Genomic DNA, 144,179 nt, shown 5'->3' with positions numbered 1-144,179 from the left:
TTAAGCTGTGAAACATTAAGTGGCACCTTTACAGTGCCAAAGAATGGAAACAGGCCAGTAGAGTGTGCAGGTATCTTTTTGGAGGTAAGGGGGGCTATGACAATTAAAGGTTAAGTCTGTAGGATCAACAGCAGGGGCTTTGTAGTCATTCATAATTCGAGACTTAATAAAATGTTATGAAATGTTAATGAAAGTGAGCTGTTCTACACTGTTAAGGGACAGGTGGCAGGGCAAACCAGAGGCTCCAGTTTTTACTGTGCAAGCTCTGGCCAGTGATCCAGCCTGGAAACCCTAAAGTTCATGGGCTCCTCACTTCTAAAAGCATCTCCATCAGCCCTGGAAGTGCTGCATACAACTGGGCATGGTCACTCTGGTTTAAAAAAACTTCTGAAAAGCAGTGTTGAGGCAGCCTCACCACCACTGTTCCTTTTTTCAGGGATCAAAAGACTGGAGGCATGTTGGTCAACAGAGGAGATCCTGCTGCCCCTTAAAAATGTAGCAAAGTGAGTTCTACCGTCATGTATCTGGTGGAGATTGAGTTGCAGAGGGGGCTTCTCTTGCACCTATTGTCCAACACAACAATGGTACATGGTGACACTTGATCAGCAGGCAGGAGCAAAGCCAGGACACAAGCCAAAAGGTACAGGAACATCAGGCAGAGACAAGATACAGACCGGGGTTGGTACACATTTGGGCAGCAAGGCACTGGAGCACAGGCCAGGAGCATAGTCAGAGCACAAGCCGAGGTCACAGTAGGCAGGCAGGAATCCAGAGACTGGTCAAGGGCAAGCTGGGTCATGCATGGGTAGGTGGATAGAGCAGGTCAAGGCCCAGGTAAACAGGAGCTAGATGACGATCACCCAGCAATCTGTTAATACCATAGTTCAGTTTAAATAAGCCATTTGACAACAGTGCCCGTCCTTGTACGTGTGCGAGTGCATATGCACATTCTGTCTTGTGCACATGCTAATAGGTGCAAGCTAATGCCCATTCTGCAGTGAGCCTTTGCTCACAATTATGAGCATGTGTATGAGAATGTAATGGCCTTCTGGTTCCAGTATGTAGTGACCATCTCTTACACTTACACAGCACATCCCCAAAGGAAAAAACTGTGCTAACCAATACGTAAATTATTAATAACCCAAATCAACATGAAATAAAAATATTCCAACACCACTAACAATGTTCATCAAAAATATAAATTATGATATTGATAAAAAAGGAAGTGTCCATTAATCTATTCCGTGCCAGTAATAATGATATCTTGTATATTGTTGCTCATATGGTGATACACCCAACTTTATCCAGCCTATATCCACCACCTTCCAAAATTCACACATCAAACAGCTGTGCAGTATGGGCCCGATCAATATAAACGTCTCCCAGGCGTATGCAACAGCATTCCACGGTTCCAGGCATATGAAATGGTCCCAGGTCTATGCAATGGCGTTCTGCAATGGCTTCCCACAGCTTTGCCAGCTGTTGAGAGGTTTCTAATATCCTTACCACTGAAGAAAGTGTTTTGTCCAAGGGTCAATTTCTAAACCCAGGTTTGAAGAGACAGAATTAAATGGCCTGACGAATAAGCAGCGATGGATAGAAAACTTTAACCTTCCTTCGCTACTTATAGAAACTCCTGAAGTCACAAAAACCTTCCACCAAGACTGTGTACTACAGAGTCTGGAACAAATTATTTGTCTTTGGAAAGGAAAGAGGTTTGATTTTCAAAGTCTAGAAGTGGTTAATCCACTGAAATGTTCACAGAAGGGTCTTGTTTTGGGACTCCACATTTTAAAAATGCAGATTGCTGTTCTCTTTGACTCCTAACTATGAAGGTAATCTCAGTTTTAAAAATGTTTTCTTGTGATGAATCCTTTTGCATTTTTTTTTATGAAGATAAGTTTGTTCTTAAACCAATTCTGAGTTTTCTGTCTAAAGTCTCATCAGAGTTTCATCTAAACTGGAAAGCAATCCTTCCAGCTTTGTGTCTTTATGGTTTGTCTTCAGGAGAATGTTTGGCAAGGCTGTATCAGGTCAAACCTCTACATCTATTTGCAGAGAACAAAGACCTTCCAGAAGAATGCCCTTTTTATCCTATCCTCGGGATCAAGAAGAAGAAAAGCCACAAAGCCCAGGGTCATCTCTTCATGGGTAATCAAGACATTTTAAACATCATACTGTACCCTCACCCCTTCGGCATCCATAAAGGCTTAGCTCACAGTGTTCATCTATATCATTTTGAATTACTAATGTCATCCTCAGGTTTGGAACTATTTATTGATGTGATTCTGCTTTAGATGGAACATCTGTTTGCACCTACTATGATATCCGAACTTGTTTCTTTTATTACCTTCAATAAAGATCATTTGAAATAAAAAAAAAATAATTAAATTGGTTTGGTTTGTAAGGCAGCAAGTTTTGAAGTCGGCAAATATTTTAATTCATTAAAGCTGCACGATTGATCGTTAAAAAAAATCGCAATCTCGATTCACACCCCCTCAAAAACAAAAAACGGCATGTCCTTGATTCTTACAGAGCTGTTCCCTGCTCGAAAAAAAAAAAAAGCCTCTAGCAAATGTTTATCAACATTGTTAAGGCTGCAAGATAACTATAAACACAATGTATCATTCTTTCTTTTAGATCAGTGGTGTCCAAACTTTTTTCCAAGAGGGCCAGATTTGATGAAGTGAACATGCGTGAGGGCCGACCATTTTGCCTGACATTTGAACCATTAAAATTAAATATACACACACACACATATATATATATATATATATATATATATATATATATATATATATATATATACATACACATACATACAATACACACACACACATACATATATATATATATATATATATATATATAGGAAATAATAAGCATCAGTACTTTATGAATAAAATCACACTTACAGAAACAGGCAGTAGGATTGTAGAAGTGACACCTCCTCGGTCAGCTCCATACATATATACACACACACAAACATACGTATACACACATACACACACACAAACAAACGTACACACACACAAACACACATACATACACACACACACAAACATACATAATGTGAGGGATTAGCTTGGTGGCGGGCGTGGATGACCCCTTGGGGGGGGGGTTCGTTACACAAGGAGATAGCCGAGAAGTGGTTGAAAACAACAGTGTAAGGTTTTATTCATGCAATTTTCTTCACACAAGTGCAAGCGTCAAAAACATCCAAAATAAAATAAAACACAAAATAAATCCTTGCCACTGTGGGCGGCTACCTTCTCACACACAGGAACCTATCTAAGGAAGTCTGTCCCCAACCTACTGTTGGGCAGACTTGGCTGATCATACAGCAGACTATCAATAGTCCATTTATTATCTCTTCACATAGAGAATGTCCCTTTTCTCTTCACACAGCACATGTTCATTGGACTTTCCTTTCACATAGAAAACATCCATTGGTTTTTCGCTTCACACTCTTCACATAGAAATAGTTCATTTTATCACCTTGAGAAGTCTTCACACTTTTTACCCTCCTCAGCGCACATCGCTCCAGGAGGTCTTCCCCATGCTCACACAGCTTCAGGGGGCATTCCTTCTCCCATGCTCACACAGCGTCGGGAGGCACACATCTGACTGTCCTCCTCTACTCACACAGCGTCAGGAGGCAGCAATCCATAGACTTCATCTGGACAAATTATAGAGGCCTTAATTTCCTCATTCTGAACAGCTGAAGTCTGTTCAACGTCCTTAGACAGTTCTGGCTACCTCTGCAGCCGACACCCTATAGTAATTGGGGAATTTTCTAAACCAGGTGGAAATGTATCTCCTGTCTGTGACTACATCCACAGATTTACCTGACTTCCTGTCACAATACACACACACACACACACATACACACACATATATCACACTTACAGAAACAGGCAGTAGGATTGTAGAAGTGACATTTCCTCGGTCAGCTCCACAAGATCCTCGGTTGGCTCCTACAGGTGGCTGTGTGCGGTGAAGGAGAGAAGGCTAGAAGGCATGCAATTTTCAAATTCATTCTGCACTCCCGCGCAGTCGTGGGCGGCCCCTGGGCAGATAGAGCCGAGCGGGGGGGGGCGGAGCGGGACTCGGGAGCAGCCGAGCTGCCGAGGGAGGCCAGAGGCCCCGCCGCCGATGCGATGTGAGGAGTCTCAGAGAGAAAAGGCATTGATAAAAGTCAGCAGTGTCTCAGGGGGCCGTAGAAAACGAAAGGACGGGCCGCAACTGGCCCACGGGCCGGACTTTGGACATGACTTTTTTAGATCAAAGGAATGAACTTCTGTCTGTAAGGACAGTTTAAAGCGGAGTTCCACCCAAAAGTGGAACTTCCGCTTTAGGGAGTCCTGACCCCCCGACATGCCACATTTGGCATGTCATTTTTTGGGGGGGGGAGCGGGTACCTAGTTTTGACAGGTACCCGCTCCCACTTCCGCTCGGAGCGCCGCGGCGCCCTGAGCGGAAGTTCTCCTCTCCCCCTCCCTCCCTGCAATCTTCTGGGACACGTCAGAGGTCCCAGAAGATTGCCGGCCAATCACGCCGCGCAGCGCGACTCGCGCATGCGCAGTGGGCACCCGGCTGTGAAGCCGCAAACTGTAACAGCCGGGTGCCCACAGCAGTGATGCCGGCGCCGTGGGAGAGGATCGAGGCTTCCGGCGGCCGCATCGCTGGACCGTTGGACAGGTGAGTAAATGGCTGGAACTCCGCTTTAACCTCTTAAAGAATGTCTTTTTCTGACACTTACTGCACTTTTAACTTGTAAGCAACAAACTGTTCCTTACAAGTTAAAATCAGTATTTTTTTACTAGAAAATTACTTAGAGCCCCCAAATATTATATATATTTATCAGAGACCCTAGAGAATAAAATGGCGATTGTTGCAATCTTTTATGCCATACTGTATTTGCGCAGAAGTCTTTCAAACGCAGTTTTTTGGGGAAAAAAATACACTTTAACCACTTAAGCCCCGGAGAATTTGGCTGCTAAACGACCAGGGGGTATTTTGCGATTCGGCACTGCGTGACTTTAACGGACAATTGCGTGGTCGTGCGACGCTGTACCTAAACAAATTTGACGTCCTTTTTTTCCCACAAACAGAGCTTTCTTTTGGTGGTATTTTATCACCTGTGCGCTTTTTACTTTTTGCGCTATAAACAAAAAAAGAGCTTGCAAAAATAACAATATTTTTCACATTTTTTTATATGAAATTCCCCAAAAAAAAAAATTTAAAAATCAAAATTTTTTAACATTTTCGACCAATTTGTTTTATGCTACATATGTTTGGTAAAAAAAAATCGCAAAAAGCGTATTTTGATTGGTTTGCGCAAAAGTTATCGCGTTTACTAACAAAGGGAAAGATTTTTGTCATTTTTGTTGTTTTTTTTAACGCGTATTGGCGGCGATCTGCGATTTTTTTTGCGGTACTGCGACATTGCGGCGGACAGATCGGACCCTTGACTGACATTTTTGACACTTTTGGGGTTACCAGTGACTTTTCTACAGTAATCAGTGCTATACATATGCACTGTTACTGTAAAAATACACTGGTAGTGAAGGGGTTAACTTTATTTGAGAGGGAGGGGCTGTTTGTGTCCCTAGGGGCGTGATTCTTACTGTGATTGGCTGTGGCTTGAGGTGTAAGGACACTGATCAAGGGTTCTACATAGTAGAACGGTGTGATCAGTGTTTTTACACCGAGGAGAATGACAGGTGGCTTGTTTACACAAGCCGCCTGACTTTCTCCCTCTCCCCACGACGATCGCCGAGTGACCGGCGGACATCGGGTCCGCCGGTCACACGCGCGGGGGGTCCGTGACTGCGCGGGAGCGCGCCTCCGCGGGCGCGCGGGAGCTCCCCAGACCCTCCCAGGCTAGTGACGTTAAATAACGTCACTTTGCCTGTGAGGGGCTGACTGCCGCAGTAAATCTACTGACGGCAGTCGGCAAGCGGTTAATCAATTTAAAAAAAACTAAACAGTAAAGTTAGCCCAATTTTTTTGTATAATGTAAAAGATGATGTTACGCCGAGAATCATGATCATTATTCAAAGCAACAAAATTTTGATTCTCATTTTATCCAGAATTGCGCAGCTCTATAAGTCATCATTATTGATTATGCCCTTGTTAACATGGGCGTCCTACAGCGTACACCTATGCAAAGTCCATGCTTGCCTGCACAGGGATGCACAGGTGTTCCATGCATCCCTGTACAGGCAATCCCATTCAATCCAATTGGACACAGTGATTTCACGGACACAGCCACTGCTCCCAATTTGACAGTTGTGCTCGTGCATGGCTCAGAATGCACGCTGTCCGCACAGCTGTCAAATTGCGGGCAGCAGCTGTATCCATGCATTCACTGTGCCCAATTGACACGAGTGAGACTTCCTGCATGGGGATGCATGAAACACTTGTGCCTTCCTGTGTGGGCAAACACCATCCTCCAAAGCTTGTACACTGTAATACACCCATGTGAACGAGGCCTTAGATGCCTCTTCATCCTCTTCAAATGTTTTCAGTACAGTGGTGGATTCAGCTAGTCTTCTTCAGCTAGTTATATCCCAGAGGTATGCTGATATGACCAAGCCAGGAATATATAAAATGAATGACTGTCTAGTGTAATTTTCCTTTCCTGGCCTCTTATTTCAGCATAATTCTTCCTCCATGAGAGTGTACTCAAATGGGAACATTGAGGGGGGAAGGCTATACTAACCTTTTTGTGTGCTAGGAAAGGGTAAGGGAAAGTAAGTGTAAGTCAACCATTTTCCATAAATCTTTTTTTGCTGTTTCCACCCTATGGTGATAGGGCCACTTTAAGGTTCACATCTACTGGAGTGTTCTGGTGTGGGGGACGGCGTCCCCCTGTCAGAACACAATAGCACAGCAAGGGAGATCACTGTACTAACGTTGAATAGTGAGTACATCGGCTCTGACCTAAGCTGTCAGTTTTGATTGGTTCAGCCCGCTGGGTTGCAAAAAAAAAAACTAGTAGTGTGCACTAGATTTTAGATTTATCAAAGCTATGTAATATGTGATAAACCTGAACAATATATTCAATTAGTATAAAATCGGGCAAACCCTTGTACTACATACTTGTTGGTAGATCTAAAGAAGACTGTACAATCAGATTGTGTCATGTATGGCCAGCTTAAAACTCACCACACATGTGTAGTGCTCGTCCGCTGAGAAATGACCTAGGTCTCTCTTACCTGTTCAGGGGCTGCCAGGACCAGACATAAGTTCCAAATACACCAACAAATACAGGCTCTTTGTAGGGAATGTCTTTTTGTAGACTTATTGCGGTGCTTTAAACAGGAAAAGGATGAGGGTGCAGGATGCTGCAAAACACATACAGGAAGACTGATTCTTGAGCAAAAAGTACTTTGCCAGAAGCCTTTGTTGGAGAAGAGGGGATAGCCAGCTAAGCTGAGACTCTATATGAGCAGTCTCAGTCCCTACAGCAACCTCTGCCATAGCACATGCACACCTGGAGTCCCAGATTAAGGGCTCTTTCACACGGTCCGCCTCCGTAGGCGGATCCGTGCTGCTCAGCGGGGATCGATCTGCGATCCCCGCTGAGCCGCCGGATGACAGCTCCGTCTCCGCTTGCAGTGCGGAGAGGGAGGTGTCACAGCCCCCGCTGCTCTCTATGGGGAATCGGATGAGAGCGGACCGCCTGTCCGCTCTCATCCGATCCCATCCGATCCGATCCCCAGGACGGATGGAAAATAGGGTTTCCATCCATCCGGATTTCACGGACAGGATCAGATGCGGATGGCAGCGGGTGTCAGCGGACATGTCACCGCTGACATCCGCTGCTCCATAGGGCTGAATGGGGCATCCGATCAGATCCGCCTAAAAAACTGACAGGCGTATCTGATCGGACCGCCCTTGTGAAAGAGCCCTAAGGTTCTACTCACAATGCCCAAGGACAGCTGTTGTCCATCCAGCTTCTATGCAACACTCTTCAGTGAGAGAAAAGGAGACCTTCATCAGTCCAGCTTCCACAGGTGATGCCTTCCAGCAAATATATTTTGATCCAAGTTCTTCCAGACCCTCAGCCAAGCACATGCTGAGGCCTAAAAACTGCTCTTCAGTACACCACCTGCCTCCCAGGGGCAGTAGCCTCAGGAGAATAACCCTGCTAAACAGGCCTCCCAGGCATTTCTTTTCAGCCACCTTCTGGGTGCCCCTCCAAGGCACTTGCTGTGGTTAGATAACTATTCATTACTCAGTGGCTGACTATTTTTGGAAGCTTCTTCCAGAGGCAGACAGGAGCAATCAACCACCAAGGGTAAGGGAAAGTAAGTGTAAGTCAACCATTTTCCATAATTACATTGTAGAAATGCATGTGCGATTTTGATGCACATTGAGGAGCATTTCATGCATTTTCCATAAAACCAATGAAGACTTGTGTTACAAAAAGGGAAGTCAACAAGCCTCAGCATGTACAATCAGGTCCATAAATATTGGGACATCGACACAATTCTAATCTTTTTGGCTCTATACACTAGGGCTGCGCATCTTCACTTACCTCACGATTCGATTCCGCGATGTATCACGATGCATCACGATTATTGCCCAATGCCCATGCCCAGCCCACTGCCCAATGGTTTTCAAAACTTTATCAAAAAAAACAAACAATCAAGCAGTCACAAATAAAAGAATCCTTTTTATTTTCATTTGCTTCAAAGGACACTTTCCTGGACCCTGTCATGGCCTGCAAGCCCTGCATACTTTAGTGCACTTGCACTGCAAACATATAGGAAGGTCTGAAAATGCAAACAGCATAGCAGAGACAGACAACAACACTAGTATTTTACTAGAAGTAACAGTAAAATTAGTAAAAAACTGTAGTAGTGCAGTTTACTGCTTCATAAAAGAAAATATTAATATAAGCCAGGCCTACCACCATTTAAAGAGGAAGTAAACCCTCCTCTACAACAACTTGTACCTATAGGTAAGCCTATGATAAGGCTTACCTGTAGGTACTGTAAATATCTCCTAAACATGTACCGTTTAGGAGATATTTACCTTACATGTCGCCAGTGACGTCACTGGCGCATGCGCTCTGAAGGAACGGCCGATCGTTCCGTTCCTTCAGAGCCCCGTGCCGTGACTGTCGGCTCTAGCGCGCGTGCGCGGGAGTGACGTCACCGCGGCTCCGGCCAATCAGATGGCCGGATGCCGCGATCCCAGAAGACGGGCGACTAGACATGTCGCCCGTCATAGAGGTGAGTGAGCGGCACGGCGGGGGCTCGTTCTGAGGTAAGTATTGCATAATGAGCTAATATGCGATGCATACTAGCTCATTATGTCTTTCTTTTGCAGGGTGTAAAAAAAAAAAAAAAAAAACTCAAACGAGTTTACAACCTCTTTAAAGTACAACTAAAGGCAAAACTTTTTTGATTTTGGATAAAGTTTTGCCTATAGTTGTACTTTAAAGGCAAGCCAAGATAGAAGCCAGCCAGCCAGCCAAGCTAATATTCTTGTGAAAATGGTCATCATAAATTCCCACAAAACATTATATATAAATCCTTTTATGTGAATATGCATTGCAATAAATTCCAGGTGTGCCATAACCTGTCCTCTACAAAACAGAGCACTTCCTGACTAGTAGCAAACATCAAGGGTGAACCTGGCAATAGTGCACTGCTGCATAACTTCCATGTTCACCGTGATGTTTGTTTCCCTCTGCAACTGCCAGTCAACTCAAGTGAGTTGATGGATTGGCTGCTAGAGGGGAGTTACAAATATAAGCTTTAAGCTTATCAATTCACTTATGTCACTTTTATGTCACTTACTTTATAGAAAACGTTACCTGTCCTGCAGACAGTCTCTGTCTCTACCACGATTAAACCCAACTGAAGCCAAGCCAAAGCCACCATTAGAGGAAGGAAAACCCTTGACAGAGTAAATCATCAACTGAAGCTTAAACCTTGAGTAAATCTTCATGGGATCACAAAAAAACACACAACACGATTGTCTGCATCAGAATCACAAACACTGAGTGAGTCCCCCCCTTGCCCAGACCCCCACAGCTGACACTGACAGAGACCCCCAGGCCCCCACTGACACTCAGAGAGAGCCCCCCTGGCTGCCAGACTGCCACAGCAGAACAGTACCCCCGGGCCCCGACCGACCGTCCCCTGTCCCAGCCCCCCCCCCATCAGACATCCCCCAGAGATACAGACGAGACCCCCATGAATGTCATGATTATACAATTATTTGTTCGGACTAGTACATACCTGCTGCTGTGTGACTGTGTGGGTTGTTGTGCACTGCATTGCAGAGGAGGACAGGTGCTGTGCTGCTCTGTGGCGGGCGGCTGGCGTCACTGGCAGTGGTGGCGTGGCGGCGGCTGGGCCTGGGACGGTCGGCTACGGTGAGGCTGGCGGCGCTGGCTGGCTGCGATGGGGACGCACTTGGGGATCCTTGCTCCTGTGCTGTGGAGTGTGGACTGGCTTCTGGCTTGTGGCTTGGCTGGCTGGCTTCTTGGCTGCAAGGCCGCAGGTGGGACGCCGATATACGCGGGGGATGTCTTGCTGCGCCTCGGCCCGGGTCAAAGAGACGGAAGGGGAGGGGCGGAGCCTTTTTATTAAGCTCCCGCCACTAACCCACCAATCCGCTGCCGATCTTGTGACTTTTTCTCCCTTGCGCGATAGGGCGTGGCCGCGGCTGATGACGTAATTTCCTAATCGATTATGCCGGCAACCCGCATCGATGCAGAATCGCGAAGGGTCGAATCGCGATGCATCGATCTTTCGATTATATTCAGCAGCCCTACTATACACCACCACAATGGATTTGAAATGAAACAAACAAGATGTGCTTTAATTGCAGACTTTCAGCTTTAATTTGAGGGTATTTACATTAAAATCAGGTGTAGGAATTATAGCAGTTTGTATATGTGCCTCCCACTTTTTAAGGGACCAGAAGTAATGGGAAAATTGGCTGCTCAGCTGTTCCATGGCCAGGTGTGTGTTATTCCCTCATTATCCCATTTACAAGGAGCAGATAAAAGGTCCAGAGTTAATTTCAATTGTGCTATTTGCATTTGGAATCTGTTGCTGTCAATTCTCAATATGAGATCCAAAGAGTTGTCACTATCAGTGAAGCAAGCCATCATTAGGCTGAAAAAAACAAAACAAACCCATCAGAGAGATAGCAAAAACATTAGGTGTGGCCAAATCAACTGTTTGGAACATCCTTAAAAAGAAAGAATGCACCGGTGAGCTCAGCAACACCAAAAGACCTGGAAGACCACGGAAAACAACTGTGGTTGATGACCGAAGAATTCTTTCCCTGGTGAAGAAAACACCCTTCACAATAGTTGGCCAGATCAAGAACACTCTCCAGGAGGTAGGTGTATGTGTGTCAAAGTCAACAATCAAGAGAAGACTTCACCAGAGTGAATACAGAGGGTTCACCACAAGATGTAAACCATTGGTGAGCCTCAAAAACAGGAAGGCCAGATTCGAGTTTGCCAAACAACATCTAAAAAAGCCTTCACAGTTCTGGAACAACATCCTATGGACAGATGAGACCAAGATCAACTTGTATCAGAGTGATGGGAAGAGAAGAGTATAGAGAAGGAAAGGAACTGCTTATGATCCAAAGCATACCACCTCATCAGTAAAGCATGGTGGTGGTAGTGTCATGGTGTGGGCATGTATGGCTGCCAATGGAACTGGATATCTTGTATTTATTGATGATGTGACTGCTGACAAAAGCAGCAGGATGAATTCTGAAGTGTTTCGGGCAATTTTATCTGCTCATATTTAGCCAAATGCTTCAGAACTCATTGGACGGTGCTTCACAGTTGAAGATGGACAATGACCGGAACCATACTGCAAAAGCAACCAAAGAGTTTTTTAAGGGAAAGAAGCGGAATGTTATGCAATGGCCAAGTCAATCACCTGATCTGAATCCAATTAAACATGCATTTCACTTGCTGAAGACAAAACTGAAGGGAAAATGCCCCAAGAACAAGCAGGAACTGAAGACAGTTGCAGTAGAGGCCTGGCAGAGCATCACCAGGGATGAAATCCAGCTTCTGGTGATGTCTATGCATTCCAGACTTCAGGCTGTAATTGACTGCAAAGGATTTGCAACCAAGTATTAAAAAGTGAAAGTTTGTCCCATTACTTTTGGTCCCTTAAAAAGTGGGGGCACATATACAAACTGTTGTAATTCCTACACCGTTCACCTGTGTTTCATTTCAAATCCATTGTGGTGGTGTATAGAGCCAAAAATATTAGAATTGTGTTGATGTCCCAATATTTATGGACCTGACTGTATGTTAAAATATGCTTGTCCATAAAGACATGGATGAGCAAGTTTGGGATGGAGCAACTTGACTTGCCTGCACAAAGTCCTGACCTCAACCCCTCCCAGGGATTTGCTGTGGTTAGATAAATATTCATTACTCAGTGGCTGACTATTTCTGGAAGCTTCTTCCAGAGGCAGACAGGAGCAATCAACTACCAAGCTTAGGGAAACCTGTCTAGAACTAGAAAATAGATTGCTGCTCCTCGGAGTATAGCAGAGCAAAAAACTAAATTTGGCCTGTGTAGAGCAGGGAGTTACACGTTACTACTAGTGGAGTGTTCGGGCATGTTTGGATTAGGATCTGGATCCATCAGGAAGCTGTCGTCTGTTTTAGCCAATCAGCTGCATCTGGGGCATTACTTGCTTCGCAGTGATATACTGCATATATGCGGGGTGTGTATACATGTGGTTGCAGGGTGGGGAATGCAGCAGCTGCAGGTGATTGACTTGTGGAAGCGACAGATTCCTAGTGGGTTTGCACATCATCGAAGCACCACTGAAGCACCACCAAACACCATTGAAGCACCATCAAAGCACCACCGAAGCACCATCAAAGCACCACCGAAGCAACACCAAAAAAGGGGATGGCCCCTTCCTGTTCCAACATGGCTGCGCACCAGTGCACAAAGCAAGATCCATAAAGACATGGATGAGCGAGTTTGAGGTGGAGCAACTTTACTGGCCTGCACAGAGTCCTGACCTCAACCTGATGAATTAGAGTGGAGAATCATCCAGGACTTCCTAAAGGGATTGTAAAGGCAGAAGGTTTTTTATCTTAATGCATTCTATGCATTAAGATAAAAAACCTTCTGTGTGCAGCAGCCCCCCTCAGTCCCACTAATACTTACCTGAGCCCCATCTCCATCCAGCAATGTTGCAGGAGAGACTTGGCTGTCTGGTACTCTCCCTCCACTGGCTACTGCTGCTGTCAAACAAAATCAGTGAGCAAATGAGGAGAGAGGGGGGCAGGGCTGATCTGCAGCTTACTGTGAGGGCACCCGGCTGGAGGGAGGGGTCAGGAGTGCTGGTAAGGCACCCGAGAAGAGGAGGATATGGGCTGCTCTGTGAAAAACCACTTCACAAAGCTGGTAAGTATGAAATGTTTGTCATTTTTAACCCCCCCAAAAAAGAGACTTTAGTTTCACTTTAACCACTTGCCAACCGCCGCAAGTACATATACTGCAGCGGTCAGCCCCTCACAGGCAAAGTGACGTATGGGTACATCACTAGCCTGTGAGGCTCTGGGGAGCGAGCGCGCGCCGCTGGAGGCGCACTCCCGCTCCCGCTCGGTCATGGACCTCCCCGCGCGTGTGCCCGGTGGACCCGATGTCCGCCGGCCACTCGCGATCATCCATTAGAGCGGGAGAAAGGCAGGCGGCTGATGTAAACAAGCCGCCTGTCATTCTCCCCTGTGTAAGAACAGTGATCATACGGTTCTACTATGTAGGACCGTTGATCACTGTTCCTACACCTCAAGCCACAGCCAATCACAGTTAGAATCACGCCCCTAGGGACACACACAACCCCTCTCTCAAAAAAAGTTAACCCCTTCACTGCCAGTGTCATTTTACAGTAACAGTGCATATGTATAGCACTGATTACTGTAGTAATGTCACTGGTAACCCCAAAAGTGTCAAAAATGTCAGTCAAGGGTCCGATCTGTCCGCCGCAATGTCGCAGTCCCGCAAAAAAAATCGCAGATCGCCGCCATTACGCGTTAAAAAAAAAACAACAAAAATGACAAAAATCTTTCCCTTAGTTGGTAAACGCAATAACTTTTGCGCAAACCAATCAAAATACGCTTTTTGCGATTTTTTTTGCCAAAAATATGTAGCATAAAAAAAATTGGCCTAAAATGTTAAAAAATTTTGATTTTTCCACTTTTTTGGGGAATTTCATATAAAAAAATGTGAAAAATATTGTTATTTTTGCAAAATTGACGCTCTTTTTTTGTTTATAGCGCATGATCAAAAAAGCGCACAGGTGATCAAATACCACCAAAAGAAAGCTCTGTTTGTGGGAAAAAAGGACCTCAAATTCATTTAGGTACAGCGTCGCACGACCGCGCAATTGTCCGTTAAAGTCACGCAGTGCCGAATCGCAAAATAGGCCCTGGACAGGAAGGGGGTAAAATCTTCCGGGGCTTAAGTGGTTAAGCGCCTCCTAAGTCTTGGAAGGTTTGACAGCATTTCCAGGCTGGGTCCACACTTCTGCTGGCAAATGACCCTGCTACTCTCTGCTCTCAGCCTTATTTACACCTGTCAGCCCCCTGCCTGCCATTCTTCTTGACCAGGGATTGGCTGAAGCTGTATCCAGGGCCAGCTCAGACTCTGCCCTCTCCCGCTCACTATGTTTCCAGAAAGTTCTGGAAAGACAGGGGAGACAGGCAAGCTTGCAGATGCAGAACTCAGGGTAGGCAAAATACAGTCAAAGTCTCCACTTCTAACAGCAGAGCCAAAAACGAAATTTGCCTCAATTCAAGCGCCTGACCTAGGAGGGTGCTACATGACCTTCAGCCTAGGTTCACACATATGTGGTGCAGGAAATGCAGAAATCCCTGCTTGTTTCCCATACTACATGTCAATTGCACTGTTTGCAATCTTCTGCGGATGTCAATGAATGGCCGGGCCATGAGATGTCACCCCCTCCGATGCATGCGGGAGCTACGGTTGCGGCAAGGCGCTCTGCATTCAACAGCATACTGTGCGGTAACGTTATAGCGCTGCTTTGTGCCATTTATGAATTGTAGGAGAGGGAGCTGAGAGTGGGAGCGCCAGGACAGAGAGAACTGGAGTCTAGAATTGAGGATCAAGAGGCAGAGGAGGGCCCGGACTGTGGACTGACTGAGCCTTCTCTCAGTGGCAGGAGCAGAAGTGCCAGGACGAGGGATGAGTCCAGATGGAGGATCAAGAAGCCGAGGAGGATTTCGGTCTGAGTGAACCTACCCTCAGTGCTCCCACTGCCCTCAGGGCTGCTGATAAAAATCACGGGGCCCCGTACAGACTACCTGAATATTAAAGCTATATTTCGATAAAAATACAATAAAATCATTATTAGCAGACACAAATACAACAAAACTCACAGAATTCCTGCTAAATCTAAAAGATGAAACTGAGTTAACAAATAAATCTCTATGTGTGAATGAGGTCTTGGGACTCATGTACATGGGTGCTGTGGTCTGTACAGTGTGAATCAGTGGTTCATTTATGTGGCTTGAGCCACCTGGAGTTGTACGAACACAGCTGCAGGTCCTAATTTGACAGGTGTGGGGATGTAATGGGCCATACACACTATCAGATTATCTGAAGACTTTTGTCTGTAGACTTACCAAAACCATATAATATGAGGTCAAACCTAAACACTTTCAATTTGTATGCAATCCGGCAGGCCCTTGCACTACATAGAAAAGGTAAATCTGAAGGAAAAAGTCTTCAGATAATCTGATAGTGTGTATGGTCCTTAAGTGTAATGCCCGCGCACAGACAGTGTGCATTTGGGGGCCACTCAACTGCACACCTGTCCAAGTAGGGCCTGCAGCTGTGTTCATACAGGTGCTGCATCCCCAGAGAATGACAGGTGGCTCCAGCCCAAACCCCTCCTTCATACAACCAGAGTACCTGTGGGAATGAGCCCTAAATTTTTTTTTTCTAACTTAAAAAACAGATCTCTCCAGAGGTGTGCTGTTACTACCAAGAGGAATTTCATCTTTGTCTGGTCTTCTCTCTGGTTTCTCGGGCTCCAGTCGTTGGGCCAAACTGCGATGATCTAACTCACACGCATGTGAGAACATGAGGAACAGGATTAGACGTGCTCATATTAACTAATTGATCAAATTAAATTATCTAATTTTTCTAATATTAACTCATATATGTATTTATTTATTATGGTGAATTAGCACTGTTTTGTATTTATGCAGATTTGTCACAATAGCACTTTTTTGCACTTTTTGAATATTCTATGCAAGTTTGCACTACATTGAATATTTATGCAATATCAGCAGATAAGGGTTTTTATACCATTTGCACATTAGTATTTTGTAAATAGACCTATTTTTGCGCTGTGTACCACCTTTTTATTTATACTAAATCGTAAGATTTTTTGAACAGCAGCACTCATAGGCATTGGTTATCCATAGCGCAGTTTTCCTATTCTTTGAACCCCCAGCTTTGCTGATCCTCCTCTCTCTGCTCACCTCCTGCTATATTGCTCCCGCACTGCTCACCATATATGATATCTGCTAGTTTCTCTTGCTCTGGTCCCCCAGCTCTGCTGTTCCTTTGCCACTCAGTGCTCTCTCTTTGGTCCCCACTCACCTTCTGCTATAGAGTTCTCATGTTGCAAATCACAAGTGCTGTCTCCTAGTTGCTCCTCCAAAACCAAGCAAAGCTAACGCTGAATAAAAGCTTTTCAAAAGATTCAGGTGCTGTAAGCAAGAGTTGTCAAAGACTTCTATTGGAGACGCTTTGAAGCACCAAGAAAGCGACATGGGGTATCATTTCTGGAGCAAAGCAAACACAACATGTGAACACTGTAAGATTCCAATGCACTATTCCCAACGCACCCGTGTCTATAGAGATGGCTGTGTATGTACTGTAATAGGGTGCTTCAGTGACCACTGTCTGGAACCGTAGATAGTCAGAGCGAGAGAACATCACCAGAACACCATGGATCTCCAAAATGTTTTCAAAACTTTATTTAGCGATCACATTGTTACAGCAGAAGCAACGTTTTGGACCTTGGAGGATCCCTATATCAAGCATGTGAATTCATTGTCACATGCCTGATGAAGGGGTCCTGTGAGGCTCCGAAACATTTCTTCTGCTGTAACAATGTGATCGCTGAACAAAGTTTTGGACTAATTTTGGAGATTCATGGTATGCTGGTCACATTCTTTCAAACAGAACTGTAAGCTATCCTTTTTATTTAGTGACATGGGGCTTTGATTGGCATTCAGTACTTTAAAAACATGCCCAAGGCCACATTTTGAAGCAAGTATAAACTCAAAAGTATATCAGTTAAACAAAACCAAAATTCCTAGCTCAACTCACCAACCAGCCTGCAACCAACCAAATTACCCTGTCTAACAGTTTGCGTTAAAAACAGGGGTTTAGTTTGCACACACTTGCAAACACGTGTAAGCTGCAGAGCCACTCCACATCACCCCAGATAATACTGGGGTGCCGTGGAGTGGCTCTGCAGCTCGGTTGGTTGCAGGCTGGTCAGTAAGTTGAGCTGGAATTTCTTTGGTTTTGTTTGACATGTGTCACCCTTCCATGTGCTCCTTGCTGTGAAGGCCAGTTATAGATGGGGCAGTGGCCAGTTGTTTGTACTAAAGTATATTAGGACACCCCATGAAAATGGATGAATCTTCTCATGTGTTAGGTTTATGTGGTAAATGAAGCAGACTGATGAAGAGTCAGCGTATAACAGAAAACTGAATACTTACCTTTCCATAATTTTAATTTCCTAGTGCCTATTAATAGCAGCATACGTATGGTTGGTTGCTCTGCCCCTGGCCAACCCACAGAACCATTACAACTCTATAAAAGGGAGTGACCCCCCCCCCCACCATTCTCCCAATTAGACTCAATTCAACCACAAGGATAAGAACGGGGGAGGGAAATATGCTGACATGGATGGGCACCAGGAAATAAAAATTACGGAAAGGTAAGTATTTAGTTTTCTGTTTTCTTGGTGCCTTCATGGCAGCAAACGCATGTTAAATAACTCGCTACCAGGGAGGGAATGCTGAAGGAAAATGGGATTTTTGACTTACCGTAAAATCCATTTCTCTGATGTTTATTGAAGGACACAGCTCCTGATTCTTCTTAACCATTGGGTTATACTGCCCCCTACAAGAGTTGGACACCAGGCAGGAAGAAAGCTTGACTACGTCTATGGGCAGTCCCAGGGGGTATACACCCACTCTTAGCTATAGGCACTCAGTTTTGTTACAAGCAGTGTCAGAAGAAATCCAACTCCACAGAGGGGAGGGTGCTGTGTCCGTCAATGAACATCAAAGAAATGGATTTTACGGTAAGTCAAAAATCCCATTTTCTCTTTTGTTAATTGACGGACACAGCTCCTGATTCTTCTTAACCATTGGGACATCCCAAAGCAGTGTTAAACATGAGGAGAGGGAAAACATCAGAAAAAAAATCCCATAACTAACCATGGCCAACCAGGTCACAGAGCTCACCTAAAAATCAGTACACCCTCAAAGAGGACCAGGTCCTCCAAACAGCAGCCAGCAAAACCTTACGGCAAAAATAATCATCCGCAGATGTCAACACAACCAATTTACAAAAAACTTTGTAAGTGTGCACCGACGACCAGGTGGCCGCCTTGCAAAACCTGCGTCACTGACACTTGAAGAAGGAAAGCCCAGGAGACACTAAGCACCCTAAAAGAGTGCGCCTAAGCAGGGAAAGGAGGAACCGGACCCCTGATGCAATAGGCCTGAAACACCATCTGTCTGATCCATCTGGAAATGGTCGCAGAAGAAGCGGAAAACCCTTTGTGAGGTCTGTCCGTGAGCGCAAGTAGAGAATCTGACTTCCTAAAAGACTCTGTTGCTGCCAGGCACACCCTAAATGCCCAAACCACATCCAAGACATGCAAGGCAATTTCCTTCAGATGTTTAGGCCTGGGACACAGGGAAGGCAACACAATGTCTTCATTCAAATCAGTCAGAGACCACCTTAGGAAGGAATGACGGACAGAGGCAAAGCACCACCTTATCATTGTGAAGCACCATAAGGTGAGCGACAAGATACCACCGTCAGTTCCGACATCCTGCATGCACAGGTGATGGCCACCAAAGAATGCCACCTTCTGGAGCAACGTAAGCAGGGAAACCTCCCTAATATTTTCAAAGAGAAGCTTCAGTAGAGATGAAAGCACTACATTAGGATTCCAGGGCATCAACGGAGCCTGCACTAAAGGAACCCTGCATGAACAGATGATGGCAACGGAGCCCGCACTAAAGGAACCAAATGTCAGACACCCTCAAGAAAAGGTATGCACCAGGGAATGTGTGGCCAAAGGTCGTTGGCAAAAGACCGCCAAAACCCGATACCTGGCCCTTGATGGTACTCAAGGCCACTTTTTGTTCAACCACCCTTTGAAGCAAGGTTAAGATCCGATCCACCAAGAAGGAGCAAGGATTAATCCCAAGAGACTCATACCGCAGTCTCTGACCATCTCCTGTGTCATGTCCGCAGTCTCTGGTCATCTCCTGTATCATGTCCGCAGTCTCTGACCATCTCCTGTATTATGTCCGCAGTCTCTGGCCATCTCCTGTATCATGTCCGCAGTCTCTGACCATCTCCTGTATTATGTCCACAGTCTCTGACCATCTCCTGTATCATGTCCGCAGTCTCTGACCATCTCCTGTATCATGTCCGCAATCTCTGACCATCTTCTGTATCATGTCCGCAGTCTCTGACCATCTCCTGTATCATGTTCGCAGTCTCTGACGATCTCTTGTATCATGTCCGCAGTCTCTGACCATCTCTTGTATCATGTCCACAGTCTCTGACCGTCTCTTGTATCACGTTTGCAGTCTCTGACCATCTCTTGTATCACGTCCGCAGTCTTTGACCATCTCTTGTATCATGTTTGCGGTCTCTGACCATCTCCTCTATTAGGTTTTGGTCTCTGACCATCTCCTGTATCATGTCCATGGTCTCTGACGATCTCTTGTATCACGTCCACAGTCTCTGACCATCTCTTGTATCACGTCCACAGCCTCTGACCATCTCTTGTATCATGTCTGCAGTCTCTGATCATCTCTTGTATCACGTCCGCAGGCTCTGACCATCTCTTGTATCACATCCGCAGTCTCTGACCATCTCTTGTATCACGTCCGCAGTCTCTGACCATCTCTTGTATCATGTCCGCAGTCTCTGACCATCTCTTGTATCACGTCCGCAGTCTCTGACCATCTCTTTGGAAAAAACAAGACAGGTACATATACACAACGTTCGACCTGCGCCAGTGAAAGAGTCAAGTACATTCGATCTTTTGAAAAAAGTTTCAACTGTGGCTGTAGGTAGTCTTTTTAGAAGGTATGCAGGATAGTTCAATCCCTGGGGTTAGTGGAGATGGATGGTGGAGGTGACTGCAGGCTTCATACAGAGCTAGAGGGACTCTGCAACAGACAAAAAGGGGTAGGAGAAGAAAAGCAGCGCCACCTCAGTGTAGATTAAAAGGTTATTTATTCCATAAAAACAATGTAGTAACTCACACAGAGGAAATCGTTGATCAGCAAATGGTGATGGTTCATCTGCAACACTGCAGGGATGTTAGGGAAGTACACTGTGGCGGCCGTGGTCCTGGCTGTGCCGGTGAAGTCCGACACTTCCTGTGGTTCTGGCAGCGTTCAGTATCCAGGCTTACATCCAATAGTGGCAGGGGGGTGCTCGCGTTCGGAGCATGCGTGCTCCTTCCTCAGGCATGCCCAGAGGCTGTTTAGCAGGGAATGACGCGCCTGCCCTGGAAGTGACGAGCGGGGCCGGTGCAGGCGCATTGATTCCAGGGAGCGATGACGTTCAGCTCCCAGTAATCAATGCAAGCCGGAAGTGACGGCGCGGGCCGCGGCCGCAGAGGGAGGAAGTGGAAGAAAGGTGAGTATATTTTTTTCAATAACAAGGTAAATAAAAAATAAAAAAATCGGGACTATCCATTTCTTTTACAGGTGACACAGAGCAAGCGGATGGCCCAAAGTCATTTTTGAGGCCAGAACTCCGCTGTAAACACATTGCTAAGGGTATTAGCTATCTCATTATGCCGAAGTTAGGACTGTGCAGTGGAGGCAGAGAGTGTAAAAGGGGGCACTGTGATTAGAGAGGGGGGGGGGGCAGACTGCAAGGGGCACTGTGATTGGGGGGCTGTGAAATGTGTGCAATAAATATTCTTGAAAACATTACAAATTTTTGTAGGTGTTTTATATTTTAAAGTTGTTGGGGGGGGGGGGGAGGGGTGTCAGATATAGAATCCGCCCCGGGTGCCAAATGCTCTAGGCACGCCCCCGACTGGACATCACTAAGTTTGTCTCACCACATCACTCTCACTTCTCCATTCACACATCCCCCGCCCGGCCGATGTACCAACCAGGTCGCTGGCAATTCCGCCCCCCCCCCAGCTTTCCTTACACGTACAAGTCCTAATCTCCCGCACTACAAGCCCCGCCTCTCTTGCCGAATCTCCTATCCCTAACAACCTAAGCACCGCCTCTCACACTGCCAGTCTCTCCCCAATGTGTCCAACGCACGTGCCTCTTCCTCCTACAGGCTGGGTACCGCCCTGTCCACGCCCCCAGATTGCCATTCGTGCGGCTTGCTACAGGGAAGTAAGTATGGGGCATGCGCAGTGTAGGGACGTCGCTGTCAGTCATTGCACAATTCCTCTTTTACTCTATTCCTGTTCGTGTCTGTAGGTGATCACTTCCATGGTTGTGCTGTGATTGCACAATTCCCAGGTATGTTATAAAATATATCTTGTCACCGCAACCTGTTTATTTTGGCTGACTGTTCTGATCATGATCCAAACTAAGATTCATGTGCTGGTCATACACACCGCGATTTCTGGGCGATTTACATTGCAGAGCTGATCGATGCTACCCACCATGTACAGCACTGATAATAGTCATGGGTCTGATCAGGAGGGGGGCTATACAGAGATGAGTATTGTGATCCTTCTATACAGAGATCAGTATTGTGATCCTTCTATACAGAGATCAGTATTGTGATCCTTCTATACAGAGATCAGTATTGTGATCCTTCTATACAGGGATGAATATTGTGATCCTTCTATACAGAGATGAGTATTGTGATCCTTCTATACAGGGATGAGTATTGTGATCCTTCTATACAGAGATGAGTATTGTGATCCTTCTATACAGAGATGAGTATTGTGATCCTTTTATACAGAGCTGAGTATTGTGATCCTTTTATACAGAGCTGAGTATTGTGATCCTTCTATACAGAGATGAGTATTGTGATCCTTCTATACAGAGATGAGTATTGTGATCCTTCTATACAGAGCTGAGTATTGTGACCCTTCTATACAGGGCTGAGTATTGTGACCCTTCTATACAGGGCTGAGTATTGTGACCCTTCTATACAGGGCTGAGTATTGTGATCCTTCTATACAGAGATGAGTATTGTGACCCTTCTATACAGGGCTGAGTATTGTGACCCTTCTATACAGGGCTGAGTATTGTGACCCTTCTATACAGGGCTGAGTATTGTGACCCTTCTATACAGAGATGAGTATTGTGACCCTTCTATACAGAGATGAGTATTGTGACCCTTCTATACAGGGATGAGTATTGTGATCCTTCTATACAGAGATGAGCATTGTGATCCATCAGGGATGATGCTGAAGGTGGCTTCTTATTCAAATGCAGAAGTTAGCCTCCTTTTCACACAGCTTCTCATTCAGGTTGGATCTTTATCCACAAAAGTGATTATTTCCTATATGCAAAGTTTATAACAAAATCGTGGAAATTTGCAACAATTCTATCTCCCTAAGGCCCCGTTCACACTGGGGCGATCCGACTTCCAGGGGCGACCTCCGAGGTCACGGTGCGAGCAGCACGCCGCGACCTCGGAGCGGCCGGCACGGACTTCATAACATTGAAGTCTATGACGGTTGCTTCGGGTGCCCCAAAGAAGCTCCGGACCCTTTTTCTAAGTCGGAGCGACTTGTGTCGCTCCTATTAGAACGGGTCCGCAGCTTCCCTATGGAAGGCGACCTACGGCGACCTGTGAGGTGACCAGGTCGCCCCAGTGTGAACGGGGACTTACTCCCATGTATTTAACAAGGTAATTCTAAAAAAATACTTTTTTTTTTCTATGAAAACCATCTTGGCTCACCCAGATGTGTCTTGTTTTCATATAATTAATTAAAGTTCAATTTGGCCTGAGCCAAGTGATATAAATCATAAAACTTGGCACCCTGTCATCAATGGGAAATTCTTAATAAGAAGCCAAGCTATTCCTATATGAAAACCATCTTGGCTCGCCCAAATTCCAGTTGTTTTATACTCATTGGGCACCCTTCTGTATAGATAGTTTACATTTGCCCTGAGCCAAGTGATATAAATTATAAAATAAGGCACCAATCTTGGCACCATGACAGCCATACATTTCAATGGGAAATTCTGAATAAGAAACCAAGCGTTTTCTATATGAAAATTATCTTGGCTTACCCGAATTCCATTATTTTATACTCATTGGGCATTCTTCTATATAGAAAATTTCAATTTAGCCTGAGCCAAGTAATATAAATCATAAAATATGGCACCCTGACAGCCATGCATTTCAATGGGAAATTCCAAATAAGAAGCCAAGCTATTCCTATATGAAAACCATCTTTGCTTACCCAAATTCCACTTTTTTCATACTAATTGGGCATCTCTCTATATGGAAAAGTTCAATTTTACCTGAGGCAAGTGATATAAATCATGAACTATGGCAACCTGACAGCCATGAATTTCAATAGGAAATTGTCAAAAAGAAGCCAAGCTTTTCCTATATGAAAACCACCTTGGCTTTCCCAAATTCCACTTGTTTTATACTAGTTGGGCATCCTCCTATATAGAAAAGTTCAATTTGGCCTGAGCCAAGTGATATAAATCATAAAATATGGCACCAAACTTGGCACCGTGACAGCCATGCATTTCAATGGGAAATTCCAGATAAGAAGTCAAGCTATTCCTATATACAAAACCATCTTGGCTCACCCAGTTGTGACTGTTTTACTTTCAATGTCATATCCCTCTATATTAAAAATAATAATGAAACTGTACAAAATGGTGCACCAAGATGGTTTTATATAGCTTTCATAGCTTGGCTTCCTATTCAGAATTTCCTATTGAAATGCATGCACTTGGCTCAGGCCAAATGGAACATTTCTATGTAGAAGAATGCCCAATTAGTATAAAACCAGTGACATTTGGGTAGATGGTTTTCATATAGGAATTGCATGGTTTCTTATTCAATTTACCATTGAAATGCATGGCTGTCAGGGTGCCAAGTTTGGTGCCATATTTTATAAATTCTTTCACTTGGCTTACTCCAAATTGAAATTTTCATAGAAGGATGCCCAATGAGTATAAAACTAATGGGATTTTGGTGAGCAAAGATGGTTTTCATATAGGAATAGCTTGGCTTCGTATTCACAATTTCCCATTGAAATGCATGGCTGTCAGTGTTCCAAATTTTATGATTTATATCACCTTGCTCAGGCCAAATTGAACTTTTCTACATAGAAGGATGCCCAATTTGTGTAAAAGAAATGAAGTTTGAGTGAGCCACGATGGGTTTCATATAGGAATAGCTTGGTTTCTTATTCAGAATTTCCTATTGAAATGCATGGCTGGCAAGGTGCCCAGTTTGGTGCCATATTTTACAATTTATGTCACTTGGCTCAGGCCAAATTGAAATGTAAGTAATAAAGGGATGCCCAATTATATGAAAATAGGTCACATCTGGGTGAGCCAAGATTATTTTCATGGAGAAAAAGGTATTTATTCAGAATTACCCCATTAAATAAATGGCAGTTATGGAGACAGAGTTGTTGTCAAAGTTCGTGATTTTATTACAAACTTTGCAGATGATTGTTTAGTAAATAATCACTTTTGTGAATATTAAAGAGGTTGTAAACCCGTCCGACTTTTTTTTTTTGGCTACCTGTAAGAGAAACACATAATGAGCTAGTATGCATCGCATACTAGCTCATTATGCAATACTTACCTCAGAACGAGCCCCCGCCGTGCCGCCCGCTTACCTGTATGACGGGCGACATGTCCAGTCGCCCGGGATCGCGGCATCCGGCCATCTGATTAGCCGGAGCCGCGGTGACGTCACTCCCGCGCACGGGAGCCGACAGTCACGGCACGGGGCTCTGAAAGAACGGCACCAGTGGCCGTTCCTTCAGAGCGCATGCACCAGTGACGTCATTGGCTGCATATAAGGTAAATATCTCCTAAACTGTACATGTGTCAGAGGAGGGTTTACTTCTTCTTTAAGGAGCCGGCTTCAACAGTCAAATAAGAAGCTGGCTGAATAAGGAGCCACCTTCGGCATCATATATACAGGGATGAGTATTGTGATCCTTCTATACAGAGATCAGTGTTGTGATCCTTCTATACAGAGATGAGTATTGTGATCCTTCTATACAGAGATGAGTATTGTGATCCTTCTATACAGGGATGAGTATTGTGATCCTTCTATACAGAGATGAGTATTGTGATCCTTCTATACAGAGATGAGTATTGTGATCCTTCTATACAGGGATGAGTATTGTGATCCTTCTATACAGGGATGAGTATTGTGATCCTTCTATACTGGGATGAGTATTGTGATCCTTCTATACAGAGATGAGTATTGTGATCCTTCTATACAGAGATGAGTATTGTGATCCTTCTATACAGAGATGAGTATTGTGATCCTTCTATACAGAGATGAGTATTGTGATCCTTCTATACAGAGATGAGTATTGTGATCCTACTATACAGGGATGAGTATTGTGATCGTTCTATACAGGGATGAGTATTGTGATCCTTCTATACAGGGATGAGTATTGTGATCCTTCTATACAGGGATGAGTATTGTGGTCCTTCTATACAGAGATGAGTATTGTGATCCTTCTATACAGAGATGAGGATTGTGATCCTTCTATACAGAGATGAGTATTGTGATCCTACTATACAGGGATGAGTATTGTGATCGTTCTATACAGGGATGAGGATTGTGATCCTTCTATACAGAGAGGAGTATTGTGATCCTTCTATACAGGGATGAGTATTGTGATCCTTCTATACAGGGATGAGGATTGTGATCCTTCTATACAGGGATGAGTATTGTGATCCTTCTATACAGAGATGAGTATTGTGATCCTTCTATACAGAGATGAGTATTGTGGTCCTTCTATACAGAGATGAGTATTGTGATCCTTCTATACAGAGATGAGTATTGTGATCCTTCTATACAGGGATAAGTATTGTGATCCTTCTATAAAAGATGATGATTGTGATCCTTCTATACAGAGAGGAGTATTGTGATCCTTCTATACAGAGATGAGTATTGTGATCCTTCTATACAGAGATGAGTATTGTGATCCTTCTATACAGAGATGAGTATTGTGATCCTTCTATACAGAGATGAGTATTGTGATCCTTCTATACAGGGATGAGTATTGTGATCCTTCTATACAGGGATGAGTATTGTGATCCTTCTATACAGAGATTGGCCCGTGGGACTTTATATGAGGTGGGTACATGTAGCTGGAAATCACAAAAAAATGAGTAATTTGAAAAAATATATAATCTTTATTATAAAAAATAACAGAACAGGTCTTTAACATTGTGCGCCTAAAGTGCTTGTAATAACAGACTTGGTTGAAAATCTTTGAATACATGTATACATAATAACATACATATAGATATGCATGGGGGTACAAAACATCTTGATCTCAAAGATAAAAGCATAATAATATTGTAATATTCACATGGCATATAAATGTATTGCATCTTGGGCTGACGCGTTTCGCGAGTTACATACTCGCTTCTTCAAGAGAGAATGCATTGAAAGAATATCTAAAGAAACAAAAATACTAATAATTGGAATGTAACTAAAAAACATTATTGGAAAAAGTTCTGTAAGTCCTGGGGAACTCATTGGAGTGCCCAATACTTACACACCGGTAAAGCTGGAGTCAGAGAGTGGACCCCTGTGTGGCGGCGGTGGTGTAGGTCTGACCCGGGAGCTGAAGGGTCCCAGCGGATGACAATACGGCGGAGGGGCCCATGGGTGGTAGGTGACCAATGTGTGGAGTGAAACCACAAGCCTTGCATGTCTGTCATACAAATTGGGATTTATCATAATATAGGTATAGAGAATATGTCATGTTTAATAAATAATTAAATACATAATTATCTAATTCCTTTTACTTGGTAAGTGTTGGCTTTTCTTTTGCTCCAATCTTTCTATCCTTAGTCTTGTGGTTCATTTGGCACTTTCCACACATTGTTTCCTATCTTCACCTCACATTCCTCATCACCATGGTAGTTTCATTGCCTGATGTCAGGTCTGCCTCTTCTTCTTTCTTTCTTGCACTACCTCCATTTCTCTCACCATCTTCACCCATTACCACACTCTTTTTATTTTATTTATTTCTTGCACCATCTTCACTTATTGCCACATCTCTACTACTTATTTCTTTTCACCATTTTCACTCATTGTCACATACGTATTACTCCATTGCACCTATCATACCATTCCTTCCTGTACCGTGCATAATATCCCATTATGTATTTAATTATTTATTAAACATGACATATTCTCTATACCTATATTATGATAAATCCCAATTTGTATGACAGACATGGAAGGCTTGTGGTTTCTCTCCACACATTGGTCACCTAACTCCCATGGGCCCCTCCGCCGTATTGTCATCCGCTGGGACCCTTCAGCTCCCGGGTCAGACCTACACCACCGCCGCCACACAGGGGTCCACTCTCTGACTCCAGCTTTACCGGTGTGTAAGTATTGGGCACTCCAATGAGTTTCCCAGGACTTACAGAACTTTTTCCAATAATGTTTTTTAGTTTCATTCCAATTATTATTATTTTTGTTTATTTAGATATTCTTTCAATGCATTCTCTCTTGAAGAAGCGAGTATGTAACTCGCGAAATGCGTCAGACCAAGATGCATTACATTTATATGCCATGTGAATATTACATTATTATTATGCTTTTATCTTTGAGATCAAGATGTTTTGTACCCCCATGCATATCTATATGTATGTTATTATGTACACATGTATTCAAAGATTTTCAACCAAGTCTGTTATTACAAGCACTTTAGGCGCACAATGTTAAAGACCTTTTCTGTTATTTTTTATAATAAAGATTATATATTTTTTCAAATTACTCATTTTTTTGTGATTTCCAGCTACATGTACCCACCTCATATAAAGTCCCACGGGCCAATTTTCTCTTTCTTTGTTGATTTGGGGATGGAGGTGGTCTACAGATGGCACCAGACTAATTTCCCTTTTGCTTCTATACAGAGATGAGTATTGTGATCCTTCTATACAGAGATGAGTATTGTGATCCTTCTATACAGAGATGAGTATTGTGATCCTTCTATACAGGGATGAGTATTGTGATCCTTCTATACAGGGATGAGTATTGTGATCCTTTTTATACAGAGCTGAGTATTGTGATCCTTCTATACAGGGATGATGATTGTGATTCTTCTATACAGGGATGAGTATTGTGATCCTTCTATACAGAGATGAGTATTGTGATCCTTCTATACAGGGATGAGTATTGCGATCCTTCTATACAGATATGAGTATTGTGATCCTTCTATACAGGGATGAGTATTGTGATCCTTCTATACAGAGATGAGTATTGTGATCCTTCTATACAGAGATGAGTATTGTGATCCTTCTATACAGGGATGAGTATTGTGATCCTTCTATACAGAGATGAGTATTGTGATCCTTCTATACAGAGATGAGTATTGTGATCCTTCTATACAGAGATGATGATTGTGATCCACTTAGGATCCACCTAAGTGCCTGGACCGGCAGCTGGCTCAGCTGCTCCCTTCTGCTCCGCAGCCCAGCGCTCCATTAACAGCTTCCGGGCCGCCCACCGCCTTTTTACTGCGGCAGTGCGGTCCTCCTGCGCGAACCGACGTAGACCTATGTCGTTCGCGCAAAGGCAGCTAGGGGGGCCCATTGCCGCCTGACACCCGCGATCGCTCTCCGCTGAGAGAGAAGAACGGTCAGCTGTTGTAAACACAGCTGACCGTTCTTCTCTCTGGAATGATCATAGAGCTCCTGTGATCCTTCTATATAGGACACAGGTCTCTATGATCATTTCACAAGCCGCGTCCCCCCATAGTTAGAATCACTCCCCTAGGCTCACATTTAACCCCTTGATCACCCACAATGTTAACCCCTTCCCTGCCAGTGTCATTATTACAGTAACAGTGCATATTTTTAGCACTGATTACTTTAGTAATGTCACTGGTCCCCCCAAAAGTGTCAAAAATGTCAGCTAGGGGTCCGATCTGTCCGCCGCAATGTCGCAGTCCCGCTAAAAATCGCAGATCGCTGCATTACTAGAAAACAAAAAAAACAATAAAAATTACATAAATCTTTCCCGTAGTTAGTAGACGCAATAACTTTTGCGCAAACCAATTAAAATACGCTTATTGCAATTTTTTTACCAAAAATATGTAGTAGAAAACAAATCGGCCTAAAATGTTAAAAAATGTTGATTTTTACATTTTTTTTTTTTGAGAATGTTATATAGCAGAATGTAAAAAAATATTGTTTTTTTTTTTTTTTTTTTCAGAATCGTCGCTCTTTTTTTGTTTATATCACAAAAAATAAAAATCGCACAGGTGATCAAATACCACCAAAAGAAAGCTCTATTTGTGGGAAAAAGAGTACATTGATTTTATTTGGGTACAGCGTCACACGACTGCGCAATTGTCCGTTTAAAATAATGCAGTGCCGAATCGCAAAATATGGCCTGGTCATTAGGGGGAAAATCTTCCGGTCCAGAAGTGGTTAAGTATTAGAGGGGCAGAGCAGAGAGCCGCTGACTGACAGAATCACCAGCTCTCTGAAGGCTGAGGACCAAGAGCTGAGCGATCAGTGACGTTTGATCTCTCAGTTCTCGGTCTTAGAGTGGACGGGGGACAGATGCAGTATGGGACTGAACCTGCATTCACCTATGATTTTTGTTTTTTAATTAATTCTGAACTTCTCTAAAGGCATATTTATGTGCCTTTATGCATTATTTTAGTCAAGGTCTTTTTGTCAACAATATCCTGAGTATGAACATCATCAAATTTTTACATCCGTGTGCAATAGACCTTAAAGCGGAGTTCCACCCAAAAGTGGAACTTCTGCTTTAAATACTGCTGACCCCCTGACATGCCACATTTGGCATGTCATTTTTTTGGAGGGGGGGGGGGGGCAGGTACCTAGATTTGACAGGTACCCGCTCCCATTCTCCTCTCCCCCTCCCTCCCTGCAATCTTCTAGGACATGTCACAGGTCCCAGAAGATTTCCTGGCCATTCACAACGAGCAGCAGGACTCGCGCATGCGCAGTGAGCACCCAGCTGTGAAGCCGCAAGGTGTCACAGCCGGATGCCCACAGTAGAGATGCCGGCGCTACCGAGAGGAGAGGGAGAGGAGCGAGGCTTCGGTGGCTGCATCGCTGGATCGTGGGACAGGTGAGCGTGTTTATTAAAAGTCAGCAGCTACACTTTTTGTAGCTGCTGACTTTTAATAAACACAAAAATGAGTGGAACTCCGCTTTAACTACTTGCTGTACGTATAACTTACATATGTGGCGGCAAAGTGGCACTGCTGCGCAGGAACATATGCCTAGTATGTGATCATGCACTTCTGTGTCTGGGGCACACATGCGTGCCGCCGGCGGACCGATCCTGCTGTGATTATACATCGGTGGGTACCGTGTGCACCCGCCGATCCTTCGGTACTGAGGGAGAAAGACTGTCTGCCTATGTTAACAAGGCAGATCTCCGTTCTGTCAGTAGGGAAGGCATGCAAAGCAGGGACAAGGATCCATGTCTCTCCCTAGTGAAAGCACCTCCCACAGTACACAGAAACACTGGCTAGGCACACAGTTAAAGTGATACTAAAGTTTTTTTTTTTTCTTTTTTTTTTAAAATAACAAACATGTTATACTTACCTGCCCTGTGCAGTGGTTTTGCACAAAGCAGCCCAGATCACAATACTGATCTCTGTATAGAAGGATGACAATACTGATCTCTGTATAGAAGGATCACAATACTGATCTCTGTATAGAAGGATGACAATACTGATCTCTGTATAGAAGGATGACAATACTGATCTCTGTATAGAAGGATCACAATACTGATCTCTGTATAGAAGGATGACAATACTGATCTCTGTATAGAAGGATGACAATACTGATCTCTGTATAGAAGGATCACAATACTGATCTCTGTATAGAAGGATGACAATACTGATCTCTGTATAGAAGGATGACAATACTCATCTCTGTATAGAAGGATCACAATACTGATCTCTGTATAGAAGGATGACAATACTGATCTCTGTATAGAAGGATGACAATACTGATCTCTGTATAGAAGGATGACAATACTGATCTCTGTATAGAAGGATGACAATACTGATCTCTGTATAGAAGGATGACAATACTGATCTCTGTATAGAAGGATCACAATACTGATCTCTGTATAGAAGGATCACAATACTCATCTCTGTATAGAAGGATCACAATACTCATCTCTGTATAGAAGGATCACAATACTCATCTCTGTATAGAAGGATCACAACACTGATCTCTGTATAGAAGGATCACAATACTCATCTCTGTATAGAAGGATCACAATACTGATCTCTGTATAGAAGGATCACAATTCTGATCTCTGTATAGAAGGATCACAATACTCATCTCTGTATAGAAGGATGACAATACTCATCTCTGTATAGAAGGATGACAATACTCATCTCTGTATAGAAGGATCACAATACTGATCTCTGTATAGAAGGATCACAATACTGATCTCTGTATAGAAGGATCACAATACTGATCTCTGTATAGAAGGATCATAATACTCATCTCTGTATAGAAGGATCACAATACTGATCTCTGTATAGAAGGATCACAATACTGATCCTTGTATAGAAGGATCACAATACTCATCTCTGTATAGAAGGATCACAATACGCATCTCTGTATAGAAGGATCACAATACTCATCTCTGTATAGAAGGATCACAATACTCATCTCTGTATAGAAGGATGAAAATACTGATCTCTGTATAGAAGGATCACAATACTGATCTCTGTATAGAAGGATGACAATACTGGTCTCTGTATAGAAGGATCACAATACTCATCCCTGTATAGAAGGATGACAATACTCATCTCTGTATAGAAGGATCACAATACTGATCTCTGTATAGAAGGATCACAATACTGATCTCTGTATAGAAGGATCATAATACTCATCTCTGTATAGAAGGATCACAATACTGATCTCTGTATAGAAGGATCACAATACTGATCTCTGTATAGAAGGATCACAATACTGATCTCTGTATAGAAGGATCACAATACTGATCTCTGTATAGAAGGATCATAATACTCATCTCTGTATAGAAGGATCACAATACTGATCTCTGTATAGAAGGATCACAATACTGATCCTTGTATAGAAGGATCACAATACTCATCTCTGTATAGAAGGATCACAATACGCATCTCTGTATAGAAGGATCACAATACTCATCTCTGTATAGAAGGATCACAATACTCATCTCTGTATAGAAGGATGAAAATACTGATCTCTGTATAGAAGGATGAAAATACTGATCTCTGTATAGAAGGATCACAATACTGATCTCTGTATAGAAGGATGACAATACTGGTCTCTGTATAGAAGGATCACAATACTCATCCCTGTATAGAAGGATGACAATACTCATCTCTGTATAGAAGGATCACAATACTGATCTCTGTATAGAAGGATCACAATACTGATCTCTGTATAGAAGGATCACAATACTGATCTCTGTATAGAAGGATCACAATACTGATCTCTGTATAGAAGGATCACAATACTCATGCCTGTATAGAAGGATTCCCACAATATGAAAAGAGTACATTGATGTCAAGGGCGTTGTGCAGCCTATAAACATACATTCATGTTATAAGCATATGCAAAATTCACAGTTCAAACAATATACAGTATCTCATAAAAGTGAGTACACCCCTCACATTTTTGTAAATATTTTATTATATCTTTTCATGTGACAACACTGAAGAAATGACACTTTGCCTACATTGTAAAGTAGTGAGTGTACAGCTTGTATAACTGTGTATATTTGCTGTCCCCTCAAAATAACTCAACACACAGACATTAACCACTTCTGGACCGGAAAGTTTTAACCCCTTAATGACCAGGCCATTTTTTGCGATTCGGCACTGCGTTACTTTAACGGAAAATTGCGCGGTCGTCCGACACTGTACCCAAATAAAATTGGATGTTCTTTTTTTTTTCCCCACAAATAGAGCTTTCTTTTGGTGGTATTTGATCACCTCTGTGGTTTTTATTTTTTGCGCTATAAACAAAAAAAGAGCGACAATTGTGAAAAAAAAAAAAAAAAACATTATTTTTCACATTCTACTATATAACATTCCCAATAAAAAAAAAATTTAAAATCTAATTTTTTCATCATTTTAGGCCAATTTGTATTCTGCTATATATTTTTTGTTAAAAAAATCCCATAAAACCTATTTTGAGTGGTGTGCGCAAAAGTTATTGCGTCTACAAACTAGGAGAAAGATTTGTCATTTTTATTTTTACTAGTAATGGCGGTGATCTGTGATTTTTAGTGGGACTGCGATGTTGCGGCGGACAGATCAGACCCCTAACTGACATTTTTGGGGGGACCAGTGACATTACTACAGTAATCAGTGCTAAAAATATGCACTGTTACTGTAATAATGACAGGGAAGGGGTTAACTCAGGGGTGATCAAAGGGTTAAGTGTGAGCCTAGGGGGTGTTTTCTAACTGCAAGGGGGAGAGGCTTGTGGAATCAACACAGAGACCTGTGATCCTAAATAGGAGGATCACAGGCACTCTGTGTTCATTCCAGAGAGAATAACGCTTTGCTGTGTTTACAACAGAAGACCGTCATTCTCTCTCCACGGGAAGCCATCGCGGGTGCCTGGAGGCAATCGCGGCCGCCAGCCCTGTGGATCGGCTTCCCTGCTGCCTAATGGGGGCACGCTCCCCCAGTGGGGCTCCCATGAACCGACGTACCTGCGGCAGGCGGGCGGCAAGTGGTTAATGTCTAAACCTCTGGCAACAAAAGTGAGTACACCCCTAAGTGAAAGTGCCCAAAGTGTCAATATTTTGTGTGGCCACCATTATTTTCCAGCACTGCCTTAACCCTCTTGGGCATGAAGTTCTCCAGAGCTTTACAGGTTGCCACTGGAGTCCTCTTCCACTCCTCCATAACGACAACACGGAGCTGGCGGATGTTAGAAACTTTGCGCTCCTATACCTTCCGTTTTGAGAATGCCCCACAGATGCTTAATAGGGTTTACGTCTGGAGACATGCTTGGCCAGTCCATCACCTTTAGCTTCAGCTTCTTTAGCAAGGCAGTGGTCATCTTGGAGGTGTGTTTGGGGTTGTTATGTTGGAATACTGCCCCGCGGCCCTGTCTCTGAAGGGAGGGGATCATGCTATGCTTCAGTATGTCACTGTACATGTTGGCATTCATGGTTCCCTCAATGAACTGTAGCTCCCCAGTGCCAGCAGCACTCATGCAGCCCCAGGAAGGAGAGTTCATAGCGTAGCATGTATGAGCTTTATTAAACCAAGGCACCCCTCTTAAAGAGGAAGTAAACCCTCCTCAGGAAGTTGTACCTATAGGTAAGCCTATGATGAGGCTTACCTATAGGTACTGTAAATATCTCCTAAACATGTACCGTTTAGGAGATATTTACCTTTAATGCAGCCAGTGACGTCACTGGCGCATGCGCTCTGAAGGAACGGCTGATCGTGCCGTTCCTTCAGAGCCCCGTGCCGTGACCGTCGGCTCCCGCGCGCGTGCGCGGGAGTGACGTCACCGCGGCTCCAGCCAATCAGATGACCGGATGCCGCGATCCCGGAAGACGAGCGACATGTCATGTCGCCCGTCATACAGGTAAGAGAGCGGCACGGCGTTCTAAGGTAAGTATTTCATAATGAGCTAGTATGCGATGCATACTAGCTCATTATGTCTTTCTCTTGCAGGTTGTAAAAAAAAAAAAAAATTTTTTAAACAAGTTTACAACCTCTTTAATACATTGCACTTACACATTCACAGTAGTTAAAAGCAGTAAAACATCCAGAAACTGATACCAGCGGGACTCAGACTACCCGCATCCCTCACCGGACAACCGTCCCGCTGTGTCTCGTCTATGGAGCTACGCTATGAACTGTCTTTCCCTTTTTTCATGATCTGTGGTCCCTGCTCACCTCTATCCATCTGGTGAGGAGTCTGTGGTTTGGTGTCTGGTGATTTAAGGATCCGTGACCCCCAGTGTAACCATCATCCATTCAGAGGAGAGTGACTAGGAGATCCGGGATAGTGCCTTGGTGGAATAAGACTTATGGCTCAGTAAGTCTGCTATGTGGTGAGTGCATTACCAAGGGGAGAGGATCCCACAAGGGGTGGTGACGGTTTTGTACCTTCTCTTCAACCATTTTGGTCTTCTTATATTATTACAACCCCCGCATTGATCCTTATTGGGTGTTTTCTGAATGCATGGACTACTGGATCTCTATTGGGTGTCATCTCAATGCATGGACTACCATATAGACTCTGCACCTATATGATGTCATTTATGCACATTTTAATTAGCGCTACTAATGTTGGATTTTCTTTTGGGATATCTAGCATATTTTTATGATTCAATCTACTGTTATATTTCTTCTATACATTAAGAATTATTGGTTTTATTAGCGCTGAGTGGAAGTATTTAATATCCATTTGTGCTTCCCTTGTAATATATATATATATATATATATATATATATATATATATATATATATATATATATATATATATATATATGTGTGTATATATATATATATGTATATGTATGTGTATGTATATATATATATATATATATATATATATATATATATATATATACAGGGCTCAAAATTTCAAGTCCTGAGCTACTAGCCAGGCCTTAAGGGTTACTCGCCACTACTTGCCCCACCTAACCCCTACCCTGCCCGCCCCTAAATGCGCCCTCAAAAAATTATTTTAGAAAATTACACTGTTAAATGTTTTTGCATGACTGCAGAAGTTGCACAAATAAATATTAATAACAACAGTGTGATTGTATGTGCGTTTTATCTGGATTTTAGGTGCATTTCTATTGAATTCTATTACACAGTGCATTTTCTGAAGCCGCATCAAATATGCAGCATGCAGGACTTTAAAGCGCTTTCATGAAAACGCACTTTGTAATAGAAATTCAATAGAAATGCACCTAAAATCCAGGTAAAAAACGCACATACAATTACACTGGCCAAACCACAGTTCACCAGTTATTAGGGATAAGAGAGTGAATAGGGGGGGGGGGGTCTGGGTTGTAATAATATATGTTAATGAAGAGCAGAGTGAAGGGCTGTAGAGAAAGTGCTAAGGCTGTATTTTGGGACAGGACAGGGTCAGCTAAATGGCTGCTTGAAATGCTCAGAGCTGGGACCAGAGGCTGCAGGACATACAGTACAGATTTATGGAGAGGAGAGCTGAAAGATAGAAGTAGATGAAGGGTTAATGTGAACAGAGGACTTATGATTGTGCAGGGAAGATAAAGACAAGTGCAAGGAGAAAGTGAAAGTAACCTGGCCAAGTAGAACAAACCAACAGGGGGGGGGGGGTAGGGGGGGGGTAGCTTGGAAGAAGAAAAGTGATTAACGGCTGCAGGAGAGATAAATGGCTGGAATGGAGGAGTCCACAAATCATGCATTGTGCTGCTGCAATAACAGGTGAAGGCAGAAGCTCCTAGTGCGCCCCCTCCCCCCTCATCACAGATATGGACACTCCCCACCCCTGCACGTCCAGACAGTGTTCTGTCTCTTCCTCTCCTTGCTCGCATTCAATCATTTATCACTCGCAAAATGCGAGAAGGCGAGTGAAAAATTTGAGGGCTGTATATATATATATATATATATATATATATATATATATATATATATATATACACAGTGCCTTGTGAAAGTATTCGGCCCCCTTGAACTTTGCAACCTCTTGCCACATTTCAGGCTTCAAACATAAAGATATAAAACTTTAATTTTTTGTGAAGAATCGACAACAAGTGGGACACAATCATGAAGTGGAACAAAATTTATTGGATATTTCAAACTTTGTTAACAAATAACAAAACTGAAAAATTGGGCGTGCAAAATTATTCAGCCCCTTAAGTTAATACTTTGTAGCGCCACCTTTTGCTGCAATTACAGCTATAAGTCGCTTGGGGTATGTCTCTATCAGTTTTGCACATCGAGAGACTGGAATTTTTGCCCATTCCTCCTTGCAAAACAGCTTGAGCTCAGTGAGGTTGGATGGAGAGCGTTTGTGAACAGAAGTTTTCAGTTCTTTCCACAGATTCTCGATTGGATTCAGGTCTGGACTTTGACTTGGCCATTCTAACACCTGGATATGTTTATTTGTGAACCATTCCATTGTAGATTTTGCTTTATGTTTTGGATCATTGTCTTGTTGGAAGACAAATCTCTGTCCCAGTCTCAGGTCTTTTGCAGACTCCATCAGGTTTTCTTCCAGACTGGTCCTGTATTTGGCTCCATCCATCTTCCCATCAATTTTAACCATCTTACCTGTCCCTGCTGAAGAAAAGCAGGTCCAAACCATGATGCTGCCACCACCATGTTTGACAGTGGGGATGGTGTGTTCAGGGTGATGAGCTGTGTTGCATTTACGCCAAACATAACGTTTTGCATTGTTGCCAAAAAGTTTGATTTTGGTTTCATCTGACCAGAGCACCTTCTTCCACATGTTTGGTGTGTCTCCCAGGTGGCTTGTGGCAAACTTAAACTACACTTTTTATGGATATCTTTAAGAAATGGCTTTCTTCTTGCCACTCTTCCATAAAGGCCAGATTTGTGCAATATACGACTGATTGTTGTCCTATGGACAGAGTCTCCCACCTCAGCTGTAGATCTCTGCAGTTCATCCAGAGTGATCATGGGCCTCTTGGCTGCATCTCTGATCAGTCTTCTCCTTGTATGAGCTGAAAGTTTAGAGGGACGGCCAGGTCTTCCTAGATTTTCAGTGGTTTGATTCTCCTTCCATTTCAATATTATCACTTGCACAGTGCTCCTTGGGATGTTTAAAGCTTGGGAAATCTTTTTGTATCCATATCCGGCTTTAAACTTCTCCACAACAGTATCTCGGACCTGCCTGGTGTGTTCCTTGTTCTTCATGATGCTCTCTGCGCTTTAAACTGACCTCCTGAGACTATCACAGTGCAGGTGCATTTATACGGATACTTGATTACACACAGGTGGATTCTATTTATCATCATTAGTCATTTAGGTCAACATTGGATCATTCAGAGATCCTCACTGAACTTCTGGAGAGAGTTTGCTGCACTGAAAGTAAAGGGGCTGAATAATTTTGCACGCCCAATTTTTCAGTTTTTTATTTGTTAACAAAGTTTGAAATATCCAATAAATTTCGTTCCACTTCATGATTGTGTCCCACTTGTTGTTGATTCTTCACAAAAAATGACAGTTTTATATCTTTATGTTTGAAGCCTGAAATTTGGCAAAGGGCGCAAAGTTCAAGGGGGCCGAATACTTTCGCAAGGCACTGTACCTGTGCCCTCATTCGATCCAGAGCTGTGCGTGTCTGGAGCTCTTCTCTCAGCTCACTTCCAGGCCTTACTGGCTTTGCTGGGGCACAAGGAGCCATTGGCTCCCAGTGCTGTTAATCAAAGCCAGTGATGGGGGAGCGGGACCAAGTCCCGCTGTCTGTCAATAGACGCAGCAGCGGGGCTCGGGAGCGAGCACACACAAGAACTCCCATGAGAAGCCGCTTCCCTTGGGGGCACTGGACTGGAGAGGAGCAAGGATCATGGGCGGGGGACCCGACAAGAGGAGGTTTGGGGCTGCTCTGTGCAATTCCGTTTTTTAATAAGTTACCTTTACAAACACTTTAACACAACGGGTCTACAACACCCCTTTTCTTCTCTGGCGTACAAGTATAGGTGCAGACTCAAGTGATGATGGGTATGGCTCAACTAAAGCAGAGCAGGAAGCAGCATTTCCACTGAGAGAAAAAGGTATTTTAAAGAATTTTTATGCATAAACCAGCCACAAATCATAACAGCACTGGATTAAGGGCAATTGATGCCCTAACCACAGCCCAACAATGGTCCCCACCTAAGCCCCTCCATTACTTAAAGTGGTTCTAAAGGAAAAAAGTTTATTCTATGCATGAAGGTAGAAAGCCACCTGTGTGCAGCAGCTCCCCAATACTTACTTAAGCCCCATCGGGATCCAGCGATGTGCACAAGAGCCTCGGCTCTCTGGGGACTCTCCCTCCTCATGAGCTGAGACAGCAGAGGGAGCCATTGGCTCCTGCTGCTGTCAATCACAGCCAGTGAGCCAATGTGGAGGGAGAGGGGGGCGGGGCTGAGCAACGGGTCTGTGTGTGAATGGAAACGCAAAGCAGTGGCTTGAAAGCGAGCCTGTTTGGGTGCCCCCATAGCAAAATGCTTGCTCTGGGGGCACTTGGCAGGAGGGAGGAGCCACGAGCACCAGCAGGGGACCCAAGAAGAGAAGTATCAGGGCAGTTCTGTGCAAAACCACAGAGCGTTTTTGGTGTAAAAAAAAATCCCAATAAGCGTACGATTGGTTTGCGCAAAAGCATCTACAAACTATGGGATTTCTTTTTTTTTTTTTACTAGTAAAAACGGCGAACATCGATTTATAGCGGGACTGCGATATTGCTTAGACATTCTGACACTAATTGACACTTTTTGGGGACCTGTGACACTAATAAAGTGATCAGTGCTAAAAAATATGTACTAATGACACTGGCTGGGATAAAGGTTAACATCAGCGGCGATCTAGGGGTTAACTGGGTGCCTAGCCAGTGTTTTACTTCAGTGTGGGAGGTGCTTTTACTAGGGGAAGACATGGATCCATGCCTTCCCTTACTGACAGAACAGCGTATCTGTGGTACCCGCTGATTGGCTCCCGCTGTGTATAATTACAGCGGGAGTGAGCCGCCAGCGGTGCGCATAAACGCCCCCCCCCCTACCCAGACGAGCCGGATAATATGTGTATGTGTAGTCCCAGAGGTCCGTTTAAAGCGCAGAGAGCATCATGAAGAACAAGGAACACACCAGGCAGGTCCGAGATACTGTTGTGGAGATGTTTAAAGCCGGATTTGGATACAAAAAGATTTCCCAAGCTTTAAACATCCCAAGGAGCACTGTGCAAGTGATAATATTGAAATGGAAGGAGTATCAGACCACTGCAAATCTACGAATACCTGGCCGTCCCTCTAAACTTTCAGCTCATACAAGGAGAAGACTGATCAGAGATGCAGCCAAGAGGCCCATGATCACTCTGGATGAACTGCAGAGATCTACAGCTGAGGTGGGAGACTCTGTCCATAGGACAACAATTAGTCGTATACTGCACAAATCTGGCCTTTATGGAAGTGTGGCAAGAAGAAAGCCATTTCTTAAAGATATCCATAAAAAGTGTCATTTAAAGTTTGCCACAAGCCACCTGGGAGACACACAATACATGTGAAAGAAGGTGCTCTGGTCAGATGAAACCAAAATCAAACTTTTTGGTAACAATGCAAAACTTTGTTTGGCGTAAAAGCAACACAGCTCATCCCCCTGAACACACCCCACTGTCAAACATGGTGGTGGCAGCATCATGGTTTGGGCCTGCTTTTCTTCAGCAGGGACAGGGAAGATGGTTAAAATTGATGGGAAGATGGATGGAGCCAAATACAGGACCATTCTGGAAGAAAACCTGATGGAGTCTGCAAAAGACCTGAGACTGGGACAGAGATTTGTCTTCCAACAAGACAATGATCCAAAACATAAAGCAAAATCTACAATGGAATGGTTCACAAATAAACATATCCAGGTGTTAGAATGGCCAAGTCAAAGTCCAGACCTGAATCCAATCGAGAATCTGTGGAAAGAACTGAAAACTGCTGTTCACAAACGCTCTCCATCCAACCTCACTGAGCTCGAGCTGTTTTGCAAGGAGGAATGGGCAAAAATTTCAGTCTCTCGATGTGCAAAACTGATAGAGACATACCCCAAGCGACTTACAGCTGTAATCGCAGCAAAAGGTGGCGCTACAAAGTATTAACTTAAGGGGGCTGAATAATTTTGCACGCCCAATTTTTCAGTTTTTTATTTGTTAAAAAAGTTTGAAATATCCAATAAATTTTGTTCCACTTCATGATTGTGTCCCACTTGTTGTTGATTCTTCACAAAAAATTACAGTTATGTATCTTTATGTTTGAAGCAAGTTTGTGGCAAAAGGTCGCAAAGTTCAAGGGGGCCGAAATACTTTCGCAAGGCACTGTATATATAAGGGGGGAAGGGAGATGATGATGCCTAAATTTTTATTTTTTTTTAACCTTAACCACTTAAGCCCCAGGCCTATTTCGGACACTTTTTGTTTACAAGTTAAAAATCAGTATTTTTTCCTAGAAAACTACTTAGAACCCCCAAACATTATATATATATATATATATATATATATATATATATTTAGCAAAGACTCTGGAGAATAAAATGACGGTCATTGCAATATTTTTTGTCACGCTGCATTTGCGCAGCGGTCTTTAAAACGCCATTTTTTTGGGAAAAATTTTGAAAAATCACATTTCACTGCATTTGAAATAACTAAGCAGTAAAGTTAGCCCATTTTTTTTGTATATTGTGAAAGATGATGTCACGCCGAGTAAATAGATGCCCAATATGTTACGGTTCAAAATTGCGCACACCCGTGGCATGGCGACAAACTACGGTCAATAGAAATCTCAATAGGCGACGCTTTAAATTTTTTTAACGGTAACCAGTTTAGAGTGTGAGTGTAGCTCTTTTTTTTTTTAATTATTGCTCACGCTCTGGCGATGGCGGCGATGCCTCACATGTGTGGTTTGAACAGTGATTTAATTTGCGGCTCGACTTCCATATACGTTTTTTTTTCGTGCGCGAGCTAACGGCAACGGGGGCGTCTAAAGTTTTTTTTTTTTTTTCCCTATTTATTTATTTAGTTATTTTTAACTTTATCACAGGTTTGTAAAAAAAAAAAAAACTGATCACTTTTATTGCTGTCACAAGCAATGTAAACATCCCTTGTGACAGCAATATGCAGTGACAGGTACTCTTTATGGAGGGATTGAGCGTCTAAAAGACCCTAGACCCCTCCACTACACTTACATGTATTCAAAACGGCATTTTTGAATACACTCGTTTTTTTTAATCTGCCGCCTTTAGCAGCAGAGTAACCCGGATGTGACGTCATGGACGCCGCCTCCAGGTTACGCCATCGGAGACCCAATCGATGCCGCATTCGGCTTAGATCGGGACTCCATCCAGCCGGCGGACGTGCCGGCTGGGTGCTCGGGTGTCCCGGTGGGACGGGAGACCAGGGCAAAACCGTGGGAGGGGGGTAATGTCCCCTCCTGCTCGCTGGGATAACGATCGAGCAGCTCCCGAGCCACATTGATCATCACCGCCGGAAAGCCGACCGCCGGCTCTAAACAACGGTACCGGGGTGAGGCCTCTAGCTAGAGGCATCATCCCGGTATAACCCCGCAAATTCAGCCGACGTAAATATACATTACTTTGCGGTAAGTGGTTAATGCAAGGGTTGCATTAAGGTAAAAGATAGGCTTTAGAAACACTGTACCCACTTGCCAACCGCAATATGTATATAAACGTTGCGGTTTGCAAGTGGTTTACCGGGAAGATATCAGCCAAAACCCTGGTATAGTTCTTTACAGCCATGGCTGACTTTCTCATGAAAGCAGTCTGAGTGGCTCGTGACCTGCTGCATAGGCGTGCGCAACCTATTGCATTATTGCAAGCTCTCTGCAGCCTCTGGACAGTGAATGAATGGTAAATGACATATTGATTAGCTCCTTCCCTCATTCTCCATCCTTAAACATCCCCGCAGTAGCCGGGGAGGGGGGGGGGAGCCAGCAGCACTGCGGTGGAGGGTCACAACACGGGGGGAGCCAGGGCAGTAGGGGGAATTGGCATCACACTGAGTGATTAGGGTGTGCCCAGGCACACCTGGCACACCCCGTGCGCACACCTATGACCTGCTGGTTTATTTTCTGAAGCAGCCTCCCAACCCACTCCCCTATCCCCACCTGCTGCTCAACTGTGTTTCTTGGGCTTACCAATTCCACCGGTTCACCTGAGAAACGATCTGAGGGTACCACCAGCTGACTACACAGAAATCAAAGAGTAGATCCACCTTAATTTCCTCTATGGCCTTGGAGGACAGGAGCGACATCATGACGCTAAGGAGAAATTTGGGGTCTTTTTGACTCCAGATCTCTTCATAAAGAGGACCTGCCATCCTTATTTTTATTACAAGGGCTGTTTATATTCTTTGTAATAGGAATAAAAGTGATAAAAATTAAAGGGACAGTGTAAAAATAAAAAGTAGAATAAGAAAAATATAATGCAAAGCACCCCTATCCCTTCGTGCTCGCACGCAGAAGCGAGCGCATCCGTAAGTCGCGCACACATATGTACAGGGTATTAGAACCACACATGTGAGATATCACTGCAAACATTAGAGCGAGAGCAATAATTCTAACACTAGACCTCTTCTGTATCAGGTAACCTGTAAAGGTGTTTAAAGCGTCGCCTATGGAGATTTTTTAAGTACCGTAGTTTGTCGCCATCTTATCTGCGTCTGCAATTTTAAACTGTGACATGTTGGTTATCTATTTACTCGGCATAACATCTTTCACACTTTACAAAAAAATGGGGTAGATATTGTGTTTGTTTGTTTATATTTTTAATTTATTAACCACTTTACCACCGGAGGATTTTGCTGTCTTACGTCTGGGCCACTTTTTGCGATCCGGCACTGTGCGACTTTAACTGACAATTGCGCGGTCATGCAATGCTGTACCCAAACGAAATTTACATCCTTTTTTTCCCACAAACCGAGCTTTCTTTTGGTGGTATTTGCTCATCTCTGCGATTTTTATTTTTTGCAATATTAATAAAAAAAAAGCGACAATTTTGAAAAAATAACAATATTTTTCTACTTTGACAGTTAAAAAATATCCAATATATTCAATTTTTGTCATATATTTAGGCCAAAAAGTATTTAGCTACATGTCTTTGACAAAAAAACTCTCAATGAGCGTATTTTTAACTGCTTTAAGACCGGAAGATTTTACCCCATTCCTGACCAGGCCATATTTTGCGATTCGGCACTGCGTTACTTTAAGGGACAATTGCGCGGTCGTGCAATGCTGCACCCAAATTAAATTGACGACCTTTTTTCCCCCACAAATAGAGCTTTCTTTTGGTGGTATTTGATCACCTATGCGATTTTTACTTTTTGCGCTATAAACAAAAAAAGAGCGACAATTTTGAAAAAAATAACAAAATTTTTCACATTTTTTTTATATGAAATTCCCCCCCAAAAAAATGTAAAAATCAAAATTTTTTTACATTTTAGGCCAATTTGTTTTCTGCTACATATTTTTGGTAAAAAAAATCGCAATAAGCGTATTTTGATTGGTTTGCGCAAAAGTTATCGCAGCCACTAACTACGGGAAATTCATGTCATTTTTATTGGGTTTTTTTTTTTAACTAGTAATGGCGGCGATCTGCAATTTTTTTTTTTTTTTTTTTGCGGGGCTTCGACATTGCGGCGGACAGATCAGACCCTTGACTGACATTTTTGGCACTTTTGGGAGTACCAGTGACATTACTACAGTAATCAGTGCTATAAATATGCACTGTTACTGTAAAAATTACACTGGCAGGGAAGGGGTTAACTTTTATTGGTGATCAAGGGGTTAATGTATGCCTGGTGCTTACTAACGTGTGTGGGGGGAGGGGACTATGTGACACAGGGACAGATCGCAGGTTCAGCTATGCTGAACCCTGTAATCTGACCCTGCCTGTCACTTAGGAGATCCGCTCGCTTTGTTTACACAAGCGAGCGGATCTCCACACTCGATCCCCGACGATCGGGGAAGAGCGGCGGTGATCACTGCCTCTCCTCCCCTGGCCCGACTCCCGCTGTGACTGAATACAGCGGGAGCGAGCCTCCGGCGGCCCGCGCGCGCCGCCGAGAGAGGGGAATGTCTGGTGACGTAGGTCTACGTCGCCAGACGATAACGAGCCACTGTGCCGCAGTAGCAGCACAGTGAGCAGTGGGAAAGTGGTTAAAGTGTACTTTTTCTGAAGAAATTGCGCTGCGCAAATACAGTGTGACATAAAATATTGCAACGATCGCCATTTTATTCCCTAGGGTCTCTGCTAAAAAAAAAAATGCGTAATGTTTGAGTGTTATAAGTAATTTTCTAGCAGAAAATACTGATTTAAACTTGTAAACAAAAAGTTGCAGAATAAGCCTGGTCTTCAAGTGGTTAATAATTGATTACGGAGAGTACTTGGTCGAGCTCTGATGATTATCAGGCAACCCAGTATATTTAGAGACGCTGTGAAAATGCTATAACAGAAAATTAGAGGTAAGAATATGAAAATGGGTGTTTAGTACACCTTTCTGACTGCTTATGTATTTGTGTGACTTCAACTGGCCTTTAGACTTGTCAGCGTGTAAAATGCTTTCACAAGAGCCCCGCATTGTTGCACGTATTTGTTTCCTTTACAAGCACTTCTGTTGTTGCCAGCACCATGTATTGGACTGAATCATCATGCAACACGCGTTGTATAAGTCTGATGTGGTCATACTCATCGATGGCCACAAATGTTGCTGGTTTGGCCACCCACTGCTAAGGAGTAGTGCCAACCAGATTGATCCCTATGTGTGAACATTTTCACTATTTGTGGTAGAGCTAAAATACACATCTAGAAGTATTGAATATATTCTTTGCTTATCTTATAGACTTTGATATAGTGAGTGTCTTATCTCGGTTCCTTGACCTTAGTTCATGAAAGTGATGAAATTGCGTTTAGATAGAAATATTTACCCTTGTGTCTAGTTTTCAGTATCTAAAGCCAGGTTTGAGACTTTTATTCATAGAACGGTGCCTTCTCCAGTTGCAAGGAGTCCTATTCACTGCGCCCTCTGAAACCTACAGAGACCAGGTAACCTTAAATGCCGAGCGCTTCTAATTAACTTTTCACTGGTGGGAGATGATCTGTGCTTTCCAGCATTAACAAATTCATGAATTAGGAGGTACTGGATTTTTCTTGGTATTATTTTAACTTTTTAGCTCTGTAGCTACCTTACACGGAAAACAACATATATTCTACGAATGGCTGACCGGTAAAAAAGTATTTTCTTCTTTAGCAATATCCACAATCTCTGTAATTTTAGATATCAGAATTGCCCATTCAGTTTTGTGTTAACTGCATCCACGGGTGCACTGGTTTTAATTATTTACTGCAGAATCTGGAAATTCAGCATTCACAACAAACAAGTCTAGTTTAGGCTCGGTTCTCACTTGTGCGATGCGGGAACGCTGCGAATATGCAGCGTGTTACCGTATCGCATCCGCACATCTGGCAGTTCACACTGCCATATGCGATACGCAGGGGGTGTCAATTAAAATTTAACGTCACCCCCAGTTTGATTGCATATCGCAGTGCGATCTGCAAGTACGCACAGAATCGGATCGCACAAGTGTGAACCACTGTGTGATCCGATTTTGATGCAGCTCAAAAATTGCCTCCGGTGCGTCTTTGGTGCGGATGCAGTGCGAATTCAGCTATACAAAGTGTATGGCTGAAATTCGCACTGCACATGAGATCGCATGTAATGAAGGAGCAGTGCGCTCCGAATTACATGCGATCTCCGCAGCCGCACAAGTGTGAATTGGCACTTACAGATTTGGCCATGTTTATGACATTTCAGACTGCAAATGTACAAATTACTATATGCCCTAGTTTTGAAGCCTCCTAATCAAGTAGAGAGAACCTGTGTCCAAAGTATAGTACTTAGTTACATGTTTGCAAATGTTTGTGCACGCTGTGTTCCATTTTACTAAACCCAAAGCCTTCTCTCTCTCTCTCTCTCTCTCTCTCTCTCCTCTCTCCTCTCTCCTCTCTCCTCTCTCCTCTCTCCTCTCTCCTCTCTCCTCTCTCCTCTCTCATCCGATCCGCTGGACGGATGGAAAATAGGGTTTCCATCCGTCCAGATTTGACGGATCGGGTCGGATGTCAGCGGACATGTCTCCGCTGACATCCGATGCCCCATAGGAATGCATGGGGGGACCGTTCAGATCCGCCAAAAAAACGGACAGGCGGATCTGAACGGTCCGCCTGTGTGAAAGGGGCCTAAAAGAGTCTGCTTCTCGAACATCTTCATTATTCCCTCGGGCAGTGTCATGTGTTCTACAACCTTTTGTAATAGTATTTTAAGACTTAGGCTCGGTTTCCACTAGTGCGACTTGCGGTGCGACTTGACACATGTCAAGTCGCACAGCAAGTCAAAACCCATTGTTTTCAATGGGGCACGTTTCCACTGCCGCGGCTTCAGTTGCCGCGACCTCAAAAGTAAATCATGTACTACTTTTGAGCCCGACTTCCCTCTATATATGAGGGAAAAGTCTAACTGAAGCCGCGGTTCACTTTTGCTACGAAGTCGTGCTAGAAGTAGCACGACTTCGTAGCCGCACTAGTGGAAACCTAGCCTTAGACTAGTACCTGATCAGTGATGAGTGATGATGGCCAAGTCACTGCAGATTGCAGATGCCTGAGCCAAGGAGGACTGGGAGTTGGGGTCTGGGACGCTCACTCGGGGGTCTCCCTCTGCCACAGAGGCCTGTGTGAGGAGGACAGAGGACACTCACTGGAGGATGGAGGACACTCGCTGGAGGATGGTCAGGACAGACACCCGCTGGGGGAGAAGAACCAGCACGCACCTGGGAGCCGGGGATGTTCACTCTGACACTCAGGTCTCCACTGTCCGAGAGTAGGGATGACAGTCCTCACTTGCCCGATCCCGCCAGGAAGCCGGCACTGCACTCCGGTAATCACAGGCAGTGAGACATTTCCCTATCTGTGCAGCGGCTGATTGGGAAGTGTCTCACTGCCTGTGATTAGCAGAGTGCAGTATCGGCTTACTGGCAGCATTAGGCACGTGGAAACTCGAACAAGCCGGAGCTCATCTCTATCCGAGAGTCAGGGACGCTAGCTCCTCGCGTCTCCTCCTGCAGCGACGCCGGGCGGCTGGGGATGATGTCACCGGGAGGCAGGAAAAGGAGGGGCGGCGCTACATGACGTCATTAGCATATCGATTAAGCCGGTCGCAGCATCGATGCAGAATCGCGGGTGGCTGAATCGCAATGCATCGATGCTACGATTAAATTCAACACCCCTAATATTTACATATTTGAACAAGCAACCAGGGAAAGGTGTGTTTTTTTTTTTTTTTTTTTTTTTTTTTTTTTTTTATTTATTACCATTTATTCAACAAAAATATGAATAAATGAAATGATGTACTGTGGAAAAATATGACCAACCTTGGCCCCAGAAGCTGGTACTGCATGCTTTAGCAGAATTTGCTACAGCTGCCCACCAGTCTCTAAAATCAGCTTTATGGCATTGCAAAATTTGCATACAAAGGCAAAATGTAGTCAAAGAAAAACTACTCAATTTGTAGAATTTTTTTTTACTAAGGAATATTTGATTTAACTAGTTCAGCTCTTTTGACTTACCCTCTTATCACAAGCTGATTTTCCTCAGCCAGTTCCAGGCTTAGGCCTCATGAACACAGGCGTCTCTCCAAGATATTCTATGACCTCTTGCACACACAGGCTTTTAGAAGCTGTAAGTGACATAGGCATTTTTAAGCTGTAAAAGAACCCCAGGGCCAGCGCATTCTGGAGCAGCAGCGTTAAGCTGTAAAAATGGCTGATGCTGCTAAAGGCTTTTTAATGCTGCATACAGGCCACGTCAGACGTTTTTAAGTTGTAGTAGTTAGAGGGCAGAGAAAGGCTGCTAAATGTGGCTAAAACGTGCATTAACGCCAATATAAAATACTATACCTTTTTATAGCTGCTTTTTCCTGGCGTCAGAACTGGCTTTGCACCTCGTTTTTCAAATGCCCTGTGTGCATGAGGCCTTAAAAGTGAAAGCGATGCGGCAGCTCTCTAGTCTCCAATCGCCTTCAGAGTCAGCAGCGTGGTGCCCTCCTCCACCAATGGTTCCTGGGTTCTCCCGCTCTTACCGGGAGCCTGGGACGAAAACCGCCGGCTTCAGGGGGGAAGCGATGTGAGACTGAGGCAAATCCATGCCTCGATCCTACATGTAAACAATGAAACTGGAAGCCACTATGATTTTGTCACTTTCAGTTTCAAATCCACCATCTCCTGGCCGGTACAGCCAGGAGACACATCTAACCTGATAGTAGCAAGAATGGATTTACCGTTCTTGCCAGACTAACCTTTTAACATTCTATGAGGAAGTGAACTGTAATGTGGATAAATGAAGGTCGGTGGATGTAATGTATCTAGACTACGCCAAAGCCTTTTACACTGTCCCCCATAAACGCTTAATCCACAAATTGAGGTCTGTTGGCATTAACGATAGTGTATGTATCTGGATAGAAAACTTCTTACAGGGGCATGTCCAGAGGGTGATGATAAATAACGTATCGTCTGAATAGTCAGCAGTTTAGGGCTCTGTCCTGGGACCAGTCCCGTTTAACTTGTTCATAAACGATATAGAGTTTGGTATAAATAAATTAATTTCGGTGATTGCTGATGATACAAAACTAAGCAGGACAATAACTTCACAACAGGATAAAGCAACTCTATGGGAAACTCTACAGGAAGACAGGCTCAGCAATAGCATGCAATGTCAAGCTGCAGCAAGCAAGGCCAGTAGAATATTAGCATGCATTAAAAAAGGTATTTACTCAAGATAAAACTATAATTCTACTACTGTACAAAACTCTGGTTCGGCCACACCTTGAGCATGCTGACCACTTCTGGTCTCAAATTCCTCAGAAGTGATTTACATATATACAAATATCTTAATGGGGAATATAGCACAGGGAGGAAACTATTCAGTCTCTGATCACACAAAAAGACACGTGGCCACTCGATGAAGTTGAATGAAGTGCAGTTCAACCTTAAACTGCGTAAGAGGTTTTTCACTGTTAGAGCCCACAATCGGTGCTTTCAGTGGGTGATGTTGCTAATTTCAAAAAATTCTTAGATGGGCATCTTATTAAACACAATATACAGGAATATGGGAAGTGGTAGAGACACAGTACACCCCCCCCCCCCCCCACAAGCTGAACTGGATAGAATGGTGTCTTTACTCAGCCTTACCAACTTACTGTAACTATATGTAGACGTACTTGTCTAGTGAACTTGGGTACATAGTAAAGTCCTAGTCCTGATACAACTAGGTTTGCTTCCTTGCCTAAACTATTTTGAATTATATTATTTCTGTTTTGTTCACTGACGCCATCTGAATTTTCGAGGCACAAGGGTTTATACTATGACAAAGAGATTCGAATATGGGTTCTCTCTCCTCTCTTCTCTTTCCTCTCTTCTCTTTCCTCTCTTCTCTTTCCTCTCTTCTCTTTCCTCTCTTCTCTTTCCTCTCTTCTCTTTCCTCTCTTCTCTTTCCTCTCTTCTCTTTCCTCTCTTCTCTTTCCTCTCTTCTCTTTCCTCTCTTCTCTTTCCTCTCTTCTCTTTCCTCTCTTTTCTTTCCTCTCTTCTCTTTCCTCTCTTCTCTTTCCTCTCTTCTCTCTCTCTCTCAACATTTAGCTTTAATGAGAAACTCTGCATTATTTACTTTCATTCATCCCCACAAGCCTGATGCTGGAGTTCATCACGAAAGCAGAACATCTGGTACTGCAAGCAGATTTGCTTAACTAGTTTCAGGCCTGGCTATCCACTCTGATTTCTGGCCAGTATAAGTAGTATGTAGGTATAGCAGTGTCTGGGGGCCAGTAGTATGTAGGGCTGTGTCCAGGGGCCACTAGTAGTAAGGGCAGTGTTCCATGGCCAGTAGTAGTTAGGGCAATGTCCCAGGGTCAGTAGTAGGTAGGGCAGTGTCCAGGGGCCAGTAGTAGGTAGGGCAGTATCCAGATGCCAGTAGTAGGTAGGGCAGTGTCCAGATGCCAGTAGTAGGTAGGGCACTAAGGGTCACTACACTAAGGGGAGGAGCCTTAACCTGCCCAAGCTATTCCAGAGGCCTCATCAATCTACATGTAATATCCCGCCCCCATTGTACTTAACTGGTTAGTAGGCATGGAGGAGCACAGATTGGGCTGCTATTTACCACTGTGTACATGCCCACATGTGTGACTCTATAGTCGCATAGGCTGCTCAGATGTGATATGGAGGAAATGCTTAGCATCGAAGCTCACTGAAAACTGAGCATGTGTAGAGCAGGATTAAACAGGTTTTTTGCAGAATCATCTAATATAGTATTTATTATATCTCTTTCTTTCTCTCTCTCGTCCTGATACAACTATAATAAGGCTTACCTGTAGGTACAATTAGTATCTCCTAAACCGGCACGATTTAGGAGATATTTGCAGTGCATGCAGCCGCTCACACGAGCGGCGCATGCGCTCTGAAGGTCCGGGGGGACATTCAGCTTTCCTTGCCGTGCATACTAGCTCATTATGCCTTTGTCTTGCAGGTTTGTTTTTTTTTTTTTTTGGGGTTTACAACCGCTTTAAGCTTGCTTTTGGCATCAGTGATAAACATATCTCAGATCATTCAGAGTTTTTTGGCAGGTGAACTTGACCTGTGGTTGATGTAGTTGCATCAAGCGTCTTTTGCATTCCTATTGACTTGTATGGGGAGAAAAAGCAATTGTGACATAACCAAAAGCTGGTTGACACAGGCCTTTTGGTTGGTCATGAATGCTCCAGTCCCTGATACAACACTTGCATTAGTATCAAACCCTTTAGATCTACCCTAGAACGATGGTGTGTTCCTCCAGCCATTGGTACAGAGGTATGTTAGTGTGTTAAAACATCTCAAGGTGACCTGTCCAATGCTTCAACTGTAAACTAACAAGACACATAAAAATTAAAGTATCTCCCTTCCTTAAATACTTGGGTCTCGGAACATTACAAGGCACCTAAAATAAAATGTGAAATGACTACAGTGCATATACTCCCTTTCCTACAGCTAATACTGCTTTTTTCATTTCCAGCTTGCTGTAACAGAGGAAGATTTACAACCATGAATTTTTTCCTGGAGACTCTCAAAGTTTTATTTCTCACTATCTATTTGCTCTTTGAATCGATTATTCTTTGGATTATCCCATCTCGAAGGAAAAATGTTGCTGGTGAACTTGTACTCATCACTGGGGCAGGAAGCGGAATAGGACGACTTCTAGCACTGGAGTTTGCACGCCTTGGAGCAACACTTATTTTATGGGACATCAATGAGGAGGGCAATAAAGAAACAAGCAGGCTAGCTAAGAAGAATGGAGCAGTTCGTGTACATATATATACATGTGACTGTAGCAAAAGGGAAGAAATTTACAGAGTGGCAGATCAGGTATGTGTTTTATAGTTGTTTATCACGTGTATTAAATATGTGCCCCTTTATCAAAGTCAGTGTTTAATAAAGCAGTATTAAACCCAAAAAGAAACATTTATTATATTACAGCTCATCAATTCTTTTGGCTAAGATGAAGTATAGTATCTGTTCTTATCAGTTGGTATGGAACCTGGTGGTTAGTATCGGTGGGGGCCGAAATGAACCAGGGCGCTCCGGAACTACCGGGGGACTGGGAAGTAAGCCACATCAGAGAAAGCCGGATGGGTCCATTGCCTTCTGATTTGAATGGTTCCGCCCCTACCAGTTTGAAGGGAGCGAGAAAACTGGGTTGTACCGTGACCAGTTAGTACTGCTCCTGGATGTGATTGGTAAGGAATGGCGGTGGCGGTGGGGGAGCCTCTCCTCCTGGGTTGAATCTGGCCTTGCAAAAGGCTTGTCCCCAGTTGAAGGTAGGTTCTCCCTAAGCTGTCCAAAATTCTGATGCCTCCTGGTAGGATAGGGCTACACTCAGTCTGGCCATGGGCCGAGTTCGGAAAAGCCCGTGGTGTACGTGCCCCTGGGGTGCCCAGGGGTGCCTTAATTCTCACTGGTGAGGGGCAGCTCGCCTTGAGTTTTTCGGCACCTTGGTCACTGCACCATCACACTTTTTCAGCACCTGCCTCTTGGGCAAGGCTTTTTGGCTTCGACCAGAGGAATCTTTATTCCGGCCGGAAGGCCTGCCTTTGTATTTTACACTTAGGCACTAATTCACCTCTCCACTTCCCCTTCCCCGCTTTTTTGTTTTGTGTGTGCCTTTTTCTTTGTAGTGTTTGTCACTTCACTGTCACCTTTTTTCTGCACGACGAGTACGGTGTGGGTCTCTGGGCCTACCTTGAAAGTCTTGGGAGGGGGTGGACATGGCCTTCTGGCTTAGTTCGCCCTCTCTCATGGGGTCTCCCTTCGGGGGAGCCCCACCCAGTACTTGGGGTGGGCTGTTTCGGCAGTCCCCCTGGAGAACGGGGTTTGCCAGGTTTCGGCCAGGCAAACCATAGGAAGTACCTCAGTCCCTGTCAGGAGTCTTGCGCCCCGGGGGATCAAGGTATAGGTCCAACCTCTTCAGAGGCCAGACCATTCGCACACCCTGTGCAGTTTTTGTGTTTCCTCACGTTTGTGTGTGTGTGTGTGCACTTTTTATGCACCGGGTGTTAAGTCTTTTTGAGTGTAATTCACACGCTACGGGCTTTAAAAAAAAAAAAAACAAGTCGCTCCGAACTAGAAAAAGGGTCCGGAGCTTCTTTGGGGCGACCCGGAGGCGACCGCCATAGACTTCAATGTTATGAAGTCCGTGGCGGCCGCTCCGAGGTCGCGGCGCGCTGCTCGCACCGCGACCTCGGAGGTCGCAGTGCGAAGTAGCGTCGCTGCAATGTGAACCGGCGCTTAGTCTTGAGACAAACCATTTACCACTGACAGGGGTGCTTACACACAAGGTACTGATGTTTAGCTATCTGCTGCTGTTTCCAGTGTTCTTTTTTTTTTTTTTTTGGTGGACATGGAACCTGTTAATGATTTGGTTGATGCAGTTCCTGCTGTTCCTGGTGAGGAAGTGAAGACTGAAGAGGCATTTGGAAAAAAATTGGAGACCCTGGCACCAAATGGAAATTTTGGTGTCGAAACTGAAAATTCAGGATGCACTTGACCGAAACCAGAGATCTCAGCTAAAAAAAAAAAAAAAAATATATATATATATATATATATATATATATATATATATATATATATATAATATATTATATACATACATATATACTTGTATTATGTTAAACTTTTTAATTAATATATAAACTTTAAATTAATATGGAATGGATTTATTGTCTGCCATTATCGGCACCTTTTAATGCAAGAAAAGCTCAAGAAAAATGCATCCCTTTGCTGCATTTTTTTCGGCCGAAAATGGGTTAAAAATGCCAAAATTAATGGCCGCCGAGGAAGGAGGAGGGCGCAGGGCAGGTTTGAAAAGACGCGCCTCTGGCCGGCCGCCCGCCTTTCAATGATGTCCCTACTACTGCGATCTGCATGAATGAACTGACACTCCGGGCGGGAGGGCGGGGGGAGCGGCTGCTAATAACTATAACTATGTGAGAGCTTCACTTCCCTGTCTAGCAGCGGACGATCTGCATGAATGAACTGAAGTGACACACCCGGCGGGGGGAGCGGCCGCTAATAACTATAACTATGTGAGAGCTTCACTTCCCTATCAGGCGGGTATCTCCTCTGACAGGGAAGTGAAGGCTTTGATAGATTTGATTTTAGAATATGAATAAGAACACAAAAACTTTTATTTCACTCATGGTTAGTGTTTGACTGAAGCCATTTATTATCAATCAACTGTGTTTACTCTTTTTTAATCATAATGACAACAGAAACTACCTATATTACCCTGATCAAAAGTTTACATACCCTGGTGATTTTGGCCTGAAAACATGCACACAAGTTGACACAAAGGGGTTTGAATGGCTATTAAAGGTAACCATCCTCACCTGTGGTGTGTGTGTGTGTGTGTGTGTGTGTGTGTGTGTAAGATCAATGAGTTTCTGGACTCCTGACAGACCCTTGCATCTTTCATCCAGTGCTGCACTGACGTTTCTCGATTTTGAGTCATGGGGAAAGCAAAAAGGTCAAAGGATCTGTGGGAAAAGGTAGCTGAACTGTCTAAAACAGGAAAGGGTATAAAAGGATATCCAAGGAATTGAGAATTCCAATCAGCAGTGTTCAAACTCTAATCAAGAAGTGGAAAATGAGGGGTTCTGTTGAAACCAAACCATGGCCAGGTAGACCAACTAAAAGTTCAGCCACAACTGCCAGGAAATATGTTCAGGATGCAAAGAAAAACCCACAAATAACTTCAGGTAAAATACAGGACTCTCTGAAAACATGTGGTGTGGCTGTTTTTAAGATGCACAATAAGGAAGCACTTGACGAAAGATGGGCTGCATGGTCGAGTCGCCAGAAGAAAGCCATTACTATCCAAATGCCACAAAGTATCGTGCTTACAATATGCCAAACAGCACAGAGACAAGCCTCAAACCTTCTGGCACAAAGTCATTTGGAGTGATGAGACCAACATTGAGCTTTTTGGCCACAACCATAAACGCTACATTTGAAGAGGCCTATGATGAAAGGTACACCATTCCCACTGTGAAACACAGAGATGAATCGCTGACGTTTTGGGGATTTGTGAACTACAAACGCACAGGGAATTTGGTCAAAATTGATGGCAAGATGAAGCATGTTATCAAAAAACACTGGAGGAAAATTTGCATTCATCAGCCCAGAAGCTGCACATGGGACGTACTTGGACATTCCAACATGACAATGATCCTAAACACAGGGCCAAGTTGACTTGTCATTGGCTACAGCAGAATAAAGTGAAGGTTCTGGAGTCGCCATCTCAGTCTCCTGACCTCAATATCATTGAGCCACTCTCGGGAGATCTCAAACGTGCAGTTCATGCAAGACAGCCCAAGAATTTACAGGAACAGGAGGCTTTTTGCCAGGAAGAATGGGCAGCTTTACCATCTGAGAAGATAAAGAGCCTCATCCACAAATATCACAAAACACTTCAAGCTGTCATTGATGTTAAAGGGGGCAATACACGGTATTAAGAACTGGGGTATGTAAACCTTTGGTCAGGGTAATTTGGGTAGTTTCTGTTGTCATTATGATTTAAAAAGTATAAACACAGTTCATTGATAATAAATGGCTTCCGTGGCCAAGATAGTCCAAGAAACGTGTCATGTAATGTGGGAGGAACTGCGTGACATTGTCATGTCATAACCCACAGAGGCACTTGAGAAAAGTTGGCTGATGAATTTTGGCTGAAAACTCAACTTATGAACTTTTTAGGTGCCCTGGATGGAAGGCACGTTCATGTGAAAATGTCTGCGAACTCAGGCTCAAAATATTTAAATTTGTACTTCTGGGTCTAGTGGATACCAAATGGCATTTTATTTCAATTGACGTTGGGGCCTATGGGAGTGCTGGTGATTCAAGATTCAAGAATATTCAGAGAATCCGCATTGAGACAAAGACTACATGAAGCACACTTGCGGAGCCCCCTCAGCCTCAGGAGGCCACCGCCTGGATTCACAGGCCCAAGCCTACCCTTTGTTAGGCCTCATGCACACTGTAGCTGTTAAACTCACGTTTTTGTTTTTTGCGTTTTGTTTAACCGCCCTTAAACTTCGCTATGATATCCTATGTGTCTATGCACACATGGACATTTTTTGAAGTTTGTCAGCAGGATAGTTTATGGTGTGTTGTCTGAACACCCTAAAATCGCTTTCAAGAGCAGTTCTTCTGACCACAAAAAACACACATAAACGCACTTTTATCAGTGTTCAGTGATTTTTGCATTGCAGCACTGAATGTAAGCTGGTGTAATTTTACAAAAACGCCCAAAACCGCTGATGCTGCAAAAACATGCATAAACTGGATTAAAAAGCGCATTTTTAAAGCAGCAGTTTCCTGCCAGCTATCCGGCATCTAGAAATACTTTTTTTTTTTTTTTAACATCTTGTGTGCGTGGAGCCTTATTGTTTCTGATGAGGTCTTTGGACTTTAATGCGTCCCTACGGTGGAGATGGACTAAGCCAGTGGTTCTCAACTCCAGTCCTCAGAACCCACTAACAAGCCAGATTTTAAGTATTACCTTGGGGAGATGCAGACCAGAGTACTGCAATCACTGAGCAGCAAATTATATCCCCTGGGATGTATTTCAGTAATCTTGCAAACCTGGCCTGTTAGTGGGTCCTGAGGACCGGAGTTGAGAACCACTGGACTAAGCCATAATAAGCAAAATTATCGGCTGTGCCATGCCCATAGGATGTACGAGTGTGCTTTTTTTAGTTTGTTCTTCAAAGTGGCATGTTCTCATGTCCACAGTGCAATGTAGAGAATGCCATTATTAGCTTGCTGTGTACTCCACAATTTAGTGAAGGAAAAAAACCTCTCCCCACTCCCCAAGGTGTGCAGTTTGTGGGTTTGAAGTAGTGATCGACCGATATTGTTTTTTTATTTATTTTTTTTTATTTTTTTTTTACAGGTACTCTTGTGGAGGGATCTGGGGGGTCTAAAAGACCCCAAACCCCTCCTCTGCACTTAAAAGCATTCAAAACACCAAGTTTGGCTGTTTTAAATGCTGTAATTTTTTTGAATTTGCAGCTGAGTACCATGTCATGACATCACTTCCGGGTTTTTACACGGAGACCTGATCAGAGCCGAATGTAGCTTTGATCGGGTCTTCTCCCGTCCGGTGGGACGGGAGACCCGGGCAAGTCGGGGAGGGCGACGGGAGTGGGGGGATGTCCCCTCCCGCTCCTTGAAATGACAGCTGAGCGGCTTCTCAGCCGCATTGATTGTCATTACAAGACAGCCGACCGTCGGCTATGGACCCCGGGACCGGGGTGATGCCTCTAGCTGCAGGCATCACTCCGGTACAAGCACTTAACCGTAATATCGGTAACCTTCAGGGCCGATTCATATATATTGGGGAAAGTGCATATTGGCCCCCGCTATATCGGCTTTTCCGATAATTGGTCAATCCCTAGTTTGAAGCCCTCCCTACACATGCAGTGCACATGGGAAACACTTTTTTTGCAAATTTCTTTGTGTCAGTGGAAGGACAATTTGCTTAGTAGAATGCATATTTTCACATGTGTCTGTACCTTGGTGTTGTTGTGACTGCTTCCATGCCCCTTTAAATAATTTACATATTAAAAAAAAAAAAAAAAATCTGGGTTTTCATGTAGACTTGTTCTTGTGTATCATCCCTGAAGTGTTTGTTCAATAGGTTAAACATTCCAGTTTTGTAACCTGTGACGACTTGAACAAACATAGATGGTGTAGCATGTATTCATTTCGTCAACTAAAACATTTTTCGTCAAAAAATTTTGTCAGCAGCATTTTTACAGTGACGAAAACTGAACAGACACAACATTTTCGTCCACTGATGAAAACTATGACGAAAATCAATTCCGTTTAAGTTGGTAAACGAAAATGTGAGACAGGGATATTTACCCTCGTGAACTAACTTCCGTTTTCCACGAAGCTCTGCCTGCTTTTGCTCCTAGCAAGCAAGCAATTGTTCAGCCAGCATTACGGGCCCCAGAGTCCTTGGGTGACCGTCCTGAGCAGCACTGTGCATTACAGGCCCTTCCGATGTCCCGACGAGAGTCCCACTCCAGACTCACGAGCCATGGCGACGACCGTCCAGAGCAGAAAGCACCCACTGTGAGTGTGTACATTACAATTACAGGCCTAAAGTCTCCACACAGACCACCATTCATCCAGAGCAATGTGTGTGCATTACAGGCCTCCTTTGACCACCGGTATCCAGAGCACTGTGCATTACAGGCTAACCCTCAAACCACTATCCAGAGCACTGTGAGGAATTACAGGCTTCTCATACCACCATCCAGGGCACTGTGCAGCATTACAGGCCTCCCCAGACCACTGTCCAGAGCATTGTGTATTACACCTACAGTCGAGAGCAGTGTGCAATATTACAGGCCTCCTCAGACCATCCAGAGTGGCTAAATCTGTATCTGTAAGTTTATTCAAATCTTAATACCATAAATAATAATATATTCAATTTTTTTACTATGAGTTTGGAAATTCTTAAGAAATTCTTAAATAATGAGTTACAATTTAATTAAACAAATTTGATTTTAGTTGACTAAAATTATTTTATTAAACTCAAATGCACTGCAGATTTTAGTCGAATAAAATCCGACTAAAACAATTGCAGATAACTAAAATAGGACTAAAATTAAAATGCATTTTAGTGAAAAAGACTAAAACCAAATCAAAACACGTTCTAAATCTTGAGGTTTCATATGATGTGGGAGCTGTTGGTTAATGCTCTAAACATTTGAAAGAACATACAGAGAAATTCAAAACTGCAATAAGGTTAATTTTCTGGCAGTTGTTCCCTTAAAAGCACCAAAATTAGGCCATTTTTAGCACCTGTGCCAGGTACATTACTGACACATGCAGCCAATTCAGGTTGTTCTTAATAACACAATGTATATATTGCTATGGCAACGAGAAATTCTGTTCGAAATGTCTGTAGTACACTTTTTGAATTCCCCTGATAGTGTTGCATATTCTAGCAAGAAACGCTATTTAAATTTTAAAAAATGCCCCCTTTTTTTTATTTTTTTTTTTTACTCCAAACTCGGCTGCCACACCGCATAATACAAAAGTGAACAGAAAAAAAAAATTAAAATGCCCTTATAGCATACAGATGGCATATAAAGATTAAAGTGATTGTAGAGGCAGAAGATTTTTTTTTTTTTTTTTTAGTCTTAGTGCATTCTATGCATTAAAATAAAAGGCTTCTGTGTGTAGCTCCCCCTTAGCCCCCCAAATACTTACCTGAGGTCCATCTAGATCCAGCGTTGTTGCACCAGAGACTCAGCTAGTCAGGACTTCCCTCCTCATTGGCTGAGACAGCAGCAATGCACCATTGGATCCCCCTGCTGTCAATTAAAGTCGGTGAGCCAATGAGAAGAAAAACGGGACTGTAGCAGGCCGTGGCTCCATGTCTGAATGGACACGGAGCTGCAGCTCGACTCAGGTGCCCCCATAGCAAGCTGCTTGCTGTGGGGGCACTCAGTAGGAGGGAGGGGCCAGGAGCGCCCGTGAGGGACCCGAGAAGAGGAAAATCTGGGCTGCTCTGTGCGAAACCACTGCACAGAGCAGGTAAGTATAACATGTTTGTTAGACTTTATTATCACTATAGAACTTGACTAGGGAGCAATGAATGAAGGTGGCCTGGTCAGCACACACAGTGCATCGCAGTTTGTGTATTGAGATGCATAGCTACAGACTGATCAGCGTGCCCATGTTGATCTGTGTCCACATCCAAAAGCACCTGTAATGGCCACGTGAGCATCAGAACTGGACAACAGGTCATTGGAAGGTGTCTTGGTCTGATAAATTCAGGAATAATTTACAGAACACAACAACGAATTTGAGGCATTAAATTGGCCTCCATATCGCAATCCAATCAAGCATCTGTGGGCTGTGTTGGAACAAAAAAAGTCTGATTCATGGAGGACCCATGAAGGACCCAGCTTACAGGACTAAAAGATCTGCTATTGCCGACTTGATGCCAGATAATGTATCATAATACCTTCTAGTGCAATCCATGCCTCAACAACACATAGAAGGTGATCTAATGTCATGGCTAAACATTTTTGGCAAAACCGAAAATAAAAAAAAATATACACCGAAACTGGATAACCTTATGCCTATACATTTTTGGGCATTTGGTATTTTGAGCTACCAGGTGCCTCAGTACTCTGAGACTGGTCCATAGATAATTGGAAGGTTGGCACTTGTCAGGGAATTATGGATAATTAAGTCAGCAATATCAATTGTTTAATTGATTGATTATATGACCTAGCCTCAAATATGAAATACATGTTTAAATATAATTATGCTGACCAGTTAATCCCCGTACATATGTGCTTTGTACTTTAAAATTGTGGGATTGTTTTTTCTATTGCCATAGTCCATACATTCAAAGTGTTACTAAATTCAGGACCCTGCAATCAGGGTCTCAACTAGGAAGATGGGATGACGATCGGTAAAGTCAGGAACAAGTACAGGAGTTAAGGAAGGAGATTCTGCTTGATGCCATTACATCTACCCATCCAAGAGAATGCCTGTTTGTGCCAACCACCTATATCTTTCTTGAAGGAGGCAAGAAGTGACACAAGTACAGTTTTGAAAAACTATTCACCTGCCGGGTCCCCAAATAGCAAATGCTAGAGGGAGCCTATTTGAATAAGAAATTAGATCCGAGTCTCTGCAGCAGCGTTCTCAGTAAAGTTTGATTTAGTGCCTTAGATTTCTGGAAATGTATTTGGCAATTAGATCTAGCCCCATAGCGTTGGAACTCGGCCATTAGATTAGGTACCAACACGTCTGGTTGACTTATGAAATATACAGGGAGTGCAGAATTATTAGGCAAATGAGTATTTTGACCACATCATCCTCTTTATGCATGTTGTCTTACTCCAAGCTGTATAGGCTCGAAAGCCTACTACCAATTAAGCATATTAGGTGATGTGCATCTCTGTAATGAGAAGGGGTGTGGTCTAATGACATCAACACCCTATATCAGGTGTGCATAATTATTAGGCAACTTCCTTTCCTTGGGCAAAATGGGTCAAAAGAAGGACTTGACAGGCTCAGAAAAGTCAAAAATAGTGAGATATCTTGCAGAGGGATGCAGCACTCTTAAAATTGCAAAGCTTCTGAAGCGTGATCATCGAACAATCAAGCATTTCATTCAAAATAGTCAACAGGGTCGCAAGAAGCGTGTGGAAAAACCAAGGTGCAAAATAACAGCCCATGAACTGAGAAAAGTCAAGCGTGCAGCTGCCAAGATGCCACTTGCCACCAGTTTGGCCATATTTCAGAGCTGCAACATCACTGCAGTGCCCAAAAGCACAAGGTGTGCAATACTCAGAGACATGGCCAAGGTAAGAAAGGCTGAAAGCCGACCACCACTGAACAAGACACACAAGCTGAAACGTCAAGACTGGGCCAAGAAATATCTCAAGACTGATTTTTCAAAGGTTTTATGGACTGATGAAATGAGAGTGAGTCTTGATGGGCCAGATGGATGGGCCCGTGGCTGGATTGGTAAAGGGCAGAGAGCTCCAGTCTGACTCAGACGCCAGCAAGGTGGAGGTGGAGTACTGGTTTGGGCTGGTATCATCAAAGATGAGCTTGTGGGGCCTTTTCGGGTTGAGGATGGAGTCAAGCTCAACTCCCAGTCCTACTGCCAGTTTCTGGAAGACACCTTCTTCAAGCAGTGGTACAGGAAGAAGTCTGCATCCTTCAAAAAAAACATGATTTTCATGCAGGACAATGCTCCATCGCACGCATCCAAGTACTCCACAGAGTGGCTGGCAAGAAAGGGTATAAAAGAAGAAAAGCTAATGACATAGCCTCCTTGTTCACCTGATCTGAACCCCATTGAGAACCTGTGGTCCATCATCAAATGTGAGATTTACAAGGAGGGAAACAGTACACCTCTCTGAACAGTGTCTGGGAGGCTGTGGTTGCTGCTGCACGCAATGTTGATGGTGAACAGATCAAAACACTGACAGAATCCATGGATGGCAGGCTTTTGAGTTTCCTTGCAAAGAAAGGTGGCTATATTGGTCACTGATTTGTTTTTGTTTTGTTTTTGAATGTCAGAAATGTATATTTGTGAATGTTGAGATGTTATATTGGTTTCACTGGTAAAAAAAATACCGTATTTATCGGCGTATAACACACTTTTTCCTCCTAAAAATGGAGGAAAAAGTAGCAGTGCGTGTTATACGCCGATATAAGAAAAAAAAAAAATGTCCAGAAAGCACTAACAGCTCCGAGAGGTAGAAGGGGACGGGCGGCGCCGAGGAGAAGGGAGGACCGCTGTCATCGGAAGTCCCGCCTCCTATGCCGATGTCAATCATAGGCGCCGGGACTTCCGATAACAGCGTGTCCTTCCTTCTCCTCGGCGCCGCCCGCCCCCTTCTACCTTTCGGCGCTGGATGCTTTCTGGACAAGTGATTTCTTTAGTGGCACTGGCGCTGGCGAGGCTGCAATTATCGGCGCTGGCGAGGCTGCATGTAAGAGCACTGGCGAGGCTGCATGTAAGAGCACTGGCGAGGCTGCATGTAAGAGCACTGGCGAGGCTGCATGTATGGGCACTGGCGAGGCTGCATGTATGGGCACTGGCGAGGCTGCATGTAAGAGCACTGGCGAGGCTGCATGTATGGGCACTGGCGAGGCTGCATGTATGGGCACTGGCGAGGCTGCATGTATGGGCACTGGCGAGGCTGCATGTATGGGCACTGGCAAGGCTGCATGTATGGGCACTGGCAAGGCTGCATGTATGGGCACTGGCAAGGCTGCATGTAAGAGCACTGGCAAGGCTGCATGTAAGAGCACTGGCGAGGCTGCATGTATGGGCACTGGCAAGGCTGCATGTAAGAGCACTGGCGAGGCTGCATGTATGGGCACTGGCGAGGCTGCATGTAAGAGCACTGGCGAGGCTGCATGTATGGGCACTGGCGAGGCTGCATGTATGGGCACTGGCAAGGCTGCATGTATGGGCACTGGTGCTGGCGAGGCTGCATGTATGGGCACTGGCGAGGCTGCATGTATGGACACTGCGCTGATGAGGCTGCATTCGTGGGCACTAGTAAGACTACATTTAATTTTTAAAAAAATGTTCTGAGTTCAAAGCTGTTTATTTTAAATTTCAGCTTTTTTCCTGAAATTTCTGCCCTAAAATTTAGGTGCGTGTTATACGCCGGCGCGTGTTATTAGCCGATAAATACGGTAATTGAAATGGGTATACTGTATATTTGATTTTTGTTAAGTTGCCTAATAATTATGCACAGTAATGGTCACCTGCACACACAAATATCCCCCTAAAATAGCTAAAACTAAAAACTACTTCCAAAAATAGTCAGCTTTGATATTAATGAGTTTTTTGGGTTCATTGAGAACATGGTTGTTGTTCAATAATAAAATTAATCCTCAAAAATACTCATTTGTCTAATAATTCTGCACTCCCTGTAGAAAGTCATCTGCATATGCGGAGACCTTGTGCCAGCACCAGCCAAATTCAATTCTGTTAATGTCAGGGTTCGCCCGTAATTGATGTAAAAAGGGCTCCAAGCGTAATATAAAAATAAGAGGCGATGGGGCAACCCTGTCGTGTTCCGTACCTGATGACCAGTGATTGAGAAGTTTAAGGTAGAAGCTGGAAGCTCAAGAGTGGGGAGCCATTAGATACTTGTGTTGTATTGTGAGTGGTACCAACTTAAGAAAACCCTGGTATCCTAGATAAGTGCTGCTCTCATGGCTGGAGGAGGCAAGACATGCAGAGCCCAGTAAAAGCTGCTATAGTAGCTGTTCAATTCCCTCTCAAATAGAAAGGTACACACTCTAGCCCTTAAGACGGAGCACATATATATGTATGTGTATATATAAATCTATATATATATATATACAGTGGGTACGGAAAGTATTCAGACCCCCTTAAATTTTTCACTTTTTGTTATATTGCAGCCATTTGCTAAAATCATTTAGGTTCATTCTTCTTCCTTATGAATGTACACACAGCTCCCCATACTGACAGAAAAACACAGAATTGTTGACATTGTTGCAGATTTATTAAAAAAGAAAAACTGAAATATCACATGGTCCTAAGTATTCAGACCCTTTGCTGTGACACTCATATATTTAACATATATTTAACTCAGGTGCTTTCCATTTCTTCTGATCATCTTCTGATCATCCTTGAGATGGTTCTACACCTTCATTTGAGTCCAGCTGTGTTTGATTATACTGATTGGACTTGATTAGGAAAGCCACACACCTGTCTATATAAGACCTTCCAGATCACAATGCATGTCAGAGCAAATGAGAATCATGAGGTCAAAGGAACTGCCTGAAGAGCTCAGAGACAGAATTGTGGCAAGGCACAGATCTGGCCAAGGTTACAAAAAGATTTCTGCTGCACTTAGGGTTCCTAAGAGCACAGTGGCCTCCATAATCCTCAAATGGAAGACGTTTGGGACGACCAGAACCCTTCCTAGAGCTGGCCGTCCGGCCAAACTGAGCTATCGGGGGAGAAGAGCCTTGGTGAGAGAGGTAAAGAAGAACCCAAAGATCACTGTGGCTGAGCTCCAGAGATGCAGTCAGGAGATGGGAGAAAGTTGTAGAAAGTCAACCATGACTGCAGCCCTCCACCAGTCGGGGCTTTATGGCAGAGTGGCCCGACGGAAGCCTCTCCTCAGTGTAAGACACATGAAAGCCCTCATGGAGTTTGCTAAAAAACACCTAAAGGACTCCAAGATGGTGAGAAATAAGATTCTCTGGTCTGATGAGACCAAAATAGAACTTTTTGGCCTTAATTCTAAGCGGTATGTGCGGAGAAAACCAGGCACTGCTCATCACCTGTCCAATACAGTCCCAACAGTGAAGCATGGTGGTGGCAGCATCATGCTGTGGGGGTGTTTTTCAGCTGCAGGGACAGGACGACTGGTTGCAATCGAGGGAAAGATGAATGCGGCCAAGTACAGGGATATCCTGGACAAAAACCTTCTCCAGAGTGCTCTGGACCTCAGACTGGGCCGAAGGTTTACCTTCCAACAAGACAATGACCCTAAGCACACAGCTAAAATAACGAAGGAGTGGCTTCACAACAACTCCGTGACTGTTCTTGAATGGCCCAGCCAGAGCCCTGACTTAAACCCAATTGAGCATCTCTGGAGAGACCTAAAAATGGCTGTCCACCAACGTTTACCATCCAACCTGACAGAACTGGAGAGGATCTGCAAGGAGGAATGGCAGAGGATCCCCAAATCCAGGTGTGAAAGACTTGTTGCATCTTTCCCAAAAAGACTCCTGGCTGTATTAGATCAAAAGGGGGCTTCTACTAAATACTGAGCAAAGGGTCTGAATACTTAGGACCATGTGATATTTCAGTTTTTCTTTTTTAATAAATCTGCCACAATGTCATCAATTCTGTGTTTTTCTGTCAGTATGGGGTGCTATGTGTACATTCATGAGGAAGAAGAATGAACTTAAATGATTTTAGCAAATGGCTGCAATATAACAAAGAGTGAAAAATTTAAGGGGGTCTGAATACTTTCCGTACCCACTGTATGTGTGTGTGTGTGTGTATATGTGTATATATATATATATATATACACACTATCTCACAGAAGTGAGTACACCCCTCACATTTTTGTAAATATTTTATTATATATTTTCATTTCATGTAACAACACTGAAGAAATGACACTTTGCTACAATGTAAAGTAGTGAGTGTACAGTTTGTGGAACAGTGTAAATTTGATGTCCCCTCAAAACTAACTCATCACACAGCCATTAATGTCTAAATCACTGGCAACAAAAGTGAGTACACCCCTAAGTTAAAATGTCCAAATTGGGCCCAATGTGTCAATATTTTGTGTGGCCACCATTAATTTCCAGCACTGCTCTAACCCTCTTGGGCATGGAGTTCACTAGAGCTTCACAGGTTGCCACTGGTAGTGTCTTCCACTCCTCCATGATGACATCACCGAGCTGGTGGATGTTAAAGACCTTGCACTCCTCCACTTTCCGTTTGAGGATGCCCCACAGATGCTCAAGCCACAGCCATGCAGACTAATTTAATGCAGTGAGTGGCGTATGGTCTGAGCACTGACAGGCTGACACCCCCCCCCCCCACCCCTTCAACCTCTGCAGCAATGCTGGCAGCACTCATCTGTCTATTTCCCAAAGACAACCTCTGGATATGACGCTGAGCACCTGCACTCAACCTGTTTGGTCAACCATAGCGAAGCCTTTTCTGAGTGGAACCTGTCCTGTTAAACTGATGTATGGTCTTGGCCACTGTGCTGCAGCTCAGTTTCAGGGTCTTGGCAATCTTCTTATAGCCTAGGCCATCTTTATGTAGAGCAACAATTCTTTTTTTCCGATCCTCAGAGAGTTCTTTGCCATGAGGTGCCATGTTGAACACCTGCTCCCCATTCACACCTGAAACCTTGTAACACTAACGAGTCACATGACACCGGGGGGGGGGGTGGCTGATTGGGCCCAATTTGGACATTTTGACTTAGGGGGATACTCACTTTTGTTGCCAGTGGTTTAGACATTAATGGCTGTGTGTTGAGTTGTTTTGAGGGGACAGCTAATTTACACTGTTATACAAACTTTACACTCACTACTTTACATTGTCATTTCTTCAGTGTTGTCACATGAAAAGATATAATAAGATATATTTTATTTTTAGAAATGTGAGGGGTGTATTTACTTTCGTGAGTATCTATCTATCTATCTATCTATCTATCTATCTATCTATCTATCTATCTATCTATCTATCTATCTATCTATCTATCTATCTATCTATCTATCTATCTATCTATCATATGACAGCTAAACACAAACAAACTTTGTGCATCTCCAGCCCGCACGGACTATCTCTTGGCTGTAAAGCAAATGCATATGGAAATGCTGTAGAGGGTAGAGTGAGCTCATGAATGGTAAAAACTGTGCGTGGGACAAAAGTGCTCTGCATGCCATATGAAGAGAAGAAGCAAAGACGGTCATTGTGGGTATGGGTATCAGCAAGGTTCCCACAAAAGGAGCAGTCATCACCGCCCCCCTCCCCATATTAAGGGGTTGGTGGTAGCTGCCATGTGGTAGTATGGATCAGGTAACATAGGGGGATCAACATAGTAATGGCTGAAGATCAAGGAACACAGTTCACCACTGTATGCAGGAGCAGCATGTTATGAATTCAGCATGGCCTGTAGGCATCAGATTGTGCATGAGCCTTGCGAAAATAAACAACTGAAAGTCATGTAAGAACTGTTATAATTCACAGTGTTGTAAGCAGCTCTCCACCTTTTGGAGGATCAGAACATTGTCAGTAGGAAAGCTGGGCAGGCTATACAGTTCAGTACCGGAGTGAAGTTGCCAATGAAAGTTCATCCTTCAGCTTAGTTGGCCTCAGCTTCCATTGCCAAGATGGAAAGCAAGCCATGCCCCCATGTAAAAAGTTGTGCCTAAGCACCAAAGCAAAGCAGCAATTTAAAGTCAGGTTGGTATCCTAATAGGTCACAGTGCAGTGGGCAGCTCTCTGCCAATTGGAGTAACATGGAGTAGGATCTAGGTAGTTGGCAAGAGGGACAGATTTTACAGCTCAGTACCTGATTGGAGTAGCCTTTAGAAGTTAGGCCTCATGGCTGTTGCTCCCGACATCATTACTGGAGGCAATGCGAGCAGAGCATTGGTGTGCTGCTCTTTGTCTTTGTGGGTGAGGAGGATCCACATCTTGTAGTACACAGAGCCAATCATGGACTGGGAACTGAGGGATCCCCGGGCTATCAAGCATGGCAGGGACGTCTATCATAGAGTGGATTTGGCAGGTCTCAGTACCTTTCTGCACTGTAAAATGGAAGGGGTAGCCCCATCGGTATGATGTTCTGGTGACCTGCTGTTTATCAAGAAGAGTTCTCAGGCACTGGCACTGCTTTAGAAAAGGCGGGTCTCAGCTGCACATGCCACCTGAGAGAAGGATCCCCTGTGTTGGAAGTCTTCTCCTTCAGATGGAGGGCCCAGGGACCCTAATATATGGAGAGAGCATGCTGGCGTTATATTGGAACAGCAGCTGCTGGTGAGTCAGGGGTCTGGGAAGAAAAAAAAGCGGGGTATCGCTGGTTTGGAGGTGTCCCGCCATCTGTTTCACTGTAGTTTTTGTTTGGACATCCTCCCCCATAATAGAATTTGAAGATTAGCTGGTGTAAAATGCTTTAATAAGGCTCAGATGCTCGGGAGATCCATAAGTGTGCTATTCACTCGGCCATTCTCAGGACATTCATCCCCCCCACACTTCTCTTTTAGGTCTCTGATATTCACATATAGCAGTAGGATGATATGACCTAGAAACATAAAAATGATGTTCCACAACGATATACCTCAACATACACAGCTAAATTAAAGATATGCCTGGGAACTAGAGTGAGCTGAAAATGTACTTTCCACTGATAGGCACCATAACTGAGTATCACTAAACAAACTAACCTGGCAGGCAACTATGTCCGCATTTATCAAACCATCCCCTTCCCTGCTGCAGCATAAAGGATGCGGAGTCTGTCTACAAGCTGTGTTAATACAGTTTAGATTTAATTGTTTAATCCCTAGGGGTTATGATACTGTGAGCAGAATAACACATCAAGCAAGCAAAATATCTGGGTAAGTTGCATTCAGCAATAAGATGGAATTTCTAAAATAATTAGAGATTTAAACTATACCCAGTGCTTTAAGTGGGCCGGTATGCACTGTTACTCAGTACTGCCACTTCCAAATATGGCTCTTGAGCATACCACCACCTCTCCGTGTGCCTTAGCGTACCAGTATGCTAATTTTGGACATCTGTGCCCTCAATTGCCCCCCCCCCAAGAATATTTCCCACTCCAGAGCCAGATCAGTCACCACCAGTGAGTCCCCCTGCTCCGAAGTCCCAACCCAGGCCAGGGGGGGGGTGCTCTGTGCGGACCCTGATGTGGGGTGGGGGGGGGCGACAAAATTTATAGGCCATAATAGAGTACCGGCACCTCTTTTGAGCCACTTAAAGCACTGACTATACCCAAGGAGTAGTTAAGAGCCACACCCTAGTAGGACCTTCCAGGAGCATGATCGAGCATCTCAGTCTGAGAGGGCAAGCTGTATGAAAGCATGCTGATGAGGAAGATGGTGAGGATTTTGATTCAAGATGAAGATGGATGAATATAGTGATCGGTCAAGATTAAGTCGGGGGTTCCATTTTTCACACGGAGCTTCTCCTTTTTATTCCCAAAACCTCCTTTATGTAGGGAAGGATCATCATTTATTATTGGTTAATTTTTTTTAAAAACTTTCAATAAATAAATATATAATAAACATTTAAACACACTCAACAGCCTAGCCACCACAGCTCAGGCCGGATAAATATAATCAAATTTAAAGCATCAACTTCCAAAAGACAGAAGGGGGAAAACTAACCCCTTCTGTCACCAACGACCCCGCACCGCAGCCATTTCAACACAATCCGACAGGTCTGCGTTAAAAACATCCAATCCTATTTCGGAAAGATGCACCCCGTCATCCCTGTACAATCCTTCCGTACCCCCTTCCAATTCCTTATGTCTGAAAGACAAAACACCTATCCTAGGCAAAAGTTTAGCCAATGACCTGTTAATCCGTCTTCTAATCTTTTCAAAACTCTTCAAAGAAGGTGAAAATAACCATCTCAGCCTTTGAACGATTTCAGAAAAGATAATAACAGTATTAGGCGATGACAACCCAAAACTAAAAAGATCGTTTTTGATTCTGAAAACGAATTCTAAAGTTTTTTTCTTGGCCAATATCGTTTCCTCCCAAATGCACTATAAGTGCGTCCAGGGGAGGAAACAACGATTGTAACCTGTTTAACTCAAATAATAGATCAGCCCAAATCATGCCTCTCCTACCATACCAGTACACTTTGAATTTCTCCAGGTCCAGTCCCAAATTCTCAGAGTAAACCCTCTGTCTCGCCCTCTTGAACGCCCAAAAGACATACGAATGACCGACAATCCAAATAATCTTTTTTCCATCTGAAAAGAATCAAATAAATGAATTAGGTCGGATGTATGATTGATAGCAATCCGACTTCCACCTTCCCACCTTTTTTATAATTGAATCTTCCAATCCCAGCCTAGATGCCTCAGTGGCTGCCCCTATCCTGAAGGAGTGTGACGTCAAGTGCATTCCTGATAAATTTAGTTTGACCACACATTTCTTGAAAACGCTATTAAACTGATATTTAGTTAAGTTTGCACCTGAGGCATGAATAAAAAATGCCTTCTCACTGAAACTTGGTCTTAACACGAAATACTGTTGCAATAACTTAACTGGACATATGGGGGAACCACTGAGAGCATGTAAGCAGATCACACATCCTTTACCTACCTGGTCTGTTTTTGACCTTCTGATCTTAATCCTCACCAAGTTACCCTCCAGACTTACCTCCTCTTTCAAAATACAGTATTCAATAGCTCTGAAATCCGCAAAGCTCCAAAAAATGCCAATGAAAAAGCTGCTTTAAACAGGGCAGCTTCAAAAATAGAAAAACAAACCTCACCTGTGGCCAAACATGGGTCCAAAAGAATTTTTGGCGTAACTGGACTGCGCTTATCACTGCTATAACTCCTCCTCCTATATCCTTTAATGGTAAATTTCTCATTTTTTCTAATTTTTTGAAAAAACGAAACTCCGGCCAAGATTTTATTCACGTGTGCCCAGGAGTAATTTTTCTTGAATAAACTATTTAAGAACAACATTACAAGTCCTTCAGAAAAATTATTTTCATCTTCTTTCATATCTTTAAGAAAAGAAATCCACATCAGCCAAGCTGACTGGTAACCTGCCATGGTCGAAGGAGCTATGGATTTTTTGATATTTTCTGCAACCAAACTTATATCAACTCCCATAACTTCCCTGGGAATTTGGTGCCCACTGGATCCGCTTCTGGTAGTAAGTGAAAAATTTGGCTCATCTGTAGGCGAGATAGCGCATCTGCCATGTCATTGCTCTTACCAGCCACATGTCTAGCTTTAAGCCATATATTAAATTTCAAACATAAATATATCTCAGCAGAGCAATGACTGGTGGAGACTTGGATGTTAGGCAATTGATAACGTACATTACTCCTTTGTTACCCGTGCTAAGCAATATCCTGCTATTACTAAACTCTTTTCCCCATACTTCCAGAGCAACTATTATTGGAAACAGCTCCAGCAGAACTATATTTTTCAATAGACCTTTGGCTTTCCAGCTTGGGCTCCAGCGATCCGCGCACCAATGGTTTCGTCAGATCGCTGCAAAACCTACCGAACCAGCAGCGTCAGTAAATAATAAAAAGTCTTTATCGATAATGAATTCTTTCTGCCATAAACTCCTCCTATTTTCAGCCCTTTCATTTGAATGGTTTGAAATGGCACTGGATTGCAAGTTTTTTAAAAACGCACTGTACTGAATCACATAGTACTGTGATCCTGTGCAGGCAAACACACTGTGTTTTCGATCTGTGTTTGGGGTGATGTTGAGATTACATTGACACCAATATGTAATCTGCTACATAATTTTGGTAAAAATAAATAAATAAAATACCAAAAAGCGTATATTGATTGGTTTGTGCAAAATTTATAGCATCTACAAACTGGGATTTATACTGGAATTTTTTTATACTAGTAATGGCAGTAATCAGCGCGACTTATACTTGGACAGTGACATTGTGGTGAACAATCTGACACTAACTGAAACTGTGGGAACCAGTGACACCAATACATTGATCAGTGCTAAAAATATGCACTGTCACTATACTAATGACATTGGCTGGGAAGGAGTTAAACCCCTATTGTGGTCAAAGGGTTGAATGTGTGCCTAACCAGTGTTTTTGTGTACACTGTGTGCTGCTTTCACTAAGGGACGTGATGGATTTTTTCCCCTGCTTTGCAGAGCTCTGTCTGGCCTGTCTCCTCGCCGATCAGCTGGTGTCGGCGGACATCCATTGGCTGGCACCGGCTGATCCTTATCTGCTGTGACTAATTACAGCAGAGGCAGCGCGCACCCGCGCCCACTTCTGGAGAGTGCAGAATCACGTGTGTGTATATATACACAATTCTGCACAGAATCTGCTATAGGGTAGTCATTATTTTGTATTCTTTGTTGTAGAAGTCTCACAGATTCTTTTATTTATTTCAGGTACTTCTATAGCACCTTCATTTTACACAGTGCTTTACATATATATTGTACATTCACATCAGTCCCTACCCTCAAGGAGCTTACAGTCCTAAGGTCCCTAACTCCTATTCTAGGGCCAATTTAGACAGGAGCAAATAACCTACCAGCATGTCTTTGGAGTGTGGGAGGAATCTGGAGTACCTGGAGGAAACGTTTGCAAGCAAAGGGAGAACATGCAAACTCCAGGCAGGTAGTGCTGTGTTTGGGATTTGAACCGGCGAACCCAGTGCTGCTCAGCGGAAGTTCTAACCACTTGGCCACTGTGCTAAGATGTTTTACTTTCATGTCTCCTAAAACGTCACTGCTCATCCATTTAAAGCCCTTCTGCATTCTAATCTCCCAGTCAGTTTAGTACCTGGCTAAGGAGGTGCAGTATGTGGGATAGATGTAGAGAAATAAAATACATAAAAAATGCCACAGAGTAAAATCAGGTCCCAGGCAGTGGCCTTTTCTTCCTCGTTAATATCCCGGCCTCTCTTACAAAAATATCCTTTGCGCTATCCTAGGTTTGGACTTAATTGGAATTTTCCAGCAGTGTCTTACATAACTGCAGTTTTGTTACATGTGTAATTTTCAGACAAGAACCCAATTTAGATCCCTGGCACGGCTATCCAGGCAGGGCTGTACTGAGAAATACAGAAAGTTTGGCAAGCAGAAGAGATTTGGCTCAGCCTTTTTTTTCTTCTCTTTGATGTTGTTGACTGCACTACTCACAGATTCCTAGAAAGACGGATCTGCGTAAATCTATGTAACTGGAAAAAAAATTCTAAGACCTGAAATGGGAAAATTGTTTAATGGTTTATGTAACATTCAGAGCTGATGTCAAATTCTGCTCTTTTGTGGATTTAGTTTTATTGTTAGACCTCCAATACTAAGGACAGGGTGTGACATGTTGGCCAATTGTTCCTTGCATCATCATCTGCTGGCCAGTTATAGAGGTCTAGTTTCCCTTTCTTAGGTTTCATGTACACTACTACAGCTCTTAAACTTAAATTTAGGAGCTTTTTGGGGGGGGGGGGTTTTGCCGAAGCTTCTAAACTCAATTCTATAAGGCTGCATTCATACATAGGCGTTTTGAATCGCAGGCAGAATTGCTGGGATTCTGCCCACAAATTCAAAACGCCCAGCTGTGAATGACAAATCATACAATGCACATTTCAGATGCCACCTATTTGAATGGCATCTAAAAATTCAGTGCAGTTCTGCGGTGATTGTCACGCTGCAATCGCAGCAATGCACAATTATGACTGTAAGGCTCCATGTACACGGGACGCTGGAAATGGCCGTTTAGGAGCAGTTGGGCGTTTTTTTCAGAAGCCCCTGAACCCATCTACATTTTATCTTATCTGTCCATGTACACCAGGTCGTTTACAGTCATTTGCAGGCAGTTGCGTTCAGGGACTGTTTTTAGAATGCAATTATTTGCGTTTGAACGTGTGTTTCCCGGCGTTTCAAACGCACAAACGCGTCCGAATGCGTCTGAACGCGTCCGAACACGTCCAAACGCGATGGCCCGCGTTTAGCATTCGCGTTTTTCCATTTTAAAGGGGAATAATTTTTTTGACCTCTAGGAACGCCTCTAAACGCAAACGCCGCTAAACGCCCGCTAAACGCGGGTTTATTGAAAAGAAGAGTAGCTATATTGGTCACTGATTTTTTATTTTAAATGTCAGAAATGTTTATTTGTAAATTTTGAGTTGGTTGTTTTATTATTCTCACTTTTAACAGATGAAAAATAAACAAGTGAGATGGGAAAGTTTTCATTTAGTTGCATAATAATTCTACACACTAAGGCTGCATTCACATGTCAGCTTATAATCGTGGGCAGAACCGCCGCGGTTCCGCCCGCGATTCGGAGACTTATTGCAAATCGCGGGACGCCTAGCGTTGCCCGTTGATTTGCAATAGCCCCCCAAACGCCGAGCGATGTTGCCGCGATTTACGCCCGCCGAATCGCGGCAACATCGCGCAAACAAAATCGCGGGACGCAATACGCTCCAAAGAAGCTCTTGTACTTTTTTGGAGCGTATTGCATCCCGCGATTTTGTTTGCGCGATGTTGCCGCGATTCGGTGGGCGTAAATCGCGGCAACATCGCTCGGCGTTTGGGGGCTATTGCAAATCAACGGGCAACGCTAGCCGTCCCGCGATTTGCAATAAATCTCCGAATCGCGGGCGGAACCGTGGCGGTTCTGCCCGCGATTATAAGCTGACATGTGAATGCAGCCTTAGGGTTCTTTCACACGGGCGATCCGATCAGATCCGCCTGTCGGTGTTTTAGGCGGATCTGATCGGATCCTCCATGCAGCTCTATGGGGCAGCGGGTGTCAGCGGAGACACCTCCGCTGACACCCGCTGCCATCCGTATCCGATCCTGTCCGTGAAATCTGGACGGATGGAAACTCTATTTTTCCATCCGTTCAGTGATCGGATCGGATGAGAGACGGAGCTGTCATCCGCCGGCTCAGCGGGGATCCCGGATCGATCCCCGCTGAGCAACACGGATCCGCCTACGGAGGCAGGCCGTGTGAAAGAGGCCTAACAGTTGCCCAAAAATTGTGCACACATAGATATTCTTCTAAGAAAGCCAAAACCTCACTTTTACTTAAAAAAGGTTGTAGACCTCAGGGAAAAAAAAAAATGAAAGAAGTAAAAACCTGAAAGACAAAGGCATAATGAGCTAGTATGCATCGCATCCTAGCTCATTATGAAATACTTACCTTAGAACGAAGCCCCCGCAGTGCTGCCCGCTCACCGGTGACACGGCTGACATGTTCGGCTTTTCTGCTTCCCGGTTTGCGTCCTCCGGCCATCTGATTGGCCCGATCCGTGATGACATCACTCCCGCGCATGCGCGCGGGAGCCGCCGTCCACAGCACAGGGCTCTGAAGGAACGGCATGGGTGGCCGTTCCTTCAGAGCGCATGCGCCAATGACGTCATGCAATGTAAATATCTCCTAAACGGTGCAAGTTTAGAAGATATTTACAGTACCTATAGGTAAGCTTTATTATAGGATTACCTATAGGTACAAGTTATTAAGGGGGGTTTACAACCACTTTAAATATTCAGGTTTGAAGTTTATTAACCTTTTGGATTGATCGAGAACACTGTAGTTCAATAATGAAATGAATCCTCAAAAATGCAACTTGCCTAATAATTGTTCACGCAGTGTACAGTAAAACCCCATTTGTGGCACATCTTGCAGTAGTGTGAGTTTGGATGAAAATTATATTAGAATTTGTTGGCTCTCCATAGTCACATGACTTCTACACGAAAACATTAATATTGAACATCAACCTGTCAAATGAAACACATTTCCAGTATGTATTTTTTGTCAACATATGGCAAGTAAATGAAATTGCAAAGAGAATAATTAATTGCTTACCAGGGACCGATTCATTATATACATAATTACATAGTTGGGAAGGTTGAATTAAGAAACCAGTCCATCGAGTTCAACCTGAGTGAGTGAGTGTGTGTGTGTCACTGCCATTTTCGATATCCCTGTGTGTTGTGTTCGCTAAAAAAACACATCTAAGAATTTTAATTCATTTACACTCCCGGCTGACACCACCAACCATGAAAGACGGTTCCACACCCTTAAAACTCTCTCGGTAAAGAACCCCTCACGCAATTTAAGATTGCTTCTTGTCCAACTTCATTGCATGGCCTGCGTATTTTCTTTGGGGACCTTAGGTTAAATAGTTTTAAATAGTTTCCTTCCAATGCCAGGGTCACCATTGAAAGATTGGTATACTGTGATCACATCTCTTCTCCAGGAAGAATAAATTGAATGTTTGAAGCCGTTCCTCGTAACTGAGGTCCTCCAGGAGCTTTATTAGCTTTGATGCCCTTCTCTGGAGTCTATCCAGTTCTCAAGCACATCCTTCATCAGGACTGGTGACCATAACTGGACATTATACTCTAGATGTGGCCGAGCCAGAGTTTTGTACAGTGGTAGAAATATTTTATAGTTTGTTTTATTGTTTATCTCTGGAGTAAATACTCTTTTCTCTTACGTCCTCTGACAGTCGCCGCCTCCTCTAAGTCATCACTGTTGGGTATTGATTTCCGCTCCGCTCCTGCGGAGCGGAAGTCAATACCCAACAGTGACGACTTAGAGGAGGCGGCGACTGTCGGAGGACTCAGAGAAAGGAATTTTACAGGTAAGATTTTACAAAAATTCGGTTTTTAATGCAGTCTGCTAGCCTTGCTTGCTGCTGCTTGGCTTTGTATGCTATTGCTGAGTCTGTCATCTACTAGGACCCCCCAGATCCTTTTTCTATCCTTGATTTCCACAGAGGTTCTCCCTCTCCCTTTAGTGAGTAACTTGCACACAAATTTTTAGCTTCCACATGCATTACTTTACATTTTTCTACATTAAAGTGATTGTGAACCCATACCATATACCCAGTGAAGTAACTGGCCCCAGGTGTTACAGAGATGAAGCAATCCTCCTACATAAGTTGCACCTGTTTATTTACAGTTTTCTCTTCTCTACGTCCATTCAAAGTCCAGAATTTAGAAAGTGTACCGGAGCTGTCAGAAAAAAAGGGGCAGGGAGCTGAAGTTACATGAAATGTTTCATATTTCAGGTCTGAGGTTTACAACGTTAAACCTCATCTGCCATTTAGCTGCCCACCCCTCTATTTTATGAAGGTGTTCTTGTAAAGTTGTACAGTATATCCTGATGTGAAGGTATAGCCCTGCTTCATAGTTACCTGCAGCCTCAAACTATTGTTTTCTGCCTTGCAGAAGCAGATGTGTTTAAAGCCATACAAGTCGATCATGGCCAGCGAGAATTATTTTAAATTTATGATAGTTCTAGTTGGCAGCACTGATTTACTGCTGGTGTGTGGGAAATATTATCATCTGGATGGTTCCTTTAAAATACAGGAAATGCACAAAGACGCTTCATGGTTCTGCTTACACTGTTTTTGAGGAATAATGTAATCAGAAAAGGGGAAGCAGTGTTATGAAACGGTGTAACTTAAAAGATATTAAACCCCTCTATATCTTTTGAAGAAAGAATGTCAGCACTTTATATTGTTAAAACAAAACCTATTAGAACTCATGCACACTGCAGCTCAAAAAAAATAAAAAAATAAAAGCTCTTTTGCATGTTTTTATTGAGCTTTTTTTGAGCATTGGCTAACATAGAGACGAGTTTCCAGGCAAAAAAATGAGAGCTCAAAAGCCTGTAGGAACAGCTTCTTTGAGCTTCTTTGAGCTTCTTTGAGATGCAGTGTGCATGAGCCCTTAAAATGTTTGCCTCAATATTTAAAGCTGGGATGGGTGGCAAAATACAGATGGGTGGATCTTCTAAACTTAATAGCTGGAAGAATTTCTTATCTGTGTATGCCTTCTTTGATATCAGTATGGGTATCCCATGTTCTTGTATGCCCCTTCCCTCCATTCAGCCCCACCCCCGTCTCTCCTGATTGGCTAACTGACTTTGATTGACAGCAGCGGGAGCCAATGGCGCCACTGCTGTGTCACAAGCCAATCAGGAGGTAGAGTCCCGAAAGGCCAAAGGACTCGTGGGCATTGCTGGATAGAGATTGGGCTCAGTTAAGTGTTAGGGGGTGCTGGGGCAGCTGCTACACACAGAAGGCTTTTTATCTTAATGCATAGAATGCATAAGGAAAAAAAAAACTTTCTGCCTTTACAACCCATTAAACAGATGATCCATTTATTGATGTGCTGGGTGATGTCTACTGTGATCAGAATGTAGTATAGGGGCACCATAATATTGATAACTTTAATCTATAGATAACCTTGAGAGCCAGTTCACACTGGGGCGACCTGTCAGGCGACCTGGTCGCCTGACAGGTCGCCGTAGGTCGCCTTCCATAGAGAAGCTGTGGACCAGCTCTAATAGGAGCGACATAAGTCGCTCCGACTTAGAAAAAGGGTCCGGAGCTTCTTTGGGGCGACCCGGAGCGACCTGCATAGACTTCAATGTTATGAAGTCCGTGCCGGCCGCTCCGAGGTCGCGGTGCGAGCAGCGCACCGCGACTTGTGAGGTCGCCCGGCAAAGTCGGATCGCTGTAATGTGAACCGGCTCTTATAGTTATTATTTTGGTCTTTTTTTGTGATGTACAGACACGCTTTACATTTTTTTTCAACGAGATTTTTCTTCCATTCTTTAGGTGAAGAAAGAGGTTGGAGATGTTACTATCCTAATTAACAATGCTGGCATAGTGACTGGAAAGAAATTCATCGACTCACCTGATGCTCTCGTAGAGAAGACCATGCAAGTGAACACAATGGCACATTTCTGGGTAATTCTGTCTTTTACTTGACATACAAGACCATTTGCTGATAGTGTATACAAAATATATACAGTATTTGAGAAATATGTTATCCTAGCCCTCGTGGTCCATGAGTTCCCTAGCATCTTAAAGTTCTCAGTAAGAAATGGCAATCTTATATCTAGTAGTGCATGCAAAACATCAAGTACTGTACAATCAAAAAACAACCAGCACCACAATGCAACAGCACCAGCAGTCAGTACAGCTCCTATGGAGCACAATGATGTTTCCAATAGAGAATCAAACATCACAGTGTGTAGTTAACCACTTGCCGACTGCCGCACGACTATATACGGCAGCAGTCAGCCCCTCACAGGCAAAGTGACGTAGGGGTACGTCACTTGCCTGTGAGGCTCTAGGGAGCGAGCGCGTGCCGCCAGAGGCGCGCTCCGCTCGCTCACAGACCCCCCCCCCCCGCACGTGTGAGCGGCGGACCCGATGTCCGCTGCTCACTCGCGATCATCGGTTACAGAGGGAGAAAGGCAGGCGGCTAATGTAAACAAAGCCGCCTGTCATCCTCCCTTGTGTAACAGCAGAGATCATACGGTCCTGCTATGTAGGATCGTATATCTCTGCTGTTACATGAAAAGCCACATCCCACAACAGTAAGAAGCACGCCCCTAGGGACACACATAGCCACTGCATCTCTAATAAAGTTAACCCCTTCCCTGCCAGTGTCATTTTTACAGTAACAGCGCATATGTATAGCACTGATTACTGTAGTAATGTCACTGGTACCCCCAAAAGTGTCAAAAATGTCAGTCAAGGGTCCGATCTGTCCGCCGCAATGTCACAGTCCCGAAAAAAAAAAACGCAGATCGCCGCCATTACTCGTAAAAAAAAAAAAAACCAATAAAAATGACAAAAATCTTTCCCTTAGTTAGTAAACGCAATAACTTTTGCACAAACCAATCAAAATACGCTTATTGCAATTTTTTTTTTTTACCAAACATATGTAGCACAAAACAAATTGGCCTAAAATGTTTAAAAATTTAGATTTTTACATTTTTTGGGGGGGGAATTTCATATAAAAAAATGTGAAAAATATTGTTACTTTTGCAAAATTGTCACTCTTTTTTTGTTTATAGCACATGATCAAAAAATCGCACAGGTGATCAAATACCACCAAAATAAAGCTCTTGTTTGTGGAAAAAAAAGACATCGATTTCATTTGGGTACAGCGTTGCACGACCGCGCAATTGTCCGTTAAAGTCACGCAGTGCCGAATCGCAAAATAGGCCCTGGTCAGGAAGGGGGTATAATCTTCCGGGGCTTAAGTGGTTAATATAAAACATTTCAGTACTAGTTCCAAGGCTGTATCTATACAAATTTACAGCAGATTGCAAAGTTTCGGAGCCACGCAGGACCCCTTTATCAAGCACCAAAAATCACATGCCTGATGAAGGGGTCCTACTTGGCTCCAAAATGTTGCAATCTGCTATAACGATGTGATCACAGATTAAAGCTCTGGAGATCCTTGGTGTGCTGGTGACATTTGTTTTCTTTGACTTGACACGGTTCCAGCCATTGTTCACTACAGCACCCGTTTTATATGCACAGCCATTTCTACAGGTACATGCGTTGGGATTCATGCGTTAGAAATGTAACCACACTACACACTCAGATACTCGCATACAGTAGACATATGACTCGCCCAATATCCCCATACCTTGTCAAATTCTGCTGGTACACCTCTAATTAGTATATATAGCTTTATAAAGGCTTTTTAAACGCTTTCCAGGCTATTATGGAGGGGCTGCTGATTTTTAATTTTTTTTCATGAAAGAATAATAGGCTTTCTGGCAGAATAAATCAATAGGGTGAGTAGGGTGCTTTTCACCTTCGTAGGAGCTAAGGGATCCACAAAGCCCAGTAAGCAGATTGCAACAGAAGGGCTGATACCTATCGTCTTGACTGACTGTACGCATTGCACTACCTCCAACCGAAATTGCTGACTAGCCGTGGAATCCCAAAATATACAGTCATGGCCAAAAATATTGGCACCCCTGCATATATGTCAGATAATGAACCACTTTGCCCTGAAAATTGTTGCAATTATAAATGTTTAGGCATTCTCATGTTTATTTATTTTGTTTGCATTGGTATGACAAAAAAAAATAGAGAAACAAAAAGCAAAATCTAAACCCATTCCAAGCAAAACTCCAAAAATGGACTGGACAAAATTATTTGCACCTTCTCAAAATTGTAAGAAATAATTGCATTCCAAGTTTGTGATGCTCCTGTAAGTTGTAAGTAAACCCACCTGTATCAATTAACAGGTGTTGATAATATATTTAAATCACACCGGCAACCAGTAAAAATCATGAAAAATTGACTCAACCTTTCTGTTGTGTGTCTCTGTGTGCCACATATCGCATAATTAGTACAGCGGTTCCTCCTGAGCTGTCAGTTTTGGGTTGAATGAAAAAAAAACTAGTGGTGTGTACCAAACTTTAGTCAACCAAGTTAGGTATTTAATCTTCGCATCTCAGGCAGTGAGATATCTGGTCTCATCACCTTTGTGGACTTGCTGTTACTATTTTCCTTTCTAGGACACATTTGACAACACCCTGCATGCAGTGATAAGGATTAAAGTATATCTAAAGCTAACACTGGTTATCAGTGACAAAGTCTGGTGGCCTTCTAAGAAGCTCTTATAAAAACGCCTTGAAGTGCAGGGGAAACTTTACTTTCATACAATATCTAAACCTAATGTTTTATTTTATTTTAGTTTAGTTTTGGAAAGCATAAGGAAGGATTAAAACTCCCATCATTTTTTTTTTTCTGTCGCCAACCTGTTTAGAAGACTCTTTCACTTTCTGCCCTTTAGACACAAGGTGACAGTGGTTATTAGGACAAAGATTGTGAATCTTAGCAGTGGGCACAGAGATGGCAATAAGAAGTTGACAGCATTGATAACTCTTCCAAACTTCATCCAAAAACTTTTGGTTTTAGATACACTTTAATCAATTTTCTCTGGGACTGGTCCTATATACAACAAGCATTCCTGACTATTGTACAGAATAATTATCTCTTGGGTAATAAACATACACTCCTAAAAAAGGAATGTGCAGTAATACCTCTATTATAGTAAACTAAATAACAGCTTCTGAACACACAGACTTCTCTTTCAGAAAAATCAAGAAACAAATAAGCCAACGCAAAATGATTCAGCGCTGTAAGCGAGACTACGCAGTGTTCCAATATACATATATTACCACTACAAATGATGATGTGTTATCTCTAATCATACACTTTAAATAACATACTTTTGTGCAGCACCAGGAGTGAGACTACTACATTCTTAAAATGCAACAAAACAGTCCAAAATTAATCCATGAAACAATCCACATAAACAATGTGTGTGATTTCAGCATATATATATATATATATATATATATATATATATATATATATATATATATATATATATATATATATATATATATATATTAGGGCTGAAACAACTAATCGACTAAATCGATAATAATCGATAATTACAATCGTTGTCAACGATTGTAATTATCGATTAGTTGCTCCGTCGATTAGTTGTGCTGCTTTGTGAAGTTTCCCCGCCTATCAGCGAGCTGTCTGCTCTGTGAAGCCGACGGCTGCATTCACTGTGTCTCTCTCTCTCACACAGCTCTGCACTTCCGTGACTTCCCCCCTCCTCCCCCCTTCCTTTCCTCTCTGCCTTTCCTCCCCGCCCTCTTGCTGATGTCAGTGAAGGAGTCAGTGAGTCATATCAAGGCAGAAAAGAGGACAGAAGCAGCCAGCAGAACGTGAGTGCCGAGATTAGAGCTACAGTGTCCTGTGACTGTCCATGCACTGTCCCGCCAAAAAATATAATAAAAGCTTCTCCAGATAAAAGTTATTATTCTTTATAAAGTGCAATATTCTAATAGAAAAATAAGTGATTAAAAACCTCCATAGAGCACATATAGGGGGTCTTTCTATGCTGCCTATTTCATATCTATGGCTGACATGGATGTTTTATTCACTTATTTTTCTATTATAATATTGCACCTTATAGGGAAAATTAACTCTTTTATCTAGATAAGCATTTATTATATTATTTACAGTATATAGGAGCTTAATTGAGAAAAAAAAAAAGTTTTGGTATAAGGCTCGGTTCACACTTGTGCGATGCGGGAACGCTGCGAATATGCAGCCTGTTCCCGCATCGCATCCACACAAGAGGCAGTTCACACTGCCATATGCGATATGCAGGGGGTGTCAATTAAATGTTAACGACATCCCCAGTTTGATTGCATATCGCAGTGCGATCTGACAGTTTTCACAGAATCGGATCGTACAACTGTGAACCACTGTGCAGTGCGATCCGATCCTGAGGCGGCTCAAAAAATGCCTCATGTGCGATTTTGGTGCGGATGCGCTGCGAATTCAGCCATACAAAGTGTATGGCTGAACTCGCATCTGCACATGAGATCGCATGTAATGAAGGAGCAGTGCGCTCCGAATTACATGCGATCTCGCAAACCGCACAAGTGTGAACCGGTACTAAGTGCTGGTTCACACTACTGCGGGTGCGCTGGTTCGCACTACACCCGCACAAAAGTCGCACAGGACCCTTTTTTTCAGCCGCATCAGGATCGGATCGCACAATGGTTCACACTTGTGCGATCCGATCCTGTGCGAACTGTCAGATCGCACTGCGATATGCGATCAAACTGGGGATGTCGTTAACATTTAATTGACACCCCCTGCGTATCGTATATGGCAGTGTAGACTGCCTCTTGTGCAGATGCGATGCGGGAACAGGCTGCGAATACGCAGCCTTCCAGCATCGCACAAGTGTGAACCGGCACTTACACTCTGTTTGCTCATTATTATTTTAAATAAATGAAAAAAAAGGCATATTGAGTTTTTTTATTATTTTATCCGATTAATCGATTAATCGAAAAAATAATCGGCAACTAATCGATTATTAAAATAATCGTTAGTTGCAGCCCTAATATATATATATATATATACACGGTATGTGTATGTACAGTGCCTTGCGAAAGTATTCGGCCCCCTTGAACTTTTGCCATATTTCAGGCTTCAAACATAAAGATATAAAACTGTAATTTGTTGTGAAGAATCAACAACAAGTGGGACACAATCATGAAGTGGAACGAAATTTATTGGATAGTTCAAACTCTGTTAACAAATAAAAAACTGAAAAATTAGGCGTGCAAAATTATTCAGCCCCTTTACTTTCAGTGCAGCAAACTCTCTCCAGAAGTTCAGTGAGGATCTCTGAATGATCCAATGTTGACCTAAATGACTAATGATGATAAATAGAATCCACCTGTGTGTAATCAAGTCTCCGTATAAATGCACCTGCACTGTGATAGTCTCAGAGGTCCGTTTAAACCGCAGAGAGCATCATGAAGAACAAGGAACACACCAGGCAGGTCCGAGATACTGTTTTGGAGAAGTTTTAAGCCGGATTTGGATACAAAAAGATTTCCCAAGCTTTAAACATCCCAAGGAGCACTGTGCAAGCGATAATATTGAAATGGAAGGAGTATCAGACCACTGCAAATCTTTGAAGACCTGGCCGTCCCTCTAAACTTTCAGCTCATACAAGGAGAAGACTGATCAGAGATGCAGCCAAGAGGCCCATGATCACTCTGGATGAACTGCAGAGATCTACAGCTGAGGTGGGAGACTCTGTCCATAGGACAACAATCAGTCGTATACTGCACAAATCTGGCCTTTATGGAAGAGTGGCAAGAAGAAAGCCATTTCTTAAAGATATCCATAAAAAGTGTCATTTAAAGTGTGCCACAAGCCACCTGGGAGACACACCCAACATGTGGAAGAAGGTGCTCTGGTCAGATGAAACCAAAATCAAACTTTTTGGCAACAATGCAAAACGTTATGTTTGGCATAAAAGCAACACAGCTCATCACCCTGAACACACCATCCCCACTGTCAAACATGGTGGTGGCAGCATCATGGTTTGGGCCTGCTTTTCTTCAGCAGGGACAGGGAAGATGGTTAAAATTGATGGGAAGATGGATGGAGCCAAATACAGGACCATTCTGGAAGAAAACCTGATGAAGTCTGCAAAAGACCTGAGACTGGGACAGAGATTTGTCTTCCAACAAGACAATGATCCAAAACATAAAGCAAAATCTACAATGGAATGGTTCACAAATAAACATATCCAGGTGTTAGAATGGCCAAGTCAAAGTCCAGACCTGAATACAATCGAGAATCTGTGGAAAGAACTGAAAACTGCTGTTCACAAACGCTCTCCATCCAACCTCACTGAGCTCGAGCTGTTTTGCAAGGAGGCATGGGCAAAAATTTCAGTCTCTCGATGTGCAAAACTGATAGAGACATACCCCAAGCGACTTACAGCTGTAATCCCAGCAAAAGGTGGCTCTACAAAGTATTAACTTAAGGGGGGCTGAATAATTTTGCACGCCCAATTTTTCAGTTTTTTATTTGTTAAAGTTTGAAATATCCAATAAATTTCGTTCCACTTCATGATTGTGTCCCACTTGTTGTTGATTCTTCACAAAAAATTACAGTTTTATATCTTTATGTTTTGAAGCCTGAAATGTGGCAAAAGTTTGCAAAGTTCAAGGGGGCCGAATACTTTCGCAAGGCACTGTATGTGTGTGTGTGTATATATATATATTTTAGATCCTCACATTAGGATCTGTGTATAAGATTTCCAAACAGGACCCCTCTTTTTACCCCTCTTCATGACCATACTATTTTTTGCGATACAGCACTGCAATACTTTAACTGACTATTGCGCAGTCATGTGACGCTGTACCCAAATAAAATTTGTCTTTTTTCCCACAAATGGAGCTTTCTTTTGGTAGTATTTGATCATTTTTTTTTTATCTTTTGCACTATAAACAAAAAAAGACCGACAATTTTGAAGAAAAAAAACAATATTTTTTACTTTTTGCTACAAAATCTATCCAATAAAAAAATGTAAAAAAATTAAATTTCTTCATAAATTTAGGTCTATATGTGTTCTGCTACATGTTTTTGGTAAAAAAAAATCCCAATGAGCGTATACTGATTGGTTTACGCAAGCGTTATAGCATCTACAAACTATGTATATGTTTATGTATTTTTTTATTTATTTTTTATACTAGTAATGGCGATGATCTGCGACCCTTTTGACACTTAGCGGGAACCAGTGACCCTAATACAATGATCAGTGCTAAAATTATGCACTGCCACTAAACTAATGACACTGGCTGGGTTAAACATCTAGGGCGATCAAAGGGTTACCTGGGCTCCTAGCCAGTGTTTTTGTTTACTGTATGTGGTGCTTTCACTAAGGGAAGAGATCTGTTCTAGTCCCTGCTTTGCAGGAACACAAAATGTATCCCTTCCCCTCTGTCAGAATGGAGATCTGCCTTGTTTACTTAGGCAGATCCCTGTTCTATGTATTTTACAGACGATTGGCAGGTGCCAGAGAACATCTAGTGTCCGGCACCCACAGATCAGCTTCTGCTCTGAATAGTCACAGCAGAATCGGCCTGCAGGCGCACGTGGCCCCTGCGACCGGAAGTGCAAAATCTCGTGATTATGCACAGGAGATCCGCCCTTTAGCAGTAAAACTGCTATGGGCCGGGCCATAAGCTTGCTGACAGTTTCATAAAGCTTGCTATTCATCCCTTGCACTTACCTGCCTTACCTTACCTGTTACCTGCACAATTCTCTGGATCGGTAAGTAAGGGCCCCCTCCTCTCCTTTCCTGGTTTTCGGTGTGGGGTGGGGGTACTCCCTGGGGTGGTTGTTCCCTCCGGGGGTTCTCTCCCCCTCCTTGGGTGGCATTGAGCTGGCTTGTCTGCCTGTGCTCATGGAGCGGGGGGGGGCTGGTACCCAGGCTGTGGCTGCCCCTGGCCTTGGTGCCTGCAACGCACTGTCCCCCTGTTGCCCTCAGTGGACCTTCCATGGAGTGGGTGGCCTTTCTGGGTCCCCTTGGGACAGTTGGTGGGCCTGGGGGGTAGATGGCTTGGTATCCGCGGGTCCGAGTACCACGTGGTCGGGCAGGCCAAAAATTTAGGCCACGACTTTGCGGCCTACTGGCTGGATCTTCTCTGGGGCAGCCCCAGTTGTGGCAGCCAATGCCGCCATTGTACCCCGGGACATCCATCTCCCCTCCGCTCCCTGGCTGGTTGCGGGTCCCCCCACGTATCACGCTCACGTGACCGGAAATTTAGACTGCAACTTTGCAGCCTACCGGACCGTGCAGCCGAAAATTTAGCCCGCCCCCTTCTGGTAGGGCAGCTTATGGGGGGGAGAACAGGGTCCCAGGCAGGTTTAGCTGCCAAGGTGCTGTGTGGCATCTGTCTTCCCCAGTGGCTCTGTGGGGATATTCTGTCTGCGGGTTTTCCTGCATTAGCGGCGGCTGGCCCCCCTTAGGGGGTCCATTTGTGGCCTCCTATGCGGGCCTCCTTAGAATGCCTACCTGCACATTCTTATTTGCACCTGGCATCAGCGTTTCCTCTGCTTCTCTCTGAGAAGGAGCACTATCAGTTTGTGACATTACCCTTTGGTCTAGCCTCCGCTCCTTACGAAAGTGTTGGCCCCGGTCTTCGCGTTGCTGCCTCAGCGGGGCATTGCTGTGCTGGGATACCTGGACGACCTCCTCTTGTGAGCAGAGTCTCTGTAGGCTCTGATGGCCGATGTGGAAGTTACTTTCCAGACTTTGCTGGAGATGTGGGTGGCTTCTGAATTTCAGAAGTCTGCCCTGGTTTCTGACCAGGATATTGGATTATTTTGGGCTGACTCTGGATTCAGCTCTAGCCAGAGTGTTCCTTCCTCTGGAAAAGTTGCAGAAGCTGCATTCTGCGATTCAACTGTTAGTCCACAAGTGGCGTCCCTTCGGGCGTGTATGTGAGTGTTGGGGCCTGATGGTGTCCATCTTCGAGGCGGTTCTGTCTGCACAGTTCTACGTGAGACTTCTTCAAAAGGAAATTCTGGTCAAATGGGAGAAGTGTCCCAAGTCGCTGGACAATGTGATTTGTCTGAGTCGGGCGACAAAGAGTTCTACGGTCTGGTGGCTGCGCTCCCTAACCTTGCTACAGGGCACGTTCTTTCTCCCCTTTTACTGGACAGTGGTCACAATAGATGCCAGCCTGTCTGGGTGGGGCAGAGGTCTTGGGGCTGAACTTGACCTAGGGCTGTTGGAAGTTGGAAGAGTCCAGACTGCCTGTCGATGTCTTGGAACTTCGAGCGATCATTCTTTGCCTGGATCATTGGGCAGAGCGGCTCCAGGGGGCTCCCAGTGCTGATTCATTTGGACTACGCCATGGCCGTGGCTTAAGGAATCACCAAGGCGGCACAAGGAGTGTGTTAGCAGCCCTGGAGGTGTCTGACATTCTCCGGTGGGCAGATTGTTCTTGCCCTCTCTGCCATGCACTTTTCAGGTGTTAAAAATTGGCAGGCGGAAAACCTCAGTCGTCAGGCGTTTGACCAGGGGAAATGGTCCCTTCATCCAGATGTGTTTCATCAGATATGTCTGCAGTGGGTTCACCCCTACCCCCCCAAGGTGGCTCTGTTGGCGTCCTGGCTCCACAGAAAGGTGCCGTGGCTTGTGGCCAGGTCGCTAAATCCTCTGGCAGACACCACATTTGCTTTTGGTGGCTCCATGGGTTCTGTACCATCTGATTTACACCTTCCTTCACTCCAGCTTATTCCGCAACTTCTACGCAGGATTGAGGGCAAAGAGGTTCTGGTCATTCTGGTGACTATGGTCTGGCCTTGCTGGTCTGTGTACACCGACCTGGTGCAACCGATTGCCAACGTCCCCTGGAGGCTTACTCTCGGGGATGATCTGTTGTCTCAAGGGCCAATCTTCCATCCTGTTTTACAGTTGCTGGTTTTGACAGCCTGGCTGTTGAGAGTCAGGTGCTAAAGGGCAGGGGCTGGTCTGGCTTGGTGATTCCAACCATGTCGAAGGCGAGGAAATCTACACCTCGAAAGCTTTATCATCGGATGTGAAAGGCGTACATTTCCTGGTGTGCGCTTCGTGGAGTCCATCCTCGTTCCTTTTCAGTGGCTCAGATTCTGGCCTTTCTTCAGCAGGGTTGAATCAGGGACTGGCCTTGAGCACCGCAAAAGGCCAAGTGTCTGCCTCTGCAGTCTTTTTTCAAAGTCCTTTGGCATCCCATTCATTGGGGCGTACATACCTTTAGGGGGTTCATCATTTCACACTGCCTTTAAGATCTCCTCTGTCACCATGGGATTTGAACCTGGTTCTGTCGGTTCTTCAAAATCTCCCTTTGAAAACATATCAGAGATTTCCTTACCAAAAGGTGGCTTTCTTGGTGACTATAACCTCTGCTCGCAGGGTGTTGGAGTTGGCGGCTTTATCTTGTCGTTCTCTCTATCTGGTGGTTCACTGGGATAAGGTGGTCCTGTGGCCACAGCCATTCTTCCTCCCAAGGTTTGTGTCTGATTTCCATTTGAATGAAGACATTGTGCTGCCGTCCTTGTGTCCCAGGCCAGCTCATCCCAGAGTATTTGCCTTTTATACTCTGGATGATGTTTAAGCTATTTGGCAGCCACAGAGTCCCTTCGAAGGTCAGACTCACTCTTTGTGATTACGGATGGCCCTCAGAAGGGGATTCCTGCTTCCTCTGCTACCTTTTCCAGATGGATCAGACACAAGGTGACCCAGGCTTATTCGCTTACGGGTCGGGTTCCCCCCTTTTCTCTATGATGGCACTTTCTATTTAGCCACTTAGTGCTTCTTGGGCCCTCTTTTCATCAGGCGTCAGTGGCGCAGGTGTGCATGGCAGCCACTTGGTCGTCGGTATATACTTTTTCGAAGTTTTACAACATGGATGTTTTGGCATCTGCGATTGCCTCCTTTGGCCACCAAGTTTTTGCGGGCTGCGATTTAGATGGTCTGTTTTTCCCTCTTGAGGGTGTATTTCAGGTTGGGCTCCTGTTCTAGTTGAGCTACTATGACCTGGATTGGCTTGGGTTTAGCCTTGGGTTTGTTATTCCCGAATTCCAACCCTCATGTTCGGCACTGATTTGGGAGGTCCCTATGGTGAAGAATGTGAAGCTATGATCTTCAATGAACGGAAGAAAAAAATAGGATTTTTGTACACACTGTAAAATCCTTTTATCTGAGTTCATTGACAGACACAGCACCCACCCCTCTAAGGAGAGGGTGTTTATGCCAGCTGACGACAGCCCACAGGGCATAGCCAAGCTTTTGTGTTGTCTACCTAGTCTTACTTCTGTAGAGGGCAGCATAACCCTATGGTGAAGAATATGGAGCTGTGTCTGTCAATGAACACAACGAAAATAATTTTACGGTGAGTACAAAAATCCTATTATATGTGGCTCCTAAATGAAAATGGTTATGTTTGCATCAAAGTCCTGGCCTGTGTTTGGCCTTAGAGACATGAAGTTGGATAGACTTGTTTGAGACAGTCTGTTTTGCCTTTGTGCAAATGCTTCATGTTTTCTTCTCTTAAGTCTCTTGTCTATGTTTTTAATTTCTTTTCATGAAAAAAAAAAAAAAAAAAATCAGTCAACAGGATTTTCAAAATTACATTTCAGCTGTGTTCTGTTGAGTTCCATGGAAACAGCCATTGGGAATGATCATGTAAACACAGTTACTGATTCAGATTTGCAGGATAGTTAGAAGTTTTATTCTGAAGAAGTAATTTAATAGTTTGTCTTCTAGCCCAGTATATGTTGCCAAACCTATGACGCCCCTGAACCATGAAAAGTTCAGAACGGGGGCTTCTGTGCTGCCTTGAGGCTTAATTTAATTAAAAAAACAGAACTTTTTTAAAGAAGAAATTGTTAAAATCCCTATATATATCCAATGAATGCATTTACCCCTTGTCCTAGCTAACAGAGATTAATAGCCAGGACAGCACCTAATAAAATACCCGTGCTACCCATTTCTCTACATCAGGGATCTTCCAAACTACGGCCCTCCAGCTTTTGGGGAACTACATGTCCCATGAGGCATTGTAATACTCTGACATTCACAGACATGACTAAGCATGATGGCGATTCTAGTTCCTGAACAACTGGAGTGTCACAGTTTGGAGACCCCTGTTTTACATCATTGCACTGGTTAATAGCAAAGGGTTGCATAGGTTGAGAAAAGGAAAGCTCTTTTTTTTTCTTCTGAATGTTACAAGCAGATTGCTATTATCCTAACTATTTCAATACTGGGCACTTTTACCCCATTCCTGCCCAGGCCAGTTTTTTAGCTTTCAACGCTGTCACACTTTGAAAGACACCACTGGGTTTTTTTTTTGTTTTTTTTTTATTTGCTAAATTTGCTACGTTTCTTTGGTGAAAGTAACCCAAATCATTGTTTTTTATTTAGTCTATAGGAAAGTTATAGAGTCCACAAACTATAGTATATACAGCCGTGGCTAAAAGTTTTGAGACTGACACAAATATTATTTTTACAAAGTCTGCTGCTTTTAGTGTTTTTAGATCTTGTCAGATGTTACTATGGTATACTGAAGTATAATTACAAGCATTTCATAAGTGTCAAAGGTGTTTATTGACCATTACGTTAAGTTTAGGCAAAGAGTCAATATTTGCAGCGTTGACCCTTCTTTTTTAAGACCTCCACAATTCGCCCTGTCATGCTGTCAGTCAACTTCTGGGCCACATCCTGACTGATGGCAGCTTATTCTTGCATAATCAATGCTTGGGAATTTGTCAGAATTTGTGGGGGGTTTTCTTGTTCACTCATCTCTTGAGAATTGACCCCAAGTTCGGATTAAGGTCTGGGAAGTTTCCTGGCCATGGATCCAAAATTTCCAAGTTTAGTTCCCCAAGCCACTTGGTTATCACTTACTCTTGCCCTTAATTTCCCAACAACCTCGTTTGAGGCACCAAACCCAAAACACAATCACTTTTGCCTTTTGGCCTCATCATGCTGAAAAAGGCATTGTTCCTCTCCAAACTGTTTTTGATTGGTTGGGAGAAGTTGCTTTTGGAGGATGTTTTTGTACTATTCTTTGTTCAGGAGTTTGTTCTTAGGCAAAATTGTGACTGAGCCCACTCCCTTGGCTAAGAAGCAACCCCAAACATGAATGGTCCCAGGATGCTTTACTATTGCCATGACACACGACTGATGGTAGCGCTCACCTTTTCTTCTCCGGACAAGGTTTTTTCTGGATGCCCCAAACAATCGGAAAGAGGATTCATCTGAGAAAATTACTTTACCCCAGTTCTCAGCAGTCCAATCCCTGTGCCTGTTGCAGACTATCAGTCTGTCCCTGATGTTTTTCCTGGAGAGAAGTGGCTTCTTTGCTGCCCTTATTCACACCAGGCCATCCTCCAAACGTCTTCCCCTCACTGTGCGTGCAGATGCACTCACTCCTGCGTATATAAAAGTGTGGAAGGGAGGGGTTAATAGAAAATTGGTTGCTCTACCATGCCTTCATGTGTAAGTGTAAACCAACATAACCAAGCACATATATATCCCACACAGGACATGGGAAAAGTGGTTATATAGTTGGTTTTAAATAAACAGAGAGACCAGGCCATCCTCCAAAAGTCTTCTCACTGTGCGTACAGATATACTCACTCCTGCCTGCTGCCATTCCTGAGCAAGCCTGCACTAGTGGTGCGCCGATCCCCCAGCTGAATTAACTGTAGGAGGCGGTCCTGGCGCTTTCTGGACTTTCTTGGGCGCCCTGAAGCCTTCTTAACAACAATTGAACCTCTTTCCTTAAAACTCTTGATGATCCGATAAATGGTTGATTTAGGTACAATCTTAGTAGCAGCAATATCCTTGCTTGTGAGCCCCTTTTTGTGCAAAGCAATTATGACTGCACATGTATCCTTGCAGGTAACCATGGGTAACTGAGTAAGAACAATGATTGCAAGCACCACCCTCCTTTTAATGCCTTGTGCACACTGGACGTTTTTACTGCTGCTGTTTTTTTCTGCAGCCAGTAAACTCCCCAGAATGTTATCCTATGTCTTCATGCACACATAGGCTGTTATCAGCAGTGTTCGGCAGGAGCGTTTTCTGACTGGAAAAATACCCCCAGAACTAGTGGGTTTTGAGAGGAGTTTAAAAAAAAACACTGAAAACTGCTTTTGCAAAATAACTGAAAAACTCCTTCTACAGCTACAGCTTTCTACTGAAGTTTTGATAACGTCCAGTGTGCATGAAACCTAAAGTGTCCAGTCTGTTGTTCTTAGGCCCCTTTCACATGGGCGATCCAATCTGCCTGTCAGTTTCTCAAGCGGACCTGATCGGATGCTCCATGCATCCCTATGGGGCAGTGCTGACACCCGCTGCTATCCGATTCTGTCCATGAAATCTGGACAGATGGAAACCCTATTTTCCATCTGTCTGGAGGATCAGATGGGATGGGATCGGATGAGAACGGACAGGCGTCCATGGTCATCCGATCCTCCTATAGAGGACAGTGGGGATCTGACAGCGGATGTCATGGACATGCAATAGTGTCTGGTAGCTTACCTTTTCCTCATGTCTGCATAGAGGCCAGACTCTTCCTTCTTGCTGTTTTTATCATCTCTCTTCCCCGTTTGGCTCCACCCCAGGCCATTCCATGATGTCTATATTAACCAGCGCACTGCAGGTCTGCTTGGCTGTTCAACAGTGTTTGTTAGTTCATGTTCCTGTCTGCCGTGTGCTTGATCTACCTTTCTGTGTACCGACTTTGGCTTGTCTCTGACGACTCCTGTTTGCCTGTGACCCTGACCTTTGGCCTGTCCCTTGGTTACCCTCATCTGCTTGTTGCCCCGACCTCGGCTTACCCATCACTATCCCTTGTGTCCTGAGTGGCTGCTTCCCCTCTCTCCCTACGGAGCGTGACCCGGGGGAGCCCAGGGGCCGTGACCTGAGCCCAGCTGCAGCTAAGTCCATCCTCACCACTAGAGGCTCTGGTGAACACCTGCTGGGTCTTAGACTCCGCACCCTGGGGAATCTTGGACTCGCGTTTCTGTCCATCCGCAGCAATCTGCTATTGGGTTCACTACCTTGCGGTGCACCCCTGCCTCCAACAGGGTGCACTTGTCACCTGGCCACAGGTGACCTGACAGTTTGAACAGCCATGAACCCGGCTGACGTGCCGCTCCCCCCAGACGATCCATTACAGGGCTTAGTTCGCAGACTCGAGACGCAAGAAGCTAATCAGACTCAGGTGATGTGATTCCTACAGGAGCTGGCTTCCCGCTTTGAACAGCTTCAGACCTCGTTGGGAACCCCGAATCCGCAACCACAAGAGCAACCAGTAGCTGGGCCTGCCGTGCCATTCACAGATTCGCATTCGCTGGAACTACCTCCTCCAATCCTTTTTTCTAGAGACTCCAAGACCTGCAGGGGGTTTCTTAGCCAATGCACCATCCATTTTGAGCTTTAGCCGCAAAACTTCCTGTCAGATCGGGCAAAGGTAGCCTATAATATTTCCCTCCTTTCCGGTGAAGCTCTAGCCTGGGCTGCCCTCCTATGGGAGAAGAATGATCCGGTAGTTTCCAACCTGTCCAACTTCTTGAAGCTCTTTCATAACATCTTCGAGGAGCCGGCTCGGGTTTCTTCAGCGGCTAGTGCTCTTTTACGTCTCCGCCAAGAATCCTGTTCAGTGGGGCAATATGCTCTCCAGTTCCGTATCCTCTCAGCTGAATTGAGCTGGAACAATGAGGCCCTGGTCGCTACCTTTTTGCATGGCCTCTCTGACCGACTGAAGGACGAATTAGCGGGAAGAACCATCCCCGTCGGTCTGGACAATGTCATCTCCTTATGCAACCAGATCAATATTCGTTTTCAGGAGAGGTCCATAGAAAAAAGACGCCAACACTCCCTAGGTCCTAGCCAGTCTGAGCTCCCCTCACTTTGTTCCGTGGAGCATTCTCTGCCTGTTGAGGAACCTATGCAGCTGGGCCGGACCAGACTAACCCTCGAAGAACGTGCTAGGCGCAGAACTTTGGGCTTATGCCTCTATTGTGGAGGCAAGGGCCACTTTCGTGACTCCTGCTTGCTTCGCCCGGGAAACGCTCGGGTAATACATTTAGAAGGTGGAATATTGGACCCAGAAACATCGCCTTCCCTTCTTCTTCTTCCGGTGTCCCTTCATGTAAGCACTTCTCCCCAATCGACCCTTGCATATCTGGATTCCAGGGCTGCCGGCAACTTTATGGACTGGAGAACTGCTTCTTCTATGAAGCTCACCCTTTCACCCCTTTCTACGCCGTTGGTAGTCTCGGCAATTGATGGCACTGTTCTTCCAGGGGGCCCTATTCGCTTCCAGACACTACCTATTAGGATGTCGGTAGGGATTCTCCACCAGGGGTGGATTTCCTTTCTCATCCTACCCAAAGGAGAGGAGAGGTCTTGGGTCCCTGCATCGGAAAGCTTTGCACCTCGTCTGTTTAAAAAGATTTCATCTGAAGTTTCCCTCTAAACCCGGGCCCAGGCGGGGATGGGGGAGGCCTCGTAAGAGGGGGGGGTACTGTAATGGACATGCAATAGTGTCTGGTAGCTTACCTTTTCCTCATGTCTGCATTAGAGGCCAGACTCTTCTGCTGCTTTTATCATCTCTCTTCCCTGTTTGGCTCCACCGCAGGCCATTCCAGGGAGTCTATATTAACCAGCTCACTTGCAGGTCTTCTTGGCTGTTCAACAGTGTTTGTTTGTTCATGTTCCTGTCTGCCATGTGCTTGATCTACCTTTCAGCGTACCGACTTTGGCTTGTCTCTGACTACTCCTGTTTGCCTGTGACCCTGACCTTTGGCCTCTCCCTTGGTTACCCTCGTCTGCCTGTTGCCCCGACCTTGGTTTACCCATCACTATCCCTTGTGTCCTGAGTGGCTGCTTCCCCTCTCACCCTACGGAGCGTGACCCGGGGAAAACCAGGGGCCGTGACCTGGGCCCAGCTGCAGCCAAGTCCATCCTCACCACTAGAGGCTCTGGTAAACACCTGCTGGGTCTTAGACTCCGTGCCCTGGGGAATCTTGGACTCACGTTTCTGTCCATCCGCAGCTGTCTGCTATTGGGTTCACTACCTTGCGGTGCACCCCTGCCTCCAACAGGGTGCACTTGTCATCTGGCCACGGGTGACCTGACAACGGAGCTTACATCCGCCTGCTCTGCGGGGATTGGCGAATCGATCCCCCGCTGCGCAGAACGGACTCTGTCGGCCGGTGCACCCGTGTGAAAGCGGCCTAACTCAGCCAGTATTAGAGTGATTTCCAGCCTTGTCCTCCTCAACACGAACACCTGTTAATGAGAGAATCACTGACATGATGTCAGCTGGTCCTTTTGTGGCAGAGCTGAAATGCAGTGAAAATGTTTTTTGGGGGATTAAGTTCATTTTCATGGCAAAGAGGGACTTTGAAATAATTGCAGTTCATCTGATCACTCTTCATAACATTCTGGAGTATATGAAAATTGCCATCCTAAGAACTGAGGCAGCAGACTTTGTGAAAATATTTGTGTCATTCTCAAAACTTTTGGCCCGGACTGTATATCTTAAAACTGATTAATCCTGATGTCATGGCATGAATCAAAGCCATTTATTGTTTGCAATTGTCATGTGATCTGCTATGATTGGTCACAGCGATCACAAGGTACCCGTAGTGGGCTGGAACTATAAAGGCCCTGCTGAGCCATCATTTGACAATAGGCTGGGTGGGAAATGGTTAAAATGTGTTTCTTAGCTAACTAAGCTTACAGTAGAGCTTCGTTAAAATATCTAGTATAGTTCATGTTGTGCCTTTTTTTTTAATTGTATATTTTAGCCATATCTTGTAACACACATCTGTTCAGTTCTGGTAGAATCCATTGATATGTGTTATATCACATGTTCTGGCTGATCTCGAATATCCTACTATGTGTAATGTAATGTGGGGGAAATAGAATGATAGATAGATTGATAATCATTTAAGTTCAGTGAAAATCAATGGTGGATGCCATTTATGACTAATACTTAATGTTTCTGTTTTTCTGCAGACATGTAAAGCCTTCCTTCCTGCTATGATGGCCTCCAATCATGGCCATGTAGTGAGCATTGCCAGCTCTGCTGGACTGATAGGAGTCAATGGACTTGCAGGTGAGAACAATGGGTCAGCATATACAAATGCAGCAGTAAGGGTAAAAATTCACAATAGAATTTGTGTGGAGGAGTCAGGGTGGATTTGGTTTAAATCAAGTCGACATCAGGTCAGTGGATGTCCGCTAACGGGTGCTGCCATGATGGATCTAAAAGGACAGGTGCTCTTTTAATGCTTTAAATGTAAGAACTCATTCTTGCTGGTAGTTAGTGTGAAATTGTGTGAATGCATCAAAGGTATCTTAAATAGAAAACTATCTTTAGATAGATAGATTTTTAGTTCAAAAGCATTTTATTAAAATTAAATTTGATAAAAATCAAAAAAATCTGATTTAAATAAAAAAAAAAAAAAAAGCCAATTTTTTTTTTTTTAATTCATTTATTGTTTTTAAAAATCATTGATTTTTATCCACCCTGGGAGAAGTGAAATAAACTTTATGCTTTGGTTGCTGTTCTTCTTTCTGGAAGAGTATAGTTGTAATACTTTATTCTTCTAACACAGAAATTTAAAGAAATAATCTGGTTGCTCAAAGAATGCAGAGCATCCTGCAGATAGATTGAACTTTTTAATATCTATTGGGATTAATAAAGTATTCTGAATCGGAATTGTATCTAATAATGGCAACATTTATCCATAAAACTGTGCTGTGCCAAACCGAATAATAATAGAAGACAAAGATGAAATATCAAAAAATCAAAATTTCTCTAAATTAAACAACGCAAAAAGGTGAGTGAAAAAAGTGTCCCCTTATGACCTAAAGTCCGTTTCATGAACTCATTCTTCACTGAAGAGTTCCATGAATCAGTGCATCCACCACCAGTGCATCAGATCATCACCAGAAATAAATGTATTGAGGCCTGAATCCATGACTTGCTAAATCAATAGAAAGGTCAAAATACGCAAAGATAGAAACTCCTTGGCACACTGTAGAATGCACAGCTTTGATAGTAGGTCAAACATCGACACATCCAAAGATGTCAGATGAATCTCCCAATAAGAATAGAGGGGACCCCTGAAGCTAATGAACGAAACCTCTTCTGGTACCAAACTTTCATGCAGTTGTCACTCAGCAAAAGCATAGAGGACACCCACACTCCACATAGTGTGGACCAGATAGCAGAATTTTAATAAAAGATAAAATTGTACTTGCAGAAAGGCAAATACAGCGCTGTATAGTCACATCAACCTGAGAGGCAAATCCAAATCGCAATGACTTAATGTACTTGGCGCCGCCCTGATACGATTTGTCAAAAATGACATTTTCAAAGGACTAGAGCCGCCCGCAAAGTCATTTCTTTTATAATATAAAGTACTTCCATGTCCCAGCAGGATGCCGCCGCTGACCCAAGCTTCATTGTGGAAACGAGGATAGTCGTCATATTAAAGCCAAGCCTTGTTTTGAAACTAATATGGCCGCTAGCCAAACCGAGGCTCCTTTTACTACTAAAATGGCAGCCTCACTTTCATTTCAAAATGGCCGCTGCAATGTTGTTCATTTAAAAAACAAAAATTAGCAACGTTGCGGTGGCAATTTTGAAATGAAATGAGGCTTGGTTTTTGAACGGCAGCCATTTTAGTAGTAAAAGGAGCCATCTTTGTTTCAAAACTAGGCTTGGCTTTATTATTTATGATGACTATCATAAATAATTTATGATGACCTCTGGCATGCGCTCTGAAGGTCCGGGGGGACCTTCAATCTATTTGCCGGGAGCTTGCCGGAAAATCACTCCCGCGCGCATGGCCATAAAACAACATTTCGTCATCGCGGCTCCGGCCAATCATCGCGCCGGAGCCGCCTCTTCCAGCCAATCACCGTGCCGGAGCCGCCAAACCCGGAAGAGACGGCGAGGGATCATGGCAGCGCCCGCAGCGATGTCCGGGGGTCCGTGTCGGGGCTTCGTTCTAAGGTAAGTAATACATAATGAGCTAGTATGCGATGCATACTAGCTCATTATGCCTTTGTCTTGCAGGTTTTTTTTTTTTTTTTTGATCTGTGGGTTTACAACCGCTTTAAAGTATGCCTGTTCTGAATTTGTGACTTAAAAGCACTTAAAGTTGTTCCAAAGGTTTAACATTCTTGAAAATAACAAACATGTTCTACTTGCCTCTTACCGATCCTCCTCTTTTTGGTTCCCCTGCTGGCGGTCCCGGCTCCTCCTCCCTGCCGAATGCCCCCAATAGAAAGCTGCTTGCTATGGGGACACTTAAGCAGACTCGCTCCCGAGCCGAGCTCTTGTGAATGTACATTGTCCATCCACGCAAGGAGCGAGGCTTGGCCCCACCCCCTGCTTTATCCTCATTGACTCACTGGCTGTGATTGACAGCAGCAAGAGCCAGTGGCTCCCGCTGCTGTGTGAGCCAATGAGGAGACAGAGACCTGGGAGAGCCGCTGCTCTCATGCACATAGCTGGGTCGGGACTGGGCTTAGGTAAGTACATGGGAGGGGGGAGCTGCACTTAGAAGGTTTATTACCTTAATGCAGAGAATTCATTAAGGTAAAAACCCTTCTGCCTTAGGAACCACTTCAAGTCAGACACAGCAAAGCAACTAGCACTTTCTTCATTGCTAGCAATGGCCGCCCCCATGCTTCCCATATATAAGTGCCACTTTAAAGGTGAGCTTTGAGTACCTGCAAGCCTGTCAGGATATCTTCAGTCTGACAGTGGGTGGACGACAGATTTAGGTGACTATAAGATAATTAGTATGGTGGAGGGGCAGGAGGGCGATTCAGTTTTGCCTAGATGTAGGCTTTAAAGCAGAACTGTGGCCATAAAACAACATTTCGGAGCAGCAGGATATATTATTATAGAACAGACAAGCTGGACACATAGGATAACCGTGCAAAGGAGAGTGCAAAATCTGGTGCAGCTGTGCATGGTAGCAAATCGGCTTCTAACTTCAGCTTGTTCAATTAGGCCAGGTTCACATATCTGCAAATTGGATGCGGGTTTCCCCATATCCAATTCGCATTGGCATGCAATTGTGACTGGCTCTCGATGTGCACAGGTCCAAGGCGGCCACGGAACGCAATGGAAAAGGGTCCTGTGCGTGTTTGGGTCCGGTTCAGGTGCGAATTCAGGCAAACATTCGCACCTGAATCGCACCTGAACCGGTGAACAGACAACGTACCGGACCCCAGGCACGAGCCCACAGCCGCACATATGTTAACCCGGCCTGAAGCTTTGACAAAAATCCTGGAAGCTGATTGGTTTCTATGCAGAGCTTTACCAAATGTTGCACTCCCCCAGGTTTAAGTAAACCAACCCCCGCTATGTCTTCTACAATAAAGGCTTCTTACCCTCCTCTTCGCAATTTTCATTACACTGTACATGTGTAGCTGAGTGTATAACTCTTGCATCGGCAGAGTGGCGGGATGTGCTACGCCATCCCATGCCAGCCAATCAAGACAGCTGGAGACCCAGCAATTAGAAGAAGCCAGGAAGAAGATATTGGTGAGGACATGGGAGCTAGCAAAAGTCACATCACTGGAGCAGAAGTAAATATTTGTGAACTTTAGTTTTTTCTTAGGGTATATCACTTTTCTGAGATCTTTCCTGGCACACCATATTGGGAAATACAGACCAAGAACAAAACTAACGTCACTTTATCTGAATCTGTATGTTCTTTCACTATTCTGGGAGCCAGAAACCAAGCCTGAATGAGGAAGAAACAAAATTAAAATCTAGCAGACTTAAGCCTCGTACACACGCGTCGAAAATTGGCAGGGAATTTTCGTCCAACGACCGATCTGCCGATTTTCGGCTTGTTAGTATGATGCTTCCAACAACCGACTCCGACTTTTCGGCCGAAAAAAAATCTGGTGTGCAGACTATAAAATTTTTGTCTGCCGTCAAAACACAGCCGATTTTCGTGCAGTCGGTACGGATTTCGACAGGGAAAAATCTAATGAGCAAGACTGGGCCTGCTCAGTGAAGAAAGAACACAAAGAAAGCAAACCAACACATGACATCACTTCTGAAGTAGATTTTTGTTGGGCGAGAAAATTCGTGTGCAGTCTAGGCACATTCCAACCAACAAAACACAACTTGGACAAAAGTCGGACGATCGGTCAGCCGATAATCGTTGCGTGTGTACCAGGCTTTAGGCTCCATGCACACTAGATTTTTTAAAGCTCCTAGAAGCTGTTGTTAGCATTTTTGTTCTGCTCCTAAAAGCGAAGTAGTGTTATCCTATGTGTCACCATGCACACTATTTTAGGCCATTAGCAGTTTTTCAGCTTTAGCGTCTAGGAGCAGAAAAAAATAGCTTTTGTAGAGGTTCTTGAAACGTTTTTCCAGCAGAGCTTTTTTTTTTTTTTTTTTTTTAAAGGAAATGCCAAAATACTAATGCTCCTAAGGCTCCATGCACTCTAGCATTTTTTATAGGCTCAAAAAAAAGCTAGAAAAAAAATGCAGGATGAAAGATGCTAATAGCATTTTCTGCAAGCTTTTAGGAGCCTTTGCATTTTATTAGTGTTTTTGCACTACATGAAGAAAAAAACGCTAAAACAAAAGCTCTTAGTAGCATTTAGGAGCATTCAGTGTTTTTTTTTTCTGCTGGAAAAACGCTTCAAGAAACTGCTTCTAGAAGCTGAAGCTCAAAAAATGCTAATATCCTAAAGTAGTGTGCATGGACGCATAGGATAACACTATTCAGCTTTTAGAAGCTTAAAAAAACACTAGTGTGCATGGAGCCCAAATGCTCATAAAACGTTACTACAAAAAGCTATTGCCAGCGGGCTTTTTTTTGTTTTTTTAGTTTAAAAAAATGCTAGTGTGCATTGAGCCTGAAATGGTATCAAGTAGAAAAAATATAGTATGTGAATGAGTTCCCGCATCGCACCTAAATCGCACAGTGGTTCACACTGAGATCTGCGAACCGTTGGGGGTGTCAATGTAAAGATATACAGTTTGTATGGCAGAAATCGCATAGCACAGACATCGCATGTGATCTGCACAGCAATGCGGTGTGAATCACATGTGATGTCTGGCCTCAGAGTAACATAAATGGGCCAAAATGTGCTTAAGAAATGTTATCAGTTATTTCTATTACTCATTAGATAATACTGAAAAGGTGACCTTTGATATTTTGGTGACTAACCTCTTATCATTCTGCAGGATGACACTGCTAAAGTACACAAGCCACATAACTAGAACAAAGTTCACGGCCTCTTCCCTGCTACAAGTGCCTGTAAAGTGTAAAATGCCAAAGAAAACACAAGGCACCACCATTATTTACATTGCTGCTTATGGGAGTAGCTGTATAAAGCAATGATTTGGGCAAGCTGTGTTTTTTGTGTTCAGTGTGGAGGCTTAGAAATATTTAAATACTGAAATTGCTAGAAAAAAAACATTTTGGGGTTTGTTTACTAAAACTGAAGAGTGCAAAATCTGGTGCAGCTGTGCATGGTAGCCAATCAGCTTCTAACTTCAGCTTGTTCAATTAAAGCAGAGTTCCAGGCTAAAAATACCCCTGGGACAGTCAAGGCTGTGCATTTCAGCAATGATAGCCTCTGAGCTGTCCCCTGCTTCACTTACCTTTTTAGAAGAAATACTTACCTTGAAAATGTCTTGTCCAGCGCTACCATCTCAGGTGTGGGCAGCTGAAGCCGGAGCGTCCCTCTTCGGTGTCCTCTTCTGTGAGGTCGGAGTCCTAGAATGCCCTGCTCGTCACATCCAGTGTAGGCGCGTCATCCCTGAACAGCTTCTGGGCATGCCCAGAAGCTGTTCAGCAGGGAATGACGCGCCTGCACCGAAAGTGACAAATGACTCCAGTGCAGGCGCATTGACTCCTGGGATCGATGACGCTCATCTCCCAGGAGTCAAAGCAAGGAGGAAGTGACGTCGTGGGCCGCAGCCGCAGAGGGAGGAAGGTAACTATATTTTCATTAAAAACAAGGTAAGTGAAACAAAAAAAAATTTTGAATAATCCAATTCTTTTTCAGGTTCATCTAAGCTAGCGGACGGTGCAAAGATAGTTTTTAGGGTGGAACTCCGCTTTAAGCTTTGAAAAAAAAAAAGCAAAACTGAAAGTTGATTGGTTCCTATGAAGAGCTGCACCAGATTTTCTACTTTCCAGTCTTAGTATATCAACCCCTTTATGTTAGAAACTGTTTACTACACAGTGGTCCTACTATTTGCTTTTAAATGTTTTTTGAGTATATTTTTTAATAGAGGTTATGGTTCTACTGCAGGAATCAGGGACTATTGGATACTTCTTTTAACCTCTTGCAGACCACCCCATGCATGAATATGGTGACGAGGCTGGATCATGTACATGTATGTAATCCAGCATTTTGGGTAGGGGGAGTGCACCCACTGCCCTATCTGTGCTTTGATTCACTAAAGGACAAGTTGGTTAGCAAGTCCCGGCCAATTATTTATGGTTGGGACCTGCTGATCGGCTTAGCGAATCACAGTATAGAGCCTTGTGTTTACAAACAACACAGGGCTCTGTACACCCAGAAGAGATGTAGCTGTTTTTTTTTTTTTCTTTTCCTTTTTTTTTTTTTAGCCACATCTGCTGGTAAAAGCAGCACATATTGCACATTGTTAGGCAGACAGTTAACCCTTTCATTGCCCCTGGATGTTAACCCCTTCCCAGCCAGTGCCATTAGTACCGTGACCATTTATAGTATTAGCACTGATCACTGTATTAAGGCCCGTACACACGTACCGATCGTCGGCATACAAACGTCGGCGGACGAAAGATCTGCCGATTGTACGCTTGTTAGTATGGTGCCCCCGACAGCCGTCAGCGCACATTCTGCCGACAAGAGTCTGTCTTGCAAGCATTAAAATTTTTGTATGCCGACACCAGAGCGGCCGATTGTTCGCCAGTCAGTACAGAATTCGGACGACAGACCGCAGATTTGCAAGACTGGGCATGCTCAGAAAAGAAAAAACACAGGGAAAGTTAACCATTACATGACATCACTTCTGCAGTCGGCTGTAGTCAGCGGACAAAATTCTTGTGCTGTCTTTGCACTTTTCAACAGACACCGACAGCCCGGGGACAAAAGACGGCCGATCGTTCGCTGACGATCGGTACGTGTGTACGGGCCTTTAGTGTCACTGGTGAGATCGGTGGCAGTTAGTCATTTCCCACCCATTGTCAATGTCGGATTGCCTGCCACGCTATCACGGTCCCACAATAAGTCACTGATCACCGCCATTACTAGTATAAAAAGAATTCCAGTGTATATATATATATATATATATATATATATATATATATATATATATATATATATATATATATATATACCTTCATTTGTAGATGCTTTAACGTCCACGCAAATTGATGAGTATATACTTATTGGGATTTTTTTTTTTTACCAAAGACATGTAGCAGAATATACTTTTGCCTAAATTTATGAAGAAATTAGATTTCTTTTTTTTTTTTTTACCAGTGGTGATCAAAAGAAAAAAAAAACTCTATTTGTGTTAGGCCTCATGCACACAGGGCGTTTGAAAAAATGAGCTGCAAAGCCAGTTCTGACACCAGGAAAAAGCAGCTGTAAAAACGTGCTTTTAGAAGCGTTTTATATTGGAGTTAATGCAGGTTTTAGCCACGTTTAGCAGCATTCGCGTTAAGCAGCCTTTCTCTGCCCTCTTCTATTTTTCAACCTCAAATCCAACTACTACAGCTTAAAAACGTCAGCTGTGGCCTAATGCTGTATGCCGTGTTAAGCAGCCTTTAGCAGTGTCAGGCGTTTTTACAGCTTAGCGCTGCTTTTTTTTTTTTTTTACAGCTTAAAAACACCTATGCCACTTACAGCTCCTAAAAGCCTGTGTGTGCATTAGGCCATAAAATGACATGGAGGGGCGTTTTTAAGCTGCAAAAAAAAAAAAAAAACGCCTGACGCTCCTAAAAGCAGCTGTAAAAATGCCCTGTGTACATGAGGCCTTAAGGTAGTGCAGTGCTAAATTGCGAAAAAATGGCTTGTTCATGAGGGGGGTGAAACCTTCCAGAGCTGAAGTGATTAAATTTTGAGTGTCCCTAAAATCTGAAATCTAAAATTTTTCTTTTAATTCTCCTTAAAAGCAGTGACTGGTTTACGGTGCAGTCCAGCCAAAGCAGCGCTGATCTCGGCACATAGCACTGGCAGTCCCAATTGGGGAATGCCGCTGAAGCAGCCGATGTAGACCAGCGAAACCAGTCGGGCTTTCATAGCAGGTTTTCCCAGCTCTTATGTGGCAGACACTGGGATCACCACAATGCTTCCTTGATGGTGTGGAGTAGACAATTCTATGGATGCTTGAACTCTAAAAATGTTTGCTGCAGTACTTGATTAATTCAGAGCCATAAACTGTATTGCTCATTGCTTGCCTGACATATTCTAAGCTATGGACTTTTGGCCATATTTGCTATAATATATGGATGCATGAACTTTTTACTTACCGTATATACTCGAGTATAAGTCGACTTTTTCAGCATGTTTTTTTATGCTGAAAAAGCCCCCCTCAGCTTATACTCGAGTCACGGTCTCACTTACCTTTAAAAATGGCGCAGCCCGGCGCCAACACATCACCACACATGCGCCGTCTGCCCAGGAACAGCCAAACCTGTACGGGCTTTCCCGAGCATCAGCAGCGGTGAAGTGTTGGCGCCGGGCGGCGCCATTTTTAAATGTAAGGTGCCTCACTGACAGGTAAGTGAGACTCCTCCACAGCCCCTGCATTTCCTCATGTAGTGCTGCGGGCATGGTACAGGACATGGTACAGGACACAGCACTGCATCTCCTGTGCCATGCCTGTACCATCACCTGTGCCATGCCTGTACCATCATCTATGCCTTGCCTGTACCATCTCCTGTGCCAAGCCCGTACCTTCTCCTGTGCCATGCCCGTACCTTCTCCTGTGCCATGCCCGTACCATCTCCTGTGCCATCTCCTGCACCATGCCTGAACCATCTTCTGCACCATGCCTGAACCATCTCCTGTACCATGCCTGTACCATCTACTGTACCATGCCCACAGCCCTGCATCTCCTGTACCATGCCCGCAGCCCCTGTTTTGTGTCTCGTGGTGGTCCAATTGGGTCCAGTAGCTGCAGAAATAGGCCTTGTCATTGAGTGGTTAATAAGGAGGCCTCTAGCCCCCCCCCCCATGTAAATGAGGGTAGTGTCACTGATAATGTCAAAAAGTAAATAAAAATGTACACACAGTTTTTGACAAGTCCTTTGTTAAAAAAAAAAAACAATGTCCCCCAGTGTAGATCCATCGTCCATATTGATAAATGCGGGCCGCCGACCCCAAAAAAAGGTGACCCTGCCTCCTTGTGAAATCAACAACCAGGGCATAATCTAAATCTGTAACGGTACATCGATGGACTTCAAGTTGTTATACCTGTATGATGCCTGCAGCTGTTTTTTCTTCAGCTGGAGGTTGGCTTTCTTGTAAAAGCAATCTTAGCAGCTAATTAGCCACTGGACTGCTTTCACAAGCAGCGGGAGAGGACCAGGCTCTCTGGGGCTCTCCTGTCCCACTGGGAAACCCGAGGGTTCCGCCGGGTGGCCAAACAGCTGATAGGAGACAGAAACGGCTTAGATCATCTCTATGGTATAGGTATCACAGTGGATATATATATATATATATATATATATATATATATATATATGTATATATATATATATATACCCTGTTAAAACAATAAGAGTGATTTAAAAAATTTCAAGCGTCAGTGTAAAAATGAATAATTAAAAACAAAATAATTTAAAGTGCCCCCCCCCCCGCCCCCTGTGCTCGCGTGCAAAGGCAAACACACGCAATGGTGCTGCATGCGCGCGCACATGAGGCATTACCACAAACGTCAGATCGAGGGCAGTAATTATAGCACCACACCTCCCTGGATAAATCTAAAGTGGTCACCTGTAAAGACTTTTAACGTGTCACCTATGGTTAATAAAATTTATGACATGTTAAGTAACTATTTACTTGGCATACCATCATCTTTTTTATATTTTACCAAACAATTGAGTATTCTATTTGTGTTATTGTGCATTAAATTCTAAAAAAAAAATTGCGTACACCTATCATTTTTTGCTCTGGGGCCTCTGCTTTAAAAAATATAGAATGTTTGGGGGTTCTAAGTAATTTTCTAGCAAAAAAAATATAGATTTTTACATGTAAACAAAAAGTGGCAGAAAAGGACAGGTCTTAAAGTGGTTAAAGAGCAAATTGAAGCTATATTGTGTTCTGAATTGTTACATGACTCTGTTCTTTGAATGTGTGCAAAGCATGATCTGATACAAGATTCAGAATACTTTATTAATCCCACAGGGAAATTACAATACACTAATTAAACAATGAACAATAAGGCATTTGTGAAACTATTATGTAATGTGTGCAGGTATGTTATTCTTTGGTTTAACTGAAAGTACTTTTTATTTAACTTTAATATACTTCCTTTCTAGCTATGTCACATAGGAAATGTCACTCTTTTTGTTTCCTATTGAATTTGCTGTAAGATTTCCTCCGGAAACAGGATTGCAGCTGAATAAAGGGGAACTGACTGGTAAAATGCAGGGTGAAAGGCAGTTCTTTTTAAAGCAGATCTTCACTGCATCTGAGCACCACAAACCAAAACTCTTTAATTTATTTTTAATATTCAAAGCAAACTCCCATATCCATCCATGTCTCTGCCTTATTTTGGTGAGAAATCACTTTGAAAAACACCCCCTATCATTTCTGGCAGTATCCATCTTGAGTAAGGGCAAATGATTCATGTAGCATTTACTTCCAATCCTTAGTCCAAGTATGCATGCAGGTGAGTGTGCTTAGCTTATAAAACTCCTCCTCTCCCCTCCCCTCCCCTCCCCTCCTCTCCTTTCCTCTTCCCACCTCTAATATTGTTTTTTTTTTTCCAGAATTGTCGCTCTTTTTTTGTTTGTAGCACAAAAAATAAAAATAGCACAGGTGATCAAATACCACCAAAGAAAGCTCTATTTGTGGGGGAAAAAAAGGACATCAATTTTATTTTTGTACAGCGTCGCACAACTGCGCAATTGTCCATTAAAATAACGCAATGCCAAATCGCAATATAGGGCCTGGTCAGGAAGGGGGCAACATCCTTCCGGTCTTAAAGTGGTTAAGTCTTTGGCTCATAGTGCTCAAACTCCCCCTCCCCCCAAAGTTGAATTAAATCACTACAGTTTGCTTGTGTAATCTTCCTTATCTTTACAAAAACTTTGTAGTGTGTTGGTAGAGTTAATTGGTAAGCCCACACAGACTTCCCATTCCATTGATTTTCTTTGTATTTCTTTTTCAGATTATTGTGCAAGTAAGTTTGCAGCCGTCGGGTTCGCTGAATCTGTTGGCCTTGAGATGTTGGCTCTGGGCAAAACTGGCGTGAAGACAACAATTGTTTGTCCATATTTTATAAACACCGGCATGTTTGATGGATGTGCAACTAAGTAAGCAAGAAAAAATGCAATTTTATTATCATTTTTAATTGTAAGAGGCTAGAATTGTGTACACTTTAACTTCTATACAGATTTCAAGTTGCAATCTTTGATTCGTAAAGCTGGTTGAGTTGAGTGTAAAGTGGTTATTTATAGTTACCTCTTCATTCCCCTATCCGCGTATGATCAGTTGTAATGTGCCACTGCTGGTGCCCATAAAGGTACAAAACAACCCCCAGAAAAACCATCATAAGAAGAAAAATAACAATAATAATAAGAAAGGTAAATCCACCAAAAATTCACTCAAGCAAAACCCGATAGTGTGGCCCCTTCAGTTAGTATGGCATTTCACCAACCATTTACGCAGAACATCAGCACTGGGGGATCCACTTCCCCCTTCATCAACACATACACTTCAGATCCCACTCACGTACATGACAATGATACACCCTCAGTCATCATATCAGGTCCATCAAATGGTGACAGTGTTAGCACATCCCTGACACCTCCGACATGCCATCTAGTTCATCCTGCGGTATTAACACCGGCTTTTCTCTACCTACACATAATAGGTATAGTCCGCTATCTCAGGATCTGGACAACTACATACTAGAGGCACATCTTGCAAACAACAGTATAGACCCGATCAATATAGATGAGGCTTTTTTTTAGTACAGCCTCCAAAGGGAGCCCAAAAAGAAAAATAGACGAGGAGGAAAACGGGAGAAGTGTAAACAAGAAAGAAAGAACAGTCAAAGAATTTGAAAGCACAATGAAAATCTACAATTTATCGTCACATTCATTAACAGGTACAGAACTTGCCCTACTCAAGAAAGGGTTAAGTTTCTCTCCCTCTACATGACCAAACAAATTTGGTCTGTTCAAAGACCTCAACAAATTCATCTGTTCATTGACTCTAAAAAGACATTACTCAGAACACTGCAAATTTAATAACCCTGTTCCTGATACAATAGTGCCCCCTGAGACTGTTTCATCATTCGACAACGACATAATTTCCATTCTACAAGAACTCTGGGTAGAGGGAAATGTGGAGGGTCCACCCTGTGAGCTCTTTCTAGATCCAGATATTTTACATAAAGAACCTTAAACCTGAGTCATCCTTTTATCCTGTTCGATCCAAAGGACCGTATATAAAGACCTACTACCAAGCAGTTTACAGAGATCTAGCCAAGTTATGTGATACCCTATACAACAAGAGACAGGGTAATCTGACCAAACTTGAAAAACAAGCTTTGAAAGACTTCACAGCCAACAAAGATGTTATATTTAAGCAGGCAGACAAGGGTGGCAGTCTGGTTGTTCAAAATAGGAGGGACTACATTTAGGAAAGTCTTTGTTTATTAACAGATTCCACTACCTACACACCACTCATATCTGACCCTCTTCCCAAATTTCATTTGGAACTAAAAACTCTGCTTGATAGAGCATGGAGGGATGGGGTGCTGGACAAAAGAGAGAGAGCTTTCTTGCTTCCTCCCGTGTGTAGCATCCCTTACTTTTACCACCAACTAAAGGTGCATAGGTCCCTGATAAATCCACTGAGCAGACACATAGTGGCTAGTACAGATGGGTTTACCAGTGGCCTATCCATATCGATGCTTTCCTTCAACCAATAGTCTGCTGTCTACCTTCTTACATCAGAGAGTCCGGTCACGTCATAGATTCACTTGCACATTATACATGGGAAGACCAATATTTGTGGGCGTCGTAGGACGTCTCCTCTCTTTATACTTCTATTCCACATAACATAGGTCTCAGGGCTTTACAATATTTTCTTACCAGGTGTGGCGAGGTCACCTCTAGACAAGCCTACTTCATAGTTGATTGTGTTGAATTTTGTTTGACCCACGACTATTTTATTTACTTTGACCAGTTTTACCTCCAGCTGAAGGGCACAGCGATGGGAGCTAATTTTGTCCCACACTATGTTAACTTGACTATGGGCTACCGGGAGGAGGGGTACATCTGGGCCAACAACCCTTTTGCCAGGTATCTCATTTTCTATGGCAGGTATATTGATGATGTCCTGTTGATTTGGGATGGGGGTCCGGATGTTGTCTCCTCCTTCGTGACCCACTGCAACAACAACACCATGGGTTTGTCTTTCACCCATGTTCTGGACCCCAAGGAATTGTTCTTCCTGGACCTAGTTTTATCTCATCATGATCATACCATCATCACTAGGAATCCCGTCAAACCCACAGGGGGAAACTCCTATCTTCATTACTCCAGCTGTCACCATCCAACATGGAAGAACAATATCCCTAGTGACCAGTTCAATAGGTTAAGAAGGAACTGCTCCAAGGAAGATGATTATTTTTCCCAAGGAGCCCTTATGACCCAAAAGTTTCCAGAGAAATGGCATCCCCAAGATCTTGTCAAAGAGGCTTTTGACAAACCTAGAACTCTCACCCACACCAACAAACCTACAGCATTGGGTTACAGCAACAATACTGCTAGATTTGTTACCACTTACAATGAAGGTGTACCACTTACAGTACAAATCCATTTGTAAAATTATCCGTAAACATTTTAACATCTTAAAACTAGATCAAAAACTGGCCCCAACCTACATTTCAAAGGCGAGAACCATTAAGAAGATCCTTGCACCCAGCAAACTTAAAACTACCATTGTTAGGCCCCTATCGGACATCAGAGCCTATTTTGACAATAGGGCAGGGGTTGCTTAACATGCCAATTCATAACGCATGGACGGTCTAGGTTTCAAAATACCACAGGGAATGATTTTCAGATCAAACTATTTATTACATAATCAACGGAGTATGTAATATATGTGCTGAAATGTCCATGTGGTCTATTGTATGTAGGTCGCACAATTAGAACCATGCGGACACGGATTGGTGAACATCACAGATTTATTAGTAAAGGTTGCGATAAGCACAGTGTTCCCCGCCATTTTTTACAAGTACATAATAAGGACCTAAGGGGTCTGCAGGTTAATGGCATTTGAGGCCATTCCCAAAGGTACTCTGACCAACAACGAAAGGTTTTCTCTTATGTAAGAGACATTTTGGATTTTTAAATTTGGGTCTTTGACTCCGGGTGGCCTCAAAGAGGAACTGGAAGTACATACCATTGTCTAGCTTCATCAATCCACTTTTATCATCATTATTATTTTTTTATTTTTATTCTTATTAGTGTCTCTCGCAGTGGTAAAGGACCTTAATCAAATTGGGTTACCAACAGTGACATTGATCATTGTGCGGTTCACTGTTCACATGCTGTACATACATGCTGTTCTCTCTTTTTGTATTTTACATAATCAATATCACATATTATGGTTGTAAAACATATATACATCAATCTATATTTATTTTATTTTTTATTTATTTTTACTCCTTATTTCCATTTTTTGTCACAAGGTTATTTAATCCGGTATCTAATTAATTTTGTATATTCTAATTATTGCGTATATATATATATATATATATATATATATATATAATATACATGTGTATATATATGTATGTGTGTGTATGTATATATATATATATATATATATATATATATACTGTGTGTGTGTGTGTGTGTGTGTGTATATATATATATATATTCAATCATTACATATAATTTATATCCCCCCCCCCTTCCTGGGTTTTGTCCACTAATTTTTAATGTTCAATAGTTTTTATTAAAGATTTTACAAAAGAACATATAAAAGTAGGAAATTGGAACAGCCAACAAGCCAAATAAAAAAAGGTTATGGCAACATTGTACAAACATGTCAATAACGTTCAAGAGTGTCCCATACATATGCACAGTGATCCCAATATATAACATCTCGTGTCAAATAAATTGGTTCAAAGTGGCGATCGCCAGCACTCCTCACATAACGGAACAGCATGGGAGAAAATGAACTGTAAAGAGAACGTCCAAAGCAGTTTGGGTTGTCCCAATCAATCAAAGAACCAAGCTAATAGGATAGAGAAGAAAGATGAAAGGAAAAGAAAGGGAAAAATGGAAGGAAAAAGAGAGGAAAAAAAAAAGGGGAAAAGAGGAGAAAGGAAAAGGACGTCTGTACGGCATTCAGGACTGCATCAGGAAGGTTTACATTTAACGCTACCGATTTAAGTTGATTAACCCGAAGCCCAGAGTAACAAGTTGGGTAGGGTCGTGATAGGGTCTGTTACAAATAAGAGCAGATCATCGGCAAAAAAAACGCATTTGTGAACCCTGCCCCCACTCTCCACCCCATGAATGTTAGTATTAGCTCTAATGGCTATTGCCAGCGTCTCGATAGCCATCACAAATAGGAGTGGAGAGAGAGGGCAGCCCTGCCTAGTTCCCCTATGAATACGGAGCGGCTCTGAGGTACAACCACTTCCTATAATTGTAGCCAACGGACGGGAATACAAAGCGTGTAGGAGGTTGAGAAACGTCGGTCCACAGTTCCATTTGCCAAGTATATGGAAAAGGAAGGGCCAAGACAAGGAATTGAAGGCCTTATGCAGGTCTAATGACAGCAACATACCTTCTCTCGAGACCCCCCCCCCATCCCAACCTGACCGCAAAACCGTGATTAAATACACTGCCCAACGAATCTGGTCCGCCGCTTGTCTGCCCCGAAGGAAACCGACTTGGTCAGTATGTACATACTGTGCCAAGAAGACATTAGGTCTGTTTGCATGGATTTTGGTGAGAAACTTTAAATCATTGATCAATGATATGGGACGATAATTGTTCGCACCAGTGTCCACTAATTTTTACCATTTGTCTGTCCAATCACATATTCCACATCTTGCTGTGTTAGAGAATACAGACAGTTATATTTTCAATCACTTTTTTAAATACTTTTTTTTAATAAGTTTTTAATATATTTAACATGGTTCAATATAATTCAATATGCCTTTATATTATGCCCATTTTGGTCCAGCTATATTTGTTTATGTAGGCAGGTGTTGAGGGGCCAATGATCGTTAATGAGACTGGGTGGTTCCACCCCCTCCCCATCCTTGCTTTAAATGCTTACGTTGCCATCTTCTCGTGACTTGACAAAGCCCATGAGCGCGAGACATGTCGTCACATCAACGTTCTCCTCCATGGGTTCCGGGTTTGAGACTTCCGCTTCCGCTCTGCATTGCTATACACATCACGCTCTGAGTGCCGGCTGGTCGGGCTCAGCTTTCCTGTTCTACAGCTTGCATTTACATTCTGGATGGTGTTGTTCCAGCTCACCCTAGTGATCGGATCTCCTCACCCAGTGGTCCCGAAGGTCATCACCCACCTCCACCTACATGAGGCTTGGAACTTTAATGGTTTGATTTCCTTTTATTGATTGTGTCCTATACATTTTAAGTATTGCTTCTTGTCAATAAATGTGTTTTCTCTGTCGCTCATTGACAGACGTAGTCCTCCTTGATTAATATCAACTCGGGTTATACTGCCCTCTACAGGAGTAGGACTAGACAGGAAAGAAAACGTTCTGGCCACACCCTAGGGGCAGTCCCAGAGGGTATATCCTCTCACTTCCTGCTACAGCAAATCAGTTTTTTTCTGTCTAGTTAGGAGTAAGGACCTAGATTCCTTGCTAGGATCTTCGGTCCTGGCAGGATTTTTTTTTAGAAATACTTTTTTTAGACAGCTTTTTTTCTCCAGTGTTTCTGTGAGATCTTCAAGGGACGCTTCTGCCTCCGCCATAGCACAAGAAGCGTTGGTGGAAGCACTAGTTGTGTCTGTCCGGGAAACCTTAAATCTTGAGGTTACACCGGCAGAGGTAGCTGAGACTCATATTCCTTTTTTTGGTACTAGCTAGCCTACCAAAATGGTGAAGGGTTTCCCTTGCCCAAATAGGGTCGTCCGTAAACGAGCCCCTGCTATTTCCAAACGCATGGCTAGGCACTATCATTTTGAGGAATCCCTAATTACAGAGATGGACGGTACCACCAATAGTGGACTCACCGATTTCCAGACTAAATAAAGCCACTGTTTTCCCGTTGGATTGACAGAATGGGCCCCACCCATCTCTAGGGTGGGGGGACGTCTTCACCGGTTTCCGGATCCAGGGCTTTCCAGAATCCCAGATAAAGGGGTTTGCAAGGTCATATGGTCGGGATACAAGATCGAGTTTCGATCACTTCCACCGGTGCGATTCTTCCCTTCCAATATTCGACATCCCCGGGTCGCTTAAAAAGCTTTGCGGGGGACAGCTTGATGCAACAAGCAGTGGTAGTTCCCATTCCTTGGAGGAGTTCTAGTCGAACTTGTTCACAATGCCCAGGAAAAAGGGCTAGGTGCGTCCAATTCTGGTCTTGGAAGAGATGGAGTCCATCCATACAGTGGTGGTCTCCCTGCATCAGGGGGATTTCCTGGCGTCCATAGACATTTAGGATGCCTATCTTCATATCCCCATCTTCACAGGACATCAGCGTTTTCGTTGCTTTTCCCAAAGATCATCCCTGGTTCCTACCAGGAGACTGAACTATCTGGGCCTAATTTTTGATACATCCTTGGCAAGAGTGTTTCTCCATACGGAGAAACTCCAGAAGATTCAGTCAATGATTCGGATGTTGCTGTCCGTCAACTGGCTGGGATTGATGGTCGCCTCCTTAGAGGCAGTACCGTTTGCCCAGTCTCATACCCGAATTCTCCAAAGAGGAGATTCTTCTCATATGGAATCGGAATCCCGATTCCCTGGACAATCGGATCCGATTGAGCGAGCGGACCAGGGAGGCTCTGGTCTGGTGGCTTCGGTCTCCGATGCTCAGCCACGGGAAGTAATTTCTTCTGATAAATTCCAGGTTACCGATAAATGTGTTGGAACTGAGAGCGATCAGACTTTGTCTGATTTACTGGACCGAGCAGCTCCAGGGCAGCCCGGTTCGGATCCAATCGGACTATGCCACTGTCATGACTTATGTCGATCACCAAGGGGCACCAAGAGTGCCCTGGCGGCCATAGAAGTGGCCAACATTCTTATTGGGGGAACAGTTGTTCCAGTTCTCTCTGCGATATTTATCACGGGGGTGGACAGGCAGATTATTTCAGCCGTCAGATTCTGGATCAAGAGGAATAGTCTCTTCATCCAGAGGTATTTCGCCAGCTGTCCCTTCATTGGGGCACCCCGGATATGGATCTGTTGGCAGGTTGGCTCAACAGGGCTCACGCCCGCGATCCTCTAGCGGACGCAGCAGACGCGCTGAGCGCCCCGTAGGGGAAGTATCAGCTACTGTATGTCTTCCCCCCTCTCAAGTTACTGCTGAGATTTCTCCGCAGGATAGAGGTGGAGGGAACTCCAGTTATCCTGGTAATTCCGGGCTAGCCTCGTCAAGCCGGGTACGCCGACTTGGGCAGACTAGTCGCGGACGCTCCTTGGAGACTTTCTCTCAGGGAGGATCTGCGGTCTCAAGGACCGATCTTCCATCCTGCTTTACAGCCGCTGGTTTTAATGGCCTGGCTATTGAGACCCAGGTACTGAAGGACAGAGGGTTGTCAGCTTCAGTTATTCCTACTCTAATTAAAGCAAGGAAAGCGACTTCCAGCAAAGTCTATTATCGCACATGGAAGACTTATATTGCGTGGTGTGAATCTTTGGGATTTCCCCCACGTACCTATTCGGTGACCCGAATCTTGGCTTTTCTGCAAAAGGGGGTTGAGCAGAAACTATCCTTGAGCACTATCAAGGGTCAGGTTTCAGCATTAGCAATCTTCTTTCAGAAGCCTTTGGCTACTCATTCCTTGGTGCGGAATTTCATCCAGGGGGTGTGGCACTTGGCTCCGCCAGTGCGCGCGCCCTTACCGCCCTGGGATCTTAATTTGGTTTTGTCGGTTCTGCAGAAACCTCCCTTTGAAAATATCAGGGAGATTCCCTTGCTTACATTATCCCAGAAGTTGGCCTTCTTGGATTCCCCATATCTAGTGGTTCATAGGGATAAGGTAGTTCTTCATCCGAAGCCATCCTTTCTTCCTAAGGTGGTTTCAGATTTTCATCTGAATAAAGATATGGTGCTACCTTCCTTGTGTCCTAAGCCCAATCATCCTCCGGAATATGCGTTGCATTCCTTGGATGTGGTTCGGGCAATCAGGGTATACCTGAAGACTACGGAATCATTCCGTGAGACGGATTCACTTTTTGTGATCACGGATGGCCCCAGAAAGGGGTTGCCTGCATCTGCCGCAACTATCTCCAAATGGATTAGACAGACGGTGGTACAGGCTTATTCTATTAGGGGTGGGAATCCTCCGTTCCCTGTTAAGGCGCACTCCACTCGAGCGCTCAGTACTTCCTCGGCCTACCGCCATCAGGCGTCAGTGGTCCAGGTGTGCAAGGCGGCTACCTGGTCGTCGGTGCATACCTTTACAAAATTTTATAAAGTTGATGTGATGGCATCGGGGGATGCCTCATTTGGCCGCAAGGTTTTGCAGGCCGCAATTTGAGGAGACCGGTGGTCTACCTCGAGGGTTTTTTTTTTTTTCCGTTGGAATTTCAGTTGAGTCTCATCGTGTGATTGATGAGCCTTGAAAACTTCTAGTTGGCACCGGTTGGGCCTTCTAGATTGGATTTTGATTTCCATTTTCCCACCCCTCATTTGTGGCACTGCTTTGGGACGTCCCGAGTTGATATTAATCAAGGAGGACTACGTCTGTCAATGAGCGACAGAGAAAAATGGATTTTTGTAAAATCTTACCGTAAAATCCTTTTCTCTTAAGCTCATTGACAGACGTAGTACCCGCCCCTCTGTTTTTGAGTTGGGTTGGGTTAAATTCTCTAAACACTGCTTTGTGACATAACTGATTTGCTGTAGCAGGAAGTGAGAGGATATACCCTCTGGGACTGCCCCTAGGGTGTGGCCAGAACGTTTTCTTTCCTGTCTAGTCCTACTCCTGTAGAGGGCAGTATAACCCGAGTTGATATTAATCAAGGAGGACTACGTCTGTCAATGAGCAAAGAGAAAAGGATTTTACGGTAAGATTTTACAAAAATCCATTTTTCATATCCATGGGCTGCTTTTACAGTACTTCATAATACCAACATCTGGACAGCACTGCCTCTTTCTCTTTTGGAAATTTTTAGGCTGGCAACAGCATTCTATTGGTAGCAGCACCGATGGTTGGTTTGGGATCTTCCACAGTTTGTTTGCCATGGTGACAGCGCTGGAACTTTGTTGTTGTTCACTGCTGGTGCCCACCTACCCGATAATCTCCTTTCTGCAATCCTGCTGGTCAGGTGTATGCTGATTCTGTAACCTGGGGAGTTTGCAAAGTGGCATGACATGACTGAATGTGTGGCAAGATGGGACCTTTGTCGGTCATCTTGCTAATAGCTCAAGGTGATGGTTCCTTGGCCTTTTAAACACTTGCCTACTAGGCACTTTAACCACCTTCCTGACCCGGACAATTTTCAACTTTCAGTGCTGTCGCACTTTGAATGACAATTGCGCGGTCATACAACGCTGTACCCAAATTAAATTTTTATATTTTTTTTTGAGACAGAGCTTTCTTTAAGTGGTATTAAAAGTGGTTCTAAAGGGTGAAGGTGTGCAGGCCCCCCCAATCCTTAACTGAGCTCCCTCCAATCCAACGATGTTCACGATGGCTTCGGCTGTCCCGGGACTCTCCCTCTTCATTGGCTGAGACAGCAGCGGGAGCCCATTGGTTCCCACTGCTGTTAATCACAGCCAGTAAGCCAATGAGGAGAGAACGGAGGGGCGGGGCAAAGCCTTAGGTCTATGTTTCTTATGGACCCATAAAACAGCAGCTTAGGAGCGAGCACACAGCAGTGCCCCCAGGACAAGTGGGTTTCTCTGGGGGCACTGCTCGAGGGGGAGAGGCTGGGAGAAGAGGCTCTGAGCTGCTCTGTGCGAACCACTGCACAGAGCAGGTAAGAAGCTTTAATACCACTTTAAATCACCACTGGGTTTTTTTATTTTTTGCTAAACAAATTAAAAAAAAACAACATTTTTTGAAAAAAAAAACCCTTTTCCTTCATTTCTGTTATTAAAAAAATGCAAATAATGAATTTTCCTTCTGCACTGATGAGGCTGCACTGATAATATGACAGTGATAAGCTGCATTGATGGGACACATTTGCTTCACTGAGCTGCATAGATAATTAGGGCACTAATGATCAATGTCCTGATTATCAGTGTAAATGTCCCGTCACAGTAAAGCCAGTTATTAGCATTCCTTTCCTCACTGACAGCTCTTTATACCTTTGTTTACATGCGATAATCTGTGATTGGACACAGCTGATCTCAAGGTAAAGGGCCGCTGTGATCTGCCCTGTACCTCGATCTGTCCAAAGGACACAGCAATCACAGAGCACACCCAATACGCACTCCGAGGGCGCGCAGGGGGTTGGAATCTGGGAGGACATCAATAGACACCCTCCCTGAACTGGACGACCGCGCTGTGGATGTCTTTCGGCTGTAGCACAGTCGGCAAGTGGGTAAACTCTTAGAGCTTGTGTTTCCTCCAAGTAAGCAGAGCCATCTCTCGCTAGTAAATCCTTCATGGTATTAATGGAAAACTAGTGATCACATATAGATAACTTCTAGTTTTTCTTTCTCTTTTGTTTTTACAGATGGCCTCGGTTCCTGCCAATTTTAGAGCCAGACTATGCCAGTAAGACAATTGTAGATGCCATCCTAAAAGAACAAGTATACCTCATTATGCCTCGTGGTCTCTACATCGTATTTGGCTTCAAAAAGTGAGTGAGAAAACACTAAGCATTGTCCTTATTTGCAGATGTTTTATTTTCTATAATTGGACATGTCAGGCTGTGGAGAGGCTATAGTGCAGGTAAGTGGGATGTGTCAAATTTGTGTAAATTCTGCTTTAGGATTAGATAGTTTAAATATTTTCAGTTTTTATTAAAAAGATGTCCACCGTTTGGTCATAATGCCCTGCACTCACAGTATGTGCTCAATCATCCACGTTGAGTTATCAACAAGGGCATCATTCAAACTGGAAGACTGAGGGCATCTTGCGGCAAGGAAGTTCAGGTTCTGTGGGGGACAGCTCCAGATTTAAGACTGAACCCCTGAGGGGATCTTTTTACAAAACAACATTTTTGCACAAATTTGAAGTCAGAAACAGGTTACTAGCATTTTTAGAAGGATGTCATTAATAGTAGTCAATATGTTTTTCTCTCAGTACATTAAATTACAGCCTCTAGATGGGGACTTTCTCTATTTTTTTTCCTTTTTTACAATGTGAACATTGTGTATGCATTCTGCTGAATGTTCTATTAACTAATTTATTTACGCTGATTCTTCCTGTCGTATCTTAACTGTACCGTCTGTCCTCATGTTGTAAAGCGCTGCGCAAACTGATGCCGCTATATAAATCCTGTATAATAGTAATAATAAGAATTTATTTTGCCTTTTAACCTCTTGGGAATACCATTTCTCCTATGTTCCATAATTTGTTTTATTTGTTAACATTGTATTGTGTACTAATTCCTTTATTCTTTATTTTATTGTTTAGCCTTATATCTACAAAACTGGGAGTGGTTCTTGGTGACTACTTTGGAGCTTTTCATTTCATGGATCATTTCAAAGGACGAGTTAAGAAGGAGTAACCTCAATATCTCTAGTTCAGGTTCTTCAGTTTCCAGGTTTAATGAGATCAGTGAATGTATGACTTATAACTTATTCTATCAAAGAGTTTTTTCTATAAACAAGTCTTTAAAATGTATTTAAATGTATGACCAACTCTCTTATAACTTACTCTATCAAAGAGTTTTTTCCAATAAACAAGTCTTTAAAATGTATTTAAATGTATGGCCAAACTCTCTTATAATTAAATCTATCAAAGACCTTTTTTCAATAAGTCTTTTAGATTTTCATCTACATGTATGTCCAAACTTTCTTAGAACTAAGGCAAGGCATAGATGATGCAATTTTTCTTGTGGTTGCAGCAAAGAAAATCGATTGATTCCCCCATCAACACTATTGTGTTCTCCCATCAGGAGGGTGCAGGGAGCTGTCCCTGCTGGGAGAATGCAGCGATTATTGCTAGCAGCTGTAGCCACTGCCAATAATAGCATGCTAGAAATCTGACATGCTATTTGTACCCAAGTGGATTGATGGATCAACTTGGATACAATTAGCCTTCCCATACATGGATCGAATCGTGGCTGGTCCCTGCTGAACCAGCTGAGATTTTAAACATTTATGGCTGGCTTTACTCTATCAAATACTTTTTCCTAATAAACAAGTTTTTAGATTTTCTTCTGCAAAAAAAAAAAATTACATTTTATTTTTAATATCTTATGACATTTTATGATTTTCCAATTGAAATGTGTCCGTCATAATAAAATGTAGATATGGCTTTGCATTAACATGAGTATCTGAAAAACTTCTGGCATGACAGCTAAAACAAAGTGAAAGTTGTTTGCAATAGCACTCAATTTAAATTTACCTGGGCAATAAAAAGTGCAGCTTTCTAAAAAATAGGGTCATCACCCTGCAGCCACCGAAGTTCACACTATCTTTTTTTTTTTTTTTTTTTTTTAAACCACACATTGCTTTATTTATTTAAAGGATAACTCTATTGAAATACCATTGCACAGAGCGGGTCTGGTCCCTCACTGGCGCTGTCCACTCTTCCTCTTCTGTGTCTGCCCCCATCGCAGACTGCTTTCTGTAGGGGCAGACATGCGAGTTCCCTCCCATGCCAGAAGGTGTGTGTTCATAGACACACACTGCGCGGCCCCCTCCCTCCTTACAAGATTTCATTGACCGAAACAGGAACCAATGGCTCCCGCTGCTACCTCTGCCCCCGTGAGAAGAGGAACATAGTCCAGCTCCGCTACAGGTGGGCACAGCGCTGAATTGTGAAAGGACTCAGGTAAGTATAGGGGGGAGGGAGGGGGTGGTACAATTACTAGGATAATTTTTAGCCTAATGCAGGGAATAAATTAAAGTAAAAAATGTTCTGTTTTTAGAACTACTTTAAGGTGGTTCTTACTTACAAATACTTCGATTTTTATGGCAGATGACAATTTATTTGCCATCAGTCTTGACTATTTTAGGGGAATACTCTAAATAATAATCATCCAATGAAATTGGATTTTAAATTCTATTTTAAAAAATGTATATCGGAGCCTAGTTTGTGAATTAATATTATGGTAAACACATTAACTAAAGGCAGAGGGTAAGCCGGTTGAACACATCACAGAGTTTGTATCACTCCCAGATAAAGTATTTTCCTCTGAAAATTTCACGTCTGTTTTTGGAAATACACAATGGATATATAAGGTGAAATGTACATTTTTAGAAGTGGAATAGTTGTCCTTTAAACCAATAGTGGACATCTAACACTTATGGGCAACTGTGGTTTGATCTGATAAAAGTAATAAAATATAGCATGTACCAGTGATTGGCCATTCCATACCTAAAATTACTGACGATGTTTAGTTATGTATTGAGCTTCAAAACCCAAGCATAGCTTACTTTTGGAATTTTCCAGCCATATATCGCCCTTTAGCATTCCTGTGGAAGTTCTGCACACCTTTGTACAACTAAATACACACAACTGTACACAGACTCCTCCTCACCATAAAATTGTCATACATTCATTGTAACCATGTCATACATAGTTTGTGTCTTAACATATTCTGCCATTTGCAAAGTCGTTTAAAGTGTTAGCCTGCCCAAATTATTAAAGTTATAGGTGTGCACTGGGTTACCGGCAACCTCTGACTTTTTATTTCTCTCACTGGCATCCAACTTTGGGTCAAGAAATTGGCCAGAGAATTTTTAAAAGCCCTTAGATCATGGGTCTCCAAAATTTCTAAACGAAGTGCCAGTTTACTGTCCTTCAGACTTTAGGGGAGCCTAACTGACACCAGTGGGACTAGAAAATACCCCAGAACCATTGGAAGTAAACAATGCATCTGGCTTGGCATCAGCAGGAGTAAAGAAATTCTAAATTGTACATCATTAGTGTCAATGGAAGGAATAGTTCCTTGTCGTTGGTGTCAGGGGAGGGAATCGTGCCCTATCGTTGGTATCAGTGGGAAGAATAATGTTCTATCATTGGGTTTCAGTTAGAGGAATTATGCTCGATTGCTGGTGTCAGTGGAAGAAATGGTGCCTCATTTTTATTTCAGTAGAAGGAATAGTGCCTCATATCAGTAGGAGGAATAATGCCCCAAGGGCTGGATAAATGCTGGTCGCAATTTAGTGACCAACTAATAAATGTTAGGCCAGTGGACCATGGAGTGATTAAACCTGCCTTTATCTACCTATTTTGCATATTACGCTTAGGTGGACCAACTTTTTAGTCACCCTCAGCCTAAACGTAGCTTTTGGCATACAAGGTGCAAGATTTATTCCGTGCATAAACATGTAAGCCTGTGTAGAGCAAGGAAAAGAGCAGTGTACTGCTGTAATCTATTGCTAGACTACTGATTTCTGTAAGCTGATGAAAGCTAAAATATCCTATTGGTTACTACACATCATTGCTCTTTGTGAGACAATGGTTAGTCTGCACTGCAGTGCATTGTTATTTAGTGTAATTACATATATATTTAATATTTCCTGATTGCTTACTGCCCCGTTTTCATAATGTTAAAACGCCTCATTCAAATTAAAGGACATGTTCAATCAAGCAGAACAAAGACAACTGGGGACCCCTCAGCGATTAGTACTCATGTTTTAAAATCACTACTGTAAGCTAAAATGTGATTGGCTGCTACATATTACTGAATTGTTCCCCCTTTTTATTGCTCTCTGCAATGCTTTACTGAATATGTTCATCAGAGGTCTGCTACATAAGTGGTATATCTTGTGGGAAAGAATCAGCCTTGCCTTGGTATTCTTTTAGGATTTGCAACAAGTAGAATGTAATTTGCTATGCAGGCTGCAGGGACCCACAGTGGTCTCAAGCGATTGCGCAGTGACATAGTTGTTCCCAAGTCTAACTGACCTAGCTATCTGTAACCCATGTAGTGCATAACATTTAAAAACATTCAAACATTTAAACTGTATAATGTGCTTGGCAGGTAGCCAGTGTTGGGGTGTAATAATAAATACAAAATGGCTGGAAATAAATAGAATATTTTTCCAAAAGCAGCTATATTTCAGCTGCCATTTTCACCTACACTGAAACAAAAGGGTGACTAAAATCTATTTGCTGTGGGAAAAACACCATTTGCCCTCCATGTTCTATATGAGGTCCTTTGGCTAAAACGTAAGTGGCTTAGTGATTAGCACTTCTTTGCAGAACTGGCGTCATTAGTTCAAATCCCAGACAGGACACTATCTACATTGAGTTTACATGTTCTACCTGTGCTTGTGTGGGTTCCCTCCCACACTCTAAAGACATGATGGTAGGGTAATTGGCTCCTGTCTGAATTAGCCTTAGGGGCCTTAAATTGTAAGCTTTTTGAGGGCAGAGACTGATGTGAATTTAAAGTATGTAAAACACTGCTTAAATTACCAGCACTGTATACGCCTGTAAAAAATTGATAAAATCCAGGAAACAGCAAGGTATGCAGAAATAAAATGAAAGTATTGTATACTTTGTGACTCTTAATCTTTGTTACTAAAATATAGCCTTAATTATGACATTTTCCCTACTATTGTTTGTGTAATTCAGTGTGATATGTCATTGTTCACTAATAAAGCGTTATTTTCAACATAATATGAAGACTGGCATTGAGCTTTTTTATGGTGTAAGCTGGTGGTCGGCAACCTTTTGGACCTCACAAACCACTAACACGAATTTGACATGCCTTTTACACACAATGCTTTGGTTCTTTGCCTCCACCCCCTGGATCACACTGCTGCCTTACATAGACTCATCATTCGATCTCACCTCCTTATCTAGCCATGTGCTCGAGCTTTGTGCTCCCTCCCACAGTCTGTGATTAGCACTGCCATTGGGAGTCCTCATCTCATTCACTTCCCTGTCTCTGCACTACTCCCAGCACTTCCCTCAGGAGCCGGAACTACTGACGGTATTGACTGTCGACTCGCATGGAGAACAACACTGGAAACATCATTGGGCGGTATACATGTTTGAAGCCGAACCCCTGGTGATCACCAGAATTTTCTCATAGACCACTGGTTGGCGACTGCTGGTGTAAGCTATCTAAAAATTCTGAAAACTTGATGCCGAGGTAACCGCTGACTCGTTTTTTTTTTTTTTCATTTATTTTAAGGTTCCAGTAAAAAGAGCGCTCAGTGCTTTACAATTAAATGGAGATAGTACAGTTTCAATACAAGAGGGTTCAGGGGGCCCTGGTTGAGAGAGCTTACAATCTAAAAGGAAGAGTTAAGTGATACAAAACAGAGGGATGAGCAGAAGGAGAAAGTAAAAGTGTAGTTTAATAGATAGAAGCGGAATAAACTTCCCTGAAGAAATGCATTTTCAGGGATTGCCTAAAAGAAGACAGCATAGCCAAAAGCTGGGCAGATTGGGGAGTTCTAAGGAATTGCAGATGCTCTGAAGAAGTACCAGAGGCAAGAATGGAAGGAGGCCTTGAGCGGACTAGAGAGAAAGAGGTATTGGGAGGAGAGAAGACAGCCAGGGTGACATTTTAGGATAAGGTTGGTAATGTAGCTAAAGGTTGGTAAGGTGGATGAGTCTAGCAGCAGCATTCATGATAGGCTTCCTCCCAGTCTATTTAGAGGTAGGCCAATGAGCAGCAAGAGGAAATATTATGAGTTTGGAAAGCTTGAGATTTGGGAGAGTGGTCTGACATTCAAACTGGCAGGAAAAAAGTGGTCAGTTCCATACAGTATATGTGCTGTGTAGCTTCTAGGTCCTCTGATATTTACTTTAAGGACATGTGTATACAGTACTTGTCTGTTTGCTTTTAGTTCAAATCATGATCATGTGTGGCTAGCTGTCATTCTTGCTATAGCAAACTTGCTTAAAAATAAGACTTGGGGCCCATTCCCACTATTGCATTACTATAACACTTATTTTTACAATGTGGTGCTATTCATTTTGAAGGGAACCCCAATGCAGTTTGCCAATGGATGCGCATTGCATTGTGTTATCACAAAAAGGCAATAGCACCTTTTTTGGTGTATATGCACACTGGTGCACTAGGCAACCCATTCAGATGAATGAGCTGCATTTTAGCATAATATATAACACAACACAGTAGTAAGAATGGGCCCTGGAGGATAAGCCCATGTAAAGTTGCATGAGGTAGGGCACAATATAAACCTGCATCACCACACATACAGTGAGCAGTAGACTGGATTCTGGGAGATTACGTCAGACCACTCTTTACACTGACATAAATGGTACATCTATAACAGATGGGGGGACGCATCCAACTGATACTAAAGAACCCTGAAATGCTGAAACCAGTTTGTATGCCCCTCACCAGCAATCCTAAATGTCATATTAGCAGCTGTTGACTGCTGTTTATGAACTTTCACATGTCCATATGATTACAGATCCTTATTCCTCGTCTGCTGATATCCATGGTAAGGGAGGAGGACATTTTTTTTTTTACCCTGTGTGGAATAATACTGCTTCACACTAAATTACATCAGTTTTGTATTGAAAGGCTTACATGGCTTCTAAATACTTTACAACCAAAACTTTATGGTATTTTATTTCTTTATTGTACATCACGGGACACAGAGCCCTAAATCATAACATATGGATTATATAGCCACCTTCAGGTGAAGGACACTGGATGTCCCCCTATATAACCCCTCCCTCACAGGAAGTGCCTCAGTTTTTTTCGCCAGTGTCTAAAGGTGAAGGTCACTGTGGAGAGTCGCTCCACATATTTTATATGTTTTAAAGAAGATTATGCTACATACCCCGATTCAAAGATCACTGAATCTAAGGGGTTAGCTATCAGATCCATCCTAAACAGTCAAAAAAAGATGGTACCTGAGCCTCGGGGAGCAGATACAGGGTTTTGCCTGTAATGCTGTCCTTTTTAGGAGCTGGACCCTGGGATCCGGACCCTTGGAATACCAAAGGCGCTCCATGCAGGGTGCTCTACAGGTCCAAGGTTGTGGCCCCTCTAAAACAAGGGGACCCAGTACTTGAATTTCTCCAAGACAAAGCTTGCCGTGATGGGTGAAGATTGGATTCCTGTTTCTTTCATACAGAATCCTGCAGCAGGACTGGTGAGTCCAATTTAAAATATTTACACATGCCATATACACATATTTACCTTGAAGGTAAAAATTGCTGGCATAATTGCAGATTGTAAATATTTTTTGCACTGTTCCCTTTAAAAAGATAACCAAGACCGAGTGCCATGTTAGTCTCTGCATGAGACTATGGATGTTAAGGCCTAGGCAAAATACATCTTGTCTGTGCTTGTTTTTCTGACACGCTGTTTTCACCTGTGCTGATTACCTGAAAGATATCAGCTGTGGCAAACCAATGTGTGCATGAGACTGTGGATGTTAAGCTATGCATAATACATCTTGTTGAAAACTCTGGCTTTTTCTCAGGGATTGAGCTTGTGCAGCTGTGGGATGATGCAACGTTTGTTTAAACATTATTTCTTTGCCTATTGTTTTCACACTGTTTTCTTGCCCTGGGCTGATCACCTGAAAGGGGACACAGAGCAGCAGCAGCTGGGTTGTGTGAGTCACTGTGGGTGTATGATTACTGGCACAAACAGGTCCTGTATCTTGGGATAATCAGTGCTGTGCGTGGTAAGCTGAATAAGCTTGGCACAAGCCTTGGGTACTCTGAAGTTAGTACCTCAAGTTTGTCTTGCTATAAAGCAATGTCTGCCCCAAAGAGGGCTGGGGGGGGGGCACAGTTTTAAGGGGCACTGTGATGCTACCGTCAGGCCTTGAAGGTCCTAGCCATGCTTCCTATGTGTCTACTCCCCCTGAGTAGCCAGAGGCGACTAGCCAATCTGAGCCATTACAGATATCAGGCATAGTAGCTACCCCAGGTGCTTCTGCCCCAACCTACGTCACTAAGGATAATTTGGCATCGGCATTAGCCAGCCTTGAGGGTAAGATTGCTGACATAATTGCAGCATTACAAAGAGGGAAGAAACGTAATAGGTCCCCCTCACCTGAGCCACCCCCTGAATTCAGTTTGGGATTGAGCAGAGGAGTGAAAGATAATGACCCTATATGAGGTCAAGCTGAGTTTTCCACTTCTGGGGAGTCAGGGGCAGAGGAGTCTGTCAGCCTCTCAAACCCAGAGATTGCTGGTTCAGTCTCTTACTGAAATGGTCCGGTCTGGACACAAATTTTCTCCCTTAGAGACAGCTGAAGTATTTTTTTCCTCTATAGGCTCATTGCGCCCTCCTCATAGTTCTCGGGTGCTTCCCATACATCTGCTCTTGGAGCAAGAAATGTATAATGATTGGGACCATCCTGTTAGGATTTTTTTTTTGTTCCTCCTAAAAAGTTTTTAATATTGTATCCTATGGAGGAAAAAGTTTACTAGGAAATTGTATATACCCACTGTGGATGCTGCCATTACTTTGGTTAACAAGAGTTTAACCTGCCCTGTGGATAATGCCCAGGTTTTTGAAAGATCCAGCGAATAAGAAGTTGGAATCTTTATGGAAAATCTTCTTTGCGGTTGCAGGATCTGCGATACAATCAGTAGTAGCGACCATAGGAGTTTGTCAGTCTTTAAAAGACCGCATGAAACGAGTGTCCAAGACCGTTCCTTCTCAAGGAGAGTCTGTGGAAGATCTGTCCCATCTACCTCGCACTTTGTTTTCACAGTGGATGCTCTTACAGACTCCATAAGGCAAATGTCACGAGTTGTTGACAGTGCATATGTGCAGTATCCTTTAGTTAAAGAGCTGGTCTGCGGAATTACCATGTAAAAAGGGTGATGAACTGGATAAGTATATCCAAAAGATCTCAGGGGGAAGAGTACGTTGCTACCTGTGAAAAGGAAGAGCAAGCTTCTTTCTTTTAAGATCCCCAGCACTCATACTACCAGTACTTCTAATTCTAGGCGAGGGTGACTGCTTCAACCATCTGGGTTCCCTAAAAAGGTCTCTCTTTCTGGCATTGGATCTCAAAGCTCTAAACCAGTTTCTGAACATTTGTACTTTCCATATGGAGTCAATTCGTTCAGTCATAGACTCCCTGCAGGGAGAGGATATTCAAGCATCCATAGTCCTAAAGGATGCATATCTTCACGTGCCTATATTCCAGGCCCATCAAAGGTTTCTACGCTGTGCAATAGGAAACCATAATTTTCAGTTTGTGGCCTGCCCTTTGGGTTAGCCACAGCTCCAAGAGTGTTCACAAATATCCTAGCTCCAGTATTGGATAGGATATCTGTAATAGGAAGGATATCTGGACAATCTATTACTAATAAGATCCATCGGCTTCAGCTCTAAGCTGAAATGTCTTCCAGACAGTACAATTTCTAGAACGTCTGGGTTGGATACTGAACTTGGTAAAGTCAGCATTACAGCCGGTCCATCGTCTGGAATACCAGGGTATTCTTGTGGACACGGTACAGGCAAAGATATTCTTGCCAGCAAGAAAGGTCTCGGACCTAAAGGATCTGGATCGGTCCATAGTAAGGCAGAAATGTCCTTTTATATGTCTTTGCATGATGTTACTAGGAAAGATGGTGTCTGCATTCAAGGCAATTCCCTATGCTCAATTCCATGCCAGACCCTTACAGAACAACATTCTGTCTACATGGACCGGAAGGGTTCAGTCTCTGGACTGGTCCGTGTCTCTGGTACCAAGAGAACATCAGAGTCTGAATTGGTGGTTGTTGACCAGTTATCTGGAGAAGGGGAAATCCTTTCTTCCAGTGACCTGGAAAGTGGTCACTATAGAGGCCAGTCTCTCCGGCTGGGGAGCGGCTCTGGAGGAAGCCACTGTCCAGGGAAAATGGTCTTGGATAGAAAGACATCTCCCTATCAACATTCTGGAAATCCAAGTAGTCGGGCTTTGAAATACTGGACGCCCAGACTTCGGGGTCACTACGGGGGTGCAATCCGACAATGCCACGGCATGGCTTATGTCCACCATCAAGGAGGCACAAGGAGTCAGTCAGCCCAGAAAGAGGTGGATATCATCCTTTCCCGGGCAGAGGAGTTTGTGCCATGCCTGACAGCAGTGTTTATTACAGAAATAGAGAAATGGCAGGCAGATTTTTTGAGCCGTCAGCAGATGTTTCCAGGGGAATGGTGCCTACATCCCGAGATTTTTCAATCAATCTGCCTACGCTGGGGGGTCCCAAACGTAGATCTGTTGGCATCCAGGTTCAACAAGTTGAAGAGATTTGTGTTCAGGACCAGGGATCCTCTTGCAGTCAGAGTGGATGCTTTGATGACTCCTTGGGAGGAGTATTCTCTGATTTATGCCTTTCCTCCGGTACGGTAGTAACAGTAATTCTGATGGCTCCTGCATGTCCAAAGAGGGTTTGGTATGCACAAATCCAAAGATTGGCAGTGACGAGGCCTTGGGTTCTTCCACTGTGTTCGGACCTACTTTCTCAAGGTCCGATATTCCAACCTGCTGTACAGTCTAGCTTCCTTCAAGCAGGGATAGATATGAAATTAGCCTTGAGCACTATTAAATTTCAGCTTTATCAGTTTTCTTCCAAGAACCGTTCGTATCCCGTTCGTTGGTTCAGACCTTCGTCCAGGGAATGTTAAATTTGCTTCCACCTGTGAAGCCACAATAGTGTCCTTAGCCCCTAAATTTGTTGCTGGCAGTTTTACAAAAACAGCCTTTTGAACCTCTGGGGCAGGTTCCCCTGGTTTGTTTGACCAGAAAACTGGTCTTTTTGCGATAACTTCAGCTAGAAGGTTATTGGAAATAGCAGCTCTTTCTAGTAAAGAGCCATTCTTGATTTTTCATCAAGATAGGGTGATTCTATGTCCCCACCCAGGTTTTTTGCCCAAGGTGGTGTCCGCCTTTTATATAAATCAGGACATTATACTACCTTCCTGTTTTCCAGATCCACTTGATGTAATGCGTGCACTTAAGTTTTACTTCGAGAAATCGGCTTGGATTCCCAAGACTGAGTGCTTGTTTGTGCTGCCAGAAGGGCCCAAGAAAGGGTTGGCAGCATCTAACACTGGGATTTCTCATTTGGATTTGCCAGGTTATTACCCAGGTGTATGAATTAGTAGGGAAGGTTCCACCTTTTCCTGTAAAGGCACATTCTACCATAGCAGTAGGTGCCTCTTGGACACATCGCCGTCAAGCCTCTATGGCTCAGATTTGCAAGGCCATGACCTGGTCGTCAGTGCATATGTTTACTCGTTTCTATTGAGTGGATGTTAGGTCCCAGGAGGAATCTGCATTTGGCCGCAGTGTTTTGCAGGCAGCAGTGTGATCATTTTGGTGATCAGATGGCGATATTTTTTGGTGTCCCCCTCCCCTCAGATGCATTGCTTTAGGACATCCTATATGTTATGATTTAGGGCTCTGTGTCCCATGATGTACGATAAAGAAAATAGGATTTTTTCCTACAGCTTACCTGTAAAATCCTTTTCTTGGAGTACATCATGGGACACAGAGGTTCCTCCCCTCTTCTATGGGGTCTTTATTGCTTGCTACAAAACTGAAGCACTTCCTGTGTGGGCGGGGTATATAGGGGGACATCCTTTTGATTGATTACCAGTGTCCTTCACCTGAAGGTGGCTATATAACCCATATGTTATTATTTAGGGCTCTGTGTCCCGTGATGTACTCCAAGAAAAGGATTTTACAGGTAAGCTGTAGGAAAAATCCTATTTTTCCTACAAGGAGTACATCCAAAAAACAGAAACCAAGAAATCACTTTTGTTTAAAAGGAAAGCCCATACAAAAGTAATATTTCAGGTATAGGTAAAATCCTTAAATTTTTATAAGCCACGGATTCTTCAACTGTATGATCTCCCAGCCATAATATCTACCTTTTTACCATCTACCATTGTGTTTTCCATTATGACATTCATCAAACTATAAAAGGTAAAGCTGAACTCTTGGTAAACCGCTAAATACACAAAGGCAATCCATATAGGACCTGTTTTACAGCTTTACTGTACTTTACTGCTAAAGGGTTTGTTTCTGTACATCATGTTCTGACATTTACACAACTTTACCACACAGTACTGCCTGGCACGGCAGGAAACCCGTTATTTATTACTGCTGTTATTAACTATCCCCTGTTAGGGATAGTTAATTGTCCATTTCTCTGTATTCTGTCACTCTTCTCTCCTCTTATCAGCATGTCTCTTCTTAGCAAATGAGTACTGCAGCTGAAGGTACTGCTTTTCCCCTCGCAATCTAAGCTCTGCTGTACAGGAGACTTAAAGATGGGAGAGGTTCAGCTTTAGAAATCAAATGGGGATAGTGGGAGCCCCTCATGGCTACAGCAAGAGTACAAACCCAGAAACACTAGTAAAGATATCTCACCAAAATAGCCCCAAGGAAATATGAGATTGTTATTTGGTTTAACTCTCCAGCACAGCCTTTCTCAACCTTGCCAACATGGAGGAACACTTAAAATAACATTCTGGCTCCAGAAAACCCCTGCTAATAATTACTATATTTAAAGTTTAGGGTACATTAGTGTTGTGATAGAACAGTATGGAGCGGCGCTATATCAATAATATATGAAAAGATATATAACTCAATGTGTATATAAATAACTTGTGCTAAAACACATGTACATGCATGTGAAAAAAAATTGATTAATGTAAAAAGTGAATGTATTGAACAACATCCGATGATAAATCCAAGTCCCTAAAAAATATATATAAAGATGTAAAATACTACATCTATAAAGAAACGTGTCCAAATGAAATGTGCAATAGTGATAAATGACCAGCAGAAAAGTCTTTTGATCCGTGAATACTGTGATCCAAAGAATAGTGACAAAGGTACTCTTTCTCCAAAACCGATATCCAACACTAAGTGCAGTGGCTGCTCACGTTAGGGCAAATGATATTGCGTTTTTAAGGAAATCAGTAGTGGGCTGAAGAGGTTCACTCCATTGCAGGTAAATCCCAGCTCATATACAATAAAATAGGGGTCTCCATAGTGTAGTATGTAAAATATAACTTTAATAAAAAACAGTAGTAACTTACAATCAAGTAGAATAATGCAAATGTAGCAAAAAGAACCAGACCGAGGGATCCCAGGATGATAGCAGCGTGGAAATTCCAAACTTCCGGTCATGGACGTAGACTGGAAATTATGTCACCCTGCTGGGAGGAGCAGGGTGACTTCACTTCTGGTCTATGGCCCTGACCGGAAGTTAAGCATTTCCAGGATGCTATTATACCTAGATCCCTCTGTTTGATATCTGCTGTAGGCAAAGAGAACCTTTGTCACTATTCTTTGGATCACAGTATTCACAAATCAATAGACTTTTCTGCTAGTCATTTATCACTATTGCACATATATATATAACGTTTTTTTGGGACTTGGATTTATCATCGGATGGTGTGCAATACTCATTGATGCAAAGTTTTTTTGCACATTCACTTTTTACATTATTTTTTTTTTTATTCTTTTCATTGAAAAATTGAGATGTATAGGTAAAAAACATAGCCTTTGGGCATTCCTCGGCTAATACATAAAACATAGAACAACTAATAACACCTCCTATTATAGAACCCCCCCCAAAAAAAGGGGGGTTAACAATACACCTTCCATACATCTCGCTTTGTCATTCTCTTATAAAATCACTTCAAGGGTTCATGATTTATAAAGAGATTCCTATTCCCTCTCAACCATCAGGATCATTTATCGGAAGAATATTAACTCGTGTTTAGAATCCTACCTCAACAAATATAATGTGAGTCCTTGCAGAGGAATAAATTTGTTCATATCATAAACTAAACCTTATCAGGGGGGAATTAATTCAGTCTGTGGACTCCTGATCATCAGTTGTACACTTCGAATCTGTCCACAAGTGCCAGACCTTCTCAAATTTCCTAGGGCAACCCCAGGAAATATAAGTAGCTTTGTATAGGGGTACAACCTTATTGATCGCTTCCAGAAGGGCAGATTAGGGGCTGTGTCTGATTTCCACTTGAGCACTATCGCCTTCCTGGCATAAAATATTAAGAGACCTAAGAGAGAATACATCGCCCTACTAACGGCCAGTGAGTCAACTAACCCCAGGAGACAAACACCAAGTTTTACAGGGACCTGTATAGTAGTTAGGGTAGATATAAACTGGGTCACTTCCCGCCAGTAGCTACTAATCTGAGGGCACTCCTAAAAGATATGGGCAAATACAGAAGGGTCACTCGAGCATCTCCAACAGCAAGAAGAGGAATTAGGGTATATACGATGTAGTCGTTGTGTAAAATAAATTCTGTGCACTATTTTAAATTGGATCAGCCGGTCTTTAGTCCATTTTAGTGCGTGAAATGGGCTGTCCCAGAGATCTTCCCAGTCTTCATTGTCCAAGTCCTGCTCCTCCGAATGCCACGCAGTTAGCAGGGCATCTAGTCCCACATGAACAGAGGGAAGTAGTGACTTGTAGATAACAGAATGTGTTTTTTTTTAGAGCGTCACCCCCGGAGGAGAACATCCAAATCATCCTTCTCCAATCTAAACAAGGTGGACCCAAATTGCGCTGCATAGGTGTGTCGGAGTTGCAGGAATCAGAAGAAGAATGCATTAGGCAATGTAACTTTATCTTTTAACCTGTCAAACATAAATAGTGCACTCCCATCAAATATCTGAAATGTATCTGATTCCTTTAGCAGCCCTAAAGACGGGGACTGGTAAGGAATGAAATTCTGGTAGCATGGGACTGAACCAAAGTGGAGTCGATGGGGACCTTTTACCCCTAACCATATTGTGTTTAGTAATGACAGCATGCCATGCCTTAACTGCCTTCATAGTGGCTGTAAGGGGTGGGTGAGAGACTCTCAGACCCCTGTGGAGATTACGGAGGGTCTCACTTTTTACATTAATATTTTTTCACATGCATGTATATGTGTTGTAGCACAAGTTATTTATATACACATTGTTATATGTATCTTTTCACTGTTATATTATTGATATGGCGCTGCTCCATATCGTTCTATTACTTTCAGTATATGTGGTGCAACTAGAAGGATTGGCTGCTATATCCAGTTTTTTTATATAATATATTTTTTATATATTGTATATTTTTTATTTATCTTTTGGCCTTTCACTTGGTAGCGCAAGCTAGCGTTGATTTTACATTAGTGTTGTGGTCACTGGGAATAATACTCCTTATATGTGTGGGAAGAATCTCCCCTCCCCCACCCCCATAATAAATAGCTAAAGATCATTGTTGTCTTTGGTTAAATTTTTAGGAGGCAGAAATTGCTCCTTACTCAAGAAACAATAGGGTTCCAGAGAACCCTGGTTGTGAAAGACTGGTCCATCATCTACTAACTGAAGTACCAATTTTAGGTTGACTATACCTTATAAAGTGAAAAACTCCTTTAAGGAAAAATCAAAGCATGTTTATCTAATTTGCAGCCTTTTGATGGCTGAAATACATTACCTGTGTAGTATTTATGTATCACTTTTTATTTTACATTTCTTACTACCATACAGCTCTCTCAAAATAGAACCAGACCAGAAACCTTTTAGCATAATTGGCATAGTGTAGGAAATGAGGAATTTCCCAAAATACTGGCTGCAGTATGGGTAATTCTACAGCTGAAACAGATTCATTTTGTCTGAAATGACACAATGCTGAAACTTTCAGTTGTGCTTCTCTAAATTCCAAGCATATGGTGGTTAGTTTGTGCTGCTTTATTTAAATACAGTGAACTGGCCTGCTGTTGCACCATACAGTGCATTTTATATCTCGGACACCAACAAAGTTTGATTTTTGGTCCTGAGCTCATGCAGTGCTGTACATTTCATTGTACTTTCAGTATGTTTAGAGAGATGAAATATGGGGAAATGTGCATGTACTGTATTCCAGAGATGTACTAAATATGTTTTGGGTTTTTTTTTTGCCCTGACATTTGCTCCAATGTAAAGTATCAGCCGGGGAACTGCCTCAGGAGGTCCTTGGGCAAATATAATAATTTAATAAAGTTGGCTGCTTGCGCAATGAACCTTTTCCCTGATAATTGTTATTTGAATGGCGGTGTATGGCATTGGAAGGAATCACATTCTGGTACATAGTAGTTGAGGTTGAATAAAGACAATAGTCCATCCAGTTCAATCTGTGTAGGTGTGTGTGGACGTAATCATTTCCCATACCCCTGAATGTTTTGATCTTTGAGTTGTACGTCCAAGAGTCTTTTAAAAGTAGCCATACTCCCCGCAGTTACTACCATTTATGGTAGAGAGTTCCACAATCTTGTAGCCCTTATCGCATTGTATGGCCTTCTGTCCTCTTGCATTCGTTGCAAATAAATAGTTTTTTATGCTGAGATCACCGTTGAGGTATTTGTAAATCGCTATCATGTCCCCTCTCAGGTGTCTCTTTTCCAGGGAGAAAAAAATCAAGCGCTTGTAAGTGCTCTTCATAATTAGGGTCCTCCAATCCTCTAATTAGTTTAGTTGCCCTTCTCTGGACTCTCTCCAGCTCCAACACATCCCTTCTGAGGACTGGCGACCAGAACTGGACAGAATACTCCAGATGTGGTCGGACCAGTGTTTTATAAAGTGGTAGGATTATAGTTTTATCTCTGGAATACATCCTCTTCCTTATGCATGCTAATATTCTGCTGGCTTTGACAGCTGCAGCTTGACATTGCATGCTATTGCTTAGTCTATCTTCTACTAAGACTCCCAGATCTTTCTCCATTTTTTGATTCCCCCAGAGGTTCCCCCCTAAAATGTATTGTGCATTTATGTTTTTAGTCCCCAAGTGCAATACCTTACACTTCTTCACATTAAACCTCATTTGCCATGTAGTTGTCCACTCTGTTATTTTGTTCAGGTCATTCTGTAAGATTTCTGCCTCATGATGTGAAGTTTTTACCCTGCTTAATTTTGTGTCATCTGCAAAAACTGAGATTCAGCTAATGATCCCATCCTCAATGCTATTTATGAATAAATTGAACAAAATTGGTCCCAGGACTGAGCCTTGGGGGACCCCACTTACCAACCCAGACCAGTCTGAGTACGCGTTATTTATTACCACCCTTTGGACATGTCCCTTTAGCCAGTTTTGTATTCAAGAGCAAACCTTGTGGCCGATACCTGCAGATCAGATACATGTGAATGGTCAAGTTGGTGACACTGACAAGATATACAGTGGGTCCAACCAAAAAAAGCACAGTGAGACCTAACTAGCAATAGAAGGCACATCAATTGTGAGTGTACATCCATGTGGGGTCACCTGGAACACCTGTAAGTGGTTGCATGTTTATATGTTACTATAGTGCTCAATATAAAGGAGGTGCACCCCAACAGATTTGTCAGAAAACCTTTACTTTCCTCAGAATCAATATTTTTTATGGGACACTATACTACAAAATACTCCCTCAAATGCGGGCCATTGATTGCAACCAAGATTTGTTCATTTGCACACACAAAAAAGTGTTTTTCCTAACAAATTCATTCAAGACCATATTGCAAAAATGTATACACCCCAATGAAAGTCTTAGGAGCAAAGCTAAATTTTAAATAACAAAATCCTAATTAGGCTGGGTTCGCACTGCTACGACATGGAATTTTGGCGACTTACGATCTGACTTTGCTCTATGACTTCATGTCCGACTTCCATGCAACTTCAATTAATGGGATCCGACAATACTAGGCCCTTTGAGTCTGGTATGTATCTTGAGGGGGAAACTCCATGCCAATATAAAAAAAAAAAGTGTGGGTTTACCCCCCAAGACTATACCAGGCCCTTGGGTCTGGTATGGATTTTAAGGGGAACCCCATGCCAAAATAAAAAAAATGGCGGTTCCCCCCCAAAATCCTTACCAGACCCTTTTCCAAGCATGCAGCCTGGCCGGTCAGAAAAGGGGGGGCAAGCTAGCGCTCCCCCAGACCATGCCAGGCCACATGCTCTCAACATAGGGTTGGTGGGTGCTTTGGGGCGGGGGGGCTCTGGGCTTCGCACCACAAAGCACCCTGTCCCTATGTTGATGGGGACAAGGGCCTCTTCCTGACAACCCTGGGAAGTGGTTGTGGGGGGTCTGCAGGCTGGGGGCTTATTAGAATCTGGAAGTCCCCTTTGACAAGAAGGTACCTAGATCCTAGCCCCTCCCCCCATGTGAATGAGTATGGTGTACATTGTACTCGTACTCATTCACCGAAAAAAGTGTCAAAAATAAATAAAAACAGTACACAGGTTTTTGACACTTTTTGGGTGAATGAGTGGGGTTACAATGTACCCAAAACTCATTCACATAGGGCGTGGCCCGGATCTGGGGGCCAGATTCCGTTAAGCCTCCTGCCCACAGACCGCCCACAACCACTGGTTGTTAGGAGGAGGTCCTTGTCCCCATCAACATGGGGGCAAGGTGTTTTAGGGTGGGAGCATCCACACCCAATTTTTAGGGCATGTGGCCTGGTATGGTCCGGAGGGGGGGCACTCGCACCTCCCCCTCCTTTTCCTGACCTGTCAGACTGCATGCTTGGATAAGGGTCTGGTATAGGATTGGAGGGGGGGGGCACAACGTTTTTTTTTTATTATTATTTTGGCATGGGGTTCCCCTTCAAGATCCTCAGAGCACAAGTCACGTGCCACAAATCGGATCAGTTAAGATGATGATCCGACTTCAATGATAATAAATGGACTGCAGTCGGACCAAAGTAGTGCAGGAACCTTTTTCAAAGTCGGACCAGTTCAGATGGCTCTCTTAGGGAAACATTGATTTATACACGTCATGCAACATGTGCTCCCAAAGTCGAAGTGTATGTCGCACCAGTGTAAACCGGGTCTCAACAAGAATTCAACTGCAAGTGGATCTATTTATTCATTAAACAGGTGCCCAGCATACAGTTGATTATAAAAGGGCGTTACTTAACAACAAAAAAACCCTTCCCATTTTATGCTGTCAGCAATGGCACCACATGGAAGAGAAATGTCACAGGGCCTGAGATAGAAAATAATTTCTTTTACACAAGGTAAAGGCTACAAGAAGATCAGCAAAGCTTTACTTATCAGTCACAACATTGTAGCAAAAGTGATACAAAGATGGAACTGCAACCATCTCACAGAGACATCCAGACCATCTACAGAAGTTAACACCTCGACGGGAGTGTCTTCTGATGGGAAGAGTTGAGGAAAATCATCATGCAAGTTCACTGCAGTTAGCTAAAGAAGTAGAAAGCCAAACTGGGGTGATTGTTACCCGGGACACAATACAGACTGCAGAGGAACAGCATGCATGGGTGTCATCCACAAAGGAAGCCTCCTCCTAAAGCCCATGCACAAAAAAAAGCCCACCTAGAATTTGCCAGGACCCATGCTAAAAAGGAAGACTACTGGAACTGATGGCTCCAAAACTGTATGGCACTGCAAAGGTGAGGAGTGCAAAGAAAAATTCATAGTGCCTCCAGTGAAACATGGTCGTGGCAGTGTCCTTTTGTGGGGCTGCAAGAGTGCTTTTGGTGTTGGGTAGCTGCGTTTCATTGATGGTATCTTGACTTCACAGATATACTGCTCTATATAAGAGAAGATGCTACCATCACTTTGGCCCTTGGTTTTTGTGCATTTTTCCGACAAGATAATGATCCAAAACCCACATCTAAGGCCACGTATGTCTCCTGATCTGAACCCAATCGACAACCTATGGAAAATTCTGAAGAGACAAGTTGAGCATCACTCTGCATCCAGCTCTAAAAGAGGTCGTACTTGAAGAATAGAAAAATATAAATGTTGCAATATGTTGCCAACTTGTTCATTCCATGTCTAGAAGACTTGGTGCTGTCCTTACATATCATGGAGGTCATACAAAATACTGTTTTTGTTGTGGGGTGTATTCATTTTTTCATGAACTAATTTGAGTAAAACTGAAGATTTTGTAATCTAAGTTATAATATTAACCTTACTTTCATGTAATGAGCTAAATATATCTATAGGAATAAAAGCCAAGTGTCTCTGCATCCTGTCCCTGTGTCCGTGGGATTGTGCTACTGCGCATGTGCCCCACCGACTGTTGGGAGTGCAGAGACTTCACTCCACCCTACATCAGTCAGTCAGTTAGGGCAGGACTATCCCAAACTGTGGGTGGCAACCCACAGCCACATCTGAATGAATAGCCGGCAGTCACTGCTGCCAGCCCATAACAACTGCCTTTTGACGTTACGGTGATGGAGCCCCCCCCCCCAGTACCAGTATGATGGAATCAGCAAAGGGAAAAGCGTGGAGAGGAGGGGGCGGATCACCAACATCACGAATAAACAAGTATATAGGCTGGACTAGATACAGATACTAGATATAAAATTTATGGGGTGACTACCAAATAATGCTTATATTAACTGCTCTCTATTGTCAGTCCAGGGAGCGTCCACAATGTCCACATTTAAAGTGCACTGAGAAAGCATTTTTACTTGTTTTTAATATCTGTTCATGGTGGTTTTTATTTGGATTTTTTGTTGCACTGTTTTTATGCATATGGTTTTATTCCACGTATATATTATTATTTTTTTAGCATTTGTATTGTACTTGCATGATCGATGTATGCCACTGTATACTAACCAATTCTGTCACAAGAAAGAGTGGGTGGTGCTCTAGCCACTCCCCCGGGGGAGGAGACACTCCCACCTGGGGGCAGTGACTGGGTCGATACCCCACTACATCACTATTTAAACCAAAGAGACAGCCATGACACAGTGGCTCTGAGGAAGAGGCTAGGCCTCGAAACGCGTCAGTCATCTCATCATGGACGATTATATGGACTAAACACGGACTTTCGAGCAATTTATGGGGTGACTACCAAATAATGCTTATATTAACTGCTCTCTATTGTCAGTCCAGGGAGCGTCCACAATGTCCACATTTAAAGTGCACTGAGAAAGCATTTTTACTTGTTTTTAATATCTGTTCATGGTGGTTTTTATTTGGATTTTTTGTTGCACTGTTTTTATGCATATGGTTTTATTCCACGTATATATTATTATTATTTTAGCATTTGTATTGTACTTGCATGATCGATGTATGCCACTGTATACTAACCAATTCTGTCACAAGAAAGAGTGGGTGGTGCTCTAGCCACTCCCCCGGGGGAGGAGACACTCCCACCTGGGGGCAGTGACTGGGTCGATACCCCACTACATCACTATTTAAACCAAAGAGACAGCCATGACACAGTGGCTCTGAGGAAGAGGCTAGGCCTCGAAACGCGTCAGTCATCTCATCATGGACGATTATATGGACTAAACACGGACTTTCGAGCAATCCAGCTTGATACACTTTACTTTTATCTACGTCTGTGAGTAGCCATTTTTAATGTCATTTAAATAAAGCCTTATATTGAGGATAATGCGCTAGGTCGGTGCGCCCTTTTTTGTTCTTTTTGCTTTTAGTATCGGTGGACTACCCCAGTCCGTTAAGGGCAGCAAGACTTTAGCCATCTGAGAAGCCAGTTGTCAGTCCCGTCAAGTGTGTGGTCGAGGGGTCTGGATACCAAGCGCAGGAGAAGGGTGGTTACACCTTATTGTTTTTTGGAGAATGTAAGGGAGCACTCTGATGGGGACACTGATGTAAGGAGGCACTCCGATGGGGACACTGATGTAAGGAGGCACTCCGATGGGGACACTAATGTAAGGTAGCACTCCGATGGGGACACTGATGTAAGGAGGCACTCCGATGGGGACACTGATGTAAGAGGCACTCCGATGGGGACACTAATGTAAGGGAGCACTCCGATGGGGACACTGATGTAAGGGAGCACTCCGATGGGGACACTGATGTAAGGAGGCACTCCGATGGGGACACTAGATTGGATTGCTAGAGCAACAGGGACGCAGTGCACAGTGCGTGACAGGTCGGACAAGGAGGCTGATGAGGGAGAGACTTAAAGATATTAAAAGGACATTGTATGAGGAAACTTATACTTGGAATTGCATGAGGAAACTTATACTTGGCAAACCCTTTGACTGTAATTATTGTGGTGAAAAAAGCGAATAGAGCCATGATTAATTTTTAAAGGAAAAAAGCTGTTGCTGTCAGGAAAAGGATCATTTAAACAAAGGAAAAAAACGGTCACACTCAGCAAAGCAAATCTGCGACTGTAGAAACGCTGTTAAAGGGACATGGCCTGATTGAAATCTACCACTGTAAGTGCATTACTGTAAAAAAAAAAAAAAAACGCAAAACATAGACACGCTATTAAAGGGACATTTATAAGCAAACTGACTTAAGTAGCAAAGTACGCCTTACTGGAACAAGTCTGTTTTTACAAATGTTTGACCACATATGTTCTAGCACCCGTTAATTTAACGGGCTTAATGTCTAGTGTTCTATAAAACTCAGTTTTGACAACATTTTGGAAATTGTTCTTGTGTTCATTGAGCTATTGATTAAAATCTTACTTTTTAAAAGGGATGTACTCATTTATGCTGAGCACTGTATTATTTGAAGTGGGTTTATAGATACTTTGGACATTGGTTGTATTTTTTGGTGCTGTTCATTTTTTTTTTTTTTTTTGCACGTTAAATATGTGGTAAACTGTTTGACACATTTTTAAGACTTTGTGTCACGTACCTGGTCAGGGTCCGGAGTGCTAAGAGGGCTCCCCTTGCGGCTAAATGCAGAACACCCATGGAGTTGGTACAGGGGATGCAGTGCCCAAAGAAGCACGAGTTGCCAGATGTTATAGTCTGCAGAGCTGAGTACCGGATGGCAGGAGGAACAGGTAGGATGCCCTGTAGGGCAGGTGTCCTTAGCAGTTGCAGGCGTGCTTGGCAGTAAGGCAAACAGGAAGCAGAACTGGAACAAGCTGGAGTCATGCACGGGTAGGCTAGTAATAGCAGAGTCAGTGAGCCAAGCCGAGGTCACACACAGTAGATAAAGCAGAAGCAAGCCAGAAGTTCAAGCCAAGGGTCAGAGCCAAGAATCAAGGTGAATCCGGTCAAAGACAATCTGGGTCGGCAACAGGAGGTCCAAAATCAGAATATAAAAGGCACAGGGAACACAGGGGGCTGACGATCATCCAGCAATTAGTGGTTGCTGCTGCTGGCTTTAATTAGGCCACTGGGCACCAGAATCTGTCACACATTGTGTGCTCTTTGGCGTACGCATGTGCGCACTGGCACATATAACTTTTTTTTACTGTTCTTGTCCGTGTGCCCATGCCCATTAGCATTGGCAAATTTCTGTTCGCCAATTCACGATTCTGATGGCTATTGGCAGATATGCCAGTTCTTCTGTGGATTGTTCTCTGATACTTTGTGTTGTTCGGATTATGCAATTTATGCATTTATGCAATTTGACTGCCTGTAATGGGGATCATAGAGTTCCGGTGAGTGGGCTGTGTGCTTATATGTCATTGAAGAGGAGGCACTAGTGGTCACTTTCTTAGTATGAAATCACTTACTTGGATTCACTTGGATCTTGTGGACACTGTGGTATTCATTCGGATTTAGTTAAAAGGACACTATAACTCAATTGGTTGTGTTAAACACGTTTCACTTTAGTCTGTAATGTTTGTGAATTGAACAGAAGTGGCGGGTAATAATTATTCAGTGAATTACATTTTGAAGACTGCAGCAGCCATAATCACAGTCATCTGTGTTCCCCTTTGTTTTTTGTTTAGCCTGTGGCGCAGTTTTTTTTTTTTTTGCCAGAACAAGAATTCCCTGACCTTTACTTTAAGGCCTCATGTACACTGCTGCTGATAAACGGATGTTTAGGAGCAGTTTGGCGTTTTTTTCAGCAGCCCCTGAACTCTCCTCTATGTTATCTTATCTGTGCATGTACACTGAGTCGTTTATAGTAGTTTAAAGGCAGCTGAATTTAGTGGCATATTTTGAATGCAAAAAATTGCATTCAGGACAGAAGTTTATTGGCATTTGAAACGCCAAATGCTTGTAACATCTTGCAAACGCGTTTAAACATGGTAACTCGCGTCTATTAGCGTTTCGTTTATAGGTGTTTTCAATGGGGATACATTTCTGACCATTTTACAATGTAAAAACGCTTCTAAACGTAAATGCCACTAAACGCACATGAACGTGGCAAATAGACGTTCTTAACCGTCGGTTACTAGCTGTCAAGTTCCAGCGTTCAGGAGAGGTTTTCAAATGTCCTGTGTACATGGAGCCTTATGCATTCCTGCCTTCTCGTTAAAACATACGTTTTTAACCATTTCCCTACCCGCGCATTGTAAAATGACACTGGCAGGAATGCTTTGTCCCCCTGGACTGACATCATATGACGTCCGCCTGTTCTTGCTGCTCTCCCGAGACCCCAGAGTGCACAGTGCGGCGATCGGGGATGAGGTGTGTTCCATTGTGTAAAGAGCCAATAAAAAAATTGCTCTTTACCATGTCCAA

The 144,179-nt window shown here is 43.4% G+C and overlaps 1 protein-coding gene across 1 annotated transcript; it reads left to right on the top strand.

The window, feature by feature from the left end:
• Positions 1–52,327: 52,327 nt before the first annotated feature.
• On the top strand, positions 52,328–120,470 carry SDR16C5 (short chain dehydrogenase/reductase family 16C member 5). Its single transcript, XM_082259145.1, has 6 exons — positions 52,328–52,681; positions 79,225–79,356; positions 97,352–97,451; positions 108,723–108,867; positions 119,417–119,542; positions 120,322–120,470. The coding sequence occupies exons 1-6, from the start codon at positions 52,361–52,363 to the stop codon at positions 120,413–120,415; spliced, it is 918 nt and encodes a 305-aa protein (XP_082115271.1). The 5' UTR covers positions 52,328–52,360; the 3' UTR covers positions 120,416–120,470.
• The last annotated feature ends 23,709 nt before the right edge of the window (positions 120,471–144,179 follow it).

This window comes from Pelophylax lessonae, assembly GCF_965119305.1.
Source record: "Pelophylax lessonae genome assembly, chromosome: 5".
NCBI classification, from domain to species: domain Eukaryota; kingdom Metazoa; phylum Chordata; class Amphibia; order Anura; family Ranidae; genus Pelophylax; species Pelophylax lessonae.
The sequence above is the reverse complement of the archived record's forward strand: the minus strand, read 5'-3'. Positions and strand labels throughout refer to the sequence as shown.

What these genes read in the sequence shown, in the direction of transcription:
- SDR16C5 (XM_082259145.1), top strand. Translation starts at nt 52,361, where the DNA reads ATGAATTTTTTCCTGGAGACTCTCAAAGTTTTATTTCTCACTATCTAT. An exon ending in TTTGATGGATGTGCAACTAA is followed by an intron (nt 108,868 to 119,416) that starts GTAAGCAAGAAA and finishes TTGTTTTTACAG; the next exon opens with ATGGCCTCGGTTCCTGCCAA. An exon ending in ATCGTATTTGGCTTCAAAAA is followed by an intron (nt 119,543 to 120,321) that starts GTGAGTGAGAAA and finishes TTTATTGTTTAG; the next exon opens with CCTTATATCTACAAAACTGG.